This window comes from Ctenocephalides felis, unplaced genomic scaffold (genome assembly GCF_003426905.1).
Source record: "Ctenocephalides felis isolate EL2017-DRISC unplaced genomic scaffold, ASM342690v1 CF-g0.4_SCAFFOLD_00845, whole genome shotgun sequence".
Classification (NCBI taxonomy): domain Eukaryota; kingdom Metazoa; phylum Arthropoda; class Insecta; order Siphonaptera; family Pulicidae; genus Ctenocephalides; species Ctenocephalides felis.
In genome coordinates, this window is record NW_020536999.1 from 69,760,514 (window position 1) to 69,904,692 (window position 144,179).

At 30.0% G+C, this 144,179-nt stretch overlaps 5 protein-coding genes across 5 annotated transcripts in view; 3 read left to right on the top strand and 2 right to left on the bottom strand.

The window, feature by feature from the left end:
* LOC113387958 (transient receptor potential cation channel subfamily A member 1-like) overlaps window positions 1-29,767 on the top strand; it is a 161,835-nt gene extending 132,068 nt beyond the window's left edge. Inside the window, exons 11-21 of the mRNA XM_026625356.1 lie at window positions 4,189-4,353; window positions 6,443-6,557; window positions 6,638-6,807; window positions 12,188-12,332; window positions 13,259-13,366; window positions 18,557-19,246; window positions 21,814-21,973; window positions 25,067-25,179; window positions 26,015-26,174; window positions 28,331-28,458; window positions 29,621-29,767. Of these exons, the coding sequence (XP_026481141.1) occupies window positions 4,189-4,353; window positions 6,443-6,557; window positions 6,638-6,807; window positions 12,188-12,332; window positions 13,259-13,366; window positions 18,557-19,246; window positions 21,814-21,973; window positions 25,067-25,179; window positions 26,015-26,174; window positions 28,331-28,458; window positions 29,621-29,767 (2,101 nt within the window). The remainder of the gene's footprint in view (window positions 1-4,188; window positions 4,354-6,442; window positions 6,558-6,637; window positions 6,808-12,187; window positions 12,333-13,258; window positions 13,367-18,556; window positions 19,247-21,813; window positions 21,974-25,066; window positions 25,180-26,014; window positions 26,175-28,330; window positions 28,459-29,620) is intronic.
* Window positions 29,768-42,904: 13,137 nt separating this feature from the next.
* LOC113364074 (V-type proton ATPase subunit B-like) lies at window positions 42,905-50,214 on the top strand. Its single transcript, XM_026606535.1, has 10 exons — window positions 42,905-43,038; window positions 44,991-45,109; window positions 46,222-46,351; window positions 46,859-46,990; window positions 47,216-47,439; window positions 47,539-47,773; window positions 49,137-49,291; window positions 49,361-49,498; window positions 49,574-49,702; window positions 49,839-50,214. The coding sequence occupies exons 1-10, from the start codon at window positions 42,960-42,962 to the stop codon at window positions 49,974-49,976; spliced, it is 1,479 nt and encodes a 492-aa protein (XP_026462320.1). The 5' UTR covers window positions 42,905-42,959; the 3' UTR covers window positions 49,977-50,214.
* A 7,162-nt stretch (window positions 50,215-57,376) lies between these two features.
* LOC113374676 (feline leukemia virus subgroup C receptor-related protein 2-like) lies at window positions 57,377-98,261 on the bottom strand. Its single transcript, XM_026614655.1, has 15 exons — window positions 98,094-98,261; window positions 75,222-75,412; window positions 74,945-75,151; window positions 74,485-74,613; window positions 72,839-72,895; window positions 72,248-72,286; window positions 70,119-70,260; window positions 69,884-69,938; window positions 69,732-69,814; window positions 69,545-69,621; window positions 67,864-67,891; window positions 67,707-67,782; window positions 64,258-64,368; window positions 63,761-63,866; window positions 57,377-57,662 (listed from the first exon to the last, which is right to left on the bottom strand). Exons 2-15 carry the CDS (start codon window positions 75,408-75,410, stop codon window positions 57,498-57,500), a joined length of 1,464 nt encoding a protein of 487 aa, XP_026470440.1. The 5' UTR covers window positions 75,411-75,412; window positions 98,094-98,261; the 3' UTR covers window positions 57,377-57,497.
* An 8,741-nt stretch (window positions 98,262-107,002) lies between these two features.
* On the bottom strand, window positions 107,003-109,484 carry LOC113387959 (autophagy-related protein 9A-like). The gene is given in 2 exon segments (XM_026625370.1): window positions 107,003-108,091; window positions 108,093-109,484. Coding segments are annotated over 2 exon segments (2,205 nt in total). The 5' UTR covers window positions 109,209-109,484.
* A 1,887-nt stretch (window positions 109,485-111,371) lies between these two features.
* Window positions 111,372-122,535, top strand: LOC113387969. Its single transcript, XM_026625379.1, has 4 exons — window positions 111,372-113,852; window positions 113,972-114,078; window positions 119,794-119,942; window positions 122,461-122,535. The coding sequence occupies exons 1-4, from the start codon at window positions 111,505-111,507 to the stop codon at window positions 122,533-122,535; spliced, it is 2,679 nt and encodes an 892-aa protein (XP_026481164.1). The 5' UTR covers window positions 111,372-111,504.
* The last annotated feature ends 21,644 nt before the right edge of the window (window positions 122,536-144,179 follow it).

Below are 144,179 nucleotides of genomic sequence, written 5' to 3' on the forward strand. Positions count from 1 at the left end.
AAAAGAGTTGTCTTTATTACATCAGAGTTGCTGTAGGCCACAGCGTAGTTGCTGTTGGCCTCAGCAGAGTCGCAATATTAGTCGTGTAAAGTCAATTGTTAATCATCATTGTGGGTGCTAATAAAAGTTGTTGAAATAGTCAATCAGTGTTATTCTTTAGAAGTGATATTTCAGCCAATATCTTAATAAGAACTCAAGGCAATCCGAAGCTTACTATTACTATAACCACCGCTCGGCAAGGCTGTATTGACTAGGAGGTCAATACGAACACGTTACCAACAACCCCAATACATTTCATGGTGTCCAGCGGTGAGATACCTTGTAGTGAAGAATTAGTATTCGACGTTGCCTGTGAACGTGAAAACTGAGTTTTTCACACCCCGGCGGCTGCAGACTCAAGGGCGGTTCCAGCAATTCAGCGATACTAATTCGAGGAACTAAGGGTAGCAAGGTGGCGGCTCTACCAACACTGAACCGTAAGCAACCCGCAACGACAGCGACTCACTCTAAGTAAGTGACAAATTTATTTTCCTTTTTTCGGACATCACACTACCAGAAGATGTCAGCAACTCTCCCCAGGCAAAGTTAACCATTTTTTCTTTGGACAATAAATTTGCACATCCAGGAATGACAACCAGTTCATCTAAGATTTGAACAGAATTTTTTTTAAGATAGAAACTATGTAGATGAAAATCCTGTTAGTGTAATTATTTTTTATGTCAATTATATTGATTAGAATGGTAGCTTGGGTTAATAATTCTATAACAGCGGACAGTTGATTAAATAACTATTACAGCAGTTTTAACAATCACGAGCGAAAAAAATAATTTTATTTTATAGTTTTATATAGAATTCTCTGAAGGGTGAAATAGAGTCATCTTTAGCTAATATTCATTCCTTGAACTTTGCGAATCAGTTTATGTATGTTGATAAAGTTAGTAACCCGGCTTTCGAGCGGTCTAACGCCAACACAGATGATATCGCAGTTCAGAATGATACAATTTCATTTAAATTAATTTTTATTCCCTGCAATCGCGAATCATTTTATTTATGTTGATGAAGTTAGTAACCCGGCTTTCGAGCGGTCTAACGCCAACATCGTCGATATCGTCGATTCAGGATGACTTCAAATTTGGCTATTAATGCCACTTCTATGGCCAATGTGCCTGCAAGTCCTATTATTTCAGGTTCCCAAACTTCAGAATGTACCGATAAATTTTTAGGGAAACCTGCAAAAATTATAATAAAGGACATACATGGGGTAGAAAGACTCAAAAGAATAAATATAGGGTTATTGAAAACCCAAAAGAATAATTATAGAGTTATTAAAAACCCAAAAAAAAAATAATTGTAGGAGTATTAAAATTCCTCATAATATTAAATTTTGTTAGTAAAGCTAACAACATGTTATTGATGACTATTTGGCTTATATAGAACCTCAGAGGTCAAGTAACTTGTAAAGTGCACTAAATTGCACAATTTTCTTTCTAAATATTTTATTTTTACGCCCGATGAATATACTGATTAATTTAACTTTTAATTAGAAAAATTATTGATAATAAAATAGTATTATTTTAAATAATCAACTGCCCGTTCTACCAACTGTTATAGAAAAGAAGTTTAATAATATATTGCAAACTATCCCCGCAATAAAGAAAAAAAAAATAGAAAAATATTTATATTGGAATTATTGATACAATATGATTTTCTAATTTCATGGTGTTATAGTAAATTTATTGAACGCAAAATGTTTATAAACTCTAGCTGCTTCTATATAAAAGTAAATTTTATTTTTCAGTAAATAAATTTAAGTAAAATTATTTCCGATTATAATAATTGCATTATTTCACTATTTTTGATTAACGGTAACTAAATCTTTAAGTAAATTCAAGTTACTTTTTAACATACTAATTGTACTTCGATTATTGGGTTAATGGTACTAAGATTCATCAAATTTCTATTTTGAAATTTAAATAAAGAAATATCATGTAACGTGAACTATACAATTTTCAAAACATGAATACACTTAATTCATTTATGATTTATTTTGCGAACTTTGCGAATTTTTATGAATTTTAATGTTTATTACAAAAACTTTTTTGTTTTTGTAATTATCTGAAAATTTGAGTACATTTCTAACTTTCAACATATTTATTTTAATTATAATTCCAATAATTTAAACTTTTTGGTCTATTGAATTATTTTACAAAAAAAAATATATTTCGTACTATTTAAATTTTTTAATATAGTTGTGTTTTATGCATTTCATGGATGATAATTTACTATTATTTTAGAGCGTCCAATGCAGCTATAATACAAATCAAAAAAAATTTGAATTTTTTTGCATTTAAATACACTTTTGTGAACAAAATGAAATTGGAAGCAATAGTATCAATAATTCGCATGAAAATAAAATACAAAAGTTATTTTGTATCAATGATTCCAAAATTGAATGGCCACTCATATTAATAGTCGAGTCTTTCAAAAGTTATGAATCAAAAGGGCCCAGGAATCTATTGTTAATTATTAATGTTGAAGTATGTAGCAATTGCATCTATTAAACAAAATTCAAATTAAATATATCACATTTTATATGATATATAAAGGTCAATTTAATAATATTACATAAATTTTACAAAAGAATCATATTTGAAAACAATTTATAACAATATAAATCAAATAGGTCAAAAACATGCTCTTTTGCTTACCTAATTAATTTTTTGCTACATACATTGACATAACAGACACACGAATTATACAACTTGATTGTTTAATAAATTCAGATCGTATTAAATTACATACTATATCAAAAAATAAGCTGAGACAGAAGAAATAGTAGTCAAATTACACTCACATATAAAAACAATTATTACATCGAGAATTTTATATAATTCGTGTCCAATTAATTATTGATATTCAATTTTTAATGTTGACTAACTTTTCTATATTAATTAAAATTAGTAAAATGCGAGTTAAATAATGAAAATTCGAGTTTATAGAAATAAATAATAACTTATTGTGCCATTTTATTATATGAAGCCATATCATATTTAAATTTCGGTTTCCAATTCTTTTTTCGACTCCACTAGCACTAGAATAAAGCAGCAAGTTTGATATTATGTCAACTCATTTAAAAACATATATTATTCTTTAAATCAATTTACTTGTGATTTTTAAATTTTGTCTTATTTGAATTAAATGCAATCTTCATTAATTACAACAAATTACAATGAAAAAAATTTAAAGGTGTCTTTTTTTTTTAGCAAATATTGTGATTTTGATTTTTTTTAAATAAAATAAATTTTGTAATTTTAAATTTACCTAAACAAATATAAAACAAGAAACATTTCAGATGATATTATAGAATTAAGTACATTATCAAAGTTTTAGGTAAATTTAGAAAATGTTTGTTTATTAAATTTTTCTTCTTTAGAATGAAATTATGCTCAAGTAATTATTGAGGACAATAATTTTTCCAAGGGCGAGGAGAAGCACAAACTCCCGTAATTTTTTTTTATTATTAATCTGTCAAGGGACTGACAGACACTTTAGGGGTGGCGTATTGTGTAATAGCAATCGATAATGCTGCATTGTGTAATGGCAATGCTGATATGCCAAATTCGATATCGATTGCAGTAATTATCACAATCGGCAAATATTTTAAATACGCCATCGTAAGGTGTTAGTAGTCCCACTTAAGTAGTATATAAAGAGTACTGATATGAGTTAGAGTCAGAGTTGCTGGAATCACAAAAGAGTTGTCTTTATTACATCAGAGTTGCTGTAGGCCACAGCGTAGTTGCTGTTGGCCTCAGCAGAGTCGCAATATTAGTCGTGTAAAGTCAATTGTTAATCATCATTGTGGGTGCTAATAAAAGTTGTTGAAATAGTCAATCAGTGTTATTCTTTAGAAGTGATATTTCAGCCAATATCTTAATAAGAACTCAAGGCAATCCGAAGCTTACTATTACTATAACCACCGCTCGGCAAGGCTGTATTGACTAGGAGGTCAATACGAACACGTTACCAACAACCCCAATACATTTCAATATATATATATATATATATATATATATATATATATATATATATTCAATCCACCCTAAATTTTTATCTATTTTTTTATTTTTGGTCCCCATATATTACATGAATGCTAACAAATATTTGTTTTCATTTTTCTTTCACCAGGTATGGTAGATATAATACTGTTCGTCAACTATTGGATTCGGAAAAAGGAACATTTATTATCAACGAAAGTGATGGTGAAGGTTTAACACCATTGCATATTGCTTCGAAGCAGGGCCATACTAGAGTTGTTCATCTTTTATTAAACAGAGGAGCTTTATTACACAGGTATTTATAATTATTAATATATTTAAACAATAGGAAAGTGTTTATATTTAGGACGTTATAAGCATTTTTTTAATATCATGTTATAGTAAATGAAACTATGAAAGCACGCAATACAAAATAACAAGTTTGAAATATTGATTTCAAAAGAGTAAGAGGAGGGCTATTTTTATTCTATGTCATATTATAGAGTGAAAATATCTAATGCGAAAAACTGACATTATGTTATCTTGTTATATGTAATCAAGTTTTATTGTTGTGTCACAATATTTTGCATTAAACCTATAACATAAAATTAAAATTAAAAATGATAGTCAAAAGAAAGCAAGGCCCAAAAGGCAGTACATATATTATGTACCTTATGCTGCTTACCATTGGAGAAAAACTTTTTTCATAATTAAAGCAATAAGCTTAAAACCAGACTGAAAGATATTTGAACAAATAAAACTAAAAAATAATAATTATTTGATAACTCAATGTGCAAACCAATTAAAAACAAATTAAAACCACTGATTAAAAAAACACATTTTCGATGGAAAGAAGAGCGGCCTATTTGCTCTATACTTGAATTCAGTTTTCCAATCGAACCTAAAATGCTATAATGCAGCGGGTCTCAGCTTAACTACATTTCTTTACACAATTCAGAAAACATTATAATTTTATTGATAATAATTATAGAAATTGGTAAACTGAAAAATTAGAAATCTCCAGGTTATGATTTAGTGTTGTTAAAAATACTTAAAGTACTGCGAAAAAAGGATTTATCTTTTTGACATATATATTCAAATCAATAATTAGAATATATTACAGGACAACTTTTCACAAAACATCTGTAGTGGTTATTATATTATAATATTTTAGAATATTATCTTGCTAACAGGAAACTCGAAGTCTGTGTCAACTTTGAAACTTCAGCTCTTCAGCATCACATCAGATTTTATATATTCTCTTCACTTGTGACTTCATAACTTTTCTTACTTATGATGCACCAAGAAGACTGAAAAAGAAGTTTTCAAAATCAATATTTAAGGCCTATCTAATCTTTAGAGGAATTAACCAAAATTATGAATTACTCATTGAAGTAACAAATATTGATGTATTAAAATTCAGCACAAAACTTTCAAATGAGTATTTATAAATGTACGCATTGCTGGATTTACAGTCGGGGCTTCTGCCCAGGGCGGCAAATTTTGAGGGCGGCAAAATTTGGATAGTGAGAAAAAAATTCTACACAATATAATCAACTTTTTTTTAACAACATTTTTTATTTCAAGAAATATAATTAACAAAACATAATACGATTGCAATGCAAAATTTGGGTTGAAATAACCGATAACTACAATTTATTATTTTGCATTGCCTCCCTCTCCGAAAGTAAACTTTAAAATTGGTTAATAAGTTATCAAATTTGTCAATTTGGCTAGTATAAAGATCCGTAAACAAGCTGAAAGTTTAAGAAAAATATGTTTTTCAGTTCTCGAGCCCTCTTAAAATGACGAATTTGTGCACTTCCAAGCTTATAGCGTCGAAAAAAAATTTAAACTAGTAGCTCATGCCATTGTGCCTTAAGACAAATTACTGAAACATCCCGTACTAAAAATTACATTTTATAAAGAGCTTTAAAATTTTTGCTAAAGCGCTAAAACAGCTTAAATTTGTGGGGGGCAGGTTTAGCGGTTTCGATGATCCAATAAAAAAATTGAAAAAGAAACATTTGGCGGACAAAAGTGATCATAAGACATATGCACTTTAAATTATCATATATTTCAAATATATTATAATAATAAGTATAAATTTTGTTTACATTTATATGCATTCTGCAACATTGTTTATCCGTTAGACGAGGCGCTTACGCGCTTCTATATTTTGTCCTTACGCAGCTGCAGCAGCGCGATTGCTTTAAAAAAAAGTTCGAAAGTTCGAAAATTTCAGGGATGGGGCGGCATTTTTGTCAGTACCCCGGTGCGCCAAATTTCTAAATCCGGCCCTCAATGTATGTATGTGTGTGAGCAAATTAATTACGCCAAATAATTCATAGGATATTGTATTATGATTGCTGTTAAAAATAAACAAATGATTTTTTTGTTTTCAGGGACCACAACGGGCGGAATCCTTTACATTTAGCGGCAATGTCGGGTTACACGCAAACAATCGAATTACTGCATTCCGTACATTCACATTTGCTGGATCAAGTTGATAAAGATGGCGTAAGTTCATTATCATAGTTTTAATTTTTTTCTAATCATTGTCATATATTCAGAAAATATTATATATTGATTTTTTTTAGAATACCGCACTGCATTTGGCAACGATGGACAATAAACCTAATGCTGTGTCTTTACTTTTGTCGATGGGCTGTAAATTGTTATACAATACTTTAGATATGAGTGCCATAGATTATGCAATTTACTACAAATTTCCTGAAGCTGCTTTAGCGATGGTTACACATGAAGAACGGTAAGAAAAAACAATTGGCCGATTGAAACGTGAAACAACTATTATTTTTCTCCAATTTTTAGGTATCCAATTATTTGTAATTATTTGATTGCAGACAGTTGGTAATTTAATGTTTAATTCAGTTATCCAGTTCTTTATCCATTTGTACGGTATGTTTTGTAGGGGAAAGTCCCGTAACGCCGGACGGTCCTAATGCCGGACACTCTATTTAACACGTATTATTTAAGCGAGTATAAATCTTTTTATTTCAAAATACAAGTGAAAGGGGCGCGGGGGGCACACAGGGGGCACGTCACATAAATAACAATTAAGTAATTCTAGTATATTTATGCATTTACATTTAAGTGGTATGCAAAAATAAAAGTAGTACTAGATTGTTATCTGTAAAATGGTAGAATATAATTAGATCTTTAAAACAATTTTAGTTGATACCACCAAATGAACAAAAATGTCTGTCCCTTAGCGCCGGATACTAAGTCGTCCCTTTGCGCCGCACAGTAAACATATTGATATTTTTGTGATAATCTATGTAATTTATTCTAATCATTTAATTTTGTTCTACATGAGTGCTAACGGTCACTACATACCCCATTTTTTGTATTTCCTAGCCAAATCTTATGATAAATGCTCCAGCTGAGGGCATCGACGTGGCCCAGCCAAAAGGGTGGATAAATAGCGATTTTTTGCAATATCAAAGAATATTTGTGCACACGCATGTGCAGACATTCCAGAGTATGGAGATGGCTACACATGTGTTCAATGCAGGTTATTTTGAAATGTCCGGTACTAGGTGCCACTTTCTAAAGTTATATTTTGTGTTACCAATGTTTGATTGATAGCATTAATTAATTTTTAGCAAAGGTTGCAAATTTGTTAATTCAGTTTGATTTCTAACTTTGTTATCTAACATAATTTATAATTTAATAAACATTTCGCAAAATATTTTTCGACTTATTTGTAAATGACCTTAGGTGTCCGGCACTTGGGGACTTCCGTACTTCCTGTACTTTAATTAGTTTTTCCAGTTTAAAATGTTTTGTTTTCTTCGGAATAAAAATTTGTATTTTTCTTACAATCATTCGTAATATAGCCTGGGACATATATTTTTAGCAGCAAATGCCCAATTATGTTTTCATTTTTTGAAAAGTTTAATTTTATTCCAAATTAATGTTGGAATCGTGTTCTGATTGATCAAATAAATAAAATTAATCCATCTTTTTTCTTTTTTTTTTTTGTTTTTTATGGAAATTTTAGTATGGGCATTTATTTTTTAGTATTGAAAAAAATTATAATTATACTGAAGCATCTTTTTGTGTGCTTTTTTTAGCTTTTTCGACTTCTTCGCAATTCTGATCCCACCGAGCTGCAGACTTAAAAATTGTTCTATTTGTTTCTCCATACTGTTTAATAATACTATTTTTAGGTAGATTTTTTTTGTAGTTTATATAACACAATTATAATTTAATAATTTGTTATCTGAATTTTTCATTGTTGGTAAGTATCTCATAATTTCTTGAATATATCAGTTTACAAACTTTGTTTAATAGTTCAACGTAGGACGTATACTAATGGCCAACAGCATCCTTTTTTCCAAATGTTTCCAAATTATCGCAGTTATTCTGATCTTAACACATCTTAGCATACATCTCATTTCACAGTATCTATAACGTTTATCGAACACAGTAATAAATTTACGCCCGTAGCACTTTACATTTAAGTGCTATTGTGGTTGAGCATACGTCGTCAAGAATTATCAAATTGTTATTATTTATAATTTATATATTAAATTACCTCCACATGTGTTACGGGTGCTACTCCATAAAATGTGATTACCAATAAAATATTCAGTAATTAAAACTCACGTTTTGATTGCTTGCATTCTTGGTGTCTAAACATTATACAGTATACAGTATACTACTAAAACTAAGCAAAACCGAACATATGTTCAAATTGGAGCAGCACATAAATAATAACAAATTGTAGTCTGCCTGAAGGCAGGTCCATGATAAGAGATCACGCCAAATACTCTTTCTATCATTTCATGTTTATCATTTCTATTAGCATTTTGTTAGTTCACTTTTTATTCATTTTTATGCATTTTTTCTTCCAAAATTTTAATGTCCTTTGCATTTTTTCTTCTATACTTCAGTGTCCTGTGCTTTAATTCTGAAGGAAAAGACAACTGAAATTTTCTGTATTTAGTTCTGTGGTTTCAAATCTCGCGTTAGTCATCAATGATTAGCATTCTCCATCTTCTGAATCGTAAACTTATATATTGCTTTCAAGGACTAACTTTCTGTTCCATATATAGTCTGGATCAGCCCAAGGCTTTTTCAATCAATGTCAAAAGTTTTTAAAATCCTCATATTCGTGCTCCTTTTGATTCTAACGTGAGCTTTCTGCCAATCTATAAAATAGAAGCAAATGTCCTCGTTAACATCGAGACATCTGTCCGACAATATTGAGATCAAATATTCCAATGGTGTCACTGGTGCCTTTTTCTTTTCTGAAACCAAACTGATGTTCACTCATGTGATGCTCGATCTGACCAAAACCTTTCTTCTGTTGAATTAGGTAATTGTTTAACCATTTCTCTATATTCAGTTTTAATGGCTAAATACATACATTTTAATTTATGTAATTATATGTTTGTACAAAGTATAACGAGTTTTGTTTTTTGTGAATTGATCCATATTAGTTATTCAGATTGAACACATGTCTCTTATGTTATGTCTTATTAAAAATAAATGAATTTATTATTATGAAATAGGTTAAACTTTACTTGCTTTTCCTATATATTTAACACAAATTTTCTCCACATTTGTTAGTAATAAAAAGCCATGTAAAACGAATAATGCTCGGTTCATCTAGAAACGAGCTCTAGCCAATATGTATGCACTATTGGAACATTTAGCACACCATTCATTTCAATCACAAAAATTTTATTTATTTTTCATGTTTTTTATTGATTTTTTTTGTTTTATCATTTTCTTGGCTATATTTCAAAAGCAAGTGTATTGTGCTGAGCATCGCATTACAATTTATTTATTGAACTTTTGTTTGTTTTATATTAATTTTGATTAAGTAGGAGAGCATGTACATTATTTTTATTTTTTTAGATTCTTTCTGTTTTCTATTTTATCCTTAGACGACGACATGGAAAACGTACTTTTTACCAATGTGGGACTGATCGAGTTTATTTTTCTTGTCAGTATTATATCTGGTTCTTCATTTATATTCTGTTCTTAGTACAGCATTTCAAAAAATTCAGAATATTTTTTCTAACTTTTTTTGAACTAGCTGTAAGTGGAATTCTGTCTTAAGGCAATTAGGGCATCGTGCCTTAAGGCAAATTGCTGGAACTTCCCGTACCAAAAATTATTATTTTTTCAAAAACGATTAACATTTTTGAAAAAATTTTACTTCGAAAAAAATAAATTTTTGAGAAACTATAAATTTGACAAAAAATTACTTTAAAAAAAAAAAAAATTATTTGAAAAAAAAATTTGTTGAGAAAAAAAAATTTTTTTGAAAACAAAAATTTTTTTTAAAAAAAAATTTTTCTTCATTTTGACATATTTTGGAAATTCTGAACTTTTTTTCAAAGCAATCGCACTGCTTGAACTGCATAGAGGCGCAATGTCAAAGCTCGCAAGTGCCGCGCCGCCGTCTAACGCATAAGCATTGGTACGGAACCCATAAAAATGTAAACTAGCTGTAAGTGGAATTCTGTCTTAAGGCAATTAGGGCATCGTGCCTTAAGGCAAATTGCTGGAACTTCCCGTACCAAAAATTATTATTTTTTTTAAAAACGATTAACATTTTTGAAAAAAATTTAATTAAAAAAAATAGATTTGAGAAACTACAAATTTGACAAAAAATTACTTTTTTTTGAAAAAAAAATTTATATGAAAAAAAATATTTTTTTTTGAAAAAAAATTTTTTTTTTGGATACAAAAAATTTTTTTGAAAAAAATGTTTTCTTCATTTTGACATATTTTGGAAATTCTGAACTTTTTTTCAAAGCAATCGCACTGCTTGAACTGCTTAGAGACGAAATGTCAAAGCGCGCATGTGCCGCGCCGCCGTCTAACGCATAAGCATTGGTACGGAACCCATAAAAATGTAAAAAAAAATATACTTATTGTTAAAATCTCTATAAAATATCTGATAATTTGATGTGCATATGTCTAATGATAATTTTTAACCGCCGAACAGCATTATTTTTTACTTTTTTCATTAGATCTCCGAAACCGCTAGACCTACCTCCATGAAAATTTGATCAATTCTACATCTTGTCAATACAAGTAAAATGTTTTTTGAATTATTCAAATCGGACGCTCTGTTCTCTTAAAAACGGAGGTACCGTTCTTGTCACTTTTTGCCCCGTATCTTCAGAACGGCTAGACCTGCCTTTGCCAAAAACTAATCAGCACGTCTCCTTATCAATACGAATCGAATGTTTTTTGAATTATTCAAATCGGTTGATCCGTGTTCCCGAAATCGTCGACGAAAATTTGTATCCGCACATACATACACACACATACATACATACATACATACATACATACATACATACATACATACATACACACACACACACACACACACACACACATACATCCATTTTTTCTAAGGTATGCCAAAATGTTCAGAAGGTTTTGAAACGTCGAGAAATGCAAAAATTTTCATTTTCGATTTTTTTGCGATTACTATAACTTACCCTACGGGAAGTTAAAAAAGATTATACTTATTGTTAAAATCTTTATAAAATATCTGATAATTTGATGTGCATATGTCTAATGATCATTTTTGACCGCCAAATGGCATTTTTTTTTACTTTTATCATTAGATCTCCGAAACCGCTAGACCTGCCTTCATGAAAATTTGATCAATTCTTCATCTTGTCAATACAAGTAAAATGTTTTTTGAATTATTGAAATCGGACGCTCCGTTCTCTTAAAAACTGAGTTACCGTTTTTGTCACTTTTTGCCCCGTATCTTTGGAACGGCTGGACCTGCCTTCGCCAAAAACTAATCAGCACGTCTCCTTATCAATACGAATCGAATGCTTTTTGAATTATTCAAATCGGTTGATCCGTGTTCCCGAAATCGTCGACGAAAATTTGTATCCGCACATACATACACACACGCACATACATACATACGTACATACACACACACACACACACACACATACATCCATTTTTTCTAAGGTATGCCAAAATGTTCAAAAACCTCTGAAACGTGAAGATATATAAAAATTTTCATTTTCGATTTTTTTGCGATTACTATAACTTGCCCTACGGGAAGTTAATAAAACTGTTTCTGAACCATATGAAGGCATATCTCACATTCTTTGTTAATTTTCTTTTACCAGAGGTGGTGAAGTAATGGCTCTGAAGTCCGACAAACATCCATGTGTAACATTGGCGCTCATTGCTTCCATGCCGAGGGTTTTTGAAGCAGTTCAGGACAAATGCATAACGAAGGCAAATTGCAAAAAGGACTCTAAATCCTTTTATGTAAGTTAGAAATATACACAAAACAGCAATTTGAAAAATATTACGTGATAAAATAAAAAAAAAGTTTTAAACTATAATTTAGTTCTTGAGTTTAATTGTGAGCTAATTTATTACATTTAATTAAGATATCCTTGATTATTGAATTTTTTATAGTTGTAATTTAATACGTTTGATTTTGTTTGATTTATTGCGACATTCTAAATTAACGTTCCTCGTATTTAATACATTTTATTCACTAATTGTGAAAGCGCTTTTGAAATGCATTTTTTGCATAAAATATTTTATGCTTATATTTAATTATAAATAAATATTATATATGCGTCCTAAACTTAATCGGATTGATAAGAGTTAATAAATATTTATAAAAATATATCATTTCATTAAAATAATTAATTTAATCATTATTAACACTATACCAAATTGATAGTAATTTGTTATAAATTGTTATTTATGATTTATAAAAATTTTATCATAAATTTATTACAGGCCTTATTTAACAAATCAATTACCAATATAATCGTAATTAAATGGTGTAAAATTTAAAAGTTATCTATTTATAGAACATCTATATAGAGCATTTTAAAGCGCATTATACATATATATATATATATATATATATATATATATATATATATATATATGTATATATATTTATATATATATATACCCACCATACATAATTCGGACGCTAAAGTTAACAAAATCTTACATATATAAACCATATTTGTTACATTATTTTGTAATTTTTTTGTCGAGTAGGTGAAATATTCATTTACCTGTTTGCAATGTCCGACAATGTATGCTCAAATGGACGAGAAAACAGGAGATGCCCTTGCCATATCAGAACCAATACCCCTTCCAGCCCTTAATGTAAGTCAAAATTAATAAGGAACACTTTATCACCAATATTTTTTATTCTTTTCTAGATAAAATATTCTTTTACTGCTTATCAAAAATCTGCCGAAAATATCAAAGAAATCAGACAAACACAAAACGATCCAAATTGGCGACCGATACCATTAGAAGTGGTCAATGTAAGTTAAAGGTTTGGTGGAGTTTTCGGTGTCGGGTTGCGGGTTTTTTGGCTTATTTTCTAACATTTATTACGGTGTTCAATCTTATTTTTTTGTATCAATTGTCGTATATACACATACATTTATATGTATATATATACATATATATATATATATATATATATATATATATATATATATAATTAAACGATAAACATTCTTTATCAATTAGTGTTAATGCGTTGTATGTTATCAACAAATCAAACCAGGACAGAAACAAAAATTCAAAGCAATACTAATAGAATTCAAAATAATATTTTTCAGAAAAAAAAACTAATATTTTATAAGAAGAATTATGTTCATCTGGCTACAGATCGATACCTAAAGTTACTTCAGTAAAAATCATTTTACAGAATTATTATTAGTGTAGCTAAGCAACACACTACATAATATAACTTATTATTGAATACATATACATTTGTGTATATGTTTATATAGGATAACGGTTGCACATCCCGGGCATGTAGGTCGGGGCTAGTTGAGTAAATTTTTACTTAAACGGAGTAGCTCCTCAATGAAAAGTCTCAATAAATTGCTATACGGCTTAATGGATTTGTTGTTTATCGCTCAACAAAAGTGTTAATACTATTTTTGGTAAGAAGTAAAATTTAAAAGCTACAGCTGTTTAAATGCAAAAAATCAAGTATGCTAAATGTACCCCATAGGTGGAGCAAGTTGAGCACTAAGAAAGTATAATGAAATCATAGGTTCAATGTCGATTAGTGATGAAATAAAATAAGTTTTTAATAACCAGTTCTATATTTATAGTCTTTATTGACAGAGAAAACAAAACTTATAGTAATTTTCTTTGAATAAGTAACTAAAAGTAGAATCAACAAAACAATATCGTATCTTAAAAATTATTTTACCATTATAATCAGTATTTTTTGTTTAAAATCATTATTTCTTTATATTATTACTCATAGACTTAGCTTAAATCTTAAAAATATTAATTAATTTCAACTAACCACAACTCGGAATTTCAAAAGAAAAGTGAATTTATAAAAAAAAACGTAAGAATTATACCCAGAATCTCTGTGCATATTAAAAGTACTATAATTATATGGAAGAATAACATTTACCTGATTAAAAATAAATAACATTTAACTAAACCAGACGAAAACTCGTGATTAATTACTTTTTTACTTTTTGGTCTCAAAATAAACAAAACGGCCTCACTCATTTGTCAAGCGGCCACTAGCGATGGCGGGATGTTTATTTCTCCCAAACCTCTATCTTTCCGCCATATAATGCCTAAACGGACGGTGAATAGTTTTCGAGATATTTCGATTGCTCAACTTGCCCCTATGCTCAACTAGCCCGCTCTACCCTAATGTTATCGCTACTGGTATAAAATTTCAACGACAAGCATCACTGAATTTCAACCCTGAAGTCGGAACAATCAATCACATTATATGAAAACCGGAGATGTACGAATAACTATCTCTCTTACAATTTCATGTGTGGTGTTGAAATTTATCTCTTTTGGCATGAATCGACTCAACACTGGGTTACGCACCTATATTGCAATTTGCTATTTCCAATATTTCTGCCGATTCTAGAAATTTTTACTTTGCGAATTTGCATATTTAGTTAGTCAATATGCAATCAAAGTTAATAAATACGAGTTTCTAAAACATGCACTCATTGGGAGCATATTGATTTTCAAGAAATGTAAACTAGAACTACTAATGGACGACAAGAAATCGGTCAGTTATCACAGTTTTTGGCGAACCGAAGGTCGGCGCCAGTATTATAAAGGTATTGTGGAATAAGCGGCTACTGCCGCCCATCATTCAAGCCATCATGTCGGCACCCAAAAATCGCGAGCTAGATGAAATCCCGGATTGTTGATAAGTAAACAGTTGATAAGCTAATATTATCCACAGACAAACTAATGGAGAATGTCATCTCATAAATATCACAACTTCGAAAACACAACATCAAATATAAAGATTGCATAACCATTTCCACATGGTTTCTGCCAGTATCACTCAATATTTGGTGAAATAGCTCGAAACTGCAATGAACCATGTTCATTTAAATTTTTAAACAAAACTTATAAAATCAATCAATCAAGAAAATTCATCAGTGCGGCGCATGACTGTCAATTAATTACTTCAATAAACCGCCAATCTGTAGTGGACAAGGCATCTAAACAAGAATTCCTAGTTAATACGGGAGCGGATATATGTATATACGCGCGCAGCAAACTGAAATGGCAGCATCCGTGAACAGACTACACATTATATACGGCAAAAAGCACAAAACTGGCTACCTATCTTTTATTGTAATTTTGTTATCGCCGACGTAGAAGAATTATCATTGGAGCATTTCCTATCATTTTATAAATTATTAGTTTGGTCGCTTTCATAAAGCTGCATGAAAAAAATACAATAGATTCGAACAAAAAAAGCAAAAGCGGCGAAAACTTGTTTTTTTTTTCAATGTATTCGCTCTGGTACATTATAAGAACTATGTTATATGCAATCAACAGGAACAAACATGAGCATGGCACCATAGTCAGGCGACGCGTCTGAGGAAGACTTAGATTTCTAGTTGAAAAATATTGCGGCTGTTCAGGCAACCTATATTGTTTCGTACAAAAAATTGGCTATTTTTACAATGCCATAGTTGATACGGAATCACGCAACTGGTTTAATTCAAGGCTAGAATTTGCGACCCCTACTCAAAGTCTGCCCAAGTAACCTTCACGCTCCGAAAAAATAAATATCCCCCCGTTGTACTTCACAACAACCAAATACTAACTCAAGACCACGCTAAATATTTGGGAATGTACCTTGACCAAAAATTAAACTGGAAGACGCACATCCACAAAAGCACGAACAACTCGAATATCACTGGCTACTAAGCAGTCGTTCGAAGCTATCGACATTCAACAAAAACCTTTTGTGCAAAGTGATCCTGAAACCAGTGTGGACGTACGGTCTTCAAATATGGGGTTCAGCAGAGAATAGCAACATACAAATAATCCAGCTCTTCCAAAACAAAATATTACTCCAAGCCATTTGTGCTCCAAGATATGTGCCCATCTGGCTAATTCAACAAGAACACGTACTCCCACAGTAATCAGCAAATAGTAACAGCATATATCCACACTAGAAAGAATTACCATTGGGCAATCTTTCTAAATAAACCATATATTATAACATTTCAATCACTAAATGTCTTTACTTAGGCAGATTGTAATTTGATGGTAAATAATAATAATATTAATGAAAAAAAAAGAATTTGCGACCTACTCGTATTAGAATCTTCAGGGGGCAATCATTGCTTTGTTTCGAAACACCAAAGATCAGTTGTCTAAGTTGAAGAGCTTTGAGTCGAAAATATTCAAGAACTATGAATTTTTAGTTAAACAAGGTAGAATTACAAGGGGTCCATCTGTTTCAATATATAACAGAATTTGAAAACCCAGTGTTGCAAGAACGGGCGAAGATGTATAAATTTTGAGATTTAACATCACTATTGCAAGTAATTAAAGAATTGACTACAGCGAAAAGGGGCAATTCTCGAGCCTTCAAGCTGCTATTGCTGAGATAATGCTCGAAACAATCTGAAATGTACTCAAAAATTGGGTGGATCGAATGGACTACTGCCAAGTCAGCCGTGGTGGTCATTTGACCGAAATTATTTTTCATAAATAAATGTCATCAACCTATTAAATAAATGTTCAATCATTGAAAAATATTGAGCCGTTTTCATTGTATAGAAAATTAAATTTAAATTTTTAAATAGGCCACCCGTTATGACCGCGAAAAATTTCTGGTGTAGCCAGATAGTACTACACCGGCCTAAATAGTCAAAACAGAATAAGTGTCCGACTTCGAACTCAAATATTTAATAGATTCGGATTCGGTAATATCAATCATAAAACGATTATGTAAATATTAGTGGATGTACGGAGAAAGAACATGTGAAAATTGCATAAAATTATTTTAATGATTTTCAATATTTATAATCATAAGCAATGGCTTTAAAATATATCAAAAGGGCAAGTTAAGTTTACAACACTGTAATATTTTTTGGAAAAACGTCTAAATTTGGGAAAGGTTATTTATCGGTAGTAAAAAATTAACGTTTTTGACGAATGCCATTTGTAAGTTTCATAACAATATCAAATTGTTAATAATATCAAAAGATATTTTTCTTTTTATTTAAAGGATGGTTTATTGTGTTGTCTGGTGCGATTTATTGGCTATGAAGGTAATTTTTTTAAAAATAAATTAATGTATTTTGCTTATATATGAATTACTATGCACTGTTTCATATCTTCTATATATTTTGTTACTATTTATTATTTGTTGTTTTGCAATATTTTTCTAGTATAAAAATTTATTTTTCTCACATAGTTTTATAGTTTTTGAACTAACTGTAGACAAAGAGTGTTGCTTTTATATTTGGATCGTCTGTTTTTATTGTTGTTTGTCGTCACTTTATATTTTTGATTAATAAGTAAAAACTAATAAATAAACTTAAGTATATATATGTATATATATATATATATATATATATATATAATATTTATATATATACATATGATTTAGTTGTTAATTTTGATGTTGAGATATATGAGTAAGTTCTTGTGGGGCGATACATTTAGCACTAAAGCCTCGGAGCTTGCACATTTCACAAGTCGTGGCAGAAATTACTTAATTTTACTCACATTTTTGTTCAAATAAAACTATCATTTTTCTTTTTACATCTTACAAAAAATGATAAAAATTCATAGTGTGGACAAGTTAGATGTATAAATGTTAGTGCTTATTTCTAGTGTTGTGTACACATCTTAGATGTAACCTACCAACGTTAATATCCACTGCTGATGGCATTAAATTGAATGTCGAAACGTTTGGAATTAAAGATTAATTTATAAATCCTTGCTTTTTATTTTTTGATGTATCACCCCACAAGAACTTACACATATATACATATATATACATATATAATTTGAACTTGAAATTTATCGTTTTAGAATGGTGATGTCACTAGAAGGTAACATCAAGTGAAAAAGATAATAAATATTTTTAAATATATAACTTAATATATATTTAATTATTAAATATATATTTTTTTTGTTTGACTGATTATTTAGAAAAATATTCTCAACCTAGTTCGATTTTCTTTTAGGCTATGGTCGCCCATGGTCGCGTGGAACTCTTAGCACATCCGCTCAGCCAAAAGTATCTGGAAATGAAATGGAACTCTTACGGAAAATATTTTCATTTAATAAATCTTTTATTCTATAGCATTTTTCTTATGTTTGTCACTGTTTATTCTTCGAATCTCAATCCTGAGATAAAAGGCCGTACTTTAAATTACTGGAACTGCACCGACTCGAGAAATCAAAACTACACAGGGCCGCTTTTGAAAATGTTCCAGAACAAAATGATTAGTCAAAATAGCACAATTTCAAAACAAGGCTCAAGTTACGCCCCTATCATGTACACCAGTGCCGTATTTATCATAATTTATATATCTGTCCAATTTATTAAGGAGGTATGTCAGATTTACCAGCAAAAATGGCAGTATCTGCTAGAGCCTTTCAACCTGGTCACATGGGCCTTGTACATCTCGTCCATTATCATGGTTGTACCAATGTTGATCGGTGGAAAAGTGGATAATTTGCAAGTCTCCTCTGCCTCAATTACGGTTTTCTTGAGTTGGTTCAATCTGTTGCTATATCTGCAAAGATTTGACCAGGCTGGAATCTATGTGGTGATGTTTTTAGAGATTCTGCAGACCCTTATCAAAGTTCTTCTAGTGTTCTCGATTCTGATAATCGCTTTCGGATTGGCATTCTATATTCTTCTATCGGGGGTAAGTAAATAATGCTCAATATTTTGTAAATCACTACTAGTATGTATTAACATTAGTAAAATAGATTCAATGTTAAATAATAATTATTTAAGTAAAACTTTTTAAACAGTCATAATTTAATATCTTACATATTTATTGAAAAAAAAACACATAATTTACGGAATAGTAAAAATATATATAAAATTTAAAAAAAAATCAAAGCAATATAAAATATGTATACGATAAAAATATGTAACATGTTAAAATATGTAAAAAATGTGATCAATTTAAAAAATAGTAGAGGGGACTGGGTACGGTTCTGCCAGGGTATGATAGAGTATCAGTCGCCATAAAACTATACTGCTTTTTAGATAGGTCAAAAAGTAGAAAGATGGAGAATTATTGTTCGAGCAAGTTCCCATTATTGCTTTTAGTCAGTTCGTAACATTAACATAAACTGTAGACCGCATTGATTTTAAAGAATCAAGAGTAAGTTTGTATTTTTTTTTACAATCATAACTGTTAATTGTATACAGATAAGTTACTTTTTGGTTATTTTGTTTTTGAGTTGAACAGTAGTAGTTATTTATCAGAAATTAGTTTTTGCTTAAATAATTATAATAATGATTTCTTTTAAAAAGTGTGCGTTGGGTACGGTTGAGATAAATTTTGGGGTACGGTCGTGACATGTATTTTTGTTACTTTCGGATGAAGATTAAGCAGATAAAAAAATCTAGCTTAACTTAGACAAAATACGAAAAAGAAAAAGAACATTCAAAACAATAAAAAAATATTTCAAAAAGAATTCTTGTTAACTTTGTTTTGTTTTTAAAATTAGGATTTGTTATATATTGTTATACTTTATTCATAAGCTTTGTTTAAATGTTTATGTTGTGTTGCGTTACATATTATTGTGTTCCGACAATAAAACTCGTTATAAACAATTTTGATGTTAATACTCATTGTTTTATACCTATTTTTGTACTTGTAACTAATTACACCAATCGCTTTTACAACCGACCCTCGGATGTAGACGTTTTTGTTACTGGTTCTTTTCTGTATGATTTGATTTTATGACTAATACATCGTGTTTAAGGACAGTATTTTAGTATTTTCAATTTTTGTTTATTATTTATCATAGCAAACTATACAAAGTACATTCAACTATATTTTATTAGAGGTATATATTATTTGACTGCGTGCGAAGGATCGCTATCCAGCGATAGCACCTTCTTAGTTGTTATGTGATATTTTGTCGTTCCGGCAAATGATTTTTGAGCCGGAACGCGTTCCGGGAAAAAAAATTAAATAGTGGGGTGGGTGGCATCATGCCTTAAGGCAAATTGCTGGAACTTCCCGTACCGTAAATCATACCCGTACCCGTACCCGTACCCGTACCCGTACCATGTTCGAGGAATACTGCATATTTTCAAATAGATTGTTATAAATATTGTAACATTGTCTAATATTTATAAGAATTATATAAACTGAATTGCAAAGTTGACATTATTTGTTTAAAGTATATTAGAACTATAGTCAGAATTAGAAATAAAATCTGATTTATTTTCGATATACAAAAAATTAAAAAAAAAAATGAAACAAAATTTTTTTTTCCAAAACCAATTATTTTATTAAGACAAGCAGAAAGTTATTTGAATCATTCAAATCGGACGCTTAGTTCTCTCAAAAACTGCCATTTTTTACATATTTAGCTCCGTATCTTCGAAACGGCTGGGCCTGCCTTTGACAAAAACTAATAAACACTTCTCCCAATCATTACTAAATGAATGTTTTTTAGATCATTCAAATCGGATACTCCGTTCTCTCAAAAAGTCGATTTCTATTTTATGCACTCTTTGCCCTGTATCCCCGAAACGGCTGGACCTGCCTTTGCCAAAAACTAATCAGCTCTTTTCCCTAACGATAGGAATCGAATGTTTTTTGAACCATTCAAATCGGTTGGTCCTTGCGCCTGAAAACGTGACTGGAAATTTGTATCCATACATACACACACATTCAAAACGTCGAGAAATGTAAAAATTCCGATTTTCGGCCCATTACAATAACTTACCCTACGGGAAGTTAAAAAAAAAAGTTCCATACAGAAAGCGATTTTAAGTGAATTTTATAAATTGTAATTAAACTAATTTTTATTAAACATTCCTATTATTGTAATAAATGGGTTTTCTAATGATTTTTGTTTCCTTTCCTTTTCGAACGGAACCGGGACAAACATGGAAACCGGTTTTGAACCGGTTTTCTAATTTTAGCGTTCCGGCAAAAAAAATATTAGCACAACACCACTGGTCGCACCCCATTGTTGTAGGCCGTAGGACCATATTGTATTTTAGTATTTTCAAATTGCCATTCATTTTAATTTTTTCTCAGCTAACTGGTATATTAACAAAATTATTAAATTGTTTGATAAAAAAGAGGGGCACAACCGTACCCAGACTCCCCTATAGCATTTACATGGCATAAACTTAAAATATAGAAATTTGACTAAAAATCACTGTATACGGACTATTTCATTATATAATTTTATATATAGTACTTACCATTAAAATACCAACATTTTTACATTTTAGGGTGAGACGCATCTTTCCTTCAAGACCATTCCGATGTCACTGATGAGGACTTTCGCAATGATGCTGGGCGAGATCGACTTCCTCGGAACCTACGTCAATTCCTATTATGGAGAATCGAAAAGAACCCTAGACTTTCCACTGCCGACTTTCTTGATCTTAGGTACCTATCATTGTTATAATTAATAATATTTCAATCGGCAAATTGATTTATTTCTCGTGTTATAAGAGGCTATTGTGCAAGAAATATCATACTGATCAAAAAAAATTTAAGTTTGAAATATACACGTCAATATAAGATATTTTGCTTTGAAAATATGTATCAGTTTTCGACAGTTTACTTTTTATTTGAACTATTATGAACAACTTATGAATATGATTTCTGTTACGTAAGGAGTTTTATATAGGTAATTGTAATGTAAGGATCCATTTTTTTAAGGAGTATTCATATTTTTGCCAGAACACCTTATAAGATATTTTAACATTATGTTGATTTTTTGAAGAGTTCTAAATCTGTTTGAAAAATATCGGTCAGAAAATGTGCTGATTAGTTTTAGGCGCTTTTTCTTCGTAAATAATTTTTCTTTGTGACGATTTCAAATGAAACTCTGTATAGTCATAGAATTCACAGTCTTAATGAACATCCTAAAATATCGTAGGCCTACAATAAATCAATTATTAACTTCCCGAAAGAGAAGTTTATGTTTTCATCAAAAATTCTGATTCGCTAATTTTATGTTTTCTCGACGTTTCAAGTCATTCTGAATCGAATGAGACCAAATTTGGAAAAAGTATGTGTGTGTGTGGTAACAGATTTTTGCGGTAAATCGACGTTGTCTCAAAAATGACTAAACCTATTTGAAAAATTTAAAAACCATTCGATGTATCTCGATGAGGACTATTGTTGTGTTGTGAGTATTGTTGTGCGACGATCGGCCAAGCCATTTCTTTATAAATATCAGAAAAGTGAATTAATTTTCGTCCACGTTTTAGCCCGCAATTCTGAATCGATTCTGAAAATTCAAAAACCGTTCGAAAGGTATTGATTGGGAATTGTGCTGATTAGTTTTTGGTACAAATCGGCCGGGCCGTTTTCTTGTAATAAAATGATAAAACTAGCTGTAAGTGGAATTCTGTCTTAAGGCAATTAGGGCATCGTGCCTTAAGGCAAATTGCGGGAACTTCCCGTACCAAAAATTATTATTTTTTTAAAAACGATTAACATTTTTGAGAAACTACAAATTTGACAAAAAATTACTTTTTTTTGAAAAAAAAAAATTATATGAAAAAAAAAAAATTTTTTTGAAAAAAAAATTTTTGAAAAAAAAATTTTTTTTTGGATACAAAAAATTTTTTTGAAAAAAATGTTTTCTTCATTTTGACATATTTTGGAAAATCTGAACTTTTTTTTAAAGCAATCGCACTGCTTGAACTGCATAGAGACGAAATGTCAAAGCGCGCATGTGCCGCGCCGCCGTCTAACGCATAAGCATTGGTACGGAACCCATAAAAATGTAAAAAAAAAAATATACTTATTGTTAAAATTTCTATAAAATATCTGATAATTTGATGTGCATATGTCTAATGATAATTTTTGACCGCCGAATGGCATTATTTTTTACTTTTTTTATTAGATCTCCGAAACCGCTAGACCTGCCTCCATGAAAATTTGATCAATTCTATATCTTGTCAATACAAGTAAAATGTTTTTTGAATTATTCAAATCGGACGCTCCGTTCTCTTAAAAACGGAGGTACCGTTCTTGGCACTTTTTGCCCCGTATCTTCGGAACGGCTAGACCTGCCTTTGCCAAAAACTAATCAGCACGTCTCCTTATCAATACAAATCGAATGTTTTTTGAATTATTCAAATCGGTTGATCCGTGTTCCCGAAATCGTCGACGAAAATTTGTATCCGCACATACATACACACACATACATACATACATACATACATACATACATACATACATACATACATACACACACACACACACACACACACACACATACATCCATTTTTTCTAAGGTATGCCAAAATGTTCAGAAGGTTTTGAAACGTCGAGAAATGCAAAAATTTTCATTTTCGATTTTTTTGCGATTACTATAACTTGCCCTACGGGAAGTTAAAAAAAAATTTTAGACGATTTTTTTTATTATTTTTTTGACGGTAGATACCATAGTTGTCTAGATCATACTAAAATATTATTACCCTACGGCAACTCGTTTAGCTTTAAATATTCGTCAAAGTTTGCAAAAATTGGTATCGTTTTTTTGGCATTTGTCAAAATTAGACCTTTCATCGACGTTTGCTCAAAAACGCCTGAACCGTTTTTAGAAATTTAAAAGCCATTTGATGTTCTCGATGAGGCCTGTCGATTGTCAGCTTTGTGCGACGATCGGCCGAGCCGTTTCCTTGTAATTTTGAAAAAAGTGTTGAACTTTTTGTTCACATTTAAGCTCATACTACCGAATCGATTTTAAAAAGTCAAAAACTGTTCGAAAGATATTAGTTGAGAATGATACTGATGATCAGTTTTAGGTGAAAATCTACCGAGCCGTTTTCTTGTAATTAACTGTTGAAAAAAAAATTAATACATTTTTTATGGAACTTTTTTGGCGATATATTTTATGCTCTTATAAAACATACTAAAATATTACGGCCTTACGACAAGTAGTTTAATTTTAAAAATTCATCAAAGTTTGAGAAAATGAGTAGTTTTTGTTAAAATTAAAATTAGACGATTTACTTACTTGGTATAACGATAGAGTATTTGGTCTTAATAAACATACTAATATAAATCATTAAAGTCCTACGGAAACTGGTTCAATTATAAAAAAATGATTGATTTCAAAAAAAATGTTTTTAGAAAATACTCTGAGTTAACGTGTTCGTTCATTTTCATTAATGTGTAATAAATCTACTTCGAATACTTTTAATCACTCATAAATTAATTTATTTTTTATTGCTTAAGTCGATTATTTACACATATCGGGAAGTTCATGTAACTTGCCTCAAGGCAAAATACCAATACCAACTAGTTTTATTTGTGGTTTTGTCTTTTTTTTAATAAACAATGTCTTTAGTGCTTATTTTTTATTGGTTTGGTACATATTGATTTTTTTCATTGATTTATAACTCTTTAATTGTTTAATTAAGCAATTTTATTGATTTTTATAGAAATATAAAGCGATAACACACACATAATCTTTATTATGATTTTGGAGTTTAGATTCTAATTTATCATAAATTTCAGCAATTTTCATGGTTTTGATGCCGATTCTGCTGATGAATCTGCTTATTGGTTTGGCAGTCGGTGATATCGAATCTGTGAGAAGAAATGCTCAGCTGAAACGATTGGCCATGCAGGTAAATTATTATTAAAATTTTATAAGTTCTAGGTTTTGTTTCTTTTAGATTCTTATTTAGTAAGATTTTGTATAATATATAGTCTGGCCTCTTTGTAGTTTCTCTGGTTTTTAGTTTTGTTTTTATTTATTTAATTATATTTTAGATTTTGCTCATGTGGCTTTCTGTATATTCCATAAAGAAGTTTTTAAATGCATTTTATTTGTTTTTAAGGTTTTATATTTTTATCGAAATTTGAAGACTTCAGCTTTATAGCTTTGAATTTTATTTTGTTTTTACTTAGTTTTTACTAGAAAATATTTTATTCAACAATAATTATACAATACGTTAATTATTAAATTTCATAATTTAAAACAATAATGTTTTACTAATAACGATTTTACAGTAATCGTGTGAAAGATGATTTTTTTATAAAATGTGAAACATCTAAAAAAATACTAAACTATATAATGACAAATTCAATTACTGGTTAGTGAGACCTAACCTTTTGTTTAAACAGAATTGATAAAAGGTTTTATTAGAAAACGTTGGAGCAGCGACATTAGATAATTCGCAAAATATTTTCCGATGTCGGTTCTAGTACAAAAAATGCTTTTAGAATAAATTCCTTCACTTTTAATACAATATATTTTTAGTATAATATTATTTGTATTGAATATACGAATAAATTGCATATTGAATAAAAAATGTTCTTCAACAATTTGCTGGATCTAAGTTCCGTTTTGTGCTATGGCTTATCCTGCAAAGTTTCTTCTTCTCTGCAAATAAGCGATAGAAAAAGAATCTTGACGTACCTAACTTGATAAAAAAATATTCTTTCATCTGTTATTTATAGGTCGTTTTACACACGGAATTAGAAAGCAAATTACCTCAGATACTTCTAGAAAAACTCGATAAGATAGAGCTTATAGAGTATCCTAATGACACTAAGAGCAAGCTTGGGTTTTTGGATTCCATTCTGAGAAAATGGTTCAGCAATCCATTTACGGATGAAGGTATATGATAGTGTTGCTTGTTAAAATATTCAGCTGCTATTATTATTAACTTAATATATAAAATATAGCCAAACGACTATTAATATTTGACAATTTTATTTTTTATTTACTGACACTCTTTTGCAATAATTGTAACATTTATTGTATCATTCAGAAAGTAATTTCGTTTTATAGACGTTTTGATAAGTCATTTTTTGTAACAAATTATATTCTGTCTGTTTTGGTCAATATTACTTTGTCTCATTTCTGGTAGTAGCATAATTGCGGAACCAATTTTTTTTTTGTTGTTATTGACAAATAACGGATAAAGGTGTTTTTCAACCTTTCTATTTGAGGTGAAGGTATTACCGACAAAAAAAATGTAGTAATCGGAACAAATTATTGTCCGATAACACCAGGTATGGATAATATACTGGCTGTGGCATTGTGTGCCATTCAAGCTGGAAAAGCTTTTGGCGATTGACCAAACATTTGTGATGTTGCGCGTTGACAATACATCAGACCTTGTCTAGATCAGAACCAATCAATACCTGTTGATCCACATTCAAGACCTTTCAAGTGGGCATAAGCCGTTGAATTTGTTAAATTCAATTTCAATGCGATCTCATTTGTTGTTATTTGCCGTTTTGCATCAACTAGTGCATTTTTTGCGTCTTTTTTAGCCTCAATCGATCATCATGAATCTTTGAAAAAAAGAGTGCGCGTTAAGGTTAACACGCGATTAAAGTAAAACTTATTTGATACTGTACAAGATGACATTTAAGTAAAAATAAATACATCATATAACAATTTTGAATAATGTTTATTAGTAATATGGTTACACTCGTGATGCACACATTTATTAGTGTTAACCATTATACACATTTATATAATGATAAATTATAACATATATATTTATAAAAGCATTAAAAATATATGTATAATATTCAAAAAACAATAATGTAATAAAAGTCATACTTCAAATATGACTTCGTCGCTGATCGGTTTGTCATTGTAATTAGCAATTAGAAATAAACCTTCATTAAAGAAATGAAGTAATTGCTGATTAATAAATTCTATAGTATTTGTTCACACAGTGGATTATGTTAAAAAACGCCTAAACAAATATTGTTTTTTCAACGTCACTCATCATGTAATTGTGTTTGAGGAACTTCATGTAATTAAAATTAACATACATTCATTGACTGCTTGTATTTTTTTAATTTTTCGCTGGCGATAAAATCTCATTCTTTGAACATCTGTAATATCTGTCTTGCCTAAAAATATTTTTCATTTTAATAACTTCAAAAATTTATAGAAACTACGAATAATATAGAAATAATTTCTAATCAATAATCTTACGTTTAGTACACAGTCTAAATGTTTAATTTGTTTTATTATTTTCAAGGAACAGGGTAAAATGTTCTTCTTATTCGGGCATTTTTCATTAAATCAAGATTTGTACTACGATGTACCTTTAAAATATTTATTTATTTATGCCGATTTCCTTGTTGATATCGGTACCCATACAGCATTGATGCCAGTACGCATACAACGTTGATTTCGGTACGCATACAACGACTGAATTCTATTCACATACACGACGGCTAATCACAATCGACCCGTAAAGAAATGATCTCATCGAGAGCGAATGACGATTTACACCTTAATCGCGCCTAAAGAAGTTTTACTTCAAAAATCTGAAACAAAATTTAACAAACCAGTTCTAGCAGTGTCGTACTTCCAATACATTTTTTTTAAACACATCTGTCAATTTCATTCTGGCTTAAAACATCATTTTTACTTTTCTTGTAGCAAAACAGAAAGAAAATTCCGCTGACTTCTTTCCGTATTTATAGAGGTACCATTCAAAAACTATTACGTATGATTGTTTAAAATATTTCACACATAAATCTTAATGTATAAGCTTTCAAATCATCTAATAGTTGAAGGGCTTAAGTATGACATTGGGTTACGAAATTACTTTCCGAACAGATTCATAATATTTTCCAGCAACCTCTTCATACCTACGATAGATTTTAAAATCTTATTATAAAATAGAATATTTGAACACCATTATTATATTCATTGATTACAAATGTTAAATCATTGGACTAATTGCATCCAAAACTAAATTATCTATAACAAGATAATCTATACGAATATTTTATGTTTAGGATTAGAAATGGTTTTGGAAAATCATGAAGACTACGTTACGACCGAATTAGAAAAGCAGAAGAGAAGACTGAAAGAGATTACAACTACATTAGAAGTTCAACATCAACTCTTAAGACTGATAGTTCAGGTAAAAATGATTAAATTAAAGGTGAATAGGCTTGTTGAATATTATAATTGTGATGCATGTAAATTATATATGCTATTCTACAACTATTTTGTAAGAATAAATCTTTTTGCCGTTTAATTTTGTAACGCTCACTATATTCATGCATTTTACTTTACGCTACGTTCTACAACTTTCTCTTATGTAAATTTTGATATTAAATACTAAATTACCCTAACTGAGAAGATCAGATATTCTTAAATACACGTAGATATTTTTATTATGCTGAAAAAAATATTTTATTTGATAATACAAATTGTATACACCTTTACCGATAAGTATTAATCGGTAATAAAATAATATTTAAACTAGTTGGTTTGGTATTTAGCCTTGAAGCAATTTACATGAACTTCCCGATATGTGTAAATAATCGACTTAATCAATAAAAAATAAATTACTTTATGAATGATTATAACTATTCCGAGTGGATTTATTACACATAATTGAAAACGAACGAACGAACACGTTAACTCGGAGTATTTTCTAAAAGCAAATTTTCAAAAATCAATAATTTTAATTAATCAATAATTATAATTGAACCAGTTTCCGTAGGACTTTAATGGCTTACTATGTTCAAGACCAAGTACACTATCGTTCGATCTTTACCAAAAACTAATCAGCACGATTCCCAACCAATATCTTTCGAACGGTTTTTGAATTTTCAAAATCGATTCAGAATTGCGGGCTAAAACGTAGACGAAAAATTTTTCACTTTTCTGCGATTTATAAAGAAACTGATTTAAAAAGAACTTGACAAACAATAGTCCTCATCGAGATACATCGAGTGGCTTTTAAATTTTTGAATTTACAGATACACACACACATACTTTTTCCAAATTTGGTGTCATTCGATTCAGAATGGCTTGAAACGTCGAGAAAACATAAAATTAGCAATTCGGATTTTATGATGAAAACATAAACTTCTCCTTCGGGAAGTTAAAAAACAACATTCATATAAAAAATATAAATAACTTGCAATTTATACCATTTGACACCCTATTAACTATTTGACTTATCAGACCAATGAAAGAAGTATTTAAGTTCTGAGAACCGAATTGATAAAAAATATCTTTAGTTCATTTGTATATTCTGTTTTTTTAATGCTTAGAATACTTTTTCAATATAGAAAATGGAAATAAAAACTGAGGCAGACGATGTGGACGAAGGCGTTTCTGCAAATGCGAATTCTTTGATGAGTGGACACACGAAATGGATGAGCCCGAGAATCCGAAAACAACTTAGAACCGCACTTAGTTTTAATAAAAGTCAATAGTTTGAATCCCATTGTCTTATAATTATATTATTTATTAGATTGTATTTTGTTAAAAATTATAGGATAATATACATATTTGTATCTAAAATGATATATTATCCTGAAACGAAAAATAACATCTTCTGGTGTAAAGTGTATATAATTGGGCATTTTCTTGGATAACATACGTATTTTTCATATCCCAAATAACGCGTCTCAAACATAATAAGTCCAAAATAAATAATTGTAAAGATTAGCTATAGCTCTCGGTGCGTATATTTTTTTTTCTAACTCTACTCCACAAAATTTTAAAATTGGGTTGCCAAAAAGTTATACATATGGTTTTAAATAGCACGTCGAAAATGAAAATGTCAAGATAATACTATAATTCATGGGTAGCATTTTGGTAAGTGCAATGGTCTGCGATACATGTTATTTTAAGCTGTTTTATGCCATCTTTGTGTTACAATATAAAATTAAATATGTCACCGAAAATTGCTATTACACTTTTTGTAATATTTATTATTTTTTTATTTATTTATATGCAAACCGTAATTAGTAAAAATAGAAAAATGTTATAAGTACCTAAGCTAAAATTATTTTGTATACTTAGTAGCGGCATAATGTCCGCACTTGAAGTAAATCATCATATGTAATTTGGCTTCAATGATAACACACTTATACACAATGATAACACAATTATCGGTCATGAAATTTCCCATAATAAAGTCTTTTCTTTGTCTTTTATTGTTAGAGCGGCTCGACTTGTATGGGTCAAAAAAGTCGCTTAGGCACACATGATTTTCTGATACTAGAGATCAAAATAAGAAATGCTGAAAAATCCATACCTTTGAAATGAATTCTGATGTCTCGTGCAATTTTGACCCATTTAGAGTGCCCCAATCGCGTCCAAATGTATAACCGACCCCCACTTTAGAAAGCCAATTCACCCATGCCCGTGGTTCATCCCCTGGGACCTCCCCTAAACGATTTTTCAACATTCAACCCTTATTTTTGGGTCAACGCATGGGACATCAGAATTCATTTCAGAGGTACGGTTTTTTCAGCAAAGTATCTTATTTAAAATTCATCCCTAAGCCGAGCCAAATATAAATTTAGTTTTTGATTACAACTTCAACAGACAGTTTGCAAAAAGAAACTAAAAATGTGGACGACTTTTTGAAAGCTAATTCTGAAAAGTTCGTATTACCTAACCAGGTAATCGTGAGCTAAAGATTACAGTTCCCTGACATTCCTGTAAACGATTCTTTTATTAGACCATCAATAATAATATCAACACTCATATCAAAAGACTAGTACTTGGCTTCTTTTTACAAACATTTTTTAGATTCATGTGTATCCGAGAATAGACCCATATATATGTACACTTCATACGGTTATATATTTGTGCATTTATAAATTATATATTTCATAACTTTTATATTTTATTTCAATTATTACCGAAATACTAGAACGAAAGTTAAATAAACCCAAGATTAATTTTAATATTACTTAACTCAAATACAAGGCATGCAAAATGCATTTAGTTAGTGCAACAATATTGGTTACCTATCTTTTACTGTTCACAATATATATGTAATAACATATAACAGTATATCTGTAATCTTTGTTATAACTTGGAACGGTATATTCTAAAAACAATATTTAACTAATATTGTACATATAATATTAAATGTCAAGTTTTACTTCAAATATGCATAGATATTTTATTTGCATTGGAAGAACGCTTCAAACATTGTGAGCTATATAATATATAAATGCAAAAATCATCACTTAACAAAAATTGCTTTAGAACCAATTCAGCGAATTACTTTGGTTCAATGGCGATAAATAGTCCCGTCATTTGGTAGTTTTTGCGGCAAATGTGAAATTCGTAAACAGCACATTGAAATCTATGAGGTTTCCTAATTTACCGGCAACAGCTTTTTTTACACCAAATGACTGGACTAAAATTACTAACATAATTTATTGCACATATAGTATATTGTTATTGACTATGAAGGTAACACAAATAAATGATTAAGTAAGCCGTTATAATTATTGTCGATAAAATAAAGTGTCCTAGTATATATAAATAATGTTTAAGTGTAATCGTAAAGTACGCGACACTCGGAAAGAACAGTTTGCATCAGTTATGTTACAGGATTGTTACTTATTATTGTATTTTATATGAAAGTTAAGTTTTACATATAATACGACTGTTTTAAAACAAAATTCTTTAAAATATTCGTTTGCATTCTAAAAATTTTAAAATAGAATTTTTAAAGCAACTATATTTAAAAGAATATTTTTCTTTAAAAAAATTCTTTAAAATATTCGTTTGCATTCTGAAAATTTTAAAATAGAATTTTTAAAGCAACTATATGTAAAAAAATATTTTTTTAAATTTTTAATATACAATACTAAAATAGAGCAAAGTATAAAACTTATGCAACATGAAAAATCAAAAACTGCAAAGCCTGATCTTTGAGTGTTCCTGGATCCAGAAATGCAAGGTTTCAAAATAAAGATCACACAAAGCAAAGCATTAAAATATACAAGTTAGAAATGTGAAAACTCCTATACAAGCATATTAGATGTTTTCAAACTGTTACAATTTGTTTACATTTTTCGAACATTACTTAAAAAAGTGGTAGATTTCAAAATGCAAAACTTAAAATATAAAAAGGATGATATCGTAAAAAAATGTAGAATTTAAAACAGGTTTAGTAGTCAGAAAACTTATAAACCACACTCAAAGTAAAAGTAAAATAATGCACTGTTTTAAAATATACGTTCTTCAAAGTAAAGTTTACATGTACCTAATAAAATGTATATTTGTATGTTATAAACTTGTTTCGTAACTGTTACGTTACTGTTCTAATCCGGGTGATTGCACAAAGAAAAATTACAAATAGCATATTGTAATAAGCACAATTATGTAATACCTCGGAAGATAATTACTATAAAATTTGTACTAATTATAGTTACTATAATTATACTTATGACACACACTAATCTGTACTATTTATATTTATGATTAGGTTCTGCGGAAAGTAATTACGTTTTTTTAGACATTTTGATATGTAATTTTTGTATGCTAAACATTTATTTACACTATGTACTGTCACACATCTTCTTTATACAGATAGGTCAATTTGGCTTTTTGCCCATTCTGTAGTAAAAAGTAAAATATTTTCTAAATGCTACTTTTTGCTCTCTACAATTATGGGGGCACACCATTCAAAAACTATTGCATGCGATTCATTATGAAAAAACAAAATTACTTTCCGAATAATCTTACGTGTTACTATTTTAATAATGACACAAATTTAAATTTTATATTAGTAGATTATAAAACAATATAATGAAAGGAAATAGATGCGAATATGTCATTGACTAATTGTTATAGTACAATTAGTCATGCATAATTAGTATATGTATTTTTCTATTTGTTTAATATTGATCATGTAAAACATTTTATAAAATGCTACAAGAATTTTTGTGATCATCAAATGCAAATATATGAATGATAAATTCTATTATGTTTGAAAAAATATTTTGGTAGAAATATACGCATAGATCTTGACTTGAGCAGTATTGTTTTTAAATAAACAGTTTAACTTACATATAAAAACACTAAAATTGCAAAAAATTTTTTGCCCATTTAACTTCCCGTAGGATAAGTTATTGCAATCGTTTAAATAGGGTAGGGCGGGGCTAGTTGAGCAAATTTTTACTTTAACGGATGTAGCTCCTCAATGAAAAGTCTCAATAAATTGCTATACGGCTTAATGGATTTGTTGTTTATCGCTTAACAAAAGTGTTAATACTAGTTTTTGGTAATAGGTAAAATTTAAAAGCTACAGCTGTTTAAATGCAAAAAGTCAAGTATGCTCAATGTACCCCATAGGTGGGGCAAGTTGAGCACTAAAAAAGTATAATAAAATTATAGGTTCAATGTCGATTAGTGATGAAATAAAATAAGTTTTTAATAACCAGTTCTTTATTTATAGTCTTTATTAACAGAGAAAACAAAACTTATAGTAATTTGCTTTGAATAATTAACGATTAAATAACTTAGGAATTATTTTACCATTATATTCAGTATTTTGGTTTAAAATCATTATTTCTTTATATCATTACTCATAAACTTAGCTTAAATCTTAAAAATAATAATCAATTTCTGGAAGTTAATGGTAATTGTCTTAGTGACAGAACAAGTTTAGCAACTATGCTCAACTAACCCCAACTCGGAATTTCAAAATAAAATTGAGTTTTTAAAAAAACCGTGAGAATTATACCCAGAATCTCTGTGCATATTAAAAGTACTATAATTATATGGAAGAATAAGATTTACCTGGTTAAAAATAAATAACATTTGACTAAACCAGACGAAAACTCGTGATGAATGACTTTTTTACTTTTTGGTCTCAAAATAAACAAAACGCCCGTGAGCCTCACTCATTTGTCCAGCGGCTACTAGCGATTGCGGGATGTCTATTTATCCCAAACCTCAATCTTTCCTCCATATAATGCCTAAATGGATGGTGAATAGTTTTCGAGATATTTTGATTGCCCAACTTGCCCCTATGCTCAACTAGCCCCGCCCTACCCTACCTCAGAAAAAGGGGATGTGTGTATGAATTATAGATGGGCTTATCATATCCGAAGCCGGATCGGTTAGAATTTGACTCCGCTTCAGTGAGGAGTTATATCCGCTTAACAACTCCAGGACTCCGACAACTTTGAAACCAAAATCCTCTACACAGATGTTTTCTATAGTGCGTTGTTTATGTATCTAAGGATTTGTCAAATCCCATTAATTATTTGAAATAAAAATTTATGAATAAATATCAATAAAATAATTTTTCTAAAAAAATCACAAACAAATGACGGGTTATAAAATTTTTCGAACTCGTAATTTTAGCAGTGTTGACCAAAGTAAAGACGCAAAACTTGAGAATCAAATTCAAATTTAATTATTTTTGTTTGATGACAGAATAATTGATATTTTGGAATTAATTTTACATAAAAATAAGGTGGTAAACTTTGTAATAAAAGCAAAACATTTATCATAATTTATTTTCACCAAATAATAATACTTCTGCTTTTTCATTTTTTCTTTTTTGGCAAATATATTTAAAAACAGCATTAAAATCGTTTGCGCCATTTTCTTTATAGGCCTGTGAATTTATCAATAATTTTGCATTCATTTTTAATAATTAACTTCCCGTCGGGTAAGTTATAGTAATGGGCCAAAAATAAAAAATGCAAATTCTTGCATATCTTTACTTTTCACAAGTTTCTGAACATTTTGGCATACCTCAAGACAGGTATGCCAGCCGTTACTTATTAGATATGGAGCAATGAGTGCAGAAAATAGAAATTGAGTTTTTGAGAGAACGGAGTATCCGATTTGAATGATCCAAAAAACATTCAATTTGTAATGATTGGGAGAAGTGGTGATTAGTTTTTGGCAAAGACAGTTCCAGCTATTTTGAAGATACAGAGCTAAATAAACAAAAAATGGCAGTCATTGAAAGAACTAAGCATCCGATTTGAATCATTCAAAAAGCTTACTGCCTGTGTTGACAAAACAATTACTTTTTAAAGAAAAAAAAATTAATCTCATTTTTTTTGTTTTTTTTTTAATCGAAAATAATTAAGACTTTAATTTTAATTCTGACTAAAGTTCTAAAGCTTACTTATATACTTCAAATAAAGAATGTTACTCTGTAATTTAGTTTATATAATTCTTATAAATATTAGATAATGTTCCAGTATTTATAATAATCTATTTGAAAGCATTTAATATTTTTCGAACATTCCTGCAATTTGCCTGAAGGCACGACGCCATACACCACTAGTTTAAATATATATATTTTTTTTTTTGCTAAAGTTGCAAACTTCTGTAACATACTTACAACTGACGTTCTAGGTATCTTCTGATGATACCATTGATTTCATTAGTGTTTCAGATTAAATCCTCTGCTTAAAATTGTTTCCTGTTAATTTCGCTGTACACTAAACTTTATTAACTCCTTGGCGAATTGGGCACTGGGGAGAATCATCGTGTTTAAAGCCTTGGAGATAAACCCGAAAACTGCCGTGCCAAGACAGTATCCGCGTTAAATAATAGTTGACCTTCTCATGCCTCCGGTTCAGCCAAACGTTGATCTTAGGTATAAGACGGTGCGTCCATCGACTCTTCTCTGCGGCATTCCACCTCGCAAATGAGATCCTTCCAGCATCTTTGTTTGCTCTCTTCGATGGCCTTATTCAATTCACGACGAGATTTTTTGTACTCTGCGATCAGTTTTACAGAATGAGGTCGCTGATAGCCACGCTGAAATATTCTTTTTTTCTTGTGACATTCTCTACAAAGGACACTGATGTGCATATTTCATCAGTACACAGAGGGTTGTTATTTTATGCCACTTGAACGAGGCATACAGACTTCACAGGCTTAGGTCACACTTTTCATCAGGTCTTTGCTCCTTCCTTCCACGTATCCAGTGTTGATCAGGTTACTGTCAATGACTATTAGGAATGCATCTTCGTCAAAAGATTTTGTCTTCCAGTCAGCGCAGTTAACTTTCGCCGAGCTTGCGTCGCCTTTGGTGTAGGTTGGCCTATCACCACTATTGAAAAAGACAACGTTTAGCTTTCAGTAGTGCTTTTTCTCGTGGTTTGTGTACTTGCTACTGCAGTCTACTGTCTAGAAGTTAAAGTCTCCAACTATCGCCGCTGGATGATATTGCTAGCGTCCTCGGTCTGTCCATCCAGAAAGTCAGTGAATTTCATAATGAAGAGGCTAGGTGACGCCTAGCAGCTTTAAAAGCAGATGCCATCTATTGTTGCAGATACAAAGCCAACGCTGCGTTTTGTACCCTGAAAGGAGAGCATTCCACAGGATCAAATATCGGTTTTGGTAGTTGAGTTGGCTTTCCATAGTTGGCCAGTGCATAAGTAGATCATGTGCAACTTCACAATGATTTAAATTTAGATGCAGTATCTTCATGCTTATTTAATAGATACCATCTAGAGTGTCTCTGTTTATACCCGACATCTGTAAGATCCAGCATAGAAGGCAGCATCCTCATTTGCTGGGTTTGGACTGCTAGCCATTTTGTTACCTTTTTGTCCTAGCCTAATGCAAAGGGTTGAACGGTTTATGGTTGAATCCATGATGCCCGGAAAACCAACATTTGTAACACTGGATTGGCCTTTTCGATGTTTTAATACGGCAGTTCCCACAGCTAATTTTAATTTTTCCGGCTTATTCAAGCATTTTCTGCGCCATGGCTTTGGGTAGTCTTCTCTTTCTTTTGTTGATTGAACCTTATGCCAATCAGTCGCCTAGTTCTGTTCTGCCACAATTTTTTGTGGGCTTGGAATTAAAACTTTCTTTTTCACGGCCTGACCGTACATCGGGTCGGGAGACTTTCGATCCTTTCTCTTGCCAGTGCTCAAGTTTTTTCTTGTCTCTTCAGCAACATATTCATCGTCTGATTCGCTTCGGTGCTCCTCGCTTTTTCGATTACCACTACAGTTAGGCTGTTTTTCTTTGGCGTGGGGTACTGTAGGTTCTCTAACCATTGATTGTCAAGGTCGAGAAAACGCACTTGTAGCACTACTCGTTTTTGTCTTTATATCCATGTTATTCTTGGATTTCGATTTAATCATCTTGCGGAGGTCGTTTAGGAGTGTTTCGAGGCATTTCAATGCCTCCTTCATCTGATTCTCTTGCTCCACTCTCTTTTTATATTTCGTCTCTATGCAATTAAAGCAGTTCGATTGCTTTGAAAAAAACTTTAGAACATCCAAAATATTTCAAAATAAAGAAAACATTTTTTTCAAAAAGTCTTTTTTCCAAAATAATAAATTTTATTCAAAAATTTATAGTTTTTCAGAAATCTATTTTTTTTTTCAAAGTAAAATTTTTTCAAAAATGTTAATCTTTTAAAAAAATTTTTTTTGGTACAAATTGCCTTAAGGCACGATGCCATACACCACTAGTTGTATTTATAAAAATATTTTACAACTTTGCTAATACGTACTAACTTGCAGATAGTTTCAAATTTATTTTTTACAATTTATCATTATTAACTCCTCCAAGGAAAATTTTATTTTCACCAAAAATCTAATTTGCCAATTTTATGTTTTCTCGACGTTTCAAGCCCGTTTGGGTCGAATAAGACCCAATGTGGAAAAGGGTGTGTGTGTGTGTTTGAACAGATTTTTGAAAAGGCTATTGTTCCTCAGTTTTGTGCGACGATCGGCCAAGCTGTTTTTTTTTTAATTAGCAGGAAGGTAAAACGTTTTTGTTCACGTTTTAGCCAAAAATTCTTAGTAGATTTAAAGAATTCAAAAACTATCAGTAAGATGTTATTTGGGAATTGTGCTGTGTACGAACCGTTTCTTAGTAGTTAAATGTTGAAATATTTTTTTCCTGCTTTGGCCAAAAACTAATCAGCACATCTCCCTATCAAAAAGAATCGAATGCTTTTTGAACCATTCAAATCGGTTGATCTGTGCGCCCGAAAACGTGGACGAGAAAATGCGAACATACAAAACACACACACACACATACACACATCCATTTTTTTCTGAGGTATTCCAAAATGTTCTGAAACCATCAAAACGTAAAGAAATGCAAAAATTTTCATTTGCGATTTTCGGCCCATTACTATAACTTACCATACGTACCAGTGAAAATGACTGGTCTCTAAAAAAATATACTTATTGTGTTTTTAAGTTGAACAAAACTAATTACAGCTGTTAAATAAACTTATAAGTATTGTCAAATAACAAAATATAATAATTTTTAATAGTTTTTACAGTACTTTAGCACAATACTCAATAAAAGTGCCTGGCAGCACCCACTTGTTTGCGTGTAAAATTACAGCTACCGACGTGTTTTTAGATTTTAATTTCAATGCCATATGAATAATTGTGAAAACAATATCGGTTATTGCATTTATACCCTTCATGGTATATGTTCCAAGAAGTTTTATTACTACAAATTCGCTTAGAGAGGTTGATTTTTTGTCTTTCCCTAAATTAGGGCAACCATTTACCATATATTTTGTTTCTACATCAGATGTCAGTCAGAATTTTATGTAAATTTATAAAGTTTCTTTGGCATTTACTGGCCAAATATGCTTCTGGCCTTTGTTGGAAAATGTTATTCAACCAAAGTGATATGAGCTCCCGGTTTGAAGCAATTTTTGCTATTTTGAATTTCTAATCTACCTGCAAAGTCTATTTCACTTTACTACAATTCTTGTCCAAATAGTTTCATCCAAAGTAATCTTAGTTTCCTGATTTGGTGCAGTACTTCCAAATTCGTCTTCAGAATTGGAGGAAAGTGGTTTTGTGATATCTATCTATTTACTAACGTACTTGATCCATCTGTATTGTTTTTATCACAAAATTTTCCCATTTCTACAGTCGATAATAGCACTGCCTTGTGGATTAATTTGTTTATCTAAAAATTCACCGTCACTATCATATATTTCAAATCCTAGGTCCAAACATTTCACATATCCGCTGATTGTATTTTCTAAACAAGCTAAAAAAACATTGTTTCCATTCATTTTTCGAAGACTGACAGTCGCTATAAAAATAAGTCGTAACCATGGCAGTTTTCTCGTTTATAGTTTTTTTTTACTCAAGAATATATTTTTGAAAATTTCTGTGTCCACGCGAATGTTACTTACTTGTATCAGTGTACAAAAAGAATAAATAATTATACTTGAAAAACACTCTGAATAACATTTTATTTAGTGTGTTGAACGAACCTCGAAACAATTGTTTTGTTGGTGAAAATCTAGTAATATACTTCAGAAATCTGCATTTTTACAATGTAAAAAAGAATAAAAAATAAATAATATATATTGTCGTCGATATGAGAGTAGGCGATAAACGCATACGATCTATGGCTATTGTTATTTCGGTTCTGTTATCAAACATTTTCTATAGAAACTTTCATCAGTCATGTTGACTAGTGCTGGTACAAGAAGTAGTAACACAATTTATTTTTGTTACTATAATATATATGAAGTAACTTTGAATGCACAAAAGGATTTCTATACTTATAACTTAAAAAGTCATAAATTCATTTCACAAAACAAATTTTACATATAGTGGGAATTTTGAATTGAAACTGCCCAACCAGTCATTTTGACTGGCGTGGTATATCTAGTGTTGAGTCCCATGCTCTACCGACTGAGGTAGCCAAGCTGACCGGAAAGATTGGGAAATAACATGGTTGGAGAGTGATGAAGGACTGTGAAGACCACATTTCTTTCAAATATAGTTTGGTTTTTTATTGAAAAAAATGTGTCCGAATATCCAAACAACATTGAGTAGTTTCAAACTCTGTTCCGTTAAGCAGTGGAAGCGTGTTCCCATAACCCAGAGGTCTGTGGATCGAAACCACGCTCTGCTATTTCGGGTAATTTTAGCGAATTTGTTGAAATAATTTTGTTAAATCTTCTTAGACATTTTATTAAACCTTGTGTTGATTTTCTTGGATCCGCAAGAATTGTTGCGCGCAAAATTATATGCTACGCTTAATTTTTGAATGAGAGAAGTGTGTAAAAATATTTAAACAACATGGAGCAATGTTGGCATCGTTTCTGTGTGGCGACTTTCTTAGATTATTAAATAATATTAATAGAAATGTTATTAAGTGATAGAACCCACGACCCTGAGAATAATGCTACCCATCCACTAGGCAACTAGGCAACCGAGCAATTTATGACCAAATGACCAATAAATGTCCAGTTGTAAAAAATTTCGGTGTCCCGGGCGATCGAATAAAATTTCATTCATGTTTCTTGAACATTAGAGAAAAAAGACTTTTGTTGCAAATTTTAGTTCGTTTTCATTTTATTTAAACATTTATTTTTTATATAAAAATCATATTAAAGTTATTCATATTAAATTAATGTTGTACATTTGCAACAGATGAATTTGGAATGAATTTTGTCGCAAATATATAGCTCAAAATATTGTTCAAACGTAGATCAATAGCCGTTATAACAAATTATTCACGATTTACATTATATTAGAACCTTATTTCAACCTGAAACATGGTCTTTAATCTTGGAATATACGGCTACATTTACAATATTGCAGATACGAGAAAGGGTCGTGCAATGTGGATTTCATAAGTGAAATTAAATTCTAAACTAATGACTCATATTTTTTGAGGTGCAATTAAAAACGGACAACTTTTAAAACAAATTCAATTTTATATTTATTTTTGAAAGAAAAAACACAAATTAAAAATTAATTATTTATTCATATGAATAAAATGTGGAAAACTTTATGCATGTATTTTCCCAGTATAACCATAATTTTTTGTAGCATACAAAAAGTTTTTTATTAGATAATAATACATCGCATTGCCGTTCTTACTATATTCATTTCTAAGATTTTATTTGGTAGGTATATTCTTATTGTTACATATTTATTTGGAATAAAAAATTTAATATTTTTCTTATATCATTGAAATAAGCGCAAGAAATGGATTTTGCGATCTAAGGCGTTAACGGTTAATTTATAGAATTTCGGGTTTTGGAAAAATCAGATAATAATTTGTATGTATATATGTATGTAGGGTAGGGCGGGGCTAGTTGAGCATAGGGGCAAGTTGAGCAATCGAAATATCTCGAAAACTATTCACCGTCTGTTTAGGCATTATATGGCGGAAAGATAGAGATTTGGGAGAAATAAACATCCCGTGATTGCTAGTAGCCGCTGGACAAATGAGTGAGGCTCACGGGCGTTTTGTTTATTTTGAGACCAAAAAGTCATTCATCACGAGTTTTCGTCTAGTTTAGTCAAATGTTATTTATTTTTAACCAGGTAAATTTTATTCTTCCATATAATTATAGTACTTTTAATATGCACAGAGATTCTGGGTATAAATCTCACGTTTTTTTTTATTTTGAAATTCCGAGTTGTGGTTAGTTGAGCATAGTTGCTAAACTTGTTCTGTCACTAAGACAATTACCATTAACTTCCAGAAATTAATTATTATTTTTAAGATTTAAGCTAAGTCTATGAGTAATGATATAAAGAAATGATGATTTTAAACAAAAATACTGAATATAATGGTGAAATTATTCCTAGGTTAATTAATCGTTAATTATTCAAAGCAAATTACTATAAGTTTTGTTTTCTCTGTCCATAAAGACTATAAATATGAACTGGTTATTAAAAACTTATTTTATTTCATCACTAATCGACATTGAACCTATAGTTTCATTATACTTTCTTAGTGCTCAACTTACCCCACCTATGGGGTACATTGAGCATACTTGACTTTTTGCATTTAAACAGCTGTAGCTTTTGAATTTTACTTATTACCAAAAACTAGTATTAATACTTTTGTTAAGCGATAAACAACAAATCCATTAAGCCGTATAGCAATTTATTGAGACTTTTCATTGAGGAGCTACATCCGTTTAAGTAAAAATTTGCTTAACTAGCCCCGCCCTACCCTATGTGTCTGCTATTTCGGCTAATTTTAGCGAATTTGTTGAAATAATTTTGTTAAATCTTCTTGATATCAAATAAGCATCCGATTTGAATGAGTCAAAAACTTTCTGCTTGTGTTGACAAAACAATTGCTTCTGAGAAAAAATGTTTTCATTTTTTTTTTTTTTTGAATATCGAAAATAATTTAGATTTTAATTTTAATTCTGGCTAAAGTTCTAACTTATATACTTTAAGTGAATAATTTTAACCTTGTGATTCAGTTTATTTCATTCTTATAAATATTAGACAATATTACAGAATTTGAAAACGAAAACGAATACAAAAATTATTACAGAATTATTATTATTACAGAATTTGAAAACATTTAATATTTTTCGAACATTTCGTTACGGTACGGAAAGTTCCAGCAATTTGCCTTAAGGCACGATGCCAAACACCACTAGTTTATATCAATTTCATATCTCTACTAACATTCGCATTTAAATTTTCCCGCTTCGTCCGCTCCTTCGCATAAACCGCTCGCATATGGCAACACTATTTGATCACATGGAGCACGTGATGTTGCCCCGTTTCGCCGTGTACGTCTCCACTGACATTCCTCTTGCAGTTATCTCACTTTTGCTGAGAAATATACATCTGAAAATCATTTGGTAGACAATTTTCAGTGATAAAAGTGAATTTTAATTTGTAAATTAAAATGTCGCTGTGCAACCGAGCTGCTCAACGCGAGCACGTATTAGCCGTAACTCGGGATTTTATTTCTCAGCCCCGATTAAGTAAGTAAAATCTGATGTATGACATTTTCGTATATGTAGGGTGTGAGGTGTCACGGGATCGATAAAGTACATATATAAATCGTAATAATTGACTTAATTTCTAATTATGTTTTATTCATTGTGGCTTAATAATGTTAGATTGCATCCATGCTTAATATTTTTATGTTTTTCGAAGTTTCATGTCAAATTTATTTTACATGCATTTCAATTTTTTATACATATATACTGAAACTACTAGTCCAAAATACTATTTTGGAGCCCTAGTTATAACAATTGTTCTACAAATTTATCAAATTTTCTATAAATCACATCAAAATCAACCTTGGTTTTTCCTACAAACAATTGTCAAATTCAAAATTTGACACTTCAACTACATCTTCATATATTTATATTCACATACATGCACAGCATTATTAATTATTAAAACGATGTCTTTTCATTAGTCTCCTGTATATTATGTAATTTCATTAAATTAATTTATTTTCTCTTATACAAAGATATCATGACATGTCATGTGACTACAAAACACCTGACCCATTGGAATACAATTTGTTATGGAGGACAATCTTATTGGAATATGTTCAAATAATTTTGTTTATTCTGTAAGGTGTTTTGGATATTGCTACAATGATTCTTTTACTTTAAAATAGTAAATCATATTTGTATTTAAGATAACATTGTTAAGCATATACAAAAGTAATTATACAGACATGTGACTATCTTTGAATGTTAATCTTTTAATTTGATATATATATATATATATATATATATATATATATATATATATATATATAAGCAAAGGTTTAAAAATTAATCTTTAATTTTTTCAAACGCTTCGGCATAGGATTTTGTCATTATCAGTTGGTATAAATATAGCCTTACACTGGTTAGCTGTGCGCAGGGCACATCAATAAATAATATAAATAAAATTTCTGAATAATAAAATAATACTAGAAAAATAATAAAGGGGAATTGAAGCAATAAGTGACAAATAATTACTATAATGAAATTTAAAAAGTCCAAGACAAAAAGCATAGCATCTGCAATGCGCCCTTTGTACTTTCTAAATAAATTTTTGGGTTTAAGTATACACGATTACAATAACATGTGTTTAAGTAAATTTTTATAAATATTGTCAATTTTAATATACTTATGGGGCTTTGTACAAGTCTTTTTCGAAACCCAATAGAAAATACACCACCAGTTATACGTATAGGAAACATCATAGAATCCATCACAAGTTTTGTGTTCCTGTTCATCTTTTACTCCTTCACAATTTCCCAGGAACTAAAAAGAGCCAAAACACTGAAAATAAATTTGCACTAACACATCATATATACACTAACTTGTCTTTTAAGAAGAGGATTTTCATATTAAAATAGTTTTCATTGCAATTGATTCCGAGGCTCAAAATGATTGATTAATTTTGAGCATTGGAGCCAAATGCAATATAAACTTTGTTGTGCAATTAACTACCTTAACACAAACACACACACACATATATATATATATATATATATATATATATATACATATATATTTAGGTATTAATGAACCTGAAAATCATTTCTAAAATTAGTGTCATCAATGAAATTAAACATATTGCTTTAACAAATTAAACTAGTAACCATGTATTAAACGGCCATTGAAATTTTTATTTAATGCATATTCTTATTGAATTTTTTTTTTATTTGATTATTTATAGTGCAAATATATTGTAAAACATACTCATCTCTAGTATTTGTTAATGTGTTTCAATCAATCACTTCCATTTTTACAAAACTTACTCTTTCCTCATTTTTATAAATACATATTTCTAAAAATTTATTAATAAAATGTAAGAAACAATATTATAAACATCATCAATTTTTTATTTTTATTACGCTATTCATATTGATATTGATATTTATATTTATAGATCCAAAGATATTAATATTTATCTAATTTTTTAGCATACAAAACTGTCTCTGGTGTCAATGGACCTCTGGTTATTTTGGATGAAGTTAAATTCCCCAAATTTGCAGAAATTGTACAACTCCGACTTTCTGATGGAACTTTACGTTCAGGACAGGTAATTTAACTTCAGTTGAAACAAAATAGTTTATCGAACTTATCATAAACTTAAGTTTATACATCTATATATGTATATATATATATATATATGAATATATATATATGTATATATATATATATATATATATATATATAGTATTTACATGGTCTCCTTATAAAGGTATGCTATAATTGAATGCCATCACCATCTTTTGATTGTGATAATTGCTTTATAAATTAGATACACACAGTATTATACTAAATATATATATTAGGGTAGTCCTTAACATGAATATATTCGAATTTCTTTTTTCCCTGGGGCTCTAGAAGTTTTAGCTATTAATATTAACTTTAAGATAGTCTTCAGTTTCTTATTGAAATAACATGGAAAAAATTCTATTTGTTTTTTTGAATTTTATAACTCAATGACAAACAAATCAAACGTAACAACTGCAGTCACATTTTATAAAAGATTTGACACTACACAAAAAAGGTTTCTTATAATTCTTCATTAAATCTATTGACTTAAGAGTTAATTGAACTTAAAGTTATTCTATAATCATAATGTAAATATTTATTTTATGAAATATATCATATTTTTGTTATGAAATTTTTATTTTTTATCAATATAAGCAATTACAGTGATATTCTCAAAATTTTGGTGACTTGTCACTGAGTTTTTTTGTTTATTGTTTTATTGTATACGAGTATGTTAGATTGATTGCTGAGTTATGAAATTCTAAAAAACAAATAAAATATTTTCCATATGGGTGCGGACTATCTTAGTTAATATTAAGAGCTAACACTTGCAGAGAATTTTTTTTATCAATTTGGAAGTATTTGAGCTCCTGGGAGCAATGAAATTTCAAAATATATATCCACATGAAGAACCACCCTAATATATTAAATATGTGTGTATATACATATATATATATATACATATATATATATATATATATATATATAATTTATATATATATATATAATTTATAAAATGACTGTCATAGCATTCATTTATAGTTTTATCATATAATTGCTATATTATGTACGTATTTATGAAATTCAATTCTCTGTCCGTATTATTAACATGTTTTCACAATTATAAATATTAACGATTTGAAATTAAAATAGGTTTTGGAAGTCAGCGGCTCCAAAGCTGTTGTACAAGTTTTTGAGGGTACCTCAGGAATTGACGCTAAGAACACACTTTGTGAATTTACTGGTGACATTTTGAGGACTCCAGTATCAGAGGATATGTTAGGTAATCTAACTCAGCATTAAATAAAAATTAAAAAGCAATTTGTTAGTGTTTTGGTAGCATTTCATTATTTTTTATATTTTAAAAAGATATATACTCGTATATGAAATTTAGAACTGCTTCATACATATGTGTATATATATATATATTATATATATATATATATATATATATATATATATTTATATTTATATGGTTGTATCTTTATTTCAAGTTTTTTGTCTTGTTTTATTACAGAACATTATGAGTTTTTGCTTTTCTGTGTGAACTTGTCCATTTCCTAAATGAATGACAATTTGATATTGCTCTAAATAATTATAAATCAAAAACTTGTTACTTTCTCATAATTTTTCTAAAACTAATTACTACTTAAATATTATATTTTGAATACGTTATTTAATTTTTTGAATACAGTTTTTAATAAAAAATCACCAAAGTTTTGCTAATTTCTCATTTCATGTTTAATCATTTTTGTGGTATTAGTAACTAACATTTTTTTAATAATTATAGGTCGTGTGTTCAACGGATCAGGAAAGCCAATTGACAAAGGACCCCCAATTTTGGCTGAAGATTTCTTGGACATCCAAGGTCAACCCATCAATCCCTGGTCTCGTATCTATCCTGAGGAAATGATCCAAACTGGTATATTTAACAGCTGTTATGAATATTGTTTTTTTTTTAGTAATATATATATGTATACATGTACTTATCCAAGATTATATACATCTACTTATCATTATTTAAATGTAGTTGATATATATCCACAAATTTATATTAATTATATAAATTTTATTCATAGTTATCCTATTCATAGTCATTCATATTATTCATAAGTTCAGTCTTAAATAATTAATTTTTGTCTATTAGGTATCTCTGCTATTGATGTGATGAACTCCATTGCTCGTGGACAGAAGATTCCTATTTTCTCTGCAGCTGGTCTGCCCCACAATGAAATTGCTGCCCAGATCTGTAGGCAAGCAGGTTTAGTTAAAATCCCAGGAAAATCAGTTTTGGATGACCATGAGGATAACTTTGCCATTGTGTTCGCCGCTATGGGTGTCAACATGGAAACTGCCAGATTCTTCAAACAAGTTAGTTATGATTCTTTAGTTTTTGAACTTTACACTAATTGGTCATAAAGCCAAGTTTTGCACTGATGGTACATTTACTAAGTAAACACTTTCTTCTAGGATTTCGAGGAGAATGGTTCCATGGAGAATGTGTGCCTGTTCTTGAACTTGGCCAATGATCCAACTATTGAACGTATCATTACCCCACGTCTGGCTTTGACAGCTGCTGAATTCTTGGCCTACCAATGTGAAAAGCACGTGTTGGTAATCTTAACAGACATGTCCTCATATGCTGAAGCTTTGCGTGAGGTATCAGCTGCCCGTGAAGAAGTACCCGGACGTCGTGGTTTCCCAGGTAACTATAATTTTTTCAATTTTAAGTATCCAGTTTATTTTAATAAATATATACAGTAGAATCCAATTAGTATGACGCCGGATATATTGACAACCGCTTAATATGACGTAATCGCACTAGGAATTTGGTTTCCATATAAAATTCCTTAAAAAAACAGCTGTCTAGTCGGATATATTGACATTGCTTACATTGACATGTTGCTTATAATGACATGTCGCTTTTTGCAAAAAAATATGTCCAATTATAATGACCGACATGATTTTACATGATGTGGCCAAGTCTACGAAAGCAATTACTATGTCTTTTGAGCACAATAGCACCAGGGACTGTTTTTACAATAAAATTCTGTAAAGAAATCAATCAAAAATTACTGATTACTTGCATTAAAAAAAACACATTTGTATGTTTATGGGTAGGGTAAACTAATTATTGATGGCCTACCACGAATATCTCATAAACAAATAAAATTAGATTTTTTTTTAACAATTATATTTGATAGTAGAGGGCAAAAAATGTATGAACTCATAACCAGTCATCTTTATTCTTATGACTTTGCTATTAGAAGATAAGCAGCACATGACTGCGATAAAAAGGACCAGCTGAACCTTTACTTTGACAAAGGTGTAAGCAATAAAATAGTAAAGTTTTAAAAAAAGCAATTTAACAAGAGATTAATTGAATAAATTGTTATTCCGGCTCTTCTGATGAATATTTCTGACCAATAGCAGATCAATGTAATATACTGTGTTGTCTTTGTAACAAATGTACCCACAGAATTAATATTTTGCGTTGGTTCAATAATGTAGCGTAAAATGCCTTTAAAATTTAATAGAAGAAATTGTGTCTGTTCGCCCCCTGGTTGTTCCACTTTACCCCGTATGTGAGGTAAAATGGGTCAGATACCAAATGTTTAAAAAATAGTAAAAAATATAATATTTATATAATTAGGAATTATGTACGTATGTATGTAAGTTTTTCTGAACATAGTTCAATAGATGCTTCTTTGATGTATGTTATGTGTTGTTCATTGGGTTTAGACAGTATAATTACTGTAAGTCAAATTGGACCGTCGTGCCCCCGTCCTACCCTATAATTTTATTTTATATTAAATTTTAATGTGTAATTTTTATTTTTAATTAAAACGTTTGTATAGGCTTTTCTTTTAAATTACTGAAAAATGTAACATATTTGCATATTAAAAAGTTTTTCTTCAGTACGCTTTTAATGACGACCGGTTAGTATGACGAGATTTCGGCGTCTCTTCGATGTCATACTAAGCGGATTCTACTGTATATATTTATTATATAAATATATATAATTTTTTTTTCAAGGTTTGTTTATAATTTTTTTTTCCAACTTCTAGGTTACATGTACACTGATTTGGCCACAATTTATGAACGTGCTGGACGTGTTGAAGGCAGAAATGGTTCTATCACCCAAATTCCAATTTTGACTATGCCCAACGATGATATTACTCACCCTATTCCTGATTTGACTGGTTACATCACTGAAGGACAGGTATTAAAATAAATAATAGCTTATTTTTAGCCTTCTGTCATATGATAATGATTGTATATTATTCTATAGATCTACGTAGACAGACAACTGCACAACAGGCAAATCTACCCACCTGTAAACGTATTGCCTTCCCTGTCACGTTTGATGAAATCTGCCATTGGTGAGGGTATGACACGTAGAGATCACTCTGATGTGTCCAATCAATTGGTATGTAGAAAAATATAAAGAAAGTTTTCTGTAACACATCACACTTAAAATTTCTATAATGTTTAAAATTTTTAGTATGCTTGCTACGCCATTGGTAAGGACGTGCAGGCTATGAAGGCTGTCGTAGGAGAGGAAGCTTTGACACCTGATGACTTGTTGTACTTGGAATTCTTGACGAAATTTGAGAAGAACTTTATCTCACAGGTATTGTTTTAGTTTCTGATTATTTTCATCATATTATTAATTGGAAAACTAAAAGCGCAATAGTAAAGCAACATTATTATATCTAGAATTAATTTTAATTTGTTTTATCAATTTAAACAAATTTTTTTTCTCCCAGGGTAATTATGAGAACCGCACAGTATTTGAATCTTTGGACATTGGCTGGCAATTGTTGCGTATCTTCCCCAAGGAGATGTTGAAGAGAATACCCGCTTCCACCCTCGCCGAGTTTTACCCACGTGATTCTCGTCATTAAAAATCTTACTAAAGTTTCCATCAATACCATATTTTATTTCCCTTTATATGTTGTCTTCTCCATGTAAAGAATATTAAATCAGTTTTTGGGATGTCTGGTACACTAACCACATCCTTAATGTAAGGAAAACATGAAGACATGTTTTAATGTTTAAAGAAATTGTAGATACTTATAAAATAATGATTCTATTGTTAAAATGAAAGTATGTTGTTGTGAAACAGTATTCTGCCGTACTAGCTACAAGTTGTTGAAATATTATTAAATTTTATTATTATATTTGTTTTTTTTCTGTATGGTTTTAAATTACATTCCATGATAATTTTCAGTTTTATATAATCTAATAAATTCAATTTAACTGTTGAAATTTGATCATATTGTGTATATACATAGCAATATAAAATATAAAGTTACACATTGTCTGTTTCATTATAACTGTACTGCAAAATTAATTATTTTGATTGTTTGTTACTGTATTATTAAAGTTATTCAGATTCAGTCAAAATTTAAATGTTTGGCCTAAACTTATTATTGAAATATTGCCAATAGTGTATTATTACTTAGCAATTATGTATAAAGATTTTATTTATTAAAGCAATATTCGAATGTCTGTAATATCATAAATTATGTATATAAATAAATATATCAATGTGAACAATAACAGAGAACATAAGCTCAAATTCATCATACTATGTCTGAAAATTCAAATATAAATTGTTTTTAGTGTAAATAAATAATAAATGTATGAATAAAATAAATACAATTATTAAATCTGGTTTGCATAATTTTTGCCCTATCATAATGAGTCCGATGTATATAAAAGCTTCCTTATACATAGTATAACAATATTCTGCAACCACAAAAAAAAGATGTAATGCCAAATGTGGTTGCAAAAAAGTTGGACTCTTTTGTTCCCTGGCGTATACTTATTGTCAATGCCAATCATGTTCTAATGTCGAGTCGGCAACTTTAGAGGACTATGATAACAATGAAGAATCGCTAATGAGACAATTTACTTATATACAAAGTGAAGAAGAAAAAGAAGTATAATAAGAAGAACGAAAAGAAGAGGAAGTAAAAACATTTGAAAATTATGATTCCGACGAATAATTTCATTTTGCTGCTTTTTTATAAATTCCATCCTTATTTTTAGCAACCCAAATTCAGAAATATCATTTTAAAATAGTTCCGAAAGAAACAAAACCACAACAGACCCGTGAAATAGGCCTACTGAGCCAACCGCGTAAAAAAAACGCGCTAAGCACACTATCTTCTAGGTGGCGTTTAAACGTACTTTTGAAAGTGATGTATCTTTAAAACGATGGCTCTGAGAAAAAAAAAGTGTTGATGCATTTTTTGTAGATAATTTTTAGAAAATATATTAGAAATAAACAGAAAACTCACGATTTTATAAAAACTTTTTTTTTTCAATTTTTTTAAAAATCGAAATTATTTTTATTATATATCAAAAAGAATAAAAGCATATAGATAAAATCAAAGGAATCTTTCACTAAAGGAATTTTAATTGTTTTTTTTTTATTTTGCTTTCACACAAAAATTGACAGAGTTATGAATGTTTAAAGACGGCCACGCAAATTGGAAAAAAAAGAGTGCGCGTAAGGATCACACGCGATTGAAGTAAAACTTTTAATATTGTATGAGTAGGCAATTAAAATAAAAATAAAAAAACATCATATTTAAATTTTAAAAATTATTTATTAATAATCACATAACATCAATAACACAGCTTAAAACAACAGCGATAGATTAATTGCTATCATATTTCATATATGATATAATAGGTTTGTGATAACTGAAATGAGAGGCATAAATTTTGCTTTGTAAACTATGTACATTTCTTGAGAAAACTGCATCAATAGTCGTGCCATATCTTGTGGTTGATTCTAATGGAGAATTATTCATTGTTAAATTAAATTTATTATTTAAAAAATCAATTAATGGTTGAGATTCTTCTGAACTAAATTGACATTGAAATCTCCAGCAATAATTAATGGTATCTCGTTGTCATTAGTATTTAAAAGTTTTGCACCCTCATTAGAAAAATGAAGTAACTGCTGATGAAGAAATTTAATAATATTTGATACGTTTTTATTGGGAGAAATGTAAAGGACGACTATAATTAATATTTGATTCTGAGTGTTCACACAGCGGACAACTGCAATATCACCTACTTGTGTAATTTAATTAGGAATATCCAGTAATATTGTTGGCGCAAGAAACTGCATAGGAGTCGCACTATGAAGAGTATCTGAACATGAATGATAGACAGCTACACCACCTGCTCTTGAGTTTGATCGTTTGTATCGAGTAACGCAGTAATAGTTCGGAATATCAATTCGTTCTTCATTATTAATCCAAGTTTCCGAAAATAACAAAAACGTACAACGTTGTAGCACTTTATCTAGCAGATCAGGCAAATGAGCTCGTAAACTTTGGCAGTTAAATGAAAACAATGATATGTCGTTCAAACTTATTATCTCACTCAATTTTTCTTCTTGTGTTATTAATCTACAAGTTGAAAGTCTTTGGAATTCAGTTTGTAAGTCCATTAATCCTGCTGGCCGTTTTCTTCCATGATAAAATTTTTTGTCGTTGTTTTTAGAAATGATGAACAATCCAATAATGCTGGTAACTCGTGATAATGCAACATATAGAAGCTGCTGATTATGTGTTTTATTGTATTCATATACAATTTCATCAAAAGTACCACCTTGTGATTTGTGTATTGTGAGTGCACAAGCAGACACTAAAGGAAAATGATTTCTTTTGGCAAATATGGTTTTATTTCTATTCATTGGAATAGATGAAGATCTCCTGAGAATCGGCACAGCTGTCCTACTGATATTAAGAGTTTGAATATGATGTGCAGCTTTCTTCCTAATTTTGTTACCTATCTTACCAGGAAATTCAAACCATAAACGTAGAAGTTCATCATTATCGCCACGTTCTATGTACTCTAATTTTCCTACACAACTCCATTAGTTGTTATTATGTAAAATTTATTCAGAACTAAAATTATTTCATACGGCAAACCCCCGGTATCAATAACCGATTTTTGTGAAAATGCTGACGAATGTATGATTGTTGATCTGTCGCATGGCAACCTACACAAATATCCGTGGCAGTAGATATTATTTTGTCTTCAACGAGATTCAATATAAATTTATTACATTCCATGACACATTTATTCTCTAAGAAGAGTCTTATTCCATGAGGACATAATACAGCAACCTTTTCTTTTGTAAAAAAAACGTGATTCAATTAATGCAAGTTCATATAGGGTTTGTTTAGCGTTCGACTTACGCATGACATGACGGGAGTGGATCGCGACTCGCGACATCAGCGCTTACAGCGTCGTAGTGTTCAACTTCACGTTGGCGTTTTCGTTGCATTTGTACGGATTTACACCCGTGTCGCGCCCATGAAATTTTTACACCCATATCGCGCCTAAAGAAGTTTTACTTCAAAAAGCTTTTATAAAATTTCGAGTTTTCTGAAAATAGTTTGTACTAAAGTAGTGAATCTGCTAGAATCTATTAAGATGTCTATAATGAAGTGAATTCTAGATGGAATGTGAATTACTTTTTTCTGGTGGAAATGGCGCTCAATAAACCATATGATTTAACAGAAAAAACTTCGTATATGCTTCTTATTTGCATGATAGCTCACTCATTTTACACGCAAAAAACTTATAACAGCACTCATTTTAAAGCTTATGTTGTGAGCACTATAAAACCCAATTTCACTGAAATACATAAAATGTAAAACCTCGACACTAGATTGCTTTAAATACAACAATTAAATCTTGAACAAAATAAAAAGCGACTTTGCTCTTTCAAATCTTGCTTAATATTTTTCCTAGAACACTTCATGTAATACTGATTTATTAAGATTTTTATTGACATTATTTTGTTCATTACATGATTTTCGTTAAAATGTATATTTTAGGAGATATTTGCAAAAAAACGAAGAAAAACGCCAAAAGTATTATATGAATATTTAGTGGCCAGTAACTTGAAAAGTGTTAGCTTTTTTGAAAAACTATAGAATTTTTTTCTTATAATTAGTTTTTCTGTCGATTTCCGACATTATTTTGAAAAAATGTAATAACACAATTGAGAAGGGGTGTCATCCCCCCGGGGGGTGATGGCGGAACCCGAATTGTTTTCACTTTTGAACTTGAGGGTAAGATGAACCTAATTCCAAAATTTCATTCAATTCGGAGCACAGTAAAAAAATTCAGAGGTTATACCCTTTTTTCCTCTCCGTTTACTGCACTATTTATGCTCTACAATTTTGTTTTAGGTAATTTTGCGATAGAACTGACTTAGCTGAAGATCGTGAAAAGATCATTTTTTTACCTTTGATCTTGTGCCAATTTTTTAGCTCGCACCGGAACTTTTGAGATTCCTTCTATAATTGCATTTTAAGCAATTTTGCCAAGTTACAGCCCATTATGAATTATTGTAACCATCATGTGCCGATTTTAGGTTTAAATTGACTAATGATCTGATTTCAAAAAGCTTCAAATAGAAATCATCTTAATTGTAAGGCAGAAAATGAGAGAAACTCTAGGCTAGTCTGAGGTCAAGTGCGGCCTTACCTGCTAAGCACGTTCGAGAAACGAAACGGTGAAAAGCTTTCGCACCGCAAAGGAATAATCATGGAATAATCTATCTTATCAAGAAAAATTGAGATTTAGCTACATAAGTGAAATTTTCAGCAGTTGATTTCAAAAATAACTAGTTGGTATTGGTATAGTATTTATAATTATATTAAATTATTTATAATTTAACAGTATTTATATTTATATTTATATAATAATGCATTTGAAAACATTTAATATTCCTCGAACATTTCGTTATGGTACGTGAAGTTCCAGCAATTTGCCTTAAGGCACGACGCCATATACCCCACTAGTTTAAAATCGATTCGGTAGAATGAGCTTAAATGTGGACGAAAATTTAACATCAAAGATACATCGAATGGCTTTTAAATTTCTGAAATCGGTCCAGCCGTTTTTGAGCAAACGTCGATGAATGGTCTAATTTTGACAAATGCCAAAAAAACGATACCAATTTTTGCAAACTTTGACGAATTTTTAAAGCTAAACGAGTTGTCGTAGGGCGGTTTCGTCGTTTTTATAAAAACTAATTATATATTTATAAAAACTAATTAGCACAATTCCTAACCAATATCTTTCGAACGGTTTTTGAATTTTCAGAATCGATTCAGAATTGCGGACTAAAACGTGGACGAAATTTTTTTCACTTTTCTGCTATTTATAAAGAAACGGCTTGGACGATCGTCGCACAAAACTTAGAAACGCTAGTTCTCATCTAGATACATCGAATGGCTTTAAAATTTTTGAAATCTGTTGAACCGTCTTTGAGAAAACGTCGATTTACGGCAAAAAATCTGTTCACATACACGCACACGCACACACACACATACTTTTTCCAAAATTGGGCTCATTTGATTCAGAATGGCTTGAAACGTCGAGAAAACATAAAATTAGCGAATCGGATGTTTTTATGAAAACATAAAATTCTCCTTCGGGAAGTTAAAAATTTCGCTTTCACTAAAAAAGACGATCAAAAATATTGCCAAATTTGATTTTATTTGATTCAAAAAGTTCATAATTTTTCATTACCATTGAAGAAGTTTGTAATGAAGTTAAAACCATTACCTGTGTTCGATTATGATTCTCTACAGCTAATTTGAATTTATACACCAGATTCTTTCATAATTTTCTAATTTTGGTTCACTATACCATAATATAATTTTTTTCAATTCGATTTCAATCAAGAACAGTAATATTTCTATGTAAAAAAAATACAAAGGAATTAAATCAGGTACATTTAATCAACAACTTTTTTAATTATAATTCATGTCTTATTGTATACAATTATAAGTAAGCTACTTATAAGCATTTAAAAACTTGACACTAAACAAATGCAATACATTAGTGAAAATTTACCTAATAATTTGAAGCAAAAAGTTCTATTTTGGCAAATACTTTCTTTCTTGGTACTTAGCATGAAATTGACTCTAGCTAAAGCCATTTGTACTTATTTATAATTAAAGCGTACTTAATTTTTTATTTGGCCATAATGTCTTATTCGTAATAAATTGGGTAATCAAAAATCACAAATGCAATACATTCTATCAATGCTTATTTTGTAAATTACATAATGACAAGTCAAGTACTAATTCAATTATCATTTTAAATGATTTATATCTTTAGTACGATTTGCTTATAATTACATTGAGCATGAATTGAATCTTATTAATATCATTTTATGATGAATGGCTCATTAATAAATAAATAAATACACTAATCAAGTCAACAAATAAAATTTAGCACAGCTTATTGTCGGAAATTTGACACTTTTAGTTGTAACCAGAATTATTTCTGGCATAACTTAATTGAGCATATTTATATAGTACCTACATCACATTTATATACTAGAAAGATAAAAACAACAAACTGAATTATATTCAGTAATTAACTTTCTTCTAAAAATATGCAAATGTCAAATGCAATATTTAAAATAATGATATGTACAACATTAATAACTCATATCATGGATGTGCCGATTCAGATGTTTTTGATTTGAACAATTTCAGTTTACAAGAAATGCATTTAAAATTAACAACAGTGAATATCTATAGATACAGAAACAAGTTAATATAAAAGTGTTTGCTTTCCTAAGAAGCAAATTTTTATCATTTGTTAAATTATTTCTTATTAAAATTTAAAATACAATAAAATTAAAATTAAGTCGAGGTGTAATAAAATTGTATAAAAAAATATTTATTGGCATTCTATCAAGTAGAATATTTCAATTCGAGAATATAACCCGCAACCTAAAAATAACACTTAAACTAACATTTTGTTCAAAAGTCGTCCCCTAAGCCTCTTATTTCAATATATGATGTGTCACTACTTTAAAATGCTATTTGAATGAGATTTGACGTGAAAATATTGCTAAATTTCATAACAGTTTTGGATATGCTATGTTTGATCTCCAAATATAAGACGTGAGTAAACTTACAAGCTAACGTAACTAGATTAAAAATTTGCAACTAATACAGTTAAATTGTTTTCTGTTATCATGGAGCTAAAAGCATACAAATATACAATTCTACTTACATTTTATATAATTCCAGAGTCCGTTTCAACTACAATTTTTCAAATATTTTTAAATGTAAATTTATCAAGTGTATGCAATCTACTTGGCAATATTTAATGCCACAAATTATACATTCAAATGCATCGACCAAAATGCTGCATATTGATAAATACAAAACGGAATGTGTAAGTTAAACAATTTAACATAGAAATTTAATTCAAATCATAAAGCGTCTTAATTCCCATTCAAATCGGCACATCGATAATAATTAATATTTTGGCAACTTAGTATTTCATTGTCATAGTACTTACTTTGCACTTTCATTTAAATATTTTTTTAAATTCTATATACATACGCCAATGAAAATTTATTCAGCTAAATTGTGGGCTTTTTGCCGACGTAAATCTGACTTTATTGCTGCTGTCATTATGGTTCCCACCAAAAGCATGAAGCTTAATGACAGATTGGCCACCATGTCGCCGAAACCATCCAGAAGTTTTGCGTAGGCCATTGTGAACAAAATGCCGAAAGTCTGGAAAAAATGATATATATAATAATAATAATAATGCATACTATTGTCAGATAAATTTTCAATTTAATTAGCGATGCTTTTAATTAGTATTCTAACTAGTTGGTATTGGTATTTTGCCTTGAGGCAAGTTACATGAACTTCCCGATTTGTGTAAATAATCGACTTAATTAATAAAATATAAATTAACTTATGAGTGATTAAATGTATTCCAGATGGATTTATTACACATAATTGAAAACGAACGAACATGTTAAACACGGGAAGGAAATTTTTAAAAATCAACAATTTTTATAATTAAACCAGTTTCCGCAGGTAAACAAGTACTCTATCGCTATACCAAGTAAATCGTCTAACTTTAATTTTAAGTAAGGCCATAATATTGCAGTAAGGTCTTATAGAACTTACGGCCATAATATTTCAATAAGTTTTATAAGGCCATGGTATATATCGCCAAAAAACGTTCCATAAAAATCGGCTTAAATTTTATTTTCAACAGTTAATTACAAGAGTACGGCTCGGTAGATTTTCAACTAAAATTAATCAGTATCATTACCGACTAATATCTTTCGAACACCTTTTGATTTTTTAAAATCGATTCGGTAGTATGAACTTAAATGTGGACGAAAAATTTTACACTATTTTCCAAATTACAAAGAAACGAGGCCGGAGAAACGATAATCCTCATCGAGATACATCAAGGATGAGCAACCCGCGGCCTAATTTAAATATTAGTTTAACAATATTGCAAGAAAAATTGAGAACTTGTCCAAGAGCAATAACGCATTTCGGTATTTAAAGTAATTAAATAAGTATGTTTTATAAAGTCGCGAGGGTTAAATCACCGTAAATTAAAAAAATTAGTGAACAATTTAGAGCGTGTATATGGCGATAATTGTAGAACTTTCGTCATTTTGGTAATGCAGAATAATTTTTTCTGCAGAATCTTGTGTTTCACTTTCCATATTTAGAAAAAGGAAATGTGAACAAATTTTAATTATGATTCCAAATATTCAAAGCTAGCAAGAGAGGTGTTCTTTTTGCCATTTAACATCGATATAGGCACACAATATTGCATGAAAACCATCACAGAAAGCATGCAAAATAATACAGATTTAAAAAATATATTTTTTCATTAAACATCGTTTTTTTTATAAAACTCATGTCAGCACTGAGAAATTTTTGCTTTTGAAATAAACGTAAAGAAAATTACGATAAATTCTTTTTTTGGAAGTACGTATGTATGCGAACAATTACACAGGTCCACAAAGTCGATGGAAAATAATTAAATCATTTAGAAAAAATTATAGCTTGAAGACTGTGCCAGTTTTTTAAATATTTTGTGTCCCAATTTTGACTATAGATTTATCTTCAGCGGTAAAAGTTACAAAAACATATGTCACGCAATCCAGACAAATTTTTTGTGGATCTGTGTTAATTTCAATCCATCCACCGATCCACTGGTCAAAATTGAGTGAAACATATCAAAGCTGCATACACGTTGCTACTTTCCGCACTAAAAAAATTAAAATGAAGAACAATATTTAAAAAAACGGTTGATATTGACAAGGTTATATAAAAAAGCAGTGCCAAATTTCTCATTAAAGTTTTCAAGTAAATTAGTTTCTTTGTTTAACTATTATTTGTTTTCATTTTGTATTATTATTATTTATATACACTTATAATATACACACGTAATTACATAAAATATATACTTTTTTCAAATTTGTACATTGTTCTGTTCTTGTTGCTATTTTGTAATTTTGTTGCAGTAACATTATTCCCATGCTCAGTCAATGAATCTTTTTGACTTAATATTAGTTCAGACTTTTGAGTTTATGAAAAATCACTCATTTTATTCAAAAAGAAGAAGCAATTTATTTTTTTAAGCTTTGTTCTTTATTTTAATTTTTTTAATGCGGAATGGAAAACTACATACGACTCCAAATTTCACTCTTTTATTTCAGAATAGTCATTTTAGCTCGATAATCGATCACTTAACAATTATCGTCCTTTTTGAGAACTTTTTTATTTGAAATTCGATCAAAATTTGTCTGAGCTTATGGAAAAGCGTAAATTTATCAGCTCTATCCGCTGCAACATTTTAAAAACAATTCTTAGATATTGGCAACAAAAATGGTTACATACGATAAAACTAACTGATTGGCAGGCTTATCCTGTCAAATATTTCTCGATGTGCTTAAGAAGTACCTAGTTTTTGACTGCCTTGCAGAAGGGGCAATTTTAGCAACAAAATTTTTGAAATTTAATATTAAAATCTAAAGATATAACTGTTTTAAAAAGATAATTGGATTTTTTTTCCAGAGTTAACATAATTCAAATATGGATGTTAGTATTTTAGCGTTGTGTTGGTTAAATTAAAAATGTAATTTGTGTTAGCTGCCCCTTTCATTTATATACTATATCTTTATAGATTCACAATTAGCCATTTTTTATACTAATGATTTTCTAAAAATATTTCCTGTGGCAAATTGTTTGTCGGGTCAGCTAGTATACATATATAAATTACGTGCGGCCCGCCATGAAGTTTTAAAATTTAAATTGGCCCGTGGGTTGAAAAGGTTGCTCGCCCTTGAGATACATCAAATGGCTTTCAAATTCCTGAAATCGGTTCAGGCGTTTTTGAGCAAACGTCGATGAAAGGTCTAATTTTTAAAGTTAAACAAGTTGTCGTAAGGCCGTAATATTTTAGTATGATCTATAACAAGGATGAGCAACCAGCGGCCCGCGGGCCGCATGCGGCCCGCCGGGTGTTTTTCTGCGGCCCGCCAAGCATTTCTCAACTACAGATTATTTTTCTAGATATTTTATCAAATATGGCTGTAAAGGTTAATTTATTCGTCAGCCAAATTCTGGTAAAAACTCTTGTTCGAAGAAATAGCATTTCCTGATAAAATAAATATTAGTTAATTTAAATATTAGTTTAACAAGCTTCAATATTGCAACAAAAATTGAGAACTTGTCCGAGAACATAGCAACAACGCATTTCTAAATTTAAAATAATTGAATAAGTAAATCTTATAAAGTCGCGAGGGTTGAATCATTGTAAATTTAAAGACTTCCTGACAATTTAGATCGTGAATATGTCGATTTTCAATACTAAAGTACGTTAACTCAATAGTGATGCAATGCTTAAAAAAGTATACGACTCAAATGACGAATTACAATTGTTTTTAGATATGAAATAATAATTATAGTCTCTGCGTCACTTTGGTAATAAAGAATAATATCTTTTGCAGAATCTTGTGTTTTACTCTTCATATTCAAAAAAAGAAAATGTGAACAAATTTTAATTGTGATTCCAAATGTTCAAAGCTAACAGACAGCTGTTTTCATGTAAATGTTTTTTTTCGCCATTTAACATGCAAAATAATACAGATTTAAAAAATGTATTTTTTTTAGTAAACATCGATTTTTTTTTATAAATCTTTTAAAAAAACGCAAACCAAATTATGATAAATTCTTTTTTTGGAAGTACGTATGTGCTCGAACAATTACATAGACCCAGAAAAGTCGCTGGATAATAATTAATTCATTCAGTCAAAAATCTATATTGAAGATTGTGCCAGGTTTAAATGTTTTTCAATATTTTTTGCCCTAATTTTGACTATAGATTTATCTTCAGCGGTAAAAGATACATTGGAAAACATATGTCACACCGAATCCAGACAACTCTTTTTTGTGGACCTGTGTTAATTTCAACCATAAAATTCATCAAAACTGAGTAAAACATATCAAAGCATCATACTCGTTGCTACTTTCCGCATTAAAAAAATTAAAATAAAGAACAAAATCTATAAAAAAGCTGATATTAATCAGCTTGTATAAAAAAAAACAGTGCCAAATTTTTTATTAAAGTTTCCAAGCAATTTTTTTTTTAAATATTATTTGTTTTCATTCTGTATTAATATTTATGAACACTTATAATATACACTCGTAATTATATAAAATACATACTATTTTCAATTTTAATTTTTGTTCTTTTCTTGTGCAAATTTTGAAATTTTGTTGCAATTGCATTATTCTCGCGCTCAGTCAATAAATTTTTTGACTTAATTTTATCAGACTTTTATCAGAATTTATGAAAAAACTTCAATTTAATTAAACATTAAATTGAACATTTAATAATAACGTAACATTTTTTTTATTGTTCTCTATTTTAATTTTTTTATACGAAATGGAAAACTACACAACTCCAAATTTACATTATTTTATAATAGTCATTTTAGTAGTCCATTGATTTTTTATTTTGGTCGGTAATCAATTAATTAACTATTATCGCCTTTTTTGTGAACGTTTTTAATTGAAATTCGATCAAGTTTTTTCTGAGCTTATAAAAAAGCTTAAATTTATCCGCCTCATACGCTGCAACATCTCAAAAATGGCAACGAAATGGTTACTTCCGATAAAACTAACTGATTTGCAGGCTTATCCTATTGTATAAATATTTCTTGATGTGCATGAGAAGTACATATATAGGTTTGAATGCCTCAAAAAAGGAGCTATTTCAGCAAAAAATTAGTAATTTAATTCTAAAATCAGGAGATAAAACTGTTTTTGAGAGAAAACTGGATTTTTTTTCAGAGTATAACATAATTACAATATGTATGTTAGTATTTTAGCGTTGCAGTGGGTAAATTATCAATGTTATAATATTTATACATTCAGAATTAGTTGGTCATTTCTTATACTAATGATTTTCTAAAAATATTTCCTGTAGCTAACCGTTCGCCGGGTCAGCTAGTATATATAAATTACGTGCGGCCCGCCATAAAATTTTGAAAACCAAATTGGCCCGCGGGTTAAAAAGGTTGCTCGCCCTTGATCTATAAGACTATGGTATCTACCGTCAAACTTTTTCAACACTTTATTACAAGAAAACGGCCCGGTCGATATTTACCAAAAACAAGTAAGCATGATTCCCAATCAATATCTTTGTTTGTGTGGACGAGAAGATTGTTTTTGGAAAAAGCTGATTTTTTTAAATTTCAAACGATATATTTTCTTTTATTATCAAAAATAATTCGGATTTGAATTTTAATTCTAGCTAAAATTCTAAAGGTCACTGATATACTTCAAATAAATAATTTTAATGCTAGTGATGTCATACACTACTAGTTTTAGTGATTTAATTAATATAGTAAAACCAGTAATGTCTAAAAATTGTAAAAACTGTATGATTATATACATATAACTATAACGCTGCGTCCTTTATGCAATTACAAGGTACTATTATAGCGTTACGCGCGTGTGGACTGGCTCAGATTTTTCCAATTTTCCAATGTGCTCCACAAAATTGATTTGAACGATATTTCCAGTATTAAAAGAAAAAACAATAGCATTTCGAACAACGCTAATTAGAAAGTGGTCCAACTAAACGCACTACCCGAAAACATCAATTGAAAATTTGATTATATCGTTTTTAGCTAATAATAAATAATTATTTAGCATTGATTATTCTACATAATGTGGTCTAAGCCAATGTCAGTAGAATTGCGTTTTTTTCGATATCTTTTATGATTACGCCAAAAAGTGAGTTTGAAAGAAGGGGTCACTTTATATGAGATTTTTTAGGCCATAAGATGAGGTACAAAGTTAAAAATTAGTATAGCGGATTTTTTCAAAAAGATCGTATAAATTATATAAGGCGTATAAATTATTTAAATACCGAGATGGGCCCGATTCTGTATTGCAATGCGACCAACCCTTTCGACTATCACATTTCACTATATTTTGGTATGTTCTTTAGGACCATTATATCTATCAGCCTAAAAAGTTTCATAACTGACTAACGCGATGACATTTAAATTTATGAAATCGGTCCAGCCGTTTTTGAGAAAACGTCGATAAAAGGTCAGAAATCGGCTCACATACACTCTCATTAATAATCATAGAAATTTTGTGAAAATTACATAATATTTATTTGTAATCGCTCAACGCAATTACTAGCTCTTATCAGAGAGAAAGTAAACTTCTGCATAATTTGAACAAAGTTCCATTAATTCACTAATAAGGTGACAGATTTATTCGGTCAACTCAGTATCAAATTACGAACTAAAATATATGAGAATAATCCATACCTGTGCAGCGGCATTCAGCAATCCAGCTGAAGTTCCCTCGGGCTCGGGATATGTTAGTTCGGATCCAAATTCAAACCCAACTGGCAAATATCCAGTCATGAAGAACCTTAAATGCGACATTTATTAAAATTCATACAAAAAATACATTCATTACATATATGTAAGTATTGTGTTGAAAGTATGATATATTATAAATAGCTGCAAACGTTCATGTGTCGCAGTGTTTTACTTTTAATAAAAACTATGAACTAAAATGCATAATTGCTACATCTAGTCTACCAGTTTTCTTGTCTTTCTGTCTACCTCTCTATCTATCTACCTGTTTAACTATTTATCTGTTATTTACCTGCCTGCCCAGTCTGCTAGTATATCAATTACCGATTTATTATGAAAATATATAATTACTATAATAATTTATATTATATATTATATATTTAATATATATATATATATATATATATATATATATAATATTTTGTAGTAATGATGTAGCTTACCCAAGAAGACCTGATGTAATGTAAACAACACTAATATAACCACAGCTCAGAGTGAATGTATATACGACCATGCCAACCATACTAAACCCATAAACCGCCAATGTTGTTTCCCTATAAACAAAAACAATTGCATTAGTTTTTAAGTAATTCCAAATCTTTTGTTTCTTTTATTTTATTGTTAAACATTTATTAACTTCCTGAAGAAAAAATTTATGTTTTCATCAAAAAATCCGACTCGCTAATTTTATGTTTTCTCGGCGTTTCAAAACTTTCTGAATCGAATGTGACCAAATTTGGAGTGTGTGTGAAAAGATTTGTTGACCGTAAATCGACGTTTTCTCAAAAAACGGCTGAACCGATTTCAAAAATTTAAAAGCCATTCGATGGATCTCGATGATAACTAGCGTTTATCAATTTTGCGCTGCACGATCAGCCAAGCCGTTTCTTTGTAAATAGCAGATATGTGAAAAAAAAATTGTCCACGTTTTAGATCTCAATTCTGAATCGATTTTAAAAAAATCAAACACTGTTCGAAAGATATTAATTGGGAATGATACTAGGGCTTACAATACCGGGATTCCGTAATCCCGAAAACCGGGATCCCGTACGATTTTTGTCCGGTATTCAATACCGGTATTGATGCAAATAATACCGGCATTACGGTATTACCAGTATTCTATCAAAAATTCAACTTACGCAAAACACATATCAAGGTTTAGTTTCCAAACTATGTATTGTGTATTGCCGACTCGGCTGAGTGAGATAAGCGACAAGCGGTGTCGGCAAGATAAAGCGATTGTTTATATATTATGTGTGAGAGCCAGCTAATAAAACGGTTCATTTAAAAAATTATTATGCGTTCACGTGCCTCGTTTCTATCAATGATTTTTAAACATAATATACAATCGTTGAGATATAATTCTTTATTTATTATATATAAATCATCTTACATAAGTAAGAACGGCAGTTGTTTAAATTGCGTGTTGCTGACAACATATTGAGAATTTGCGAAGTGTATTGTTATGGCCCAACGCTTAATTAGTTAATATTAATAACTAATATAGTAGAAACACACTACGTAATGAATCATATTCTCAATTGTATTGCATTCAACATAAGAATAGTCAACATTGTAATAATCTTTTATCGATGAACTGCACACATCGCAGTAATTCCCGAGAAATCCGAACGGGTAATAACTTGACTTGCACTCACACATATAAAGAAATTCTATTGATCATATTCAAAATCAAGGGAATTCCCTTAAACTAAATAAAATGTTATATAAAGCCGAAATGTAACTTTAAGTAGGTAGTTGTGTAAATTTCGTGTAGATAACATCTCAAAGTTGCGGGAAAATAAATGTTTATATGAAGAATAGTGTGTTTAATATTGTGTTTAATTTGAACTTATGATATTTATAAGTGAGTATATAAACCAAAGTTAATTAAGTTAGTGTGTAATTAAAAAATATTAAAATAAATATACTTCACCCGTGTGTGTGTTAAAAAAAACTCCAAGTCTAGAACAAGAAATAAAAGATGAAATTACTTTTACAAGTATGTATACTACAAAATATGTATAATGTCTTAATTACAATTGTACCAACAAGTGTAGAATCGGAAATAGCTTTTTCGGCGGCTGGTTATATTTGTAATAAAATTCGGTCCTCGCTTGATGATCAAACAATTGATTGTTTATGTTTCTTAAGAGCATATTTCATTGAGCAAAACATTAGCCATGAATTATAATTTATTCTTTTCTTAAATATATTATTAAATAATAAATTCTTATTATAAATGTAAAATGTAACATAGAAAAATATATATTTTTTACTGGCACGTTTTTTGTTTCTATCTACTTCTACTTTTTATGTAATAAATAAACAATATGTACTCGTTTCAGGACAATATTTGTTAGATTTCTTATATTATTTGTTAATATGTCAACTGAACTGAACTTTCATATATAATTTGTTAATATAACAACTGAAGTAAGTAAAAATATAACTATTTAATTTTTCATCGACAATACCGGTATTAAAACCGGGATCCCGGAATTTCATTTTTCAAATATCGAATACCGGTATTCAGATTTTTGTACGGTATTGGAAGCCCTAAATGATACTGATTAGTTTTAGGTAAAAATCTACACAGCCGATTTTTATGAACCTTTTTTGGCAATAAGTCTTATAAAACATCGTCAAATAGTTTGATGTTAAAAATTCATTAAAGTTCGAGAAAATATTGTAGTCAAAAGTTGCTTTTGTGATGTGATGAGTCAATTAATTAAAATTTGTGATGTCATTATCAATTCATTAAAATTGGGAAAAATAAACTACAATTTTAGGACATACAAGAACGTGTTTGTGCACTGCAATTAATATAATTACAGTTAATTTAAATGTGTTTGAGAAAATTCAATTGGAAATCGTAATGTTTAGATTCAATTGAAAGCGATAATTTTATATTTGAAAATTTACAGTTGAAAATTTTATCTAACGATAAGTATCTAAATTTCACTTTCGATTGATTAAATCAATTCCTATACATTTCAGGAAGTTCATGCAACTTGCCTTAAGGCTAAATGCCACTTTCAACTAGTTTATATGATCAATTAATTTAATTTATACAAATATATAGATGTCGATCGGATAATCAGAATTGATTAGTTTTTCGTAGAAAGCAAAAGCTATTTACAAAATGAACAATTGATGGTTTTAGCAAAACATGAAAATGTCAAATCTTACCGATAAAGTCGATTATTAACGTGTATCAGGAAATTCATAGAATTTTTTTTAAGGCAAAACGCTACATATATATAATTTTATTTATTTATACTCGTATAGATGCCAATTGACACTGCCAATTTACCAGTGTACGGGAAGTTTTGTAATAATAATGATACGCATATACATTATCGGATAAACATTTGTAATTTTTTGTATATATAAATTATTCATTATATTCTACTTTATAAACGTATTCTATAAAATTTCAAGAAATTTTAAATAATCTGAATTTTTTTTCTTCCTCTTTTCTTTATATACAATAGTTGCGTATAATAGTAGTTGTAACTACGCAATTAATGAATCTATTCTTCTAGAAGCCGCAAAAGCATTTTGGTAATCATTAAAGTAGTTTAAGTTCCAGTTATGTTTGTTGAATCTTTTAACTAATCAGTTTAAAGAGATATTAGGCACTGTTCTTTAATGTATTTAGTAGAGTCGATTTTTAGGTTGGTCTTTGCCTTAATGTGTTGAAATCAACTTTTTTCGAAAGTTCCGATGACTATTTGTCTCCGGACGATCAAGCTATTGTTCCGCCAACATTTTATATTGTTGGAAGACATAAATTTATTTTACACACATTTATTTTAATTATTTCATGAAAATTGTATTTTCTGACAATTAGATCATATATTCATACAATCTCAACAATTATACTCACTTGAATCTATGAGTCTTATCTAAAACCACTCCGCAAACTACAGAGCCCAGCATACCAGCTAAAACGATGGTCAGACCTACAAAAATATGAATTAAAACATCTTATATAAAGATCTTTACTGCAGATCACATTTAACGCTATCTGTATATTTAATTACCTATTTTTCCAGCATCTTCCTCATGACCCTATGGAGAAGAAAAATGGTTATAAAAATATCGATGATTATAATTGATTAGCAAATTAAAATAGTACTGTTAGAATAAGCATATTTCTAAGTGCCTTGGGTAAGAGATTATGAATCGCTGTAGCAAAATATTGGGTACAAGATAGATGATACAAGTAAGGTTACGAGCTGCTTTATATATACAATAATTAAGCAGAAAATACAAATAATAGTATGATTTCATAACGAAAGCTATATTAACTATTCAATAAAAAAATAGAAATCTGCATTCTGAAGAAAAAATACAATGAAGATAGAAAAGTTAAGAACTACATTAATTTATCAACGTTTTTTTTATTTAATATCAGTATGAAAAATATTTGATCTTGCAACTTACTGGTAGTTGAAAGCAACTGATGTAAGAAGAATTATTCAAATCTTATTGGACACTGGAAACAAATGTAGTAAACTCGCAAAACCGACTAGAAAGGTATGAAAAATTTCAGAAAAAACAACCACGAGTTGTTTTCAAAATAGTTAATAGCTAATAATAAGTGTATAGAAAATAAGACATATAATACATCCCTCAATATGTAGGTTTATTATTTATATTTTGATAACAAAATTTTGAATAATTCGTAGTTGAAATGCGGGCTTTAGTATTTCCATAATCTGCAATATATGTTATATAAATATGTAATATTGTATATTATGAAAATAATATAGTCCACCTTTCAACCATGAAATATTCAAAATTTCCATATGCAAATATAAATAATCATACAGACTTTTTTGAGTGATGTGTTATATACATTATATAAATAAGTCATATATAAACACTTTTTATTGGTCATATTGCGATATTGAGTCATTTCATGAAACTTTGCTGAAGAAACCATATAGCTCTGAGGTGAAATACGAAACTATTTTCAATAAATTTTTCACCCATACCAATAATATATAAATTGAATTATTTTCTGATGGCTTTTGTGCATTCGAGCCTAAAGAATTTTACTCGATTGTCCCTATCATAATTCTTTCATACTTCTATCCTAAAATTCCTTTGAACGATCTAGCCAGTAATTCAAAGTGACTATCTATGCCAATACTCCATCAGGAACACTAAACCTGCCAAATATCAGAGAAAAGTTCAAAGCTTTGTATCTAGTTTATTATGCACATTAATTTTCACCATTTTAATATAATAAAAATACTAAGAATATTGACAAACAAAATGTATTAACAATTTCTTCGACTCGAAAATAAAATCTGAGCTATGGTTTCTATGGCAAAGTTTACTGAAATAATCCAGAAATATATATATATATATATATATATATATAGAATTGTGTGTATAGGTATATATTATACATGTGTGCGTGCCTGCAAGTCCATACATTTATATTTATGCCGTGCTTTTAATATTTTTTGTGAGAAAATTATAAATATAACAAACTTAAACCCTTCATATCCTATCACGATTTCATTAAATTATGATATTCAGATGCATTTCAATTTCATTAACACTCCTATGATTAAGTCCTCTATTAATATATGAGTTTTGTAGCCTTTTTGCGGTAGTCGATTAAAATATCTCTATAACGAATGGTACATCTTGGGTGTTTAACATTAACAAAAATGCAAATTAAAAACATGTTTGATCTGTACAACTTACCGGATAATATTGCAAAACAATCTGATTCAATAATGTAGAGAGCGCATAGAAAACACCAACATTAATTCCATATGAACCTGCAATAAATGTAAAAATATTTATATATATAATATATTTATATATATATATATATATATATATAAATATTTATATATATAATATATTTTTATATATATAAATCAATTACCGAGTAACAAGTCATATCCCACATTCGTAAGTAGCCTTTTGACTGATGTTGCAAAACTATGTTCAGCTTCGATATTAATCCCACTCTCAAGCTGCGATGAATTTTCGTTTGCATTAGAAGGCTCCGAATTAGTTTTATTTGACAAACCATACATTAGCTCTTTATCCTGAGCTGCTGATGGTGGAGTTGGTGGTTCTGCTTTGAACACTACAAAAAACAAAAATAGTACAAAACTAGATATCATCAGCTAAACGATTACAAAAAAAAAATCAGAATTGCAATAATGTATTTGCATATAGGGTTATGAGTATATATGAGTTATGAGTATATGAGTAATGGTTATGACTATATATACAAAATATGAAGTTAAAAATATGTATCACTTACAGAATATTACTAGAAGCAATAGCAATCCACAAAAACCAGCTACTAAGTAAAACATATTTTGCAGGTCTCTTCCAATTAATTCCAGATCATCATGATTTTTCACTAAAAGCGGAGGTAGTAAAAATCCTACAGCGACACCTAACTGAAAAACATGTTTATGAAATATTTTATCTAGTTAACTTCCCGCAGGAGAAGTTTATGTTTTCATCAAAAAATCCGATTTGCTAATTTTATGTTTTTTCGTTTCAAGCCATTCTGAATCGAATGAGACCAAATTTGGAAAAAGTATGTGTGTGTGTGTGTGTGAACAGATTTTCTGCCGTAAATCGACGTTTTCTTAAAACGGCTGGACTGATTTCAAAAATTTGAGTACCATTTGATGTATCTCGATGAGGATAATTGTTTGTCAGTTTTGTGCAACGATCGGCCAAGCCGTTTCCTTATTAATAACAGAAAAGTGAAAAAATTTTCGTCCACGTTTTAGCCCGCAATTCTGAATCGATTTTGAAAATTCAAAAACCGTTCGAAAGATATTGGTTTGGAATCGTGCTGATTAGTTTTTGGTAAAGATTGGCCGGGCCGTTTTCTTGTAATGAAGTGTTAAAAAAGTTTTTTTCGACGATTTTTATTATTATTTTTTTGACGGTATATACCATAGTCTTATAGATCATACTAAAATAATACGGCCCTACAACACGTCGTTTAATTTTAAAAATTGATCGAAGTTTGCAAAAATTAGTATCGTTTTTTTTTAGCATTTGTCAAAATTAGACCTTTGATCGACGTTTTCTCAAAAACGCCTGAACCGATTTCAGAAATTTTAAAACCATTTTTTATGTATCTCAATGAGGACTGTCGTTCGTCAGTTTTGTGCGACGATCTACCAAGCCGTTTCTTTGTAATTTGGAAAAAAATGTTAAACCTTTTGTCCACATAAAGGCTCATACTACTGAATCGATTTTAAAAAATCAAAAACTGTTCGAAAGATATTAGTTGGGAATGATACTGATTAGTTTTAGGTGAAAATCTACCGAGCCGTTTTCTTTTAATTAACTGTTGAAAAAAAATTTAAACCGATATTTATTAAACTTTCTTTGGAGATATATATCACGGCCTTATAGAACTTATTGAAATATTACGGCCTTACGACAAGTAGTTTAATTTTAAAAATTCATCAACGTTTGAGAAAATGAGTAGTTTTTTTTGACGTTTGTTAAAATTAAAATTAGACGATTTACTTGGTAAAACCATAATGCTGTGGAATGAACACTGAATTAAGTGAGATTTCAAAAACCTGTGAAAAACGATTGTATCTTCAGATTTTAATATTCAATTTCTACATTTTTAACTTCTCGCAGGGTCAGTTATAGCCATCGCAGAAAATTCGAAAATGATAATTTTTATATATCTTTACGTTTCAGAAGTTTTGGCATTCCCTACACAGAATGGATAAATGTGTATGTACATGTGTGTGCGGATACAATTTTTAGTCGACGATTTCGAGAACAGGGATCAAACAATTTGAATAATTAAAAAAAAAACTATTATATTGATAAGGAGATGTGCTGATTAATTTTTGGCGAAGGAAGGATGGCCGTTTCAAAGATACTGGGCAAAACGTTCCAAAAATTGTAATTCAGTTTTTGAAAAAACGGAGCGTCCGATTTGAATTATTCAAGAAACATTTTACTTGTATGGATGAAGTGAACAACTGTTAAAATTTTTGGAAAGACTAGCCAATTGCTATGAATGGTTTTGAAAATGTTTCATCTGATAGAGCGAATAAATTTAAGCTATGCAGCAGCTCAGAAAATCTTGTGAAGTGAAAAATATTTATTACCTGCAAGGGGCAAGAGGAATGGAACATTATTCGTGTACTTAAATGACTATTACCAAATATGAATTTGTCATAGGAGGGCAAAAACAAATCTTAAGCGCTGTCACCACTTTACCACTTAGGTAAATATTGGCCGATTCTTAGTCTCACTGAAATATATTACATAATTCCACAAAAATCGCAAGTCTATTTAGTGGACAATTAAAAACAGAAATTTTCAAATTATTTTGTTGTACGACAGTATCCTACTATAGTAGTAAGTTCCAATTTTGTATTGAAATTTAAAATTTACCTGATTTCCAAAAACACCGATGCTGCAGGCACTGGAAACCTAAAATAAAAAAAATATTTCATAAAAATCAACATGAACACAGAGTGACTACATCACATAACACAAAATTTTAAATGTCGATATTAATATTCAAGACGGACATTTGTATTGAAATACCAGCAATTAATAATTATTTTAAAGAATAACTTTGAAAGTAATATATTTTCTGTTTTTAGTTAAAATAAAATTGGTTTTTAAATAACCAAAATGTTGTATTGAAGTATTTTATAAAGTTATAAGTTAAGATTAAAATTATAAAATTATTAATAAGATTATAAGTCAATAAAAAATATTTATAAATTAAAAATTGTAATTATAAAGTACTTTATTTTTGAAATATCTAGTAGTAAACAAAGATGTCCGAGCTATAAGTATTAACATACATATCTAATGATGAAATTTGAGAGAGAGTTTTAAATATGTACATAAAATTTATTCTTGTTCGGTATTTTATTATTAAATAAATAAAAACATTACAAAAACATATTAAAAACATGATATTGCTTTATGAACCAACTTTCGTAAACAAAAATTTTATAATTGTAAATTTACCTGATTTGGACCAAACCATACAGCAGCAAGCCTGGCCGGTAGTGATAATATAAATATCTGTAAGAATAAACAGGTTTAGGTCAATTTGAAGTGAATCAATTGAAACTATGTATATACATACATAGTTGATAGTTGATAGTTTTGTCTACATTGATACATATTTGAAGTATTTTGCAGCCCATACTGCAAAATACTTCAAACTACTTTTTATGAAACACACACACACACACACACACACACATATATATATATATATATATATATATATATATGTGTGTGTGTGTGTGTGTGTATATGCGTGTGTGTATCGAAAACAGCATATGTATCGTCGGGAAGATCCATTTAAAAGAAGTTCATAATTAAAACATTTTATTATAGAATGATTTATGTAATTTTCATTCAAACATCATATATCGTTCTTTTATCATATTTTCACTTTTACATAATTTCATTGATTTAAACAGTACTTTAGATGTCGAGACAAATGCCATCCTTTTGGTAAAGATATTTCAATTACTTTCTTCCTTGAGAATAAATTAATTCATTTCTAACAAATAGCAATTACTAATTTCTACAAATATCCACCACTATTGATTATTATAATGCTGACTGAAATATTATATATTTACAATCAAGGCTGTATAAGTAACAATTGTTAAGGGTGTTGTTCGGTTTTAATTTATTTTTTTCGATTTTGAGATTTTTTGATATTATGAAAGCAAAAAACCTTAGAATTATTTTTAAAAAAAATCATCTCAATATCTATTTTTTTGACGAAGTTATATATATATAATATATATATATATATATATATATATTATAAATAAATATATATATATATATATAAATATATATATATATATAAATATATGTATGATCCTCTGAAACCGTTTTTTTCATCGCTCCGCGAGCTATTGTATGCCAGCTGCTCTCTTTTTCATTATAATACCTCATGCATGACTTTTTTAATGTGTCAGCATCTTTGAACACCATGGTGTATTTAGTACATTAAATTAAATGGTGTGACTTGCATTTTTTTTTTATTTGTTCACCACTGCAATACCTAGTCCCCCTACCTCAAACAAGTTGATAAGATTACGCAAAAAAAAATTTGCGAAGCTTCTCGCCCCCCAAAAAAAGACCTTTTTTGTCACTTTTTTTTAAATAGCTGCCATTTTTTCCTTCTTGATTTTTTTTTCTTTCATTTTGGTAGGGAGACTGGATTCAAACTTCTTCTTCAACGTAGTTTCTTTTTTTTTTTGTTTCAGGCGATGCGCAACGGATTTATCTGTGGCACCGCAAAATGGATCGATTTTGCAAGGCCGACTTTGTCGCTCCCTAGTCAAAAAATGAAAGCAAAAAAAGAAAATTTCTTAATATTCTATGATTTTGTAATATTTGTTTAAAAAAAAACGCATGTCTCTATGATAAATTCATTTCGAGAAAAACAAAAACAAATATCTTTTTGTAAAAAAAAAAAACGAACAACCCCCTTAACCCAAGAAATAAGGAGTTTTGAGACAGACAAGATACCCTCGTTAGAAAATGGTGTAGGAATAATAACCTATAAATATGTGCAATGCGTATATTTAGATGTAAGTTAGATATTTGTTTTAAGATTATTATTATAAAAACTTATTAGAAACCTGCGATACAGCAGTGGTTGATTGTCCAATAAAGCCTAGCCAGAACATGTTTGGAGAGACGGAAAAGCATTTTATCACAGCGCCTAAACATGTTCCACATGCTCCTAATGTAGCTGCTACGCGGAGACCCTGCAAAACAAAAACATCAATAATTTAATAACATGCAATATATGTTAATTATAATTATTAATAATTTCCATTTTGAAGTTTTATAATGAAAAAAGCAAAATTGTCTTCGTTTTTGCCAAAAATCCCAAATCGATTTTGAAGATTCGAAAACTATTCTATAAATATCCTAATATTAATAATATCTTATAATATTTTCAGTATGTGTCAACAGTGAAGGAGTATCACAATTAGACGTTGACATTGAAGGTGCACCACTTTGTAGAATACTTTTCGATAATTTCGTGATCGCATAATTATAAAAGTAAATGATTTAACCTTAACCGATACCAACCATTTTATCAAGCAGCCAACTAGCAGGAAAGATTAGAGGTATATATACAATCATATAAATCATCGAGGTCCAATCGACTAGAGTACTTGATATCCCATAATACTTTTGTACAATATTTGCTATAATCGAGTATTGAATCCATTGCAATGCATTTGCAGCCGAATATAAAACGAATATACCCAGAATCAGCCACCTTCGTTTGTACACCTAGAAAATAAATCGTACCCTCAAACAAAATGATCTTTTCTAATAATAACATTTTTTATTTATTATTTACCTTATAAACATGAACTTTGGGTTCTAATTCTGTCGTAGAACTGGGTGTTAAATATGTGTTTTTAGGATTGTTCGGGTTTTCTAAATCCAGGTTTAGATTGTGTGGCACGTTGTCCGTTACAGCCAAATAAACTGGATTATCCACACTTTTTTCATCGTGTTCATCAAGGGTTTCTCTTAAAGCTTCCATGACTAGAAATAAGCACAAAAGTGAAATTCAATCAACGAGATATTTTCAAATTCCCGAAGGAGAAGTTTATGTTTTCGCAAGAAAATCCAAATTAGCAATTGTATGTTTTCTCGAAGTATCAAGTGATTCTGAATCGTTTGAAACTAAAATTGGAAAACGGTTGTGTATTGTTTGTTCGTATCTTTTCACAAAAATGGCTGAACTGAATTCGAACATTTATGGACGAAACTCGATAAAGACTCACTTTGATTAGTTTTGCAGGACTTTCGAAAAAACTTCTTTACAATTCACAGAAAAAATCTTTTTTTTTTGCTTACGTTTTAGCGAAAAAAAAACTGAACCTATTTCAAAAATTCTAAATCTATTCCAAAGATATAAGTCGAAAAACAAATCGACAATTTTGATGAAACTCTTTCGGATAGACTAAAATATCATGGTTCTACGACAAGTCGCCTAAATTTAAAAATTCATGAAAGTTTTGATAATTTAGCAGCGCTTTTGTGAGTCAAAATTTGTACATCTATCAATAATGCTTACTAACAGCGGAACCGATTTCAAATGCCGATTTTTACCAAAACTGATCAGGACAACTACCAACTGATATCTTTCGAATTTTGGTGTCAAGCAAAACAGAATAACTTGAAACGTCGAGTAAATAAAATTAACAAGTCGGGTTTTCTGGCGAAAACATAATCTTGTTCTTCGGAAAAAAAGAAGTAAGCCGAACCACAGGTCTGTGCCTGATCTACTTGATTATTTTCCTCTACAAAAAGCCGAACCCATACGTTCATATATTTCCTAAAAATAAATGTATCTTATTTCTGCTCATGTTTTAAATTGGTATTAATTTTATTATGTCTGCAAATGAGCGACTATTGACTTAAATATCGTTTTGCCAAATTTTATCTTTGTTTATAAATAACGATAGCAAACACGCACGTCACGAATTGTCATCGTCAGTGAAATTCGATACATCGATAAACAATGGCGAGTGTATAAATTAAAACAAAAGCTGATTGAAGGATAAATAAAACTAACAGAATGGACAATAACGAATAATGAAATGTTAAAATAAAATATGCATGTTGGTACGTTTATGAAAATGAAACTAATAAGCTATTGTTATGCAAATAACTTACGAGCTGTCTCGATAAATACTTATTGATATTAATTATGGTAACTTTAATACCATAATAATCACAGTAAAAACTTGGGTTATTTATTTTGATCTCATAGAACTATCCCGTTGGCCAATGAAGTTTTACAAGCAACCAATAAGCTATATGCGAAAAAAACTGCATTACTGTATTGCAATATTTTTTTATTAACTTCCCGTAGGGTAAGTTATTGTAATCGTCCAAAAATCGAAATCGAAAATTTTTACATTTCTCGACGTTTTGAAGGTTTCTGAACATTTTGGCATACCTCAGAAAAAATGGATGTGTGTGTGTGTGTGTTTTGTATGTCCGCGTTTTTTTGTCCACGTTTTCGGGAGCACGGATCAACCGATTTGAATGGTTTAAAAACATTCGATTCCTATGATGCTGATTAGTTTTTGGCAAAGGCAGGTCTAGCCGTTACGGAGATATGGAGCAAAGAGTGCAGAAAATAGAAAGCGAGTTTTTGAGAGAACGTATCAACCGATTTGAATGGTTTAAAAAACATTCGATTCTTATTGATAGGGAGATGTGCTGATTAGTTTTTGGCAAAGGTAGGCCCAGCGGTTTCGGAGATACAGAGCTAAATGTTAAAAAAATGGCAGTTTTTGAGAGAATTAAGCGTCCGATTTAAATGGTTCAAAGAATTTCTGCTTATTTCAACAAAATAATTGATTTTGGAAAAAAAAATTTTTTGTTTCTAATTTTTTTTTCAAAAAAATTTTTTGTAATTTTGGATTAAAAATTTAAAAAATCACCCAGGCTAAGCACAGTCTAAGCGCCACTCTGGTACAAATGTTTACGCAAGTGCGTTTAGACTGTTTATGTAATGGAGCAATTTTCCAATTTTGTGAGAAACTATTGAAAAATGTGAAAATGCCGCCAAGCTAAGCACAGTATAAGTGAAAATGTCGCACAGAATTATTTGCAAATGCGTTTAGACTGTGACTATGCGGGAGCACTTTTTCAGTTTTGTGTAAATTTGGCAACTATTTTTTTTTTGAAATTGAATTTGAAATGAAATGACGATTGTTAATGTTCTGGAGATGATAAATTGATTTATTTATAATTAACTTTCCATAGGGTAAGTTATAGTAATCGCAAAAAAATCGAAAATGAAAATTTTTATATATCTTTACATTTCAAAGATTTCTGAATATGTTGGCATACCTTAGAGAAAATTGATGTATGTGTGAGTGTGTATGTGTGTGTATGTATGTGTGTGTGTGCGTGAATGTATGTGTGTTCGGATACAAATTTTCATCGACGATTTCGGGAACACGGATGAAGCAATTTGAATAATTCAAAAAACATTCGATTCGTATTGATAAGGAGACGTGCTGTTTAGTTTTTGTCAAAGGCAGGTCTATCCGTTCCGAAGATATGGGGCAAAAAGTGCCAAAAACGGTAACTCAGTTTTTAAGAGAACGGAGCGTCCGATTTGAATAATTCAAAAAACATTTTACTTGTGTGAACAAGATGAACACTTATCAAATTTTCATGAAGGCAGGTCTAGCGGTTTCGGAGATCTAGTAAAAAAAACTAAAAAAAATACCATTTGGCGGTCAACAATAATCATTAGACATATGCATATCAAATTATCAGATATTTTATAGAGATTTTATTTTAACAATAAGTATAAGATGTGTTAACATTCCTATGGGTTTCGTACCAGTGTTTATCCGTTAGACGACGACGCGGCGCTTACGCGCTTCGATATTTAGTCTCTATGCATTTAAAGCAGTACGATTGCTTTGAAAAAAAGTTCAGAATTTCCAAAATATTTCAAAATAAATTTTTCAACAAAAAGTAAGTTTTTGACAAAAATTTATAGTTTCTCAAAAATATATTTTTTCAGAGTAATTTTTTTTCAAAAATGTTAATCTTTTAAAAAAAAAATAATTTTTGGTACGGGAAGTTCCAGCAATTTGCCTTAAGGCACGATGCCATGCGCCCCACTAGTTTAACTTTATTTTACAACCAATTTATTCTTGAATATTCAGGGAGTGGTGAATTATTAGTTTTAATACTGTGATAATTTTACTCCATCAAACAATGTTTACGATATAATGGATCGCGATACAATGTAAAAGTAATGCAAGGGAGATATTTATTGAATGAAACAAAAAGTAAACTTGTTCATGTCCATATTTGAAAAAGAGTTTCTTCAATTAGATGTCAACAAAGCTAAAATATTGCTAAATCAAATTCTTTATGGCCGAAATGAACATGACGAGAAAGAAAAGTGTAGAAAATGATATAAGCTTAGAAGCAAAAGTTCGAGAAGTAAGAAGTAATGTATTAGCAAGATAGAAAAGGAAGATAAGTAAAATAGTATCATAAGTATCATACCATGGGCCTGTTTTCGGTCAAAAAACAAAGTTAATTGCCTTAGAACCGATGTAAACTTCAACTCGATTCAGGGAAGTATAATAGAAATTTCCTTTGTTGCATATCGCAAAATTTCAAAAATTTGAAAGATATTTCACCTTAACAAAGATTCACGTCGGCATAAATTTTTCGCCGAGAATCCTGAACAGAGTTTACAAAATTCAGACCTTATTTTAATAAATTTAATCCGTCACCAGTATGCGTATTTAATAGTAGTTTTGCATACAAAAGTCTCTCCAGCTCTACATTTAATTAATGCGTGCTGCCTACCATGTTATGTTATCTTATCAACCAGACAATGAAAATTCCGATTTCGTCGTAATTACTCTCCCAGGATTAGTATCACGTATTAAAAAAATATGATTTCATGTAAATATTAACGATTTTACATACATTTATATGTACGAGCGGTACGTGTGTTTGTATCTTACTGCAGGCTTAGTGTAAGAGGTAAGATGGATTAAAGAAAATTACCAACCATCAAAGGTATTAGCTCACTTCCAAAAAAAATTTAAATGTATTTTAAAACATCAAAATTCAGTTCAAAACGTTAAGTTCTAGAACACTGCACATACATAGTTTTGTACATTACATGATATTTACACTTCACATTTATACAATTTATTTTGAATGATTATTATGACTTTTTTTTCAAAAAAGCTATGATTACCTTTCCGAAGGATAGGTTTATGTTTTCATCAAAAAATCCGATTCGCTAGTTTTATGTTTTCTCGACGTTTCAAGCCATTCTGAATCGAATGAGACCAAATTTAGAAAAAGTATGTGAGTGTGTGTGTGTGTATGTGAACAGATTTTTTGCCGTAAATCGACGATTTTTCAAAAACGGCTGGACCGATTTCAAAATTTTAAAAGCCATTCGATGTATCTCGATGAGGACTAGCATTTATCAACTTTGCGCGACGATCAGCCAAGCCGTTTCTTTGTAAATTGCAGAAAAGTGAAATTTTTTTCGTCCACGTTTTAGCCCGCAATTCTGAATCGATTTTGAAAATTCAAAAATTGTTCGAAAGATATGGTTGGGAATCGTGCTGATTAGTTTTTGGTAAAGATCGGCCGGGCCGTTTTCTTATAATAAAGTGTTAAAAAAAATTTCGACGATTTTTATGATTTTTTTGCCAGTAGATACCATAGTCCAATAGATCATACTGAAATATTACGAACCTACACAAGTCGTTTAATTTTAAATATTCTTCAAAGTTTGGAAAAATTAGTATCGTTTTTATGGCATATTTGCAAAATTAGACATGTCATCGACGTTTCTCAAAAACGGCTCGATTGATTTCAAAAATTTAAAAGCCATTCGATATATCTCAATCTGCCAAGCCGTTCCTTTGTAATTAGGAAAAAAGTATTAAAACTTTTCGTTCACATTTAAGCTCATACTACCGAATCGATTTTTAAAAATCAAAACTGTTCGAAAGATATTAGTTGGGGTGTTGGGAATGATACTGATTAGTTTTAGGTAAAAATCTACCCAGCCGTTTTTTGTAATTCGTTGTTGAAAAAAAAATTGGTGCAGCTTTTTATGAAACTTTTTTTGGCGATATATATCATGGTCTTATAGAACTTACTAAAATATTACGGCCTTACGACGAGTAGTTACATTTTAAAAATTCATCCAAATTTGAGAAAATTAGTAGTTTTTTTGACGTTTGTTAAAATTAAAGTTAGACGATTTACTTGGTATAACGATAGTGTCCTTGGTCCTAATGAACATACTAAACCATAAAAGTCAAACGGAAACTGTTTCAATAATAAAAATTATTGATTTGTAAAAATTTGCTTTCAGAAAATACTCCGAGTTAACGTTTTCATTCGTTTTCAATTATGTGTAATAAATCTACTCGAAATACTCTTAATCACTCATAAATTAATTTATTTTTTATTAATTAAGTCGATTATTTAAACATATCGGGAAGTTCATGTAACTTGTCTCAAGGCAAAATACCAATACCAACTAGTTATGATCAAATTTGTGTAACGTTTTTGTGTTATTTTAAAAAGAAGACAACTCTTCTAAAATTACAAAAATCGTCACAGTGATTTTATTCAGTTACGATATGGTTAATTAAATACTTATGCCTACATATAGTGTATGTGAGCTTTACCCATAAGATATATGAACTAATGAACCAGATATGTGGACGAAGAATTTCGAGATTTAGCCATGGAAAAATATAAATGAAGCAACACTACAGATGAATGGATATAATAGTGTAGGTGTAGGCTATAGTAGGCGCAACGCAAAGAACTCTACTGGTGACCAAACTAGAATAAAAAAATTTAAAAAAATATCTACTGTCCAGCTAACTTAAATTAATAAGTTGATTAATGTATTTTTTTAAAAAAAAATAAGTAAGTAAGTTATTAAGTAAGTTCTCTAGGTTTTTTGATACATTGACTTTTAGTGAAGAAGTGCTGCAAAGAGTGGAAAAAAGAAAAACTCATACTGACGAACACACTGAACCTCAACTCGATAAAGAAAAATAAAACTATACAAGCGAATGAATTCCATTTTGGAAAGTCTAATGGCTAACAAAGTGTATAAAGGATAAACTTAGAAATGTAATACTTTACTTAAGATTAAACTGAATTAGCAAAGGGCTTTAAGGGGAAGTCCCGTAACGCCGGACACTCTATTTAACACGTATTATTTAAGCGAGTATGAATCTTTTTATTTCAAAATACAAGTGAAAGAGACGCGGGAGGCTCACAGGTGCAGGATCACGCGCCAAGGCGGGAGTAACCCTTTGCTGTTTTAGGCGCAAAATCACGGCGTCACCTGAATTCCAATGGAAGTAATTCTAGTATATTTATGCAATTACATTTGCGTGGCATTGGAAGATAAAAGTAGTACTTGATTGTTATCCGTAAAATGGTAGAATATTATTAGATATTTTAAACAATTTCAGTAGGTATCACCAAATGAACAAATATGCATGTCCCTTAGCACCAGACACTAAGTCGTCCCTTAGTGCCGGACAGTAAATATATTGATGTATCTAGTAGAATTGACGTGATTTATTCTAGCTATTTAATTTTGTTCTGTATGAGTGCTAACGGTCACTACATACCCCCATCTTTCGTATTTCCTAGTCAAAGAATGAAAATCTTATGATGAATGTTCCAGCTGAGAGCATCGGTGTGGCCCAGCCAAAAGGGTAGATAAATAGTGATTTTTTTGCAATATCTAAGAATATTCGTCAAACGCACATGTGCAGGCATTCCAGAGTGTAAGGATGGCTACATATGAGTTTAATGCTGGTTATTTTATATCTAAGAATATTCGTCAAACACACATGTGCAGGCATTCCAAAGTGTGGAGATGGCTACATATGAGTTCAATGCTGGTCATTTTGGAATGTCCGGTACTAGGTGACACTTTGTAAGATCATATTTTTTATTACCAAAGTTTTATTGATAGTATTATTCATTTTTTAGCAAAGGTTGCGTTTTTGTTAATTTAGTTTGATTTCTAACATTTCGTAAAATATTTGTTGATTTATTTATAAATAACCTTAGGTGCCCGGCACTCGGAGACTTCCCCCTATAATTCTGCGTAAGACTTTTAAACGGCGAGAAACGCGAACTATAAAAAAGCCCGACAAGAACAGCCTCACTGTATGGACTGATAAATTTAAGAGTTCAATAAAGAAAAGAGCTCTATTCGATATTTTTATGAAAAAAAAAAATTGTATTGGAAAGAGTGCGATATCACCGCAGAAAAAATGGCAAGACTTGGATTAAAGAAGATAATGCAAACAATGAACAGCATAAGCAAGAAGAAAAAATAAAAAAATGGAAATTTGATAGTCGAAAACTAATCCTGAAAGCGAATTTCTGCAACAAAATGGTGAACAAAGAGCATAACCATGGAAAAACCAGCAAAGAAAATATTAATCACTACCTGAACTGCCTTCAACAATAATGGATACTAAAGTTACGTAACATTTTTTGCTCATCTCTTCCTGTTATGTATCCGAACTTCGCAATACCTGTTGTTTGTTTTTTAATTCAATTGGTAAATTCTATGGTCTTAAGTCTGAAAATAAATTGATGTCACCTATTCCCGGATGTAAAAATAAAAAGCAACTTGCAATTGGCATCACGTAAAATATACAAATATTGAAAATGTTTTGAAATTTTATAGAATTTAGTTATTATTATTATTCGATAGAAACTGATAATATAACCCACCTGTTTTCAATGTTTTATTTGGATATTTAACTTATAATTATATTTTAAAATTTCAACATTCATTTCATAAATGGTATTAGATGGTCCTAATCCCGACGAGTATGAAGTGTATGAAGACAAGTGGGACAGTCTTTTTGGAAACTATAAAACTAGCGTACAAGTTCCCGATTTGAAACATAATTCACGAAAGCTAACCTTAATAACAAAACATTTAAGCATATTTAAAAATAATGTTAAAGCCTTTATATTCAAAGTTAAAAATATTGGCAAACTAAACTACCAATAGTATTTGTCAAACTGTAAACGCCATTTTTGATTGTTGACCATTGGTTTTTGTGATAACATTTAATTTTATAATTATAATTAATATAACTATAAAAAACAGTTCAAAAGAAAATATAAAGCTTAGAATTTTCATTTTCTGTAAACTGAAACATATATAAATTTTGGTGAAACACGGAATGTTGACGATCAACTGTAGTTATGCAATTAAATTGTGTAAATTTATATAATATTTTAATGAAGGTTTAGTATGTTTGTTTTATTTATTCCAATTCAATTATACTTGTTTATCTATATTTATATATAAAATCATAATGCTTATTAGTGGTTATAAAATCCAAAAGATAACCTAAAATGACGTTCGCTTAGAAGAAACAAATATCATCATTATTATATGTCTGATGTTTATTATACGAGTATTAGAAGTAATTCTTTAAACAAATTAAATATCTATCATTAATTATGTACATATTCATATATTCGAACATTACTATGTTACTTATAAGTAATACTAAGTTACATAGTAATGTTCGAATATTTGAATATGTACATAATTAATGATAGATTTTTGGTATTTGTATTGGTATAAATACCAATATTTATGCAGAAAATAAGTAATAAAGTGAAGGTAATGAAGTTCGATAATCATATAAGTTACTTTAATGATAAAGTAAAGTAGTGAAGAGTTTTTATGCAAGTAATATATATAATTATGTATCTCATAACAATTAAAGTCAAAAACCCGAAAGAATAAAAAATTATGACATCTGTTTCAACGACAAATATACTGCAAGACAAGACAAAAATTATTATGGCTAATTACAATAAACTATTATTCACTATATTTTGTTTGTCATTTTGAAACCTGTTACAAGTCAATGTAATTACCACTGTCTACTAATTATGGAAACCCGACTCTTGAAATATAAAAATTAATAGTATTTGTTAAGTCAAATATTTCAAGAACATATTTTTCTTTTATTTTTGATATTGTAGTATAATTACAGGGCATAAAAACATCTACATATTTAAATATTTTTGTAGTTCGTACAATATATATATATATATATATATATATATATATATATATATATTGATTGTTTCTTTTCCGAACAGTAAATCCAATAATAAAAAACAATTTGTTTTTTGAAGATGTTTAATACGACGTTTCGGAACTAGGTACGTTCCATCATCAGGTTTATTCTGTCAAATACAATGTTTTTTAAAAAACTGATTAACATTAATTAACAATGGTCAATACAGATTAATTAGAAAAAAATTTTGTTATAAAGGAATGGATTATGTACCGGATAGATAGTAATAAGACTTAACTAAAAAAGGTTTTATATAAAATTGAGAAGCAAAAATTATTTACCTGTAATAATTTATATATCCATATCACTAATATTTTTTTGTTAAAAACACTCGATTTTTTTGGAAGATATTTGTAGATGTTACGACTACACAAGACTTAAACACACTGATATGGATTTCTGTCTGCCAGATGTAAAGGACAAAGCACGGAACTCTTGGCAAAAATGATTTTTTATGGCTCTTGTTTGGTAATTTACGAAAAAAGGAAAAATATTGCTTTAGTAAATGTTGAGAAATATTATGTATATATATATATATATATATATATATATACATATATATATATATATATATATATATATATATATATATATATATACATACATACATGAACATGTATATGCACACCTATATACTCATACATACATATGCACATATCTATATATTAATGTATCCACAATTATACACATGAACACATATGCAAGTGTATGTGTATAGTGTATACCCAAAAACATACATATAAGCATATATATGGATGTACATATATTATAACATATATACATGTATATATATACACATATTCAAAAACTATTAGGATTAATTATTTTTAATCAGGTTTAAAAAATTTAAATATGAGTCATGAATGATATTGTGATCTGATCTTTTATTAACACTTTTTGACGAATTCAAAAAGATTAAACTGCTTTCAGAAAAAAGTCTTTTAAAAGTACAATCCTCTCTATATAAAATATTGGGTTCAAAGGTGAAATTATGTGAGTTTTCGATGGAATGCTGAACAAGAGTACTTTGGAAATTTCGGCTTTTATGATGAGTGACGCTTAATTCATGTTGTCTCATTCTCTTATGAATGTACTGTGATGTTTGGCCAATGTATTGTTTTTGACAATTTTTGCAAGGGATGGAATAAACTATGTTAGTATTGAATTTAGGAGGGGTGGTGGATTTAATTTTTGAAAACATTTCTTTAAAAGAATATAGAGCTGTTCCTGAAATGAAAATATTTTCTTCTTTGAGTAATTTGGCAAAATAATCAAATAAGCCTTCAATGTAAGGCATGCTGTGAAAAGTTGGTTTAATATTGTTGTCTTGGAATAACTTGGAGATGGATTGATAATTGTTACTTTTATGATAGGAAAGTCTTTTATTGGTAATGGAATTGATCAGGGTGAGGGGATATCCGTTTTCTAATAAAGTTTTAGTTACTAATGTTGTGTTTTGGGTATGAAAAGAAGAGTGAGACAACATGATTGCGTGGTCTATCAAAGAAATGATTGTATTGACTTTATAATTTTTGGGACAATATGACGCGTAATGAAGGTATCTCCCGGACCATGTAGTTTTTCTGTACCAATTTGTGCAAATAATGTTGTCAATTTTGTGTACAGTCACGTCTAAAAAGTTTAATTTGTTGTCGATTTGTGTTTCATGTGTGAACTGAATGCTCTTATTGTAATTGTTAAAGGTATCGATTATTATATCTGATTGTTCTTTGTCTATTATAAAAAAAGTGTCATCTACATATCTAACGTAAAAATATATTTGGAAATTTAATGTGGAGAAAACGGAAATTTCAAGGGTTTGTAAAACTAGGTCTATGATGCCAGGGGATAATGGGCAACCCATAGCAGTACCTTTGATTTGTAGATAAAAATTATTGAAACAATTAAAATAAGAGCAATTCAGAACAGTGTTAATGATGTGTTTGAAAGTGGTTATGGGCAAGTCGGTGTAGTTACAAATAGTGGGCCAGCGTTGCTTGCCCATAACCACTTTCAAACACATCATTAACACTGTTCTGAATTGCTCTTATTTTAATTGTTTCAATAATTTTTATCTACAAATCAAAGGTACTGCTATGGGTTGCCCATTATCCCCTGGCATCATAGACCTAGTTTTACAAACCCTTGAAATTTCCGTTTTCTCCACATTAAATTTCCAAATATATTTTTACGTTAGATATGTAGATGACACTTTTTTATAATAGACAAAGAACAATCAGATATAATAATCGATACCTTTAACAATTACAATAAGAGCATTCAGTTCACACATGAAACACAAATCGACAACAAATTAAACTTTTTAGACGTGACTGTACACAAAATTGACAACATTATTTGCACAAATTGGTACAGAAAAACTACATGGTCCGGGAGATACCTTCATTACGCGTCATATTGTCCCAAAAATTATAAAGTCAATACAATCATTTCTTTGATAGACCACGCAATCATGTTGTCTCACTCTTCTTTTCATACCCAAAACACAACATTAGTAACTAAAACTTTATTAGAAAACGGATATCCCCTCACCCTGATCAATTCCATTACCAATAAAAGACTTTCCTATCATAAAAGTAACAATTATCAATCCATCTCCAAGTTATTCCAAGACAACAATATTAAACCAACTTTTCACAGCATGCCTTACATTGAAGGCTTATTTGATTATTTTGCCAAATTACTCAAAGAAGAAAATATTTTCATTTCAGGAACAGCTCTATATTCTTTTAAAGAAATGTTTTCAAAAATTAAATCCACCACCCCTCCTAAATTCAATACTAACATAGTTTATTCCATCCCTTGCAAAAATTGTCAAAAACAATACATTGGCCAAACATCACAGTACATTCATAAGAGAATGAGACAACATGAATTAAGCGTCACTCATCATAAAAGCCGAAATTTCCAAAGTACTCTTGTTCAGCATTCCATCGAAAACTCACATAATTTCACCTTTGAACCCAATATTTTATATAGAGAGGATTGTACTTTTAAAAGACTTTTTTCTGAAAGCAGTTTAATCTTTTTGAATTCGTCAAAAAGTGTTAATAAAAGATCAGATCACAATATCATTCATGACTCATATTTAAATTTTTTAAACCTGATTAAAAATAATTAATCCTAATAGTTTTTGAATATGTGTATATATATACATGTATATATGTTATAATATATGTACATCCATATATATGCTTATATGTATGTTTTTGGGTATACACTATACACATACACTTGCATATGTGTTCATGTGTATAATTGTGGATACATTAATATATAGATATGTGCATATGTATGTATGAGTATATAGGTGTGCATATACATGTTCATGTATGTATGTATATATATATATATATATATATATATATATATATGTATATATATATATATATATATATATACATAATATTTCTCAACATTTACTAAAGCAATATTTTTCCTTTTTTCGTAAATTACCAAACAAGAGCCATAAAAAATCATTTTTGCCAAGAGTTCCGTGCTTTGTCCTTTACATCTGGCAGACAGAAATCCATATCAGTGTGTTTAAGTCTTGTGTAGTCGTAACATCTACAAATATCTTCCAAAAAAATCGAGTGTTTTTAACAAAAAAATATTAGTGATATGGATATATAAATTATTACAGGTAAATAATTTTTGCTTCTCAATTTTATATAAAACCTTTTTTAGTTAAGTCTTATTACTATCTATCCGGTACATAATCCATTCCTTTATAACAAAATTTTTTTCTAATTAATCTGTATTGACCATTGTTAATTAATGTTAATCAGTTTTTTAAAAAACATTGTATTTGACAGAATAAACCTGATGATGGAACGTACCTAGTTCCGAAACGTCGTATTAAACATCTTCAAAAAACAAATTGTTTTTTATTATTGGATTTACTGTTCGGAAAAGAAACAATCAATATATTGAAAAAATCCAGGACTTATCTATTGAATATATATATATATATATATATATATAAAGCTTTTTAAGCAGGCACCAATCCAGATAATAGTGTTTCATATGTTAAAATCCCAATTTGTATTATCAAGTATATACTTGATAATACAAATTGGGATTTTAACATATGAAACACTATACCATCACCATTCCACAATCCTGATGCAGAACTTAGAGCTTCTCAAAGTAAGCCGATTTTAAAAAGTTTGAACTCATATTTCAACAAAAAGAACTTAATTCTTAACAACTTGGGGTAATTGTGGTTTTGTTTTACTGTGGTTCTACTATTCCAAATTTTGAATTAACAATAATAATAAGTAACTTCTCGTAGGGTAAGAAGATAAAAATCGAGCTTTTGAGAGAACGAAGCATCCGATTTGAATGATCCAAAAAACATTCAATTCATAATGACGGGGGAAACAATGGCAAAGGCAGGTCCAGCCTTTTCTAAGATACGGTGCTAAATGTACAAAAAATAGCAGTTTTTGACAAAACTAAGCATCCGATGTGAATGATTCAAAAAACTTTCCGATTGTGTTGACGAAACGGTTGCTATTGGGGAAAGTTTTTTTTTTTTAATTTCCAAACAATTTTTTTTTTTGAATATTGAAAATATTTTGGATTCTAATTTTAATTCTAGCTAAAAATCTAAACTTTACTTGATATTTGAAATACAAAATTTTAATTCAGTTCATATATAATTCTTATAAACAATGCCCTTCGATTTTACATAAGTTGATTAAGTTTTATTTATTTACTTTTCATGTAACCATATATAAATGTAGTATAATTTATAAGCTCTTATATTTTGTCTATAAAATACAAATGATGAAAATTACAGTGTTTATAATAATATGTTTGAAAACATTCAATCTCTCTTGAATATTTCATTACGGTATAGGACGTTCCAGCCTTGAGGGACGATGTATAATCCCACTATTTCTTCACGTTTTGAGGGTTTTTGAACATTTTCGCATACCTCAGAAAAAATGGGTGTGTGTGTGTTTGTATGGATACAATTTTTCGTCCACGTTTTCGGCCGCACGGATCAACCGATTTGAATGATTCAAAAAACATTCCGATTGTGTTGACGAAACGGTTGCTATTGGGGAAAGTTTTTTTTTTTAATTTCCAAACAATTTTTTTTTTTAAATATTGAAAATATTTTGGATTCTAATTTTAATTCTAGCTAAAAATCTAAACTTTACTTGATATTTGAAATACAAAATTTTAATTCAGTTCATATATAATTCTTATAAACAATGCCCTTCGATTTTACATAAGTTGATTAAGTTTTATTTATTTACTTTTCATGTAACCATATATAAATGTAGTATAATTTATAAGCTCTTATATTTTGTCTATAAAATACAAATAATGAAAATTACAGTGTTTATAATAATATGTTTGAAAACATTCAATCTCTCTTGAATATTTCATTACGGTATAGGACGTTCCAGCCTTGAGGGACGATGTATAATCTACTATTTCTTCACGTTTTGAGGGTTTTTGAACATTTTCGCATACCTCAGAAAAAATGGGTGTGTGTGTGTTTGTATGGATACAGTTTTTCGTCCACGTTTTCGGCCGCACGGATCAACCGATTTGAATGATTCAAAAAACATTCGATTCCTATTGATAGGGAGATGTGCTGATTATTTTTTGGCAAAGGCAGGTATAGCCGTTTCAGAGATACGGAGCAAAGAGTGCAGAAAATAGAAATTGAGTTTTTGAAAGAATGAAGCATCCAATTTGATGATTCAACCAATTTTCTGCTTGTTTTGATAAAATAATTGCTGTTGGAAAAAAATATTTCAAATGTCGAAAATAATTCAGATTTAAATTTTAGTTTTAGCTAAAGTTCTAAAGCTCACTTATATACTTTAAATAATTAATTTTACCTTTGTAATTAAGTTTATATAACTCTTATAATTATTAGAAAATGTTACAGTATTTATTATAATCTATATGAAAACATTTAATATTTCTCGAACATTTCGTTACGGCACAGGAAGTTCCAGCAATATGCCTTAAGGCACGATGCCAACACCACTAGTTTCACCACCACTAGTTTTATTCACTTTAATGAAAGTTGACCACAAATAACCCAAAAAATTGTCATTTCACCAAAGCTCTAGGTTACACTCAAAATTTTTGTTCAAGGTTTGGGATACCCTTGTATATACCATAATATATAGAAGTATGTATCAAACTAAATTAAGAAAAACGCAACCTTTGCTAAAACATAATTAATACTATCAATCAAACATTGGTAACACAAAATATGATTTTAGAAAGAGGCACCTAGTACCGGACATTTCAAAATAACCAGCATTGAACACATATGTAGCCATTTCCACACTCTGGAATGTCTGCACATGTGTGTTTGATGAATATTCTTTGATAATGCAAAAAAAATCACTATTTATCCACCGTTTTGGCTGGGCCACGTGGACGCTCTCAGCTGGAGCATTCACCATAACCTTTTCATTCCTTGACAAGGAAATACGAAAAATGGGGTATGCAGTGACCGTTAGCCCTCATGCAGAACTAAATTAAATAATTAGAATAAATTACGTCAATTCTCATAAAAATATCAATATGTTTACTGTACGGCTCTAAGGAACAGACATTTTCGTTCATTTGATGGTATCAACTAAAATTGTTTAAAAGATTTAATAATATTCTACCATTTTACGGGTAACAATCAAGTACTACTTTTATCTTTGCATGCCACTCAAATGTAAATGCATAAATATACTAAAATTACTTAATTGATATTTAGGTGACGCCGTGATTTTGCGCCTAAAACAGCAAAGTGTTGCTCCCGCAACCAATTGTGGCCATGTGCGTCACAATTGAGTCTTGGCGCATGATCCTGCACCTGTGTGACCCCCGCGCCCTTTTCACTTGAATTTTGAAATTAAAAGATTTATACTCGCTTAAATAATACGTGTTAAATAGAGTGTCCGGTACTTGGTGCCGTCTGGCGTTACGGGACTTCCCCTTAAATGTTTTCATGTAGATTATTATAAATACTGTAACATTGTCCAAGATTTAAAAGAGTTATATAAACTGAATTACGAAGTTAAAATTATCTATTTAAAGTATAGAAGTGAGCCCTAGGACTTTAGCCAGAATTAAAATAGAATCTGAATTATTTTCGATATACAAAAAAAAATTCTCCAAAATGTTCAGTAACCTTCAGAACATGAAAAAATGTAAAAATTCTCAATTTCGATTTTTGGACGATTACAATAACGCTTACCCTGTGGGAAGTTAATTCATTAATGTTAGCATTTCATTTTATTGATATACGAGGTCTGTTCAAAAAGTACCCGGAATTACTAATAATTAAATTTCGCGGGTCTGGAGTGTCTGATTGTCAAATTTTTTTTTTATTGTGTTGGTATACATGCCCCTAAAGTATGATGAAATTTTCAGCTATATTCACTGTTTACTTTGTCTGTGGTAGTCGCTAAGGTTCGACGTGTTTTTCTGAGCTCGGCGATTTTTACAATGGAAGAATTGAAAAGTCAAAGAATTTGTATTAAATTTTGCGTAAAAAATGAAATAAAGTGTTGCAAAGTGCAAAAATTCACCAGATATGGCTCCGTGTGACTTTTTCCTATTCCCAAAGTTGAAGAGACCCATGAAAGGACGGCGGTTTTCCTCGATTGAAGAAAATCGCTGAGAGTGCTCAAGGACATATCAAAAAGTGAATATCAAGGGTGCTTCGAAAATTGGAAAAAACGCTGGCATAAGTGTATTATATCTGGGGGGGACTACTTTGAAGGGGACCACATTAATGTAGACGAATAAATAAATATTTTTTTGAAAAAACGAAAATTCCGGGTACTTTTTGAACAGACCTCGTATGGTTTTTCAATAACAATTATTTATTTTGAATAGCAATTAAAACATATCACAAAATTTAGGAACTTTTTTATAAATATAAAATATGTTTAAATTATGTGTGTAGGTATAAATAGAGACATATCACAAAATGTATGACTAAAAAATTAACGATGTCCTTGAATTTTTGTTGTTAATAATGAATATACATATGTATACATACATTCTTTTATATTGAGTGTTCAGCATCATCTATATATGTATAAAATGGATGTATGTCTGTCTCTGTGTGTGTAATTGTTATGCATTCAGAAACCATACATCCGATCGATGTGAAAAATTGGGAAACTGTTAGTTATATCCTCGGACAGGTTTTCGCATATATTTTGTGAAACCAATTCATAGCGGATGACCGTCCCGAAGACTTTCTTTTTACCTTTCCGTAGTAATCGTCGAAACATCGAAAGTGAATATTTTTGTACATTTTCAAGTTTCAGAGGTTTCTGAACATTTGGGCATGCCTCAAAAAAATGGATGTGTGTGTGTGCGCATGTGTTTATGTATGAATGGATACAATTTTTCATTGACGTTTTCGTGATTACCGCTCAATCAATTTGAATAATTGATAATAAAATAATAAAGCAATCGATTCCTATTGATAGGGAGATGTGCTGATTAGTTTTTGGGGAAAGTCGGTCCAGCCGTCTCCAAGATACGTAGCAAAGAATGCAGAAAATGAAAATTAAGTTATTGAGAGAAGAGAGCATTTGATTTGAATGATTCAAAAAACATCAAATGATATGGAAGAAAGGAAGGGGTGAATAGTTTTTTGGCAAAGATAGGCCCAGCAGTTTTAGGGATAATGAACAAAAAATCCGACTCGATTTCGGATGATTCAAAAAACATTTTGTTTGTGAAGAAACGATTAGTTTTTGGGGAAAGCAAAAAAAAAATAATTTCAAAATGTAAAATTTTTTTTGTATTTAATTTCCAAAAAAATATTTTTTGAATATCAAAAATGATTCGGATTTTAATTTTAATTCTCAAGTTAAAAATTCTAAATTCACTTATATACTTCAAATGAATAATTTAAACTTTGCAATTCAGTTTATATAAATCTAAGAAATATGAGATTTGATGCTTCATTCTAACTCCGCTTGATCAAGAATTGTTTATTTACTTTTCATGTGAACATATATGAAAGTCATTATCCAATTTATAAGCTCTTATATTTTGTCTATAAAATACAAATAATAAATGTTACAGCATTAGTGAATGTATAATGAATGTTACAGAAACGTGAATAAACAAAACAAATGAAGCGGAATTAGAATGAAGAGCTTTATCTCATATTTCTAAGAATTATATAAACTGAATTGCAAAGTTAAAATTATTTATCACAAGTATATAAGTGAGCATTAGAATTTTAGCCAGAACTAGTGGAGTACATGGCATCGTGCCTTGAGGAAAATTGCTGGAACTTTCCGTACAAACAAAAAATTTGTTTTAATAGATTAGCATTTTGGAAAAAAAATACTTTGAAAAAATTAGATTTTTGAAAACCTATAAATTTTTGAAAAAAAATTATTTTTTTGGAAAAAAGACTTTTTGGAAAAAATGTTTTATTTATTTTGAAATATTTTGGAAGTTCTTAACTTTTTATCAAAGCAATCGTACTGCTTTAACTGCTGACGAAATATCGAAGCGCGTAAGCGCCGTGTCGCCGTCTAACGGATAAACATTAGAGGAATATAAACAAAATTTATACTTATTGTTAAAATCTCTATAAAATATTTTTTGAATTATTAAAATCGGACCGTTTGTGGCACTTTTTGCCCCGTATTTTCGAAACGGCTAGACCTGCCTATGCCAAAAACAAATCAGCACGTCTCCTTATCAACAGCAATCGAATGTTTTTTGAATAATTGAAATCGGTTAAACCGTATTCCCGAAATCGTTGACAAAAATTTGTATCGGCACACATATACATACATACACACGCACCCACACATACATCCATTTTTTCTAAGGTATGCCACAATGTTCAGAAACCTCTGAAACGTAAAGATATATAAAAAAATCATTTTCGATTTTTTTGCGATTACTATAACTAACCCTACGGGAAGTTTATTAAAACTGAAATCCCAATTACGTTTGAAAAATATTTTTTGAAAATTAAGAAAAAAATGGAACAAAACAATTTGGTTTCCTCCAGAAATAATCGTTTCATCAATACAAGCAACAGATTTTTGAATCATTCAAATGGGATGCTTCGTTCTCTCAAAAACTGCCATTTTTTGCACATTTAGCACCGTGTCTCTGAAACGGCTGGTCCTGTTTTTGCCAAAAACTAATCACCACGTCTTCTCATCATTACGAATGAAATGTTTTTGAATCCTTCAAATCGGATGCCTAGCTCTCTCAAAAAACTTAATCGACCTTTCCCAAAAACTAATAAGCACTAATCCCCATAGGTAGAAATCGAATGCTTTTTGAATCATTCTAATTGATTGAGCGGTACTCCCGAAAACGTCGATAAAAAATTGTATCCACACATACATACCGACACACACACATTTTTTTCTTTTGTCCTTTCGATTTTTGAACGATTACAATAATTTACACTATGGAAAGTTACATATATATATATATATATATATATATATATATATATATATATATATACAGGGCCGGTCCTACCTTGAATGCAATGCATGCGAAAAATGCGGGCGCACGCCTTAGGATGCGCCAAAACGAGATTCGGATATGAAATTTATAATATAGTTTTTTTCAACGTCATTCAAGAAATATATAATTTCTTTGCATTTTCTACTAATCTTTGGACAATATTTTCAAAATACTTTAAAACAACGATCTGATACACTATGAGATAGTAAAGATGACTACATACTGTTCGGCCCTTACGATATCAATTATTAGGAAAATATCAATTTTGGATATTTTAAATAATAAAAAATTAAATTTAATTAATCCAACATGAAGTACCGGTATTATGTTTATTATTGAAAGCCTAGAATTTTTTTGCCCTCTATAATTTGCTCACTAGATTAAATCGCATAATATTCCCAAAATAAATAAGAAAAATGTTTCAAACCCCAAATATGATTATTACAACTGCATTAGAAATAATTGCTAATTTAAAAATATTCTTGCAAGCAATAATAAACATGCTGAAATTTTTGGATGTCCTAAACAATTTTTGTATTAAAAATTTAGATAGAAGACAACAATTTGATTATGAGCACCCTCGAATCCCCTCGATCTTCTAAATAAATCTAAATTCAATGTTCTTATGCGGTTTTATATTATATATGATTTTTTGTGTACTAATCCACAAATATTGAAACGTATTTTAAACTAGTTGATATTGCTATTTCGCCTTGAGGCAAGTTACATGAACTTTCCGATATGTGTAAATAATCGACTTAACCAATAAAAAATAAATTAATTTATGAGTGGATTTATTACACAAAATTGAAAACGAACGAACACGTTAACTCGGAGTATTTTCAAAAAGCAACTTTTCAAAAAGCAACAATTATTATATTTGAACCAGTTTCCGTAGGATTTTAATTGTTTAGTATGTTTATTAAGACCAAGTACTATATTGTTATACCAAGTAAATCGTCTAATTTTAATTTTAGCTAACGTCGAAAAAACTACTCATTTTCTCAAACTTTGATGAAATTTTAAAATTAAATTACTTGTCATAAGGCCGTAATATTACAGTAAGTTCTATAAGACCATGATATATATCGCTAAAAAAAATCCATAAAAATCGGCTTAAATTTTTTTTTCAACAGTTAATTACAAGAAAACGGCTCGGTAGATTTTCACCTAAAACTAATCAGTACCATTCCCAACTAATACCTTTCGAACAGTTTGATTTTTTAAAATCGGTTCGGTAGGATGAGCTTAAATGAGAACGAAAAGTTAAACACTTTTTTTCAAATTACAAAGAAACGGCTTGGCAGGTCGTCACACAAAACTGACAAACGATAGTCCTCATTGAGATGCGTCAAATGGCTTTTAAATTTTTGAAATCTATTCAGGCGTTTTTGAGCAAACGTCGATGAAATGTCTAATTTTGACAAATGCCAAAAAAACGATACCAATTTTTGCAAACTTTGACGAATTTTCAATGTTAAACCAATTGTCGTAAGGGCCGTAATATTTTAGTATGATCTAGAAGACTATAGTATCTACCGTCAAAAAAATAATAATGAAAATCGGCGAAAAAATTTTTTTCACACTTCATTACAAGAAAACGGCCCGGCCGATCTTTACCAAAAAATAATCAGCACGATTCCCAATCAATATCTTTCGAACGGTTTTTGAATTTTCATAATCGGTTTAGAATTGCGGGCTAAAACGTGGACGAAAAATTTTTCACTTTTCTGCTATTTATAAAGAAACGTCTCGGCCGATTGTCTCACAAAACTGACAAACGATAGTCCTCGTCGAGATACATTGAATGGCTTTTAAATTTTTGAAATCGGCCCAGCCGATTTCGAGAAAACGTCGATTTACGGCAAAAAATCTGATCACATACACACACACACACATACTTTTTTCAAATTTGGTCTCATTCAATTCAGAATGGCTTGAAACGTCGAGAAAACATAAAATTAGCGAATTGGATTTTTTGATGAAAACATAAACTTCTCCTTCGGAACGTAATTGTTTTCTAATTTTAATGATGAACTGTTAATACACTTATTAAAATAATAGAAAAAGGAGGGCCGCTAGAAAAAAATGGCATGCAGGCGCTGAGGACCCCAGGACCGGTCCTGTATATATATATATATATATATATATATATATATATATATATATTGTTGAGAATTGTGTTCTTTATAATTATAAATAATAGTCATAAGTAAATTCCTTTGAACGATGTATACTCCCAAGTAACGGTAAATGTTGCGAATATTTTGTACATCTGCCAGACAACCCTTAATAAAAGTTTATGATAGCTCATGTACCTTCGGCGAGCTATCATAAAACTAGAAATATTGGAAATATTTTAAAAATGTAAAAATATAAGTTAGTTAGTCCTGAACTCTTGAACAAGCAACAACTGAAATATTATAATAAAACGATAAATAAATTTTTGTATCTAAATAAATTCTTTGATTTCACACATTTCCCGAAGAGCTACAAATGTTCCAATTCTCGTATTCAAAAGTATTCAAAATAAAACCCAAATCTACTCAAGAATTATTAAAAATTGGTTACATTTAATTATTAATTAGTAAATTGATTACTAACGTCTCTTCAATATATATACATATGTGTGTGTGCGTGTGTGTGTATGGTGTTAAAATTGAGAGATCTTACAAAAATGTGTGCATAGAAAATTAAAAATGTCCTTGAATTTATAATAAAAAATGTACATACATACAAATTTATAAATACACAAATCATATACATGAAAACGTCAATATAATTTATAAATAATTGTAACAAATAAATTCCAAATTGTATCATTTAATTTCACTTTTATGATGATTCAATAACTGTTTTCAAGTATTTGTGCAAAATCATACAAAAAGTATGAGTCAAAACGTGCTTATATATTTACTATGCCTACACATTTATGGTCATGTAAACATATACGAATTTGATCTTATTATAAATGAAAGTGCTCAAACAAAATAAATATTCAGCAATGTATTTACCTTATAACAATATCCTTGTCGTTTCTCCGTTCGATAATCAACTAAAATCACCACTTTTTTTAAAATAACTATTATGTGTGGTCCATTGTGTATTGTACAGATAAGGATGGTGCCATATGTCAAAGTACGATCTGGGGAGAACACAGAGCACTCGGATGCGAACTCGAATGCGACGGAACGCGAATGACGAGCGGAGACATGCGAATGACGTTCCGAAACGCGGCAGCGCCACTGCGGGCGGTAGAACAAGTTCTGATTACACAGAGGCACAGAGACGTAGTCGGGGCAAATTCATTTTTACTGAAAATTTATTTATCCCGTAGAAGTTAATATATGTCGATAAGGACTCGTGTTTTCACTTTTCCGTGACAAGTCGTTTTTTAACTTCTCGTAGGGTGAGTTATAGTAATCGCAAAAAAATCGAAAATGAAGTTTTTTATATATCTTTTCGTTCACGTTACCTCAGAAAAAAATGAGTGTGTGTGTATGTGCGTGCGTGTGTGTGTGTGCGGATACAAATTTTTGTCGACGATTTCGGAATCACCGATTTGATTAATTCGAAAAACATTCAATTCGTATAATGATATGGCGACCTGCTGATTAGTTTTTGGCAAAAGCAGGTCTAGCCGTTCCGAAGATACGGGGCAAAGAGTGCCAAAAACGGTAACTCAGTTTTTAAGGGAACAGAGCGTCCTGTTTCAATAATTCAAAAAACATTTATTAACAAGATGAAGAACTGACTACATATTTGTGAAGGCAGGTTCAGCGGTTATGGACTTTCAATAAAAATAAGTTAAACTAGTGGGGTGTATGGCATCGTGCCTTAAGGCAAATTGCTGAAACTTCTCGTACCGTAACGAAATGTTCGAGGAATACTGAATGTTTTCAAATAGATTATTATAAATATTGTAACATTGTCTAATATTTATAAGAATTATATAAACTGAATTGCAAAATTAAAATTATTTGTTTAATATATTAGAACTTTAGTCAGAATTAAAAATAAAATCTGAATTATTTTGATATACAAAAAAAACTAAAAAAAAAAAACAAAAAAAAAATGATACCATTTTTTTTCGAAAATCAATTATTTTGTTAAAACAAGCTGAAAGTTCTTTGAATCATTTAAATTGGACGCTTAGTTCTTTCAAAAACTGCCATTTTTTGCACGTTTAGCTCTGTATCTTCGAAATGGCTGGGTCTGCCATTGCCAAAAACTAATAATCACTTCTCCCAATCATTACTAATTGAATGTGTTTTAGATCATTCAAATCGGATGCTCCGTTCACTCAAAAACTCGATTTCTATTTTCTGCACTCTTTGCTCCGTATCTCCGTAACGGCTGAATCTGCCTTTGCCAAAAACTAATCGGCGCATCTTCCTATCAATAGGAATCGAATGTTTTTTGAACCATTCAAATCGGTTGATCCGTGCACCCGAAAACGTGGACGAAAAATTGTATCCATACATACATAAACACACACACACACATCCATTTTTTCTGAGGTATGCCAAAATGTTCAGAAACCTTCAAAACGTCGAGAAATGTAAAAATTTTCAATTTCGATTTTCGGCCCATTACAATAACTTACCCCACGGGAAGTTAAAAATGTCATTTGGCAGTCAAAAATGTTTATTGGACATATGTACATCAAATTATCAGATATTTTATGGAGATTTTTAATAATGTTTAACAAGGCACGATGCAATTCACCCCACTACTTTTTAATTAGATAAAATGTGTAAAATTTTTAGTCCACATTTTAGCCAAAATTTCTGAATCTTTTAATAATTCAAACACTGTTAACAGTTAATTTTTATTCCGAACCAATTAGAAATTTCTAATTAATACGGAATAAAAATATAATTGCAATAATTATGCATAACTAAGGTAAGTTATAGTAATTGCAGAAAAACGAAAATGAAAATTGTCTTGCTTTACGTTTCAAAGGATTGTGAACTTTTAGGCCATTTAGGCAAACTTTAGAAAGATGGATGCATGTGTTTATGCATGCATTCAAATTTTCGATGACGACATCGAGAGCACGGATCAATCGATTTCATTGCTTCAAAAAGCTTTCGATTCCTATTAATGGGGAGACGTGCTAATTAGTTTATGATAAAGGCGGGTCGAGCCGATGCGAGAGGGGCAAAAAGTGTAAAAACGGCAACTCAGTTTTTGAGCGAATTCATTGAATCATAGGTTTAGGGGTTTTAAAAAGTTTTAAAACATGCCACTTAACAGACAAAAATTATAATTGCACATCAAATAGTCATTTATTTTATAAACTTATAGACATTTTAAAATAAGATCAAAAAGTATAATAATTATTTTCACTTCCTTGGATTCCGTATCAAAATTTATATAGTTCAAAAATGATCTCGAGATTTTCGACAATATGGTTCAAACGACTTGAATGGATTCCAATCTTTCAAAATATTTCAAAATTTCAAAAAAAGCTAATTATTTCAAAATTTTCAAAAAACCCAAAGCTTTTAAGGATTAAAACTTTTCAAAGTCGTTTTTTAGAAAATTTCAAAATTCTTAAAAATCATTTATTTCAAACAATTTAAAAAAGGAAGGTTTCTACATTTTGCCTTAAGGGACGATGCAATGCACCATTATTGTGTAAGATTCCATTTAACAAATTAACTTGTAAATGCAGCAGAAACGAATCAAAGACGTATTCGCGCAACAAATCGTTATATCTGTGGCATTACACCACCAGCATGTTTATTTATTATGATCAGCTACGTGATGTAAAGAGTTTATTGCGTCTAGCTGATTTCAAACGTCAAACGTCTAGCTGTAACGTATTTCAAATAAAACTCACCTACACCTAGTTTATAATTTAATTTCCACGGTTGTCAGATTGTTTTTATGTCTGTTGTTTATACCTAATTGATTTTATTAACTGCATGACGGGCATTGGAATTGGAACTGGGCAACTGGGCTGATGAGGAACATCCTCTCACAATGGCCTTCAATAAGTATTTTGTCATTTAACTGGATTTATTCATTCGTTGACTCGAACGAATGGCTTGAATCAATAAAAATTAATATTTAGAAACCATTTTTAACTGTATTTACTTTATTTCGAAAATAAAGTTTTCGCTTTTACTAAAACTAATCAATGCAATTTATATTTGGTGTCTTGCAAACTTATCTGTAATTGTATTAACACGTATTTGAAAGAAAGCTGATTATTTCAAACTTTAATATATAATTGTCTGACTGAGACTGAGATACAGTATATACGAATTATATCAAATAAATAAATAAATAAATAATAAATAAAATAAATAAATAAATAAATTTCTATAATTAAATCACTTTTCTTTCATAAACTTTATCATCATAACATTAATTAATTTAGATTAAAATACAATAAAATAATTAAAGGATAGTATTTCCTTCGAAACGCTATCTTGCTGATGACAATATAATTCAAGATAAAAAAATTCAAAATTTATTAAAACTAGTGGTATGTATGGCACCGTGGCTTAAGGCAAATTGCTGGAACTTTCCATACCGCAACGAAATGTTCGAGGAATATTAAATGTTTTTAGATAGATATTAAATGTTTTAGATTGTTATAAAATACTGTAACTCTGTCTAATATTTATAAGAATTATATAAACTGAATTGCAAAGTTGAAAATATTTGTTTAGTATATCAGAACTTAAGTCAAAATTACAATTAAAATCTGAATTATTTTCGATATACAAAAAAAATTTTTGTTCAAAAGCAATTATTTTGTTAAAACAAGCAGAAAGTTCTTTGAATCATTCAAATCGGACGCTTAGTTCCCTCAAAAACTGCCATTTTTTGCACATTTAACTTTATATCTCCGAAACCGCTGGACCCGCCTTTGACAAAAACTAATCGCCACTTTTCTCCGTCACTACGAATTGAATGTTTTTTGGATCATTCAAATCGGATACTCCGTTCTTTCAAAAACTCGATTTCTATTTTTTGCACTTTTAACTCCGTATTTAATTACCCATGAATTCAATGCAATAATGAGACTAAATTACTGGCCAACTTGTTTCACATTGGCTTCCATTATAATGGTACTAAAAGTTGGAAAAGACCCCAACATTGTTAGTTCATACAGGCCAATAAGTCTACTGCCAATAATTTCAAAAGTATTTGAACAGTTTCTACTAGAAAACATTGCAAAAGAGTTAAATATTGTTCCGGACCATCAATTTGGCTTCCGTAAACAACACTTCACTATACAGCAGTATCATCGTATAGTTGATACTGTCAACAAAGCTTTCGAAGCCAAGAAGTACTGTTCTGCCGTGTTCCTTGATGTAAGCTAGGCGTTTGACAAAGTCTGATACTTTGGTCTTCTATATAAAATCAGAAATCTTTTACCATCATACATAAAATTCTTTGAATTTTACTTATGCTCAAGAAAGTTTCAAGTAAAAATCGGCCAAGAATCAACTGAGCCCAAACTGGTGAACGCAGGTGTTCCTCAAGGCACCATCTTAGGTCCATTTCTTTATCTATTAGACACGAGTGATTTTCCAGAATATGGTGATTCTACTTGTTGTACTTTTGCCGATGATATCGCAATCTTAACCTCTGATCTAGATCCCAAAGTAGCCTCACAGAAACTGAAATGTCATCTTAACAAAATCGAGACCTGGTCCAAAATATGGAAAATAAAACTCAACGAGGCCTAATCGAAGCATACAACCTACAACCTTTTCGCTGAGAAAAGACACCTGTTCTCAAGTATCCCTAAATCAATGTACAATACCACAAACCGATGTGGTCAAATACCTGGGCATGGCTTTACTCATTGGTGTACTCTAGATAATTATTTCTTTTATGTTTTTATCAAAAAATCCGATTCGCTAATTTCATGTTTTCTCGACGTTTCAAGCCATTCTGAATCGAATGAGACCAAATTTGGAAAAAGTATGTGTGCGTGTGTGTGTGTGAATGTAAACAGATTTTTTGCCGTAAATCAACGTTTTCTCAAAAGCGGCTGGACCGATTTCAAAAATTTAAAAGCCATTCGATGTATCTCGATGAGGACTAACGTTTTTGAGTTTTGTGTGACGATCGGCCGGGCCGTTTCTTTGTAATTGGCAGAAAAGTGAAAAAATTTTGTCCACGTTTTAGCCCGCAATTCTGAATCGATTTTAAAAATTCAAAAACCGTTCGACAGATATTGGTTGGGAATCGTGCTGATTAGTTTCTGGTAAAGATCGTCCGGGCCGTTTTCTTGTAATAAAGTTTTTAAAAAATAAATTTTGACGATTTTTATGATTTTTTTTTTGACGGTAGATATCATAGTCTTGTAGATAATACTAAAATATTAGGGACCTACAAGTCGTTTAATTTTAAAAATTCTTCAAGGTTTTCAAAAATTAGTATCGTTCTTTTAGCATTTGTCAAAATTAGACCTTTGATCGACGATTTCTCAAAATCTTAATTGTTTGTCAGTTTTGTGAGACGATCTGCCGAGCCGTTTCTTTGTAATTTGAAAAAAAGTGTTGAAATTTTGGTCCACATTTAAGCCCATACTACCGAATCAATTTTAAAAAATCAAAAACTGTTCGAAAGATATTAGCTTGGAATGATACTGATTAGTTTTAGGTGAAAATCTACAGAGCTGTTTTCGTGTAATTAACTGTTGAAAAAAAATGTTTAAGCCGTTTTTTATGAAACTTTTTTTGGCGATATATATCATGGTCTCATAAAACTTACTGAAATATTACGGCCTGACAAGTCGTTTAATTTTAAAAATTCATCAAAAATGAGTAGTTTTTTTGACGTTGGTTAAAACTAAAATTAGACGATTTACTTGGTATAACGCTAGAGTACTTGCTCTCAATGCACATACTAAACTATTAAAGTTCTACGGAAACTGGTTCAATTATAAAAATTATTGATTTTTGAAAATTTGCTTTTAGAAAATACTCGAGTTAACGTGTTCGTTCGTTTTCAATTATGTGTAATAAATCCACTCGGAATACTTTTAATAACTCATAAATTAATTTATATTTTATTGATTGAGTTCACACATATTGGGAAGTTCATGTAACTTGCCTCAAGGCAAAATAACATTACCAACTAGTTTTAATTTTTTTTCTTTCGATTCCTCTCCTTTGTGTCACAATAGCTTATGAGATTAAATTGCATTGTGATTGCTATTAATAAATAAATTTAAAAAAAACTCCGTATCTCTGTAACGGCTTTGACTTTGCCAAAAACTATAATCAGCACATCTTCCTATCAATATAGGAATCGAATGTTTTTCGAACTATTCAAATCGGTTGATTCGTACGCCCGAAAACGTGGACGAAGAAATGCGGACCATTCCATTTTTTCTGAAGTATGCCAAAATGTTCAGAAACCGCTGAAACGTGAAGATATGAAAAATCAAGATAATTGGTAGACAGGTAAATTATTGAGCAGGTAAATTGTTAAACAGGTAAATTGTTAAACAAGCAAATTGTTGAACAGGTAAATTGGTAGACTGATAAACAGGTTGATAGATATACTGGTGGACAGATAAATGCTTGGACTAGTAAATTGATGGTTAAGTAAACTGGTAGACAGGTAGATGGATAGGTGGATGGTCATATGTAGAGATAGACTGAAGGACAAAAAACTGGTAGACTTGATGTAACAAATATGCATTTTTGTTCAAATTTTTAATTGAAAATTAAACACTGAAAAGCGTGAATGGGTACGCCTGGTGTGATATCAAACTCTCAAAAAATGTAAACGCGTTATTGCATACAAAACATATATGCAACTGTTACACCAAATAAGTTTATGGATAAATGTTACATAAAAAAATTATTGGCATAAGTTTCACAATTATGTAACCGTCTTCCAGCATGGTCAGTCATGTTTTTCTCAGGATGTATGTGTTTGTGTTTTACAAATATACCAAAACAATTTTTTTACATACTTTACAGAGGCAAAAATTAGCATTTGTTGTGTTTCAATGTGCGGTGATAATTCATCCGGACATTTGAATACTTTATCACTTCGCATTTATCGCATTCAAGTGATTTATCATGTATTTAACTTAAGCATGTTACTTCGCTAGAAGTGAAGTAGTACTTTTAGCGATTGTATACAAAACCATTGATTGTACATACATTACACAAATGATCTCGTCATACTCGTCATACTATTTGCCCCTAGATTTCTCGCATTATGTACACTTTTGACTTCAAAAATATTACTAACTAGCTGTAAGTGAAATTCTGTCTTAAGGGGGTTGTTCTTTTTTTGTTACAAAAAACGCAAGGTATTTGTTTTTGTTTTTTCTCGAAATGTATTTATCATAGAGACATGCGGTTTTTTTTTAAACAAAAGTTACAAAATCATAGAATATTACGTGATTTTCTTCTTTTTTTTGCGCCGTCATTTTTTAACCAGGGGGCGCCAAAGTCGGTCTTGCAAAATCGATCTCTTTTGCGGTGCCACAGATAAATCCGTTGCGCATCGCCCGAAACAAAAAAAAAAAGAAATTACGTTGAAGAAGAAGTTTGTTTCCTGTCCCCCCACCAAAATGAAAGAAAAAAAGCAAGAAGGAAAAAAATGACAGCTATTTATAAAAAAAGTGTCAAAAAAGGCTTTTTTGGGGGGGCGAGAAGCTTCGCAAAATTTTTTTGCGTTATGTTATCAAGTTGTTTGAGGTAGGGGGACTAGGTATTGCAGTGGTGAGCAAATTAAAAAAAAATGCAAGTCGATCCGACTTGTAGTTTTTGTTTAATTTGTGGCACCGCATTGAAAAAAGTCAATTTGAAAAAAACGTATTTAAAGTTCTTAATATAATGTACAGAATACACCATTTAATTTAATGTACGAAATACACCATGGTGTTCAAAGATGCTGACACATTAAAAAGGTCATGTGCATGAGGTATTCAAATGAAAAAGAGGAAACTGGCATACAATAGCTCGCGGAGCGATAAAAAAACGCTTTCAGAGGATCATACATATAGAGATAAATATATCTATAACTTCGTCAAAAAATAGATATTGAGATGATTTTTTTTTTAAAATGATTCTAAGGTTTTTATCTTTCATAATATCAAAAAATCTCAAAACCGAAACAAAGAAAAATAAAAAAAGAACAACCCCCTTAAGGCAATTAGGGCATCGTGCCTTAAGGCAAATTGCTAGAACTTCCCGTACCAAATATTATTATTTTTTTAAAAACGATCAACATTTTTGAAAAAATTTTACTTCGTAAATATTAGATTTTTGAGAAACTAGGAATTTGACAAAAAATTACTTTTTTTGAAAAAAAAATTAAGAATTAAAATTAAAATCTAAATTGTTTTTGATATACAAAAAAAAAATTTTTAATAATTTTTTTTTCCAAAACCAATTATTTTGTCAAAACAAGTAGAAAGTTTTTTGAATCATTTAAATCAAATGCTTAGTTCTCTAGAAAGTTTTTTGAATCATTCAAATCAAATGCTTAGTTCTCTCAAAAACTACAATTTTTTGCACATTTAGCTCGGTATCTCCAAAACGGCTGAATCTGCTTTTGCCAAAAACTAATCACCACTTCTACCCGTCATTACGAATTGAATGTTTTCTAGATCATTCAAATTGGATGATCCGTTCTCTCAAAAACTCGATTTCTATTTTCTACACTCTTTGCTCCGTATCACCGTAACGGCTGGACCTGCCTTTGCCAAATACTAATCAGCACATCTTCCTATCAATAGGAATCGAAGCATTTTTTTAACCATTCGAATCGGTTGATCCATGCGCCCGAAAACGTGGACGAAGAAATAAGAACACACAAAACACACACATCCATTTTTTCGGAGGTATGCCAAAATGTTCAAATTATTGCATTGTAAGTTTAATAGAAGACTGCTATTTTTCCTCCAATGTTACTTCAACTCTATTCAACCACGTCTCAGCATGCTTGTATTAAAAGCAGGGGTCACCATGGAAGTATCAGGTTGAATTTCAGATAATTCTGCACGATTCAAATCATTAAGACTCATATTAATCTCATTGTCTGCAATGCGAGAGATACTTTGTTCTTGTAAATTACTAAATCCTGGCGCATATAAGTTATTTGTTCCTGGCAGTTTATAGTTTGAGACCAAAATTGAATTGGCAATTGAAGCGTATTCTTCACCTAAACTACTTAAAGTATTCAATGAAAAACCCATAGCCCCCAAATTCATAGTACCTTGGTTACCATTAACATTCCTTAGTTCATGCATAGCTCCTCGTCTCAAGCCACTAACAAATCTGTGTGCTTCATGAGGCATTGCCCAATCTGGGTTCGTAAGAGCAAAATGCAATAACGACAATTCAGTTTTTCCATGCTCTCCTTGAGTATACTGATTCACTGTGGGTTTTGCATGGCCTCCATAATCTACTTGAGACTCATTTGGAGAGCTTGTTTGCCAATCAGGATTACCATGCTTACGTACATCCATTTGTGCAAATGAGCACACATCTCCGACTCCAACAACAGCAACTGTAAAGTTCCGATAGAAGTCTACTATGTCTAACGCCTTCGGTCGCAGCCAAAATAATAATATAAAAGGTGTTGTTAGTGGACTGATGAGCTCATAAAATAGATACACAGCTTTATATTGAAATAGTTGACTAAAAGAGTCTCTCACGGATGTAGTGTGTGCGTATCCCCTCCAAGATGCCGGTAAATAATGAACATGTGCTAGAACACCTGCTAGTAGTTGCTCAGGACACCAAACTAAGTTTTCATCAGGTATAAACAATCTGCATGTAGCAACTACAGCCCCAAGTATTGTCATTATAGATAAAACATGTTCGACTGCTAATACATCTTCATCATAAACTGTTAATATTAGAAGAGTAGCCAATACACCGCCAGCAATGAAGGCTATGTTTCTTGCAATCACAGTCATTAATGGTGAAGAAAAAGCTGAAATGTATCTAACAGCAGGTCTGTAAGCCCTTGTCAACCTAGCATTTAACTCATGATCCAACTCATTAAAAATGTCTCAAGTATAGGCGGGCGTATTGTGACCAGGCTCTAGCACCTAAAGTTCCTGGTTCGCGCTTAATCATTTCACCATAGTTGAAAAATAAAAACATTAGTTGCCACAGAAATACTAAAGGGCACAGAATCAGGTTGGCGAGAGCAACATACATAATATGCTTAGATAAATCAGCAGCTAGTTCATTCCTCTTGGCAGATTTTTTATAATCATCTCTTAAATGCCAATTATTTTCAAAAGGAGACCATGGTCCCCAAAATAATAAAAATTCCATATTTTCTTTTAACCCATGAGATAAAAAAATAGTTTCTCCAATAAATGGTACTTGAAATTTAACTGGCAATAAACTTTTGTTGATCATAGCAACCATATAATTCTTAAATCTTAAAATTCTATGATATATATCGAGCTCTGTCAATTGTGCTTTGTGAATGCACATTTGTTGTTCACTTTGGACATCTCTTACTCTTTTTTGAACTTCATGCCAAGTCAAATTATCAAGATCAACATCATCAATTTTTAAAGCAATATTAAAAAAATGCTTTATATCCCAGTAATGTGCTAAATGATACACGGAACGTGCAAGTCTTAACAACCAGCAGAATCCTGCTAAGCAAAGGCAGGTCCAAGCCACCACTCCCAAACTGGAGATACATTCTGAAGGATCAAGAACAACATCTGAAATTGTTACTTTAGAGTGATTTGAATCCGGTGGTTTTTCTTTGAACAAAACTTGGTAATCAACACAATGCCACAAAAAAGTCGTAAAAAATATAACAAATACAAATTGTGCTAGGCTGAAAAACTCTGCTAAAATCATAACATTGAACCCATGTTTCTGATGATAACAATACATTCGTAGAAAGAAAGAATCTAAGTCTTCGATGTGGGTCCACCGAGCCATGTTTGGCTCAGGGGCCACATGTATTATGAGGCCACCGTCCTGGGGCGTCTCATCATCATCAGGATCATGTACAGGCTTCGGTAAGGCATCATTGTATGGTTCCGTACTAGCATATCTCAATTTCTTTGTTGCGTGTATGGATACATTAGTCTCATCTAAAATCGGGCTATGTTCATTTTTTAAAGTATTGTATCCTTCTGGCTTCGACATAACTAATAATTTTGTCCCCGAACGGCGAGTGAGATGTTAGTGAATGTGCATTTTTAATTTTTCGATGACTTTGTAAATGTCAAAAGTGACGCATCTGTCAAATCATCGGAAAGTTGCGGTTTGTATTTTGGCACTGAAAATGGCTTTAGAGTGGATTTAATAGCAGAATTAGATAGTGCACTTGTTTACGTAAAGGGTTAATAGATATTGACTAAAAATAAATATGTTTATTCATTGTGACACTGCGCATAACCTCAACTAAACTGCACCAACTGCGCAACATTTCGTATAATTTTTGACATATCATTTCACAGGTATAAATATGCACATATGATCGCGGACATGGACTATATTGCGATTAGGGATAAATCCAATGTCCGACCCACACATAGATAAAAGAAGAGTATGTATTCCCATACTCATACTCTTCTTTTATCTATGGTCTCAATATTATCATATAAAAGAATTGCAGATAAATATTTTTTAACCAATAATATAATTGGTTAAATTGGTGTATAATTTAGGCATTAACAAATATATTCTAAATTATTTTAATTATCAAAATGATATAAATAGTTTCCAAACATATTTAAATAAAAAATGAATTCGTCAAAATTACTACATTTGTAAATTGATTTGTATAAAAGTTATCCATTAATTTATATAATCCATTTGACCATAGATATCACTGATCTTTGCGATTCTTTCATCTATGGCATCTATGTCTTCGCGTCACTTTGATTATCTATGGTTGCTCATCATTTGTGTTTACGTTTTTAAACGAACTTGGAATCAAATAACAAACGTCAAACCGACTTATAAATTATTATTTTAATTTAAATAAATTACATATTTTACGATCAATATGATTTCATAAGCTTTAAATAAATATGTTTTAATAAATTTTTAATATATATTATTATTATTTGTATAAAATAGTGTTAAATATGGATAGCAAAACACCGGAGCCTCAGGATAGTAAGCAAGTATTAGAATATTATAGATTATTCGGGAAAGATAGAGATATTAGACAATATTTAACATTGCCTCCTATTTTGGACTTAAATGATTCTAATGGTACATTATGTGATGATAAAAATCAAAGTCAATTGAACAAAAGTGAAGAAGAAGTTGTGCAAAATATATGCACTGATGAAATCCCCGAAGAAAATGTTAAAACATCAAACCCAAAACTTAGCGAAATTGATGACAAAACAGACTCTGAACGTCCTTATATTGAACATTCAACTAAATCTAAACATAAAACAAATGATTCAAAGCACAGAGATTTTGTATTTAATCTAGAGTCTCAAATAGAGATAAATTATGACTTAAGTGCTCCTAATGATTTTGAAGACATTCGTCAAGTTAAATTTGAAAAGGTACCTTCAAAGCCTAAAGGTATTTTGAAATTTGATGATAAAACTGTAGAGCCTTTGTCAAGCACAGATCAAGGTACTATGACTAGACGTAATACTGTTTCGCCCACTAGTAGTGTTGCATCAAATAAACGTCTAGAATGGGACTCCTTGGCTGATATTGGATACAGAAACCCTGATGATATAGATGCTAAAAAGCCTTTAAGCACATTGGAACGTATAGCTTTACAACAAGGTCATAAAACACGATACGGTGAGCCAAAAGAGGCCTCTCCGGAAAATGTAAGGATGCAATCTGAAGTTTCCAGGAAAGATGTAAAGGTTCGAAAATTTATAGGAAAACCGACTGCTGAATCAACGCCACTTGTGCTAAAAACTGATGAATCAAAACAGAATTTAGAGTATATCTCAAATATTAAGTCTATGGAAGAAAAATTTGTAGAGCCATTGCCTGATAATAATGATAGAAAGATTTTGAAGCAACATAAGTCTTTAAATGATATTGATTTGAAATCATTGACTACAAAAAAAGCTGACAAATACATACAAACCACTTTGACCAGAAATACTGATAAGACCTCTATACACAAAAATCCGAACAAAGTTTCTGATGAGGATGATTCTGAAAAGTTCTCGAAAGAAAGTAAAGAAAACGTTAGAGGTACCCCAGTGAAAGTCACATCAAAATCTAAAATGTTGAAGAAAAGAATGGCAAGACGCAAACTGATTTCCATCCAGACTTCCTTAACAGATGAAGATTCATCTCCGGGTAAGCCTAATGAAAACATTTTAGAAGTGTTGAAAAATGACAACAGATTTAATATTTCACAATCTTCCTTGGGATCTAATATACATACCACATCCCAGGTAAACGAAAACATGATAACTATAGCAGATAGTTTTGAATATGTGTCCCGATGCCTTATGATGATAAATCTAACAAGAATTCAGATTATGATAATACTTCTTCAGTAACAAAATCTGAAACCGCTCAATCGATAAAAAGTAAGATCAGAAAGGAATCATCAAGTAGTAATAATTATATGACAACAGGAACTAGTACAAATTTATCTAGCAATAAAAATGATCCTTTATTCGATGATGTGAAATTATCTACATTGAATAACGATATAAAAACTGGTATACGTTTACTGAATTGTATGATGTACAGTAAAAAGGGTAATGTAGAGTTAAAGAAAAAAATGGTTAAAAGAATTGTTAAAAGGCTTCTGGAAGTAAATTATGGCGACGATACAGCTACTTCTGATGTTTCAAGACCACAATCAAAATTGAAAGAGTATACTTCGAGTACAACAGGAGTTAATAGCTGTGATTCAAAAACTTCACAAGCAGCAAGTCCTGATCCGAGTTATTCTTTGCCTGAAAATTTAGTAGCTAATGTGCCTTGGAAACCATACAAATTTGCTCAAGGTGTAGATTTCATTAGAGTTCCAACTAAACCAATGGCTAACGACGCACCTGTTATTCACGAAGAAAAACCAAAAAGTGTTTTTACCATACGAGGCAAAAATGATTTTACCTGCCAAGATCAATCGTTTCAAGACTTAGCTCAAAATCATTTGAAATCTGTGGAAAAGCTAAATATGTTGAATGATCAGCAAAAAATGTTGGAACAAAATTTACTTCAACAACAAATCAGAACTGAACAAAATCACGACAAATCACAAGGAATTGGGTTAATAAATTATGCAAAACAAGAAAAAGATATACAACTGGCTTGGATAAACTCGGAAATTGAACATTTGAATTATCTAAAAACGTTGCTGGAAAATAATCAACCCGAGAAGACAAAGTTTGATTCACTTGGTCCTTATAAAGTTAGCGAAAGAGGTGATACTAAATTTGACTTTAATTTCTTTTCTGAACTAGGTAAAATACCAAATCGTAACATGATATATCCATTGGTAACAGATTTTGAAGTAAAATCTACTAGTAGATCATGTCCATGTCGAAATATGATGGAAAATCCATCAGTTTCTCAGAAAACTGCAGAACCAAGACGTACATCTTTAAAAAGTGACACTTCCAGTAAACAAAGTCTGATAGACAGTAGTTATACATCTAAAACTTCCTTAAAATCCAAAGAAAAACAAATGCCAACATCTGAAGAAAAAGGTTCCTCTCCTTCTTCAAGTAAGGAGTCAATTCGCGAGCAATTGAAAAAACTTACAAGAAGCATAGAAATGTTAAAGCAATCGACACAACTTGCTAAAGACAATCCAAGCACCCGCAGTTCTTGCATAACATATCCTGAATGGGATTCACACATAAATGTCAGCAGGCCCTATTCTGAAGTAATCGGCATAGACCAGGCTCAGAAACAAAAAATAGTTGCATCAAAGTCATCTGGGCATTCAACAAAATCTAAACCTTCACCAGATATTTCAACAAAGTCTAAAGATAAAAATGATATCAAGAGCAATGTTTTATCAGAGAATATATCAGAACATAAGTCATCTTCTCATTCTAAGCTTGTCGAGTCATCAGGAACACATACGTCTTTAAAATCTGCTACGATATCTATAAGTGGACAAAACAAATCAACAGAATCATCTCCGGGATGGGAAAGTTATGAAAAGACATCCACAAGAAAACCACAAGTTCAAACAATCAGTACTCAAACATCCAATCGCAACAATTCTGATAAAATGGTGGAAGCTGTTATGGTTAGTTGTAATCATTGTAAAAAATGTTCTTGCAAATGCAGTAAAAAAACTCAAACGTTAGAAAAGAAACATGGTAAAACATCAAAGCCACCTGTAGCTTATATTTTAACATTTGAAAGTGAATCGACACCGACAAATAGTTCTAGGAATGGAAGAAAGCCTTCGCTGGATGAAGTTAAGGTCAAATTACCTTACAATCGAGAAAACAGAAGTAGACATCCTAAAACCAACAAGCACAAAAAAATGAATAATGAAAAAACTGTTATCACTGTATTCGACAATAAGTCAAGATTTATTTCTGAAGGCTCTGCAGAATTACAAACTATTAATCTGGGAGATTTTGACAACCTCAAGACCGATAGTTACTCGGAGGATACTGAAAATACTGCTGGTACTTTGAATGAAAGTACTCTGCTAAGTACATCAACTGATAGTTTTCTGGTGGCTCGAGAAAAGAAGCAGAATGGAAATAGGAAACATAACCCGACTGTGCAGGAGTGTTTGGTTATTTACAAAAGTGATTTTGTGAAGAAAGCTGATAGACGGAGAGATGTTATTAATAGAATTGCAGAATTAAGGTAATGAATATTTAGTGAATGGTCTCGTCTATATGTCACCATACATAGTCGATTGGTATTTAAGTAATTTATTTTATATAAGAGTTAATTAACGAATTAATGAATTGTTTTATTTAAAGAACCCAGAGAAATAATGAAAGGAAAAAGCTTTTGCAGTTGATTGAAGAAGAACCGAAACTAAAAACAGAAATAGCCAATGTCCAAAAGATGTTGCCTCAGAAAACAAGTCAGTAACATTATGTAGTTTATTTACGTAATGCATGATAACTTGTAGAAAAAATTAATATAATTATTTATTGTCACATATATATTTATTTATGTTCAGACAGAAAATCTAAATAGCTAATGTTTACATTCAAGACATTATGAATTTGTCATTAAAATTAGAAAAAGTATGTATGGTTATGTATTATATAACCGATTTGATAAAACTCGAAAAGGACTCGCAATGATTATTTTTGCGCTACAATTGGCTGAGATGATTCTTTTGAATTAGTAGAGAAGTGCAAAATTGTTGTCTATGTTTCCACCGAACCAATTTTGAAAATACAATAATTGTTCGAAAACATAATAAGAGTTGCAAATTGTGCTGTTTAGTTTTTGGTAAAGATTGCCAGAAGAATAGTTACTTGACTATTTTATAGAAACTTGCATAGTGATAGAGTTTCGATATGAAAAAAATTTTTTTTTGAAAAAAAATAAGATAAATAATTTTTTTTCCAAAAGCAATTGTTTTGCCAACACAAGCGGAAAGTTTTTTGAATCATTCAAAAAGGCAGGTCTAGCGGTTTCGGAGATACAGAGCTAAATGCGCAAAAAATGGCAGTTTTTGAGAGAACTAAGCGTCCGATTTGAATGATTCAAAGAACTTTCTGCTTGTTTTAACAAAATGATTGCTTCAATTCTTTTTTCAATTTTTTTTCAAAAATTTTTTTTTGTATGTCGAAAATAATTCAGATTTTAATTGTAATTCTGACCTAATTTCTAATATACTTTAAACAAATATTTTCAACTTTACAATTCAGTTTATATAATTCTTAATATTAGACAATGTTACAGTATTTATTTATAATAAACTATTTGAAAAGTTACGGTACGGGAAGTTCTAGCAATTTGCCTTAAGGCACGATGCCATACACACTACTAGTTTTTTTATTATTTTATATTAATGATAAATGCATAAAATTAACATTTATTTTTACTTTAAATATTTAATAATATACTTCAGTATAGTTTGAAATTTATAAAAAAAACGATATCGGGTAAATGGGGGCATCTATGAAAAAGCCCATGGACCCCCATGGCACAAAAATATTTGGGAACCTGTGCTCTAACTAAACGAACACCCTTAGGGTTTTACGAAGTCGTTTAATTACAAAACTTGCATTCGTCATTTTTATAAATCACAGGATTGTGGCCGAGCCGTTTCTTTGTTAGATGTTGAAAAAAATCATTTTCACGATTTTAATGAAATTTTGAATCATGATAGATTCGTGGTTTTAATAAACTTCCTGGGCTATCATGCGCATATGAAAAGTGGTTTAATTATGAAAATTTATCAAGTTTAAATAATGGGTCGCTTTAACATCTATAGTCGTCACAAATTTACAAGTTGCTAAAACTTAATGCTTATTGATTAAACCGATTATTTACACATATCGAAAAGTTCATACAACTTATCTTAAGGCAAAATGCTACTTACACTTAGTTAGTTTTAAGTTTATGAAGGTATTTTTTTAGGTTTATAACTTTGAATTTTTCTAAGGATCTTCATTCACTTAATAACCGTCCGCTTGTGTGTAATACGTTTGCTGTCGCTTCGTGTGAAAGCGACCTAATCATGTGATTTCGATTAAAATACTTATATTCAATGTTAACTGTTTTTGCACCACTAATTGCGCTAAACAATAATAATTTGTTTTGCAATTATATTAAACATCGATGTGCAAAAATTTTTTTTTTAATTTGGCAATATGAGATAAATTTTTTTTAGCCTTATATTCTTACTGGCTTAATATAAAATATTATTAACAATATAAATACATGATTTTAGATTCGTTTATATCTTGTTGCCTCTTAATTTATTTCATAGTCTTATATTTGTCACATTGAGGAAAATATTTCATCTTACATTAATACAAAAGAGCAATCTTATGTAAAATAGACGTATTAAATTAGTGTTTTTTTCAAATCGCATCTATTATATATGGATTTCAGTATAATATTTTATAGACACTTTTATAATTTACTTCTCGAAAGAGAGTTTGTTTTCTTGAGAAAATTTGATTCATGTTTCCTCGGCGTTTCAAGTCGAATCGAATGAGATCGAATTTGGAAAAAATGATGCGTGTATGCAAGCCGATTATTGACTTTTCATCAAGTGGTTTTTAAATTTTTGAAATCTGTACAGCCATTTCTGAGTAAACATAACAAACGATAAGTCAAACATTGTCTCAACATACAAACACACACACATAAACTTTTTCAATTTTGATCTCAAACGATTCAAAATTACTTGAAGGGCCGAGAAGAGATTATATTCGCAAGTTGGATTTTCTGGCGAAAACCTATCGTTCTTCATGGGGAAGTTATTAATTAAGCATCTTACTACTTATTCTACATAGAACATGTTGTAAGTGGCGTTTTTCCTTACTGCAAGTTGCACGAACTTTACGAAATATGTAAATCGATTAAATCGATAATAATTTGATTTAAATATGATCTACCTGTCTACTACTTTGTCTACCTGTTCACTTCATACTTGTCTACCTTCTATTTGTCAAACTGTCTTCTTGTCTACTGTTCTATCGTTCCATCTCTCTGTATACATATTTACCTATCTACCTTTTTATTTATTTATTTGTCTGTTTTTATATAACCTGTCTACCTGTATACCTGTCTATCCAGAGCCGCACCTGCCTTGCATGCGATGCATGCAAAAATTGCGGGCGTCCGCCTTAAGGGGTGCAAAACCGAGATTCGGAAATGAAATTTAAAATATATTATTCACAATTTTTTTTAAATATACAATCTAAAATTCTTAATAATCTAAGTTAACTGTAGATACGGAGACGCAAAAAGCATATTCAGTTTGCATTAATATTTGATTAATAACTCCGCTAATTAGTAAATTATTGTTCTGCTTATTGCTTAATCTACTCACTGAATTTTTACTTCGTTTGAAGTTAACGTGGAATCGAAAAAGAAATGATCTAGTGTTAGATTAAATTAATTATTGGGTATTATTGACGAAAAATTGCGAGCTGATTTAGTTGAAACGGAACTTGTTAAAAAAATAGATACTAATTATAATAGAGAAAAATGGAAAATGGGAGGTCAGTGTCTATAAAATAGCTTATTTATTCTGAGCAATTTAATTGTAACTGTTATTTTTGATGCAAATGTTTCGCATCTGATGAATTTTGAACGTTAAAGACATACGTGGTTAATTTTATGGAAGTGGAGCAAATATGAAAAATGCAAGAAAAATTTACTCTGGAACAAAAATCGTTAAACTTTTTTTATACCTAGTAGTGCCCATACTCTAAATTTAATTATTAACTATGCAGAAATAATACAGATTCAGATATAATTAGTTTTTTTAATATAGATATAAAAATATGTAATATCTTTGTATCTTTTACTAATCTTTGGGCAATTCTTTTAAAATACGTTAAAAATTTAACTTTAATGCAACAATCTGATACTCCGAATCTGATGGCAAAGTGAAGATGAATACTAATGATACTGAATAATAAGTTTTCGAAGCAATTTTGGATATTGTAAATAATGAAGAATTAAATTTGAAAGATCGAACATGAAATACAAGTGTTTCATTACGAGTTTATGTTTAAAAATGAAAGACTAGTTTTTTTGCTCTCTTGGCATGATTTGCTCAATAGAATAGATCGCATAATAAATAAGTAAAATGTTTAAAAACCAAATATTAATATTCCATATGCGTTAGAAATAATTGAAAATTAAACTAGTCTAGTGGTGCATGGCATCGTGCCTTAAGGCAAATTGCTGAAACTTTCCGTGTCATAATAAAATATTTGTAGAATATTAAATGCTTTCAAATAGATCATTATAAATGCTGTAACTTTGATTATTCTTATTTTATAGACAAAATATAAGAGCTTATAGATTGGACAATGACTTTTATATATGTTTACATGAAAAGTAAATAAACAAAACGAATGAAGAAGGTTATCTCAAATTTCTAAGAATTATATAAATTGAATTGCAAAGTTGAATTTATTCATTTGATGTGAGTTGTGAGTCATTATTAAAATTTATAAAAATATTTATATAATTTCAATGATAACCTTGAAACAGTTAAAATTATTGGTGGGCGGCGCTAGAAAAAAAAATTACATGTGGGTGCGCTGAGAACCCAGGACAGGCCCGGCGTCTATATATTTATCTTTCTTTTGGTCTATCCGTCAACCAGCCTATCTTTTGATCTTTCTAACTGCGTACCTGTTTACCTATCTATCTTTCTAATTGACTACTTGTCTATTTGACTACCCTTTTTTGTCTACCTATCTATATTGATAGGTCCATTTGCATTTGCATTTTTTTAACTTTTTACTACATATCCAAAACCACTGTACATCAGCCTTCGCAGAAAAGTAATCAATTCTTCATTCTATCGATACAAATAAAATGTTTTTTGTTGTTTCTAATCTGATGCTGCATTACTCAAAAACTTAATTTCCATTCATCAGTTGAACGTCAAACGTCAATGGGAATAAAATGTTTTTTGTGTCCTTTAAATAGGTTAATTCGTGCTTCCGAAATCGCCGACGAAAATACTATACGCACACATACATCCATTTTTCTAAGGTATGCCGAAAAAGTTTCATTAACGATTTTTTTTGGTATTACTATAACTTACACTACGGTATTTTGATAAGATGAAGTTTTTGATTATTATCTTACAGAAATATAAAATAGAAAGCAACTAGTGGGGTGTATGGCATCGTGCCTTAAGGCAAATTGCTGGTACTTCCCGTACCGTAACTAAATGTTCGAGGAATGTTAAATGTTTTCAAATAGATTATTATAAATATTATAACATTCTCTAATATTTATAAGAATTATATAAACTGAATTGCAAAGTTGAAATTATTTATTTAAAGTATATTAGAACTATAGTCAGAATTAAAAATAAAATCTGAATTATTTTCGATATACAAAAAAAAGTTTTTTTGAAAAAAGAAAAAAAAATGAAACAAAAAATTTCTGTTCAGCACATCTCCTTATCAATAGGAATCGAATGTTTTTTGAACCATTTAAATCGGTTGATCCATGCGCCCGAAAACGTGGACGAAAAATGGTATCAATACATACATACACACACATCCATTTTTTCTGAGGTATGCCAAAGTGTTCAGAAACCTTCAAAACGTCGAGAAATGTAAAAATTTTCAACTTCGATTTTCGGCCCATTACAATAACTTACTCTACGGGAAGTTAATTATATGTCTTGACACTCGAAAAGTGGCACAACAAAATAAAAATAACATTAAACTAGTTGTGAGTTGAATTTTGCCGTGTGGCCTATTGCATGAACTTTCTGATAATTGTATATTCTGGTAATTGTATCCATTTATTCAATAATAATATTTATATATATATATATATATATTTAATTTATATATATGTATATATATATATATATATATATATTTAATTTATATATATGTATATATATATATAATATATATATATATATATATTCTATCTGTATGTACTTCCCGTCTATTTGTTTATCCATCTACCTGTCTGTCCACATGTTTTCTATTGAAAATTAACATCTAGAACCAGGATTCTCTAATTATTATGTATCCTGAAGAACTCGTTAAATATTACTATTTTTGAGAAGTTGATAAAATTCGTTCTTCAATATTGTATTTGATTGATATTTTATTTGCAGAATCTCAGAAAATTTTCACTACGAAGGAAATTCGCGAGATGTCTAGGAAGAAATATAAAAATCTTCCGGAAGTGACCCAGAAGAAGAAGGATGCTCTCAGAAATAATCTGTACAGGAACAATCGGTTTATCGCGAATATTTTTAATAAGGTAAGAAGATTAAAAGTAATATTTTATTTTTATTCATGAGGCCTTTAATCAGTCCGTCATTTATCCCATCGTTACAGGTTTTATAAATACATTTTAACAAAATCTATTCAAAATGAACAAAGCAACATAAGTTTAAAAGTAAATAATTAGTATTATTTTCCCGACAGGAAGAAATAATTGCATTTTCTACTATTATCGACGTAACAAGAAATGAATCTCAATGTTTTTAATACTACGTCGATAAAAATTATATAAATATTTTAATATCAATTCGGTAATGTCGAAAAAATGTTACATATTCACAAACAGCACTTATAAATATGTTTTAGTTATTTTTTTTTAAACATTGTTGCACTATTTCAAATAGCAAATTAATTAATACTTCTGCTTAACACTATTATTATTATTTTGTAATTAGATTACTATCATTAGACGTTAAGCACAAAAGATGTTCGAGAATATCCGAAGAGGATCAAGCTTTCGAATATGCTTCGTAGACATTGTGATATACACAGTACTATGTAAGGTGTATTCTATGATATGCTCTTTTAAATCAAATATTCAGATATCTTTTTCAAATTTTTGACTTTTAGTGCTTATTGTATGTGTCCAAATAAGGCTTTGCTATGGCTTTTCTAATGCAATATATTTATGGTTATAGTTTTGTTTCTATTTATGAAGAGTCGTTATGTGGTTTTTCAACACAATTGCCGGACCGAAATTTTTCGAATTAGTAGTGTTCGTGCTGTCAGTACGTCTGAAGTGAATATTGGCACGGTGTTTATGTTTCTGTAATTTTATTTTGGTCAAATATTGGTTGAGAGTTTTGATATTTATTGATAAGGTTTTTACGCCCGAATGGCCCCAAAACACTGCCTTGCGGAACTCCTGCCTCAATCTGATGTGACGTTGAAGTTTTAGTATTGACACGGACTTTGAATTTCCTAAAATATTATAATAACCAGTTGGAAGCAGAGATCTGATCTCCGATGAAAGACCTTCCTGCCACACCTTATCAAAGACCTGGCTCACATCTAGAAAGGCTGCAGAACGGAATTGCTTGGCCTCGAAGTTATTGACGATTCAGTGCACTGTTGAATTGTAGAGTGCTGTCTGTGAAAACCAAACTGATGATCTGGAAATACTTTAACTACTCTACTACTATTGTTATAAATTGTTTAATCATTCGTGTTTTATAGACAAAATAGAAGAGTTTATAAATTGGACGATGACGTTTATATGAGTTCACATGAAAAGTGAATAAACTAAACTTCATCAAGCGAAGTTAGAATGAAGGACCTTATCTCATATTTCCAAGAATTATATAACTAAATTATAAAGTTTAAATTATTTATCTCAAGTATATTAGAGAACTTAGGAATTTTAGCTAACACAAAAATTAAAATCCGAATAATTTTTTATATTTAAAAAAATATATGTATTTTAAAAATAAAATAAGTGTTTTCCCAAAAATAATCGTTTTCTCAATACAAGCAAAGGGTTTTTTGAATCATCCAAATCGGATGCTTTGTTCTCTCAAAAACTGCCATATTTTAGTATCTCCTAGACGGCTGGGCCTGTCTTTGCCAAAAAATAATCACCACTTCTCCCCATCATTACGAATTGAATGTTTTTTTAATCATTTAAATGGGATGCTCCGTATTCTAGAAAATTCGATTTGGATTTTCTTCACTCAAAGAACTTCTAAAAAGCAAAGCTTCATATCTCCGAAACGGCTGGACCAACTTTTGCCATAACTAATCAGCACGTCTTCTTATCAATAGGAATCAAATGGTTTTTGAATATTTCAAATCGTTTGATCGGTGCTCATGAAAACGTCGAAATTATTCATTTTCCGATTACTATAACTTACCCTACGACGAGTTAAAAAATAAAACAGAAATTCACAAATAAAGAAATTCAAAAATAAAGTGTTACTAAATGTTTAAAAATTAGTATTCACTTTTCTTATGTTGCTAATGAAATATCAATAACCGCAGATTTAAGGCACTTACTTATGTAAGTTGACGAATGTTTTGTTTACTTCAGATAGATATTGGTTTCGCTTTGTTTTATCTGATCACATTAGATCATCACATCGTGGCCACCAATTGTATTTATGTTTGTTTAATTCTATTGTGGTCCACTATTGGTTACAGCTTTGGTATTTATTCATAAGGTTCGTATGCCATATCCGACTGAGGTGGAAGAGACTCTGAATCGTGGGTGTTTGGTATTTTTGTCGTTATAGGTAAGGGTACAGGCTTGCTGTTGATTTCCAGGGGTGGAATATACAGGGCTGAATTTTGTCGCCGCACATCCATATTCTTAGTTAACTTAAAACATCTGATTTCGTGGTTTCCAAACTTTGTTACTGATATGAATATCTGAATTAATATTATTCATTTCTATATGAATATAATCAGATATAAACAATTTTAACATACTAAAATGTATACTAATATTTTTAATTTTAATATGCTAAAATATATACTAATATATTTCTACTTTTTTTCAGAAATTACAAAAGAGAGTTCTTCAAGGCAAGCACACATTGTCTCATAGCTTTAATTTGATCAATGGAATCGACTGAGCACTGATCATTGTTTTGATAGATATAAATATTTTTTTAGTTTTTAGTTTCACTTTGTATTTTATATAGTATTTTAAATGTATATTTTGTATTATGTTGTGTTTGACTTTGAATATATTTTTTATACACTATATAGGTATTTTTGTAAATAATTTTAAAATATATCTATATTTAAGCTATGTCATAAATATAAGAATTAGAAATTTTAAGCGCATAGGTCTGAACGCGCGGCTCGAAAACAGGCGCTACTAAGCTCGCTAAGAATGTCACCTCACTTCGATATTATTGAGATCCATATAAAAATCTATGTTTTAGAATAATTTTAATGAATTTTAGGATAATTGTCAAAGTTATTAGTTTGCTCCTGCACTCAACATCCTATGCTTATTTAGCTATGATATTACCCTATCCTATGCGATACTAAATCTTTCTGACCAATTATTCGCATCGTTCAGGACTAAAAAGTCTCCAACATTCCAATTCGTTCTACAGCCTCCTTGGTGGGAATATATAAGTTTTTCCCACACCTCTGCCTAGAGCCTAAAATTTTATAATAATGAATTGATTTTAGTGTTTATAATTTTGTTTTAATTTGATCTCCATCTTTGTGTATTTATGTACGTTCTACAGTGTAGAATGTTATAATTCGAGAGACTATTGCAGATTATTTAATTTTGTACAATGTTATTAACTACAAATTATTGTAAAACGAACACGTGTCTAATACATACACAGAAAATTTTCTAAATGCGCGGCCGATTTATCCAGATTTTCATTAAATTTTATAATTAAATAACTTTTTGTGGGACTATAATATTTTAGTATGTTTCATCAAAATTCTCTCCTTTTTTTAATCTGCCTGGCAGAACTTTGCAAAAAACTAATCAGAACAATTTCCAAATTCACATAGTTTTTGAATTTCCAAAGTCCGTTCAGAATTTTTGGCGTATGAAAATTTTTGCACATTTCTACTAATTATAAACTGAAATTCATATAATTTTCGATTTATATTGATGGGGAGATGTGCTGCTTAGTTGCTGGCGAAAGCAGGTCCAGCCGTGTCGAATATATGGGATGAAAAGTGCCAAAAATGGCAATTCAGTTTGTGAGAGACCGGAGCGTACAAGTTGAATGATTCAAAAGTCATATTACTTGTATTGACGGAATGAAAAAATAATTTAATTTTTAGAAAAACAAGTTCAGCGGGTTCGAAAATCAAGAAAAAAAGGTTAAAAAGGACATTTGGACAGTGGTGAAACATTATCATTGGACATATGCACGTCAAATTATCACAAATTGTATAGATAATGTTCAGTTTTTAAATTTCACTTATAGTCCAAACATTACGTCTTTGACATTTTGGAGAGTATGAGTCAAGCGATTTGAATGATTCAAAAACCATTTCGTTCGTGCGTACTGATTGAGAGGCGTACTAGTTAGCTTTTGAGGAAGGCACGCCTAGCCGATTCGGAGAAACAAAAATTTAATCAATTTATTTTATTAATAATGAATTCATTAATAAAAATTAATTTCGTCAATGCAAATAAGAATTTGAATCATTCAAATCGTATGATCCGTTGTCTCAAGAACTGAATTATCATTGTCTTGGTTTGAACTGGTCGATCCGTTTTGTTGAAATCGTCGACAAATAAATGTATCTTTTCATACATACACATGCACTCACACGCAATCTTCGAAAAGAAGAAGTGCAAATGACATTATTAATGAGGAAAGCACAAGTAAGAGAGCGAGTCATAGCATTCTAGATCCTCCCCTCATGATGTAATGTCTAACGGCGGTTTTCGTGAGAACTGGCAAGAGTTAAGCGGAGGTTTTAGCCGATATTATACCTAGACAGTATTTGTTCGGGCATAGCCAGACAACAGACCCAGATGCATTAAGAATTTCCTTCGCAAAACAAAAAAAAAACACTCACACATGAGTCATTCTGAGGTTGCACACGAATTTCTTATGCAGACGGTAAGCGAAATGAAAACTGATATTGCCTTCTTATCAGAACCTTACAAACCACTAACTTATAGATACACTAACTGATCTGCAATATCTGATTTTGTTAACTTCCCGTAGGGTAAGTTATAGTAATCGCAAAAAAATCGAAAATGAAAATTTTTATATATCTTTACGTTTCAGAGGTTTCTTAACATTTTGGCATACCTTAGAAAAAATGGATGTATGTGTGTGTGTGTGTGTGTGTGTGTGTGTGTGTGTATGTATGTATGTGCGTGTGTGTATGTATGTGCGGATACAAATTTTCGTCGACGATTTCGGGAACACGGATCAACCGATTTGAATAATTCAAAAAACATTCGATTCGTATTGATAAGGAGACGTGCTGATTAGTTTTTGGCGAAGGCAGGTCCAGCCGTTCCAAAGATGCGGGGCAAAAAGTGCCGAAAACGGTAACTCAGTTTTTAAGAGAACGGAGCGTCCGATTTTAATAATTCAAAAAACATTTGACTTGTATTGACAAGATGAAGAATTGATCAAATTTTCATGAGGCAGGTCTAGCGGTTTCGGAGATCTAACAAAAAAAGTAAAAAAAATGCCATTTGTCGGTCAAAAATGATCATTAGACATATGCACATCAAATTATCAGATATTTTATAGAGATTTTAACAATAAGTATAAATTTTGTTTGCATTCCTATGGGTTCCGTACCAATATTTATTCGTTAGACGGTGACGCGGCGCTTACGCGCTTTGACATTTTGTCTCTATGCAGTTAAAGCAGTACGATTGCTTTGAAAAAAGATCTTCCAAAATATGCCAAAATAAAGAAAACATTATATTTTCCAAAAAAAATTAAAAAAAAAAAAAAAAAAATTAGATTTTTTTTTGAAAAAAATTTTTTTTCAAAAAAAAGTAATTTTTTGTTTAATTTATAGTTTTTCAAAAATCTTATTTTTTCGAAGTAAATTTTTTTTAAAAATGTCAATCGTTTTTAAAAAAATAATAATTTTTGGTACGGGAAGTTCCAGCAATTTGCCTTAAGGCACGATGCCTTAATTGCCTTAAGACAGAATTCCACTTACAGCTAGTTGATTTCTTAGATCGAATAGTAGACAATGCAAAGCAGCACCACTCCGTAGCGATAGCCGACGGTAGTAGGCAGACTAATGCAAGAGGTAAAGAAAGCGCTTTTTGAGGCTTTTATTGCACTGGATATGGTTTTTTAGCGGTAAAAAGCCAACCTTTGTCAAGGGCAACGCAAGTAAAAAAAACATCAGCCAGCAAAAAAGTAAAAAAAAATACAAGCAGTCAATGAATTTATGTTAATTTTAATTACATGAATATCTTCAAACACAATTATATGATAAGGGAAGTTGCGAAAACAATATTTGTTTAGACGTTGTTTAACATAATCCACTGTGTGAATGAATATTATAGAATTTATTAATCAGCAATTACTTCATTTCTCTAATTAGTCTCTGGTGATGTCTAATGTTGGGGGCCTAATACAAAGATGGTGAATAATACTATTTGCAGTATTTACAATTTATACGGTGTTTCTATATGGGCTGATGCACTCAAAACTCAAAAATCGCGGAAGTAGCAGGACTCATATACGGCCTGAGTTGATTGCACATTTCGCACAATATCGGAGGAAGCAGTATGCGTCATTTCAAGAACTCTGCCTCTCATAGTCTTAGCAGAGGCAAGACGGGCAATTTACTAACAAAGAAATCAATAACTGAATCCAGAAAATTTAAGAATAGAAAAACTGCAAAGTTTTTGAACACTTTGGCATATCTTAGAACAAAATGGATGTATGCGTGTGTGTGTGTCGCGGATACAATTTTTCGTCGACGATTTTGAGATTGCGAATCAGCCTATTTGAATGATTCAAAAAAAAAATTCGATTGCTATTGAAAAGGAGATGTGCTGATTAGTTTTACCAAAGGCAGGTCCAGCCTTTTTAAAGATACTGGGCAAAAAGTTTGGAAAATGGTAATTTAATTTTTGAGAGAACGGAGCGTCTGATTTGAATGATTCAAAATACATTTTATTTGTATTGACGAAATAAGGAACTGCGGGTCTGGCGGTTTCAGAAATCCAATGAAAAAAGTAAAAAAAAATGTCATTTTGCGGTCAAAAATGATCATTAGACAGATGCACATCAAATTATCAGATATTGTATAGAGATTCTAATAATAAGTACGAATTTGGTTTATATTTTTATGGGTTCCGTATCAATGTTTATCCGTTAGACTGCGACACCGCGCTTACGCTCTTCCTGTTATATCAGTTAAGGTGGGCGGTTGCTTTGGAAAAAAAAATCAATAATTTCAAACAATTTCCGAATAAAAAAAATCCAAATTTTTCAAAAACATGTTTTTTTTAAAAAAAATTCTACATTCTCAAAAGTTTTAAAAAATTCAAAGCTTTTTTAAACAAATTCAATTTTCTGGACGGGAAGTTCCACCAATTTGCCTTAAGGCACGATGTCATGCACTACTAGTTTAATAATTCTTTTACAGATAGCCCAGTCTCCATATAAAGTCGCGGTGAATTTATATTTCTTAGAAGAATGATTGGTGAATCAATTTTTAATGATAATATATTTGGTGTAATTCCTGATACATCTAATGAACTTAAAAATTCTGTTGGGCAAATCACAGATTCATTCTAATTTGCAAGAGATATTTTATGATGAATTATGCAGTTTATTGAATTGATATCAATGTTTTTGGTTGCCAATATAGCGTGCTCACTAATCCATTGATCACCTCTCTCAAAATAAACAGTTTTGCAATAAATTTTGAAAATCTCTGGCAATCAATTTATCATTGGATTTCACAATGTATCAGAATGTTTTTTAATGTAAGGTAATATTTTACTTGTTCTTGTTGAATTGTCTATTTCTATTTTTACGATGCCTTTACCCAACAATTGTTTAGCAAATAGTTCTGAAGATTCATCTTGCTGCAATTAAACACGTATAAATAATGGTCTTCAAAGATATCTTTTTCACATACCGGCATAACACTGATGACTGCAAATCTGCAGGTGTTGATCGTGGTATAACTGATAGGGTTTATCGAAAATCACCAGTTAGTCAAAATGGGTCCACCACCAAACAGTTTCTGATTTCCTCTTAAATCATCAAGTTTTTTTTACAAATTATTTATATGATTTATTTATTATATTTATTAGATTTATTTTAATTTTATACAAAAGACCTTTGTGCCAGACTTTGTCAAACGCCTGAGACACGTCAAGAAATACTGCAGAACAGTACTCCTTACAGTGTAAGGCAGCGTTAATGATGTTAACAACTCGATGAACTTGCTGTAAGGTCGAATGTTTTGCCCGAAAACCAAATTGATAATTTGGAATTATATCCTTGGCAATTATATGATCATTTATTCGACTCAAAAGCAATTTTTCGAAAATTTTTGATATAATCGGCAATAAACTGATAGGTCGATATGATGGTGCTGGGTGTTGGTCTTTTCTAGGCTTCAGTATTAGTATGATTTTTGCAATTTTCCATGCTGTAGGAAACTTGCGAATCCTCAGGATTGCATTAAAGACGATGGTAATTAATCTGAATACAATGACGGGCGATTCTTTTAGCATTTTCATTGATACTTTTTCATGGCCAGGAGATTTACCAGTTTTGGCTTTGTTGATTTGACGTTTTACTTCTGATAATGAAATTTTTATAATTGAATCTTCGTTTCGAGGTTCATTCTGTAGATACTGGTGGATAAAATATTCAGCACCGTCTGTACAACTTTGAGGAGCTGGATGAAAAGAATTAAATAGATGATCCGCAAAGATTTGTGATTTATCTATTGGGTTTCTTATAGGTGGAATTTGCCTTATTGGATTTTTGATTTTTCTAGTCGCCTTCCATAATGAGTAATTGGTATCCTGATTTTGAGTAAGATTGTTTAAGTAATTATCGAATGATTAATTTTTGTGTTGACAAATTAGTGCCTTTAGGTCTCTGCAAGCTTTATTATACCTTTTTTTATCTTCCGGTGAGCGGGTTAATTGCCAAATTTTACGCAATTTTAGTATGAACAAATGATTAATTTTTGCGGAAGGCAAAAAAATTGTTTTAATTCCAAAATTAAAAAAAAAAAATTATCTGCCAAGATTTTTTTTTTTAAATAGCGAGAAAGATTCCGATTCTAATTTTAATTTTAAGTAAAATTCTAAAGTAGACTTATATGCTGGAAATAAATAACTTCAACTTTGCAACTCAATTTGTATAATTCTTAGAAATATGATATAAAGTGCTTTAATTCTTGTTTATTTTAATTAAGTTTTCAAAATTAATTTTATTTGCTTTAATTCTTGTTTTGTTTATTTACTTTTTATGTAAGCGTACAAAGAAGTCGTCGTACAAATTATGAGCTCTGATATTTTGTCTATAAAATAAAAATAACGAAAGTCACAATATTTTTAATATGCCATTTGAAAACATTTAAAATTTTTCGATTATTTCATTACGGTACGCGAAGTTTCAGTAGTTTATCTTAAGGTTTGCGATGCTATGCACCAATAGTTAATTTTTCACTTTCGCTTCAACACGTGCTACATTAGAGCATTTACTGGTAATATTATAATTGACACCAGCCATCTCACTAATCGCAAGGCGCATGTAAAGTACCTACCACTACATACAAAACACACACGTTAGCATTTTAACACATGTTTATCGGTTATATTCGTGCGCGCACTAACACATGCATCATTTACTATATTCGTGCATGCTACACGCGTGCATTGTTCAGCGTTTCTCAAAATAGTCTCTATTTAGAATTAATATCATGTGAATAATATTTAATATTTTGATAAGATAAATCCTACCTAAATATAACAGAAATATAATTTTGTGAATGATAATGGATAGTGCAGTCATATAAAAGAAGAGTATATGTTTGTAGTTTATTTTATTCGTATTTAAAATAATTTGATTTTCTCTTGGTACATTTCATGATTTTATGTTTCAGGTTTCCGTACCCATATAGAAAACTTTATATATTTTCCAGAAAAATCGATTTGATAATTTGTATTTTCTCTTTTATTTTGCAATTCTGAATTACAAAAAGTATATGCGTATGTGACTCAAAATTAGATCTTTTGTCGATGCTTACTTGAAATAGTTTCAAAAGTTGAATATTTTTTGTACAATTCAAGAATTTTTTTAATTTTTAAAAATATATATTGATCTTTTTCAATATTTTTTTTATCGAACTTTTTCATTTAGAAGCCTATAGAGGTAACGTCCTCTCAAACTTAAACATGATTCAATATGATCTTATGTTTTTATCAAATAATAAAAAATACAAAAATTTAAAATTAATAACAGTTAAATTTAATGCACGTTAGAACATAATTGGTTTATTTTTTCCTATGTTTACTATAGCCCTCCGACGTTATCCGAAGAGAACAAACTTTTGAAAAAAGGCAAAAAATCTCTCTCCTCTCACGACCGTCTTAGAAAAAAGTCCGAAATAGAACAAGTAGTTTAAGTTTATTTTAACCGCTCTGTTTTATTATAAAATAAATTAAGCAGTCCAAATAAAATAGACATTTGTAAAAAAACTTTGTTTTTTCACGCGTTTTGTCAATCACCGGTGAATGATGACTTTAGTAAAGATTAGTACTTTTTATAAAATATAAAGCACGCAAATACACAGCGTGTAAAACATTTAAAAATATTAATAGGTGACACTTTGACTGAAAGCCCTAATTTTCCAATATATATATATATATATATATATATATATATATATATATATATGACTTAATCAATAAAAATTTATACTTATCAACTTTTATAATTGTGACAATAAAATTTTTCTCGATTATGCACCTAAGCATTCAGTCATGCAACTTTTCTGCTAACTATTATATAACGATGTAGTTAAGTAGTTTAGTGCAGTAAACGGAGAGGAAAAAAGGGTATAACCTCTGAATTTTTTTACTGTGCTCCGAATTGAATGAAATTTTGGAATTAGGTTCATCTTACCCTCAAGTTCAAAAGTGAAAACAATTCGGGTTGCGCCATCACCCCCCGGGGGGATGACATCCCCTCTCAATTGTGTAATTACATTTTTTCAAAATAACGTCGGAAATCGATAGAAGAACTAATTATAAGAAAAAAATGTCTTATATAGTTTTTCAAAAAAACTAACACTTTTCATGTTACTGGCCACTGAAGATTCATATATTTTTGGCGTTTTTCTTCGTTTTTTTGCAAATATCTCCTAAAATATACATTTTAACGAAAATCATGTACTGAACAAAATAATGTCATTAAAAATCTTAATAAATCGGTATTACATAAAGTGTTCTAGGAAAAATATTAAGCAAGATTTGAAAGAGCAAAGTCGTTTTTTATTTCGTTCAAGATTTAATTGTTGTATTTAAAGCCATCTAGTGTCGAGGTTTTACATTTTATGCATTTCGGTGAAATTGGGTTTTATAGTACTCAACATTAGCTTCAAAATGAGCGCTGTTACAAGTTTTTTTGCGTGTAAAATGAATGAGCTATCATGCAAATAAGAAGCATATTCGAAGTTTTTTTCTTTTAAATCATATGGTTTAATGAGCGCCATTTCCACCAGAATTAAAGTAATTCACATTCCATCTAGAATTGACTTCATTATAGACATCTTGATGGATTCTAGCAGATTCATTACTTTAGTACAAACTATTTTCAAAAAACTCACAATTTTATAAAAACTTTTTTTTTCAATTCTTTTAAAAATCGAACTTATTTTCATTATATCTCAAAAAGAATAAAAGATACGTATAAAAGCATATAGATAAAAATCAAGGGAATCTTTCTGGCCTATTATTGTTTTTTATTATTTTTCTTTCACACAAAAATTGACAGAGTTATGAATGTTTAAAGACTGCGCCGCCGCGCAAATTGGAAAATAAAGTTTTTATAAAATCGTGAGTTTTCTGAAAATAGTTTGTACTAAAGTAGTGAATCTGCTAGAACCCATCAAGATGTCTATAATGAAGTCAATTCTAGATAGAATGTGAATTACTTTAATTCTGGTGGAAATGGCGCTTATTAAACCATATGATTTAAAAGAAAAAAACTTCGTATATGCTTCTTATTTGCATGATAGCTCATTCATTTTATACGCAAAAAACTTGTAACAGCACTCATTTTAAAGCTAATGTTGAGTACTATAAAACCTAATTTTACCGAAATGCATAAAATGTAAAACCTCGACACTAGATGGCTTTAAATACAACAATTAAATCTTGAACGAAATAAAAAACGACTTTGGTCTTTCAAATCTTGCTTAATATTTTTCCTAGAACACTTTATGTAATACCGATTTATTAAGATTTTTAATGACATTATTTTGTTCATTACATGATTTTCGTTAAAATGTATATTTTAGGAGATATTTGCAAAAAAACGAAGAAAAACGCCAAAAATATATGAATCTTCAGTGGCCAGTGACTTGAAAAGTATTAGTTTTTTTGAAAAACTATATAAGACATTTTTTTCTTATAATTAGTTCTTCTATCGATTTCCGACGTTATTTTGAAAAAAAGTAGTTACACAATTTAGAAGGGGTGTTACCCCCCCGGGGGGTGATGGCGCAACCCGAATTGTTTTCACTTTTGAATTTGAGGGTAAGATGATCCTAATTCCAAAATTTCATTCAATTCGGAGCACAGTAAAAAAATTCAGACCTAAAACGCTCCGTTTACTGCACTAGTTAAAGTGTCCAATTTCGGCTACACATACTTTTCCAAGTTGAAACTGTAAGATACCATAAAATGAGCACGTCGGGTTTTCTGGCGAAAAAATAAACTTCGTCTTAGGAAAGTTAAAGTATATATGTTTGGATACAATTTTTCGTTCACGATTTCGAGCGCACAAATCAACCGATTTAAATGATTCAAAAAACATTTGATTTCTATTTATCAGGAGACGTGCTAATTAGTTTTGGTGGAGACAGGTCCAGCCATTTCAAAAATTCGGGGCAAAAAGTGCCAACAAGGGTAATTTGAAGCTTTTGAGAGAACGAAGTACCCGATTTGAATGAATCAAAAAACATTTTACTTGTTTTGACAAAATAAAGAATTGATGAAATATATTTAAGGCAGGTCTAGCGGTTTCGGTGATACAGAGAAAGAATGAAAAAAAAAATAGTTGGCGGTTAAAAATGATCATTAGATATGCTAATCAAATTATCAGATATTTGATAAAATTTTTAAAAATGAGTACTAATTTTGTTACATTTTTGTTGGGTTTCGTAATAAGATTGTTATTTTTTAAAGGCAATTTATACGGTTCAAGCAAATTTCAAAATTTTCAGAAAAAAACTTTTTTCCAAATTTTCAAAAATATACTAAGTTTTTTAATTCAAATATGAATTTTAAATGTACAATTCAGTTTGAAAATGTATATATTTCAAATGCGTTATTTTATTTGTAAGAAATATATCTTCAGATGGATTTATTCGGCACCTTTTGCTAATTTAAACTTTCTTAAGTGTTTTGACGATAAGATCCTCACTGTATATTTTATAAATGATAAAAATATATAGAGATTATAATTATCTATTTGTAAATGTTTCAAGCAATCGTTATTAATCATTGATCATTATTTATTAATTACTGATTTTTTCTCGAATATTTAATTATGGCACAGGAAGTTTCAGCAACTTGCCTTAAGGCACGATCCCATGCACCACTATTTTTTTTTTTTTAAATTTTATTTGGCCTCGCTTACTTTGAGCATTTATCCACCTACAACATTTTTATTTATTTACATTCTAGTTTTTATATCATTTTCAATCTTTTTATGTATTCTATTTTATATTCTTCTTATTTTCTTCAATTCTTGCTCTTTTTCAAATTTCTAATTCTATTTAACTTTAAACTTCATTCCATTTTTTTCTTTTTTTAATTTCAGCTCAGTTCCAATATTTCTCTTCTTACTCTTAATACAGCTATTCGAACTCTATTCCTATTTTTCTTAATTTTTATTCATGTTCTACTTAACAACACAATTTTTATTTGATTTCAAAATAACTATACTTTTTTTTCCTATATTCTAAGTCAATGACAAGATATCACCCTGTCGTGTGAATCGAACACGCTACCAAGAGAGCTATGCTCGCCACCACCACTAGTTCATTTAGGTAAATCACTTCATGTTTCCGCCGAGGATTTGATAGGAATTAGGGAATGCAATACCGGTTTACCGGTATACCGAATTACCGGTAAACCGCCCGATTTTTCGGCGGTATTTTTACCGGTATTTATCCCAAAAATACCGGTATTTTCGTTATTTTTACATAAGCGCTATTTGATACATAATACACTAAAGTTTAAATTTCTCGGAACGAATTTATCGTTAAATTCCATAATCGCATAAACAGCTATATTTTCAAGTGATTCTATAGGACAAACAAATGTCAAATATTATCTCAACTCGTCATTAAATTGAATATTTATTGTTTTACTAAAGGCTTCATATCGTGTTACAATAAATAGAATTGGACTGATAGATAATGATGTTTGTTTTATCTTATGTAAAAATGTAACGGTTTTTCAAGTGATATTTGCGCCAAAATATTTTATATCATACAGAATACTTCTGCGTAATCTTTATTTTTTTCTAACTTTATACATAATAATTATGATAATTACTAAATATTTTTACTTCTTATTACAATTATAAAATATTATTTTTCGAAAGCATTTCGAAGTTTGAAAATACTATAGAAGCATCACATTGTTTTAAACAACAATATTCAACAATTAAAGTAACTTATTATTTACCTCAACAAAGTATCTGATCTTAAATTAGTGTAGAAAAATTATTTTTTTAGAATATTGGAGATTATGCTAATTTAACACATCGGACACAGACAATACAGTTTATTATAATAATGTAATATGATCTTTTATGAGTTTTTGGTCTTTCTGACTCATAAGTTTATTTCTGGTGTAAAGTACTCAATATACTCGATAGTGATAATAGATTAATTAAATTGGATATAATTTTGTTAAATTATTATTTAAAAAAATGAACTTATTGTTTTTAATATAGTTGTAGTTGTATATGCATTATTTTGTATTTGTAACTTTCAATTTTGTTTACGTTTGTTTAAGATAATAAAAATACCGGTAATTTACCGGTATTCCGGTTTTAAAATGAAAATTTACCGTATTGAAATTTTCCATCGGTATTGCATTTCCTAATGGGAATGAAGTATGACAGTTTGAGGAGCAGTGCTCCCTACCCACACACGCACGATGTACACACTCATACACCTTTACAATATCCCATATGGTCGTTTCGCTTGGAACGAACGCGTTCTCAGTATTTAGTATTAAAAACTCGCTTAGCTTCTCTGTTGGCATTAAAATTACTTTTAAAAAGACGTTAAAATAGCGTGCTTTCATTTAACTTAACCTCCATTTAATAACAAACGCAATTTATTTAACAAAACATTTAAGAATAAATAAAACTAACGAGCCGTGTGTCAAAACTTTCAACAACCTAGAAAAAAACTTGTCGATAAAAAACACGAGTGTTAAAAAAATAAGTGTGTGTTATTAAAAAGATTTTTACCAAATATATTTATTATTATTATGATACAAGGGATATTTTTTATGCTCATTCAAAAATTTTGGATGTAGCCCAGTTTCTGGTGCAACCTAAATTCGGTTGTCATTTTGAATTCTGTATTTTCGGCTGTGATTTTATATATTGTGTATGATATTAAATTATTTATAATAAATAATGTTGTGAAGGTTTAATTAACTTAAATTCAGTCGTGATTTAATAATATTAACTAGTTGTTTATTACTAATTAATTAACAGTTGTTTTATTAATAAAAATGTTGTCGTGCAAGATGGAAAAATCTTTGGAGACTTTGCTGTCAAAATGCGAGATTCCGATTATCGATTTAGAACATGTCGGTGAGTTAATATTTAAAATTATAAAAGAACTATTGCATATATTGATGAAAAGAATATTCAATTGTAATAAAAATATTTTTTATACTTTACCCAGATAATCCTCATAAATTTGATAGGTAAATAATTTACACTCTTTTTCACTATATTATCAAGTAATGTGTATATTGGATATCGTATCGGACCACAATCAGAATTTAGAAAATATTATAACTAAATAAATCCGAACCTGATTTGTTTGATGTCTTTTCTAACTCATAGTCTCATAGTCTTGTAATGAATGTCTCACCAGGTAACTCTCTGCGGCTCTTAGTTATTATTATATTGCATCGGGTCACACTTTCTATTAATTCAAAGGTTACTATTAAGAACCAAACTACTAGATGTAAGTGGAATTCTGTCTTAAGGCAATTAAGGCATCGTGCCTTAAGGCAAATTGACGTACTTCCCGTACCAAAAATTATTATTGTTTTAAAAACGATTAACATTTTTGAAAAAATTTTACTTTAAAAAAATTAGATTTTTAAGAAACTATAAATTTGACAAAAAATTACTTTTTTTTGAAAAAAATTTTTCTTTATTTTGACATATTTTGGAAGATCTGAACTTTTTTGATCTGAAAATCTGAAGCAATCGTACTGCTTTAACTGCATAGAGACAAAATATAAAGCGCGTAAGCGCCGCGTCGCTTTCTAACGGATGACCATTGGTACGGAACCCATAGGAATGTAAATAAAATTTATACTTATTGTTAAAATCTCTATAAAATATCTGATAATTTGATGTGCATATGTCTAATGATCATTTTTGACCGCCAAATGGCATTTTTTTACTTTTTTTGTTAGATCTCCGAAACCGCTAGACCTGCCTTTATGAAAATTTGGTCAATTCTTCATCTTGTCAATACAAGTAAAATGTTTTTTGAATTATTAAAATCGGACGATCCGTTCTCTTAAAAACTGAGGTACCGTTTTTGGCACTTTTTGCCCCATATCTTTGGAACGGCTAGACCTGCCTCCGCCAAAAACTAATCAGCACGTCTCCTTATCAATACGAATCGAATGTTTTTTGAATTATTGAAATCGCTTCATCCGTGTTCCCGAAAACGTCGACGAGAATTTGTATCCGCACACACGAGTGCACACTCACACACACATACACACACACACATACATCCATTTTTTCTAAGGTATGCCAAAATATTCAGAAACCTCTGAAACGTAAAGATATATGAAAATTTTTATTTTCGATTTTTTTGCGATTACTATAACTTACTCTACGGGAAGTTAACTAGTGGTGTATGGCATAGTGCCTTAAAGCAAATTGCTGGAACTTTCCGTTTCGTAACGAAACGTTCGACTAATATTAAATCTTTTTAAATAGATTATTATAAATATTGTAACATTGTCTAATATTTATAAGAATTATATAAACTGAATTGCAAAGTTGAAATTATTTGTTTAAAGTATATTAGAACAGAATTAAAATTAAAATCTGAACTATTTTCGATAAACAAAAAAAACTTTTAATTTTTGCAAAAAAAATGATACAAAATTTTTTTTATCAAAAGCAATTATTTTGCTGAAATAAGCAGAAAGTTATTTGAATCATTCAATTTGGATGCCTAGTTCTCTCAAAAACTGCCATTTTTTGCACATTTAGCTCTGTATCTTTGAAATGGCTGGACCTGCCTTTGTCAAAACTAATAACTCTCCCAATTATTACAAATTGAATGTTTTTTAGATCATTCAAATCGGATACTCCGTTCTCTCAAAAAGTCGATTTGTATTTTTTGCCTTTGCCAAAAACTAATCAGCACATCTCCCTATCAATAGGAATCGAATGTTTTTTGAACCATTCAAAGCGGTTGATTCGTGCGCCAGAATAAGTGGACGAAAATTTGTACACACACACATCAATTTTTTCTGAGGTATGCCAAAATGTTCAGAAACCTTCAAAATGTAAAAATTTTCAATTTGGATTTTTGGACGATTACAATAACTTACCCTACGGGAAGTTGATAAATAATCAGAAATTAAATTCAACGGATTGTGGTGCGACACGATATATGCACTACGAAGTATAAATTAGTAATAAAAAATATTGGGAATTCTTCTCTTCCTTCTTCTTTTTCCTTAGCAGAGTGTGACCTGATGCGATATCATATAAACAACAAAATTACGTGATAAATACAGACATCGAATGAAAGATCCGGATTGATTTCCAAATCAAAATAAAGTTTTAAATTACAGCAGAGTGTGACCTGATGCAACCTATAAACATCACAAAATTTAAGTTGCTAGAAATATTATTAAAAATATTGAGATTCATTTACTTCCCGTAAGGTAAGTTATATTCGTTAAAAAATCGAAAATGAAAATTTTCGCATATTTTTACGTTTCACTGGTTGTTGAAGAACCAGCGGTTTCGGAGATAGGGAGCTAAATGTGCAAAAATGACAGTTTTTGAGAGAACTAAGCGCACGATTTGAATGATTCAAAGAACTTTCTGCTTGTTTTAACAAAATAATAGCTTTTGAAAAAAAAATTGTTTAATTTTTTTTTTGTATATCGAAAATAATTCAGATTTTAATTGTAATTTTGATTTAAGTTCTAATATACTTTAAACAAATATTTTCAACTTTGCAATTCAGTTTATATAGTTCTTACAAATATTAGACAATGTTACAGTATTTATTTATAATAATCTATTTGAAAACATTTAATATTCCTCGAACATTTCGTTACGGTACGGGAAGTTCCAGCAATTTGCCTCAAGGCACGATGCCATACACCCCACTAGTTTTCTTGTTGGTATGAGAACTATCAATAAGCAATTACTAATATTTATCAATAGATTTTTTACTATTATATTATATATATATATATATATATATATATATATATATATATATATTGGAAGACCCGACAGACATTGTCCTGTACCCACATCTACATTTTTTTATTATCTTATACTAATAATATATTTACCGCTCAGTTAAAAATAATAATTAATTGTTTTTCGAATTACTATTTACACAAATATATCAGTGATGTTAAATGTAGAACTACTTCAAATAAAATGATGATTCTAAATTCCCACAGTTAACATTTTAATTAACCCTTTAACACATATTAAAATATGATCAATAAAATTGTATATTAAAAATTATACACTGCTATTTATAGAACAAATTTATTTCTAATAGCTCAATTTTTTTTAATGCCAAGGGTTATCCAATATTTTTAGTCATACCTGTAGATGTGGATGTATAAATGAATGACTTTTTGTTTTTTCACGACTAGAACATTGATTTTCCAAATTTATCACACAAAAAATCGTCTGCCTTTGTGATTTATAGCATAAGATATACGTATTGGAAATTGAAGTCTTTTAAAAGGTATAACAAATTCAGAAAGAATTAATATATAGCATTCGCGGTACAGGTACAATAACCCCTTTAATTTTTCTACCCAAAATAATTGCTTCGATAATGTTGCCTATAGTTTTTATAATTTTGTACCATATTTTAACTGGCTTTTAGTATTTTTAATATGTAAATTACATTTTTCTCACTAATAATTCAATATACATTATTACAAGTTCATATTTGAAGTGAATTAATTTGTCAAATCCTGTTCACATGTGCTCTATTCAACCTACGATCAACAAAATTATTGCAGTAAATAGAGAGGAAAAAAGCGCGTGGCCTGCGATTTTTTTACTGTGCTGATATTTTGATATTTTGGAAATAGGCTAATCTTAATCTTAAGTTCAGAAGTGAAAACAATTTGCACTTCTTTACCACTCCCGGTATTAATTGGATTAAAACTCATTTAATTCTGATTTTATTAAATATATTATTGTAATTGCAATATACTATTTTAAAGGAAATTAAATGAGCTAAAACTTTTTCTGTCATAAATTTTACCGTGCTTCTCTTATTTTGAAACGGCGAAGTGTTAAAGGGCTCGAAAGACACTCTGGTTGGACACTCTATAAACAATCATAGGCTATGATTGAAAAAAATTGAGCTATTGGAAATAAATTTGTTCTATAAATAGTAGTGTATAATTTTTAATATACAATTAAAATCTTAATACATCGCTGTTTTATAGTGTTCTAGAAACAATATTAAGCTCAAATTAAACTTTAAAATGAGTACTTCTACGTGTAAAATGAGTGAGCTATCATGCAAATAAAAGACGCATACAATGTTTTTTTCATTTAAATCAAATTTTGTTCATTTCATTTTTTTCGTTAAAATGTATGTTTCTGATATTAGCAAACAACGCTTTTAATTTTTCTTTAACGTTTAATTAAAAAATAATGATCTGTCAAATTGAATTTTAAATAGGGTATGTTTAAGGCGCAATCACTAACAGTCCACAATCATCAGACGCATGCGCGGACTGCATCACCTGTCAGACGCATGTTGACTCTATCTTATTATATTACATATTTTAATTTTTGGCATATCTCAGCTGCTTTTCGGCAATAATAATGTAGACATTACATTTTTCTCATTCATAATCATGAACATATTACATTCTAATATTGTCTTGGCTTATAAGTGAATGGAAATGTTTGGCAAATGTCAGTCTTCATTTGTTTCTAATGTCAGACAATGCCTCAAATATTTTCAATGTCAATGTCAATGTCATTTATTCCTACGATTTAACTATATTTCTATGAATCAAAAAATTCTAGAAATTTTCCCGAACAAACTTCAGGAAGATTGATGAAAATACGAATAATCGTTTAGGAGGATTAATCTTTCATACCCCATTACAGAAGAATTTTATATATAAGATATACGTTTTTTATATATAAGATATATATGTATATATATATATTCGCGTGTGTCCATTGACGTTTTACGATTCGATAAGTGTTATCACAAATAAATTGGCGTATTCTATCTGTATCCACCTGTATCCATGTATCCATGTTCTTTATCTCATCATGGATTATATTTTGCTGATAAATTGATAAATTTTATCCAAAAATTGTTTGAACTTACAATCAGTTCAAGTGCGTGCACTTATTACTAATGCGATTTTAGCAATTAAGAGGCCCTCGGTTACTTAGTTTCGATAATTAGTAATTTATTATCGCGTGATAGATGGCGGGATTAAAACTAGGATAGATACTAGGAAATATCTATGTTGTGCCTTCAAACACGCGTTTTATACAAAGTGATATATCATACAGTAGTGATTTAAATTTTCACTTGAAAATATATATCAAAATATGTTACTTAATGTAAATACTCTTTAGGGGTATTTCTGCAATAAGCCGAAATATATGATCACTATTAGAAAAATGAATGATGGTTACAGTTCACTGGTTCGCTTGCGCAGACTTTTTCTCACAGTTGCAAAATGTCAGTTTTAGTTATTCTACGACAGTTTGTGCTCCGATGAAACGAACCACATATCAGCTCTTTTCTGACGACACCTGATGATTAGCAGTTACCTTGCACCATTATAAAGGACTGGCTGGCTATGGTAATGAAGCATGGATGGTCGACAGTTTTTTGTACCGTATTGAAACATGAAAATTATATGTGGTTCGCCTACATATCAGTAGGGACTTGTTGTAACAGTTTTGAGATTCACTGATTATTTTTTTTTTTTTAATTTTATTGGCTTCCGCTTTACAGCATTTTTAGCCACATACATTATTCATTTTATTCTTTATCATATTCTTTACTATTCTTACATATATATTTCTTATACATTCATCATATATATTGTTGTGCACCCTAGTGCTAACAACAAATATGTTGAGATCCCAACACTGGTACCAAATGTTGTGGATTCGCCGTTGCCAACAATTATGTTGCGTCACACCAACGATGTCAACATTTATAATTAGGTTCTTCTGCTGCTAACATTAAGCCTTTATCACTGTGAAAATATTTAATTAAACATTTGAAGACGTTTATTAACTTTATTTACTTCATTATACGGTTACACTTGATTACAACTTAATACACAATTAATATATTGAAGTGAAGACTGATGTGAAGTGATTGGAAACTAGATTAGGAATGAACGCTGATTTCATCATCTCAGAGTTTTTATAATCTCTGATGATGACGTAACCATCCTTCTAGAATGTTCGTTAGGAATGATTCATTCTTGTTTATTTTAGACGCAATTTGTGGTTTTGTCGTCGAAGAAACCGTCAACAGGCTTGCACGTGCGTGTTTTATCTTTGCATACAATGTTGCAAGGCTATGAGCTGTGAGTCAACAACGTATATACTGCGTCTCTCATATTGACTGTTATATAGAATTTATAATATTATTTATAATTATTACAAAGGGGTGGATACCACTACAATATACTATCTTTTCTTATGTCCTAATCTTCCATTCAATTTTCATTCTTTTTCTTGTTTCTCAATATGTTCTTCTCATCTTCTAAACTTCTTTTTTTTCTTATTTTGCTTCTATTTTTTCTTGTATTATACAAATTAACAATTATTTGGAAGCGCCAGAAGTCGAACCAACGAACTCCGGCATGTGAGTCGGACATGCTACCTCTGAGCTACGTCCTACACATTCACTGATTATTATATTTCTACGAAATAAAGATGAATATATTATGTAACTATTCTTTTATCTAGTCGGGTAAAAATATTTTCTTAACTAATGTTCATTATTAACTTCCCGTAGGGTAAGTTATTGTAATCGTCCAAAAATCCAGAGATACAGGGCTAAATGTTAAAAAATGGCAGTTTTTGAGAGAACTAAGCGTCCGATTTAAATGATTCAAAGAACGTTCTGCTTGTTTTAATAATATAATTGATTTTGGAAAAAATCTTTGTTTCAAAATAATTTCTTTTCAAAAAAAATTTAATTAAAAAAAAAAAATTATATCGAAAATAAATCAGATTTTATTTTTAATCATGACTAAAGTTCTAATATACTTTAAACAAATAATTTCAACTTTGAAATTTAGTTTATATAATTCTTATAAATATTAGACAATGTTACAATATTTTTAATAATTTATTTGAAAACATTCAGTATTCCTCGAACATTTCGTTACGGTACGGGAAGTTCCAGCAATTTGCCTTAAGGTACGGTGCCATACACCCCACTAGTTTCACAATTAATTATTTTCTAAAAAAAGTGTCTCACGTCGTGTTTGTGGATTGTAACATATGCCGCGGCAAATAGCAAAAACAAAAAACGATAATAATACTTCTTTTTTTATCTCTAACAAAAATGACATCTTTCAAATGTAAAAATCACACATTTTCTGGAACTAATTTTTGTTACAAATACCGAATCTAATCTTTGTTACTACCGAATCTAATATAATTGTGTAAGATACATCACCAGACAAAAAATACTACTCTTCTAATTCAGTTTTTGAATTTGAATACCTATTTTTTTCAGTTCTGTTCACTTCGGTTTCATTTTTTCTTAATTTACCTTTGGTTTTCCCCATCGCTTTTTTAACCTTTCTGTACATAATCCATTCCTTTATCTTAAAAAACTTTTTTTTCTTAATATTCTGTATTCTTCGTCATTAATATTGTTAGTCCTATAAAAAAAATTGTTTTTAACGGAGAAAACATGATGATGGAACGTATCTAGTTCCGAAACGTCATAATTAAACATCTACAAAAACTAATTGTTTTTTAACTTCCCGAATATCTATTGGATTTATTGTTTCGGAAAAGAAACATATATCAAATGTACATATATGTATATGCTGTATTTTAATAGTTGCAAATGTGCATAATTGTTTATCCGGAGTAGAGATCTTGCATATATATCTACATATATATATATATATATATATAAATATATATATATATATATATATAATAGATATCGATAATTATTTTTATCGAATCATTTCGATATCCGATCAGATCTTGCGCAACATTTCGTTTGAAACACTAATCTAAATATCATTGTATTTATTTATGGACATTAATTCATAACATAATATATGATGAGCGCTGTGTTCTAGATAATATAAATTGTAATTAAAACGGCATATAAAAGGCTAGCTACCGATTCATACTGATTTAGCGAGGGCGGGCGGCGAGAATATTTTTAACTTTCCGTAGGGTAATTATAGTAATGGGCCGAAAATCGAAAATGAAAATTTTTGCATATCTTTACGTTTTGAAAGATTCTGAACATTTTGGCATACCTCAGAAACAATTGATGTGTGTGTGCGGGTTTTGTATGTCCGCATTTTTTGTCAATGTTTTCGGGCGCACGGTTCAACCGATTTGAATCGTTTAAAAAACATTCGATTTCTATTGTTCGGGAGATGTGCTGATTAGTTTTTGGCAAAAGCAGGTCAAGCCGTTACGGAGATACGGTGCAAAGAGAGAAGAACATACAAATTGAGTTTTTGAGATAATGGAGTATCCGATTTGAATGATCTAAAAATCATTCAATTTGTAATAATTGGGAGAAGAGGTGATTAGTTTTTGGCAAAGACAGGTCCAGCCATTTCGAAGATACAGAGCTAAATGTGCAAAAAATGGCAGTTTTTGAGAGAACTAAGCATCCGATTTAAATGATTCAAAAAACTTTTAGCTTCTTTCAACAAAATAATGACTTTTGGAAAAAAAATGTTTGTTTCAAATTTTTTTTCCAATTTTGTATATCGAAAATATTTATATATTATAAGGGATATATATATATATATATATATATA

What these genes read in the sequence shown, in the direction of transcription:
- LOC113364074 (XM_026606535.1), top strand. Translation starts at nt 42,960, where the DNA reads ATGTCGCTGTGCAACCGAGCTGCTCAACGCGAGCACGTATTAGCCGTA. An exon ending in AGTATCAGAGGATATGTTAG is followed by an intron (nt 46,352 to 46,858) that starts GTAATCTAACTC and finishes TAATAATTATAG; the next exon opens with GTCGTGTGTTCAACGGATCA. An exon ending in CTGCCAGATTCTTCAAACAA is followed by an intron (nt 47,440 to 47,538) that starts GTTAGTTATGAT and finishes ACTTTCTTCTAG; the next exon opens with GATTTCGAGGAGAATGGTTC.
- LOC113374676 (XM_026614655.1), bottom strand. Translation starts at nt 75,410, where the DNA reads ATGGAAGCTTTAAGAGAAACCCTTGATGAACACGATGAAAAAAGTGTG. An exon ending in TCGGTGTTTTTGGAAATCAG is followed by an intron (nt 70,261 to 72,247) that starts GTAAATTTTAAA and finishes CATGTTTTTCAG; the next exon opens with TTAGGTGTCGCTGTAGGATT. An exon ending in ATTGCTTCTAGTAATATTCT is followed by an intron (nt 69,939 to 70,118) that starts GTAAGTGATACA and finishes TGTTTTTTGTAG; the next exon opens with TGTTCAAAGCAGAACCACCA.
- LOC113387969 (XM_026625379.1), top strand. Translation starts at nt 111,505, where the DNA reads ATGCCTTATGATGATAAATCTAACAAGAATTCAGATTATGATAATACT. An exon ending in AATAGAATTGCAGAATTAAG is followed by an intron (nt 113,853 to 113,971) that starts GTAATGAATATT and finishes TTTTATTTAAAG; the next exon opens with AACCCAGAGAAATAATGAAA. An exon ending in GATGTTGCCTCAGAAAACAA is followed by an intron (nt 114,079 to 119,793) that starts GTCAGTAACATT and finishes TTTTATTTGCAG; the next exon opens with AATCTCAGAAAATTTTCACT.